Source organism: Protopterus annectens, chromosome 2.part0 (assembly GCF_019279795.1).
Source record: "Protopterus annectens isolate FY-2018-M chromosome 2.part0, PAN1.0, whole genome shotgun sequence".
NCBI lineage: Eukaryota > Metazoa > Chordata > Ceratodontiformes > Protopteridae > Protopterus > Protopterus annectens.
The window spans coordinates 1,653,358,038-1,653,502,216 of record NC_056728.1 but is presented as its reverse complement, the minus strand read 5'-3'; positions in this window follow the sequence as shown (position 1 = coordinate 1,653,502,216).

Genomic DNA, 144,179 nt, shown 5'->3' with positions numbered 1-144,179 from the left:
ATAATAATTGTGTCCATGCTCTCTTGCGTTTGATGAGTAGTTCCTGGTTGAAGATGATTCATGGCCAGAACATGTGTAGGATTCTTCTCATGTTATTTGTTTGTAAGATGTCAGTTTGTTAATGTGACTTTTTGTCATCCACCAACATTCTGAGCTATACACAAGTGTGGACAGAATGCAGCTCTGGTAAAGCCTCAGCTTGGTGTTCATGCATACTGAGAGGACCCCCACACATTGTTCAGCATCCTGAAGGCACCCCAGGCTTTGTTTAGTCTGCTCTTGATGTTACTGCCTGCTCCTCCATCATGTCTGACAGTACTACCTAGGTAAGTGAACTCCTCATTCATGGCTAGGTCCTCTCCAACCACTTTGATTAATGAATGTTTGGCATATTGAGTATATGATTTCTGATTTCTCATGTTGATCTTTAAGCCCTCTTGCTGCAGACAGGTGTTGAGATGAACTGTGTTTTCCTGTATGCTCTGGGGTATGTGTGTGTGTGTGTGTGTGTGTGTGTGTGTGTGTGTGTGTGTGTGTGTGTGTGTGTGTGTGTGTGTGTGCGTGTGTGTGTGTGTGTGTGTGTGTGTGTGTGTGTGTGAGAGAGAGACAGAGAGCAAGGGAAGGTCATTTGTAAATTCAAGATTGTAGCTCCTCATCTCAAGTGTCACTTGGACCTGCTTTCCTGTCATGCATAATCCACACATTCCTGAATTAGATTCTGGCCCTGCACTTGGCATATAGAACCTTCATCATCCTGCCAGTAGTATCCTTACAGCTCTGACTACTATTATTGTTGCCTATCTCATGCAGAGACTCTGGAAGTCCCTCATGCCCAGAAGGTTTAGTGGTTCTTGTTATTTCCACAACAAATGCTTTTCTTTTATGGGACAGGGTTGTTAGCCTTGTACCCATGTTGGAGGACCAGTGGATTGTGCTACATCTGGCTTATATCATTTGACCTGTTTGGCTTGGGTGGCCCTGCCATGAGACTAAGCTCCTGATAGCATAGGTCTTTAAGTCACTTTGATAAGCAAGACACAGCCACTTCAAGGTGTTGATTTTCTGAGTGGGGGATTACTCACGCACAAAACATTCTCTGCCCTGAAACAGCCTTGTAATATTGCATCAGGTAATAGTGTTACCATACAAAAGGTAACTCTCATGATACTACTACGTGTAACTATAGCTGAAAATTGGAAATGTGATGAGAATATTCAGCAAGTCATCACACACACACACACACACACACACACACACACACACACACACACACACACACACACACACACACACACACACACACACACACACACACACACACACACACACACACACACACACACACACACACCAAAAATGTGATTTCATTTGTTTTGAATAAGAAATGCCATGCAAGTGTTCTTTGCATTAATTTTCCCACAATCTAGCCATGATACAATGTAATTTTTTTCCATTAAGTAATGAAAGAACGTATTGCATGTGCCACTAAAGATGGTTGCAATTTTCACGAAGCGATGGCTTTATTAAGTTATACTGGTGTCATATGCTGTTTTTTTCAGTATATATATATATATATATATATATATATATATATATATATATATATATATTGACCAATGGCACTGTGTCTATTTTCTACCCTGCTATCAGATAGAGCCATCCTCCAGGTAATACACACAACCTAGGAGTGACTGATGTATGTAATGCATCTAACTTAACATCAAATGATGCATAACCTAGATTGACAGCCAACACAAAACCTCCACACCACCCTTAAAACCTTGACTAAATCCATTTACTTTTCCAAAATGTCTAAAGTTGTTTCATCCCTCTAATAAATTAATACAAATTTCACACCTTACAGTGGATTTCCACAGGCCTCTCCCCTTATCCTGAGTATTTAATGTGTACTCTGCACCTTGTCCATCATAGTAGTGTTCAAAGTTAACAAAACTCCAAAAAGAAAAGAAATTCTCAAAAACTCCAACACATAGCAAAAGCAAACTCCAACCACGAAGATGGAAAACCACAACGCTTTATTCACATGTCCTAGTACCTCGGCAATTCGCCTTCAGTGGAACAATAAATCAAATAGCACCCATCTTCTTAAATACAAACACATCAAACTCATTATTCTATCAACCAATTAATTTTTGGTAGAAACTTTTTTCCCTCCTTTTTGCTTAATTACTTTACAAAACAGTTTAATACCATTTTCCATAGAAATGCCCATAAATATTTAGATACTAGTTTATCAATAAATCACTTAATCCAACTTCATTATACAATACTTCTTAAATAAATGAATAAATGGTAAAACTACTCTGAACATTTGATGTCATACAACATTAAACAATATTAGATATTATAAATACTTTAAATATTTTCAAAATATCTTTAAGTATTTTTTAAAATACAAAATATCAAATACAATATATCAAATGCAAAATATAGAATGCAAAAACTTTCTCAGAATAACTCAGAAAACATCATATCATATTTCATAAAGACAAACCCGCATCTAAATTCAGGCCCCCTGGATATAAAGTGTGAAAATTGAGAATCAACTTATTCTTCTGCAACTGTGATTATAGCATATGCCCTGTCTGACTTCTATATCCCTATTCAAATTCTTCTGCACCTGTGATTTTAGCATATTCCCTGCCTGACTTCCATAGCCCTATCCAAATTCTTCTGCACCTGTGATTATATCATATGCCCTGTCTGACTCCCATAACTCTATCTAAATTTTTATGCATGTGTGATTATAGCATATGTCATGCCTAAACACTACCTCTATCCAAATTCTGCCACACTTGTGATTATTGCATATGCCCTGTCTGACTTCTGTACCACTATTCAAATTCTTCTGCACCTGTGATTATAGCATATGCCTTGCCTAACCCCTACCTCTAGCCACATTCTGCCACACTTGTGATTATAGTATATGCCCTTTCTGACTTCTATACCCCTATCCAAATTCTTCGACACCTGTGATTATACCCTGTCTGACTTCTATACCCCAATCCAAATTCTTTTGCACCTGTGATTGTATCTTTGTGGATTTAGAGAAAGCATATGATAGGGTGGCTAGAGAGGAGTTGTGGTATTGTATGAGGAAGACGGGAGTGTCAGAGAAGTATGTAAAAGTGATACAGGATATGTACGAGGGTAGTGTGACAGCAGTGAAGTCTGCAGAGGGAGTGACGGATGCGTTTAAGGTGGAGGTGGGATTACATCAAGGATCAGCTCTGAGCCCTTTCTTATTTGCAATGGTGATGGACAGGTTGACAGACTAGATCAGACAGGAGTCCCCGTGGACTATGATGTTTGCAGATGACATTGTGATCTGTAGTGAGAGTAGGGAACAGGTAGAGGAGACCCTGGAGAGGTGGAGATATGCTCTAGAGAGAAGAATGAATTTCAGCAGGACTAAGACAGAATATATGCGTGTGAATGAGAGGGAGGACAGAGGAATGGTGAGGATGCAGGGAGTAGAGGTGGCAAAGGTGGATGAGTTTAAATACTTGGGATCAACAGTTCAGAGTAATGGTGAGTGTGGAAGAGAGGTGAAGAAGAGAGTACAGGCAGGATGGAGTGGGTTGAGAAGAGTGTCAGGAGTGATTTGTGACAGACGAGTACCAGTAAGAGTGAAAGGAAAGGTCTACAAGAGGGTAGTGAGACCAGCTATGTTATATGGGTTGGAGACAGTGGCATTGACAAAAAGGTAGGAGTCAGAGCTTGACGTGGCAGAGTTGAAGATATTAAGATTTGCACTGGGTGTGATGAGGATGGGCAGGATTAGGAATAAATATATTAGAGAGTCAACCCAGGTTGGAAGGTTTGGAGACAAAGCAGAGAGGCAAGATTATGTTGGTTTGGACATGTGCTGAGGAGGGATGCAGAGTATATTGGGAAAAAGATGCTAAGGATGAAGCTGCCAGGTAACAGGAAAAGAGGGAGGACTAAGATAAGGTTTATGGATGTGGTGAGAGAGAACATGCATGTGGTTGGTGTGACAGAGAAAGATGCAGAGGACAGGAAGAAATGGAGACAGTTGATCTGCTGTGGCGACCCCTAACAGGAGCAGCCGAAAGAAGAAGATTATAGCATATGCCCTGCCTGACTCCCATACCTCTATCTAAATGTTGCTGCACCTGAGATTACAGCATGTGCCCTGTCTGACTGCCATACCTCTATCTAAATTCTTCTGCACCTGTGATTATAGCTTATGCTCTGCTTAGCTCCCTACCTCTAGCCAAATTCTGCCACACTTCTGATTTTAGAATATGCTCTGCCTGACTCCCATACAGCCTGGCAGATATCTGTGCCTACAACCTAAGTTATCATCTGTCATTGATCAGAGCAATTAACCCACTTTTCTTACTACCCAACCTGTAACCAGTCAGAACCTTTCTCACTTTTACTCTACAATGTCTGTCAGTAGCTGTAGTTGTTTGCTGCCTCGCTTAGCAAGCCTAGCAATGACTGAATGACCTTCTTACTTCCCATACTTGGCCTCCTAGAGACTGAGCAGCCCATGTAGGTGGTCACACATCAAAATTCCTCTCATTGGTATTTCAGCTGTCAGACACTACAGCTTTCACTTCAGTTCTGATGATGAGTCATTCAACAGATTTAATCAAGAGCAAAGCATCATCACCAGCAGCTTACTCTGCAAGTTAACAAATGGTGCAACCAGCACAGTTTGGTTTATGTATGCTATAGCTTCTGTAATGTATTCTCTGTATGGCTGTGGGCTTCTATACCATGATAGAAACTTAGTGAGAACTACGACCACTGTAGTAAGATGCATAATGAATCTATTTAAGCATTTGATCATATGCAATAATGTCTTAGCTAGTCAGTTTGACATAGAGCGTATGTAATGCAGCAAAATTCTGTTCTTGAAGAGCATTTTTCCATCTCTCATTAACTTGGCTAATTTTTCTCTCCTGAGCAGTTGTCACTAGCATTGTAATGTTGTCTGCCCTGCTATGTGATTTCAGCTCCCTAAAAAAGAAGCAATATTACTCTTGAAAATAACTCACAGATAAACTGAAAAATAAAAAAATAAATGAGAATGAAATACACAGATAGTTTCTGCACTTTAAGTAAACTGTTTGTTACATTGTAAAATAGGGATGAAACAATCTGACTTTGTAGAAAGCCATCTGCTAAAAACCTTCCTTTTAAACTGACATAGCAGTAATATTTACTCATCAACCAAGTAGGCCCACAGCATACATAGTACCTTTTCAGTGGCACACTTATGGCAATGTCAGGTTATATTGCATGCCTAGAGTTATACAGTAAGCAAATGGAGGCTGTGGGAGTCAAACCCAGGGTTCCAAGAGGGTTTTGGTTTAGCAGCACATTATATGAAATGTTTGTGCCAGACAAATCCTATGCTAAAATATAATGAATAAAATATAATAAATACAGGCAACCTGACAGGAATGGAAACAATATACTCTGACCCTATTTTAAGCATCACAAAAATGCAGTTGTTTTTGTCGCTTCCCCAATGAATGCAATTATCTTTCAGTATAATCTGACATAATACATTTGACTAGCTTTGTAATCTTCAGCACAGCACACATTGTGATATCATTTCATAAGCCAATTTCCATCAGTTGTTCACAAGGTGTCTACTGTTTAGCAATTGATTTTATACAATACCTCATTTGTCGCACTATAAAAGTTCTTCACAATCTGAGACATTTTGAAGCCAGGCTCTACTACAAGGTATATGTCTTCTGTTAATCTTGTGTTACCCCATGAATTCCTTATGTAGTTTAGGGTTAATCTTATTAAAATAATGGAGTTTTGATAAGAAATGAACTTCTTAAGTGAGATACAGAACTGAAGAGGAATTACCCTTAGTCACAACCTTCATTAATTATCAGTTTAGCCATAAGGTAGAATAGAATAACACATTTATAAACTAATTAACACCTCTTTTCATAAAAAAATGAAAATGCATTTCTTAGTGAAAAAAAATCACACCATGTAATTAAAAAGTAGTTCGGAGTGTGTCACTAATTTGCATTCATATCTCACATAAACCATAGATGTTCTTATAAAACCCTGCACTTAGTTTGCCACACTTTATTTCTTATGTTGATGCATGACTCACACGTTTGTGTCTTAATGTCTTTCAGATGACAGAATAATGCAAAATTTTAAACCTGATTAGTAGCTCATGCCATTTTATAAACTGAACATTCAGCTAAAGTTTAAGTGACATTTTACAGTTTAACTACTAAGCAAAAAGCTTATTGGAAACTTAACTATCTTTGCAGTATATAATTCTTACATATCACCTCTATAAGATGCTTAAGTAGGTATAATAAACTTGGCTCAAACTTTATTTTCCATACACTATGGTAAGGTTAATGGAAAGTGGTATGATCTATACCAGGTGGCTTTACTTTTCAAATACATGCAAGAAATATTTTACAGTATAGATATGATTAAAACAATTTCAGACTAATGTGCTAAATTACCATTTTTTAAATTACTAACTATACATAAACCTATGGCTGGACCACAAACAATATGGCTGTTACAGGCCATTTATTCTCATTTACTTTCCCTACCTATACCTCTGCAGCACACCTCTCCACTGTCCCGATTTACAAAGAATATTCAAATTTTTTATTCATATTTTTAGACTGAACCTCATAAAATTTATGGCTTTCTGGCAAATCATTGAGGATAGAATACAATAAATAATGGTAGCTGTTTTACTTTCAGGCTTCATATCCTTCAGAAAATGCATGGTAACACAAAACCTTTCATTCTAGCAATTTTCTGTATTTATAAGAGCAATATTTTGAATGTGTCCATATTTTTGATCCTTTGTTCCCCCTATTATTTTTAGGTTTGTTCAGATTTCTTGTACTATGTGGTTGAAAGGTATTTATGATATGTGTCACCTATTAACACCTGCAGTAACAACCAAGCTAACAGTAGCAGGTTGGAATCATTCAGTTTGTCTGTAACCCAATTTGTACATGTTTGGTTAGAAAGACCATCAAGATAAACAAGGGGCTTATAAAGACAATTTGTAGAGCAGTTAAATTATTGGCCTCTGCATGGAGTTTGCACTATCCGATATTCTGATAAATATTCAAAATGCCAGCAAGAAACCTCAGCTACTATTAATTAATGTTTGCATAGTAACATACCCAGCTTCAAACTGCATGCACATAGACAGTATACATACCTGTAAGACTCGCAAAGGTTTAGACTTCAAGGTGTTAAGGTCCCATAACATTGCATTCACCTGCAGTAATGTTTTAATAACAGGTGACTATCTAGTCAAGCATACTGACATCACCTTTACCAGGCAGGAAAAGAGCAGGGGAACACTTAGCTGTCTAGAAACAAGATCCAGGATTTAACCAGAGCTTGTATATTACTCTGTCCTGAAGAACAGATGGCCTACCCAGAGCAATATGCTGGAGGGTACGTTGATCTTGCTAGTCATGTATCCAAGGCAGTAAAGACGGTGCTCTTTGGAGGTATTTGCCATCTTTCAGAATGGCCAATACTCAAGGACAAGATAATTGGCTTTATTAACTAGCTATATAGCTAATGTTATTCTTGGGGGATCTGACATGTGTCAGCTTAGGATGAAATGGCTGACAAAGATTTCTGGTTTGCTGGGGATGGTCTGCACCTGAATGACAATGGCTTTCACATTCTGGCTAAAATCTTTGCTGTCCCTTTTTTTACAAAGAGCACTTTTGTTGGATATTTAGTAAAGTTTACTATAAAATACATTAAGGTGGAGCTACTCAGTATCAGGGATCGCGTCAAATGAATGCCCGAATGTAAAGCCCATTTGCAACTTATATCTGTAGTTACAGAGCCATAGTTTCAAAGGACTGAAAACACTGTGTCTGTTCTTGGGTTAAGTATTTATCATTTATTCAGGTATAATGGCAGTTGAAGAATATTAGTGTTTGTCAAGGATATCAGCAGCTCAGAACATATTCCTTGAGACACCAAATGTGATTTCTTATATGTTAAAGTCACTCTAAACAAGATTAAATACTATTTCAAAGTCAGCGATTAAAAACTCTATGTCCCCACTAACATGGTAGCTAATCTAAGCACCTAATCCAAAATCAACATTAATCCCAACATCTTTAGACTGGGGCACTTCAACTATCTATTTGTAAACTGACTGATTCACTGTGCCAGCCGTCATTATGTGCCATGTTTTCTTTTTTTTCCTTTTGACATTATAAATATTCACTGCCTTATTTAAACTGTTAATTATCCTACTTTTGGCCTAAATACTACTGTTCTTGACCTCACAAATTTTACCTTTTCTTACACACATCCATGTGTATCATCTTACCTCATTAAATCAAATCATAATTCAGTAACTAGTTCCATTAAAAAAAGTGGCACTTCCCCTGCAAATGCCTCCAAGTTAAGGGATTTATCAAAAACTATTTTTCTTCAATTTGCCTGATAATCTAAAATAAATAAATAATAAATAATTAAATAAATTCCACTGTAATCCTCCTCTGATGGGCCCAATGCTAATGCCACTAGCTGTTCTTCTGATTTCTACTACCATTTAAATAGATGCACTGGTAAGGCAATCAGTATGCACACCAAATTAAATTGGAAATTTCAAAACAGCTCACTATTGTGGAATTTGCACATAAATACTCTATATAACAAAACAAAGAAATTACTTAATGTTAATCAGAGGTCTCATTCTACTTACCTTGAGAACACACTTAAGCAAACTAGCAGAGAGATTAACAGCAGGATTGGGAAGGTCAAAGTTGAATATGATCTTAAAATCGCCAATGAAACTAAACATTGCTATATGTTTTTTCTTATCTATGTCAGGAATATAATAACTAATGCACAGTTTTTCTTAGTATCTATATCAGGAATATAAATAACTAATGCACAACAATGATCAGAGCTTGTGCACAATAATACTGCCCACTCTGGTCCAAAATTGCAGCTATTGTATTTGACTAATTTATTGCAAGTTTTACTTCACCTAAGTTATAACTATGTTACAGATTCAACTCTCCTAGCCATTCCCTATAATTCCTAGATTCATAGAATTATAGAGTGTTACTAGGCTAATGATTCACAGGGCCCTTCTAAGCCTAGCCAAGTTTTTCCAAAAAATAATGATATCTAAGAAGGACATTAGATGGAGCAGTGGTGCAGCGGTAGCTTTGTCATCTCCCAGTAAGAGGTTCTCTGGTTCGATTCTCAGCTGGGGTCAATTCTGTGTGGAGTCACATGTCCTCTCTGCATTTGTGTGGGTTTTCTCAAGGTGCTCCAGTTTCCTCCCACGTTATAAAGGCATGCATCTGGAGTGTTTCTCCCTGGGCCCCTGCTGAAAATTGGCTTAGGTCCAAGTCGGACTTTCCCTGTAAACAAATAGTAAATAAATAAAAATAAACTATTTATAAATTAATGTACAGGCATTTAGAAGGTACTTCTGTCCATACAGGTGCCTTGCTTTGTGTAAATTTCCAATTTCCCCATCCACTGGTCTAGGTTGCACTTAAATTGGGTAATAGACAAAATCATCTTCACATGGATGGGAAGCCTGTTCCATGGAAGGGGCAGTGTCTGTCTTTCCAACATGCTCTGTTTAAGTCACAGACAAAATTCAGGTCCCTAGACCTTTGTATTTCTGGTACAGGTTGACTAATAAATATGTAGGAGAGTCATAACTGTGGGGTTTGTGAATGCTTTGTAAGCCATCATAGATCACCCCTCAGCAATCTATAGGAGACCTAGTAGAAGGAAAGGGATTTAAGGCACTCTGCATAAGGTGAGTTTGTTACACTTTGTATTCTTTTTTAAGGAACCTCTGAGGTTGCTTTAGTGGCTGCATATGCCTGGTCAGGTACATACCAAAAGGAGCATTGTACCCTACGACTGATCTGATAAAGGCAGAGTGCAGTAGGATAATGAACGCTTTGGAACTAGATGCCATGTCCTTAGTTTATTTATGTATTTATTTATGTTTTGACTACAGAGTTAGTTCCACTAGGCCAATGGCATCTATTCAGGAGAGAACTGAAGTGGTATTCATATTGACTAGAGAAATATGGCACAGTTCATTAGTAATTATTAATAACTATTATGGAACAGGTCCTATCATCCCTATCAAAAGCAAAGGATACCTTATCCATAACACCTCAAGTTGTCTGATTACAAGTACCAAGTATGGTCCATCTGAGCCCATACATAATCTTTTTAATCTAAGCCTGTCCACTAGTTACATTCCTGAAGACTGAAGAACAGCAATAGTAATGCTATTACACAAGTGGTGGCCAACCACAGACTTTGACATTTATAGGCTAAATAGTCTCACCATTCTCATATGTAAAGACCTGGAATCTCAGACTTCATTTATCCAAATTTTTAAAATCTTTTAATCTTGGAACCTCATCAGTTCAGTATTGTCAAAGGCTGACTCTGACTCTTTATCACCTGTAGTTGCTTCAAAAAAAATCACCCACTTAGTAGATAGCAGTCATGGATCACATAAAACAATACAGGACATTTTCAAGGTCTTTGATGCATCCCAATTGTAGGCATTATTGACAGACTAGCTGGTTATCTGATAGAAACATGCTTTTGGAATCACAGGAGCCACCTTTGGTCTAAGGCTTTCTGAGTTTGTACATGATTGCAAATTGGGTGTTGTCATTTATTTCACCATCTCATAATTTGTCCAGCATGGGTTAGACTATGTTGACAAATGTGGTTTCAATCAGACTCTGCTGTAAGAGTTGTAGGCACTCCTGTTGGTAATCCTTTATCTTTTTCTCCATTCCGTCTATAGAGTATTGCAATCCTTCTCTCTTTTTCATTTAATTTATAAACGCATCTTCTTTACATAAAAAAAAATCTTAATTCCATTTTGGTCATCTTTTATCAGGCCTATTATTGAATTTAATTCCCTTTTGGTACAATTTTCTCTAAACATATCACATAATTGTTAGACCTCAGGGATTCCTAAATAAAAAGATCAATAAACTCAAGAACCTCAGTTATGTATACAGACTGACTGCTATCTCCCTGTCCAGACACAATTTTCCATGATGATCTTTATCTAGCTTTCTGAGTCATAACATTCAACAATTGCTTCTCATAATAGATGGTTCCTGAAGTACACAGTTAAAGAATGTAAACCTTCATCACAGATAAACAGGGCACATCGGCATTATAAACCCATTCCTCAGCATGTTCAACACCTCTGCAATAAAGTTCCAGTATATGTAAGCCACACTGCACCCTTTTTATCTTTAAGATAACATAGATATTTGGATGGTCAGGCTCAACTTCTCCCCTAAGGTGTCTTATGTTGCTCTTCTTGAGGCTGGAAAGAATATCTGAATATGGTTTATTGCCTACACCTGTTATGGTCTGTAGAGTGATTGTCTAGTACTTATCTAAGCACATATGAATTTATGTATGAACTGCTCTCCAAAAATAATTTCTGTCCATTATCTTAACTTGAATAGGACATATTTGTTCTCTCAGGCCTAATTGTGAAAAACAATTAATTTCAGCATCCCCCATGTACAGTATTCTCTTTATCAATTCCTATAAACTGCAAAGTTATTACAACATTTTAGGTAATAAATAGACTCTGTTTGCATGAAGAAATCATAAAATGAAATGTATCACTATATATATATATATATATATATATATATATATATATATATATATAGAAGGTGATACTCGACTAACAAGGAGACATTTGTCATTGGATGGAGAATGTGTCATTAAATAAGATGGATGAAACCATTTTTTACTTTCAGTAAAATTTGTTTGGGAAACTAAATACTTTTGTGTGACCCTTTTAGGAGGAAATTTTGAGTGGTGAGTAGTACAGTTTTTGGGTCTGCCATGTTCTAATGCTAGTCTCATGAACATAACATTGAGTAGTGAAAATGTCTAATTAGAATTGATTTGTAGAGATGACATTCATGTAGACATGCAGCACATCTGGTTGCTATATTGTTACAGCATTCAAGGCCAATGTATACAGTCTGTAAATGTACATAGCAGAAAACTATTCTCTCATGTCAACAAGCCTCATATTTTAAGAGAGCAGCAGAATAATTATACAAATCATACGCCTTTAAAGATGTTACTCATCTTCGTGAAGTGTGAATTACTACGCCGAAAGGATGAATAGGACAGAATGGCTACTCTTGTCTCATAGGCAGTTTAATAAAAGCATTGGTTGGGAATGGGTTTTGTGGGAGATAGTCTCCTGCTTTAGCTGCTTCTGTTGTTGCTATAAAAATATGATCCTTTTCTTTCTTAACAGACCTATCTGTTATTGCCACTACTGTGTCTGGTGATAAGCCAGCATCACTAATCGTCACAGAAAATATACTGTTGATATTGTTAGTGTGTGGTTCAGCTTCTAGCACTCTCTCTCTCTCTTTTTAAAGATTTTTTTTATTGATTTAACACACACACACACACACACATTTATATATATATATATATATATATATATATATATATATAAGATACCCAGAAAGGAAGACATTCAATATCACATATTGTTACATAGTATTAGAAATATGTTGAATCATCAGAGTAATCTAATATGATTAACCAATTAAGCATCTAGGCATTTGAATGGCAACATTTCAAGGTATTTTCCAGTTTTCCATAGCATTGCTGTTAAACTAAAAAAATTCTTTAAACATAGGAATTGAGTTTAATTTCCAATTTGTTTTGTAATAATTATTTCTGACTAATGCAAGGGGCCTCCAAAACATGTTTTTTTTTTGTTTAGCATTTACAGACATAGGAAGTGGAATATTCATTAGCATTGTTGATCCAGTTAAAGAACAATTATCAGACAATAAAAATACTTATCTCTTCCTAATAAACATTTATTTTTTCACAATCCATAAACGTTTGTGCCCAAACAGCATTTACATCTTTATTGCATCTCCAACAAACTGGAGTCACTTTACTAAATGTAGAAATTTAATGAGTAACAAGCACTTTATGTGTATATTTCCACATGAAAACTTTCCAATATAATCTTGAAGATGTTGACTAACTGATTTAATTAACACAGCTTAACCCTCTACTATCTAAAAATTCCAACATTTTGCATCAAAGTTATTATTTTTCATAATTAACTTACATAACCTGAGCAGATTTACTTTACAGATAAATTTACTTTTGAAGATAGCAGCTATATACTCATATAATGGGGGAATAGTGTTTTGTTTCTCTTCATCCACATTACCTATAAATTCATCTAATTTCTTTCTAATAGAGAGATTAACAGAGACATCCAATGTATAATCTTTCATTAAACATTCTGGTGACCTAGCTTTCCCTTTCTCAAAGCAATCAGACCATAATACTAACCCATTCCTTTTTAGTAAATTAATTTTAACATTGTTCTGAGTTTCTACAAATCTAGAGGTGCATGTGATGGGAAAGCACAAAAAAATCCTTTTAAAATGAATCGAATTTTAAAACATATTTCTTAATCTTTTAAAGATTAATTTCATATTGTATATGAAGAGTCTAAACACTGATATGAGTTTCCTTCTAAAGTATTTTATTAACCAAATGAATGGATTGTTGCATACATCTAATGTATCATTTTTAATAAACTAATAAGAATTTAGTAGAATTTGTTATTGAATGTTTTTCCTTTGACTAGTATAAGTTGAGTCTAGCCAAATTATAATAGATCTAAAATTTGTAGCAATGGAATAAGATTATACATCAGGAAAGCTAATACCACCATACTCCTATGGTCTAATATATTTTTATAATCCATTCTCTGCTTTTTATGGTACCAAAATAATAAAGTTAACATTTTTTTTCCATTTTCTTTAATAGTTTTTTGTCATGTATTAAAGTCATATATATATATATATATATATATATATATATATATATATATATATATATATATACATATATAAATATATGGGTCTACCTGAGTTTGTTGAAATCTCAGATTATGGAATCCCCATCTGTTGAAACTCAAAATATCGAACCTCACTTCATCAAAGCAGCAGAAAAACCAAGATCTTCCCAGAGGAAGTAATCTGTTGTGTGAATCAGTGAACTTTGCATTTTTCCCAACCTTAGTGTGATCTCAGAGTTGGTATATTCAGTTAGGGGGTGGGGGCATAGCCTGCCACCTGGGTGGGTTAGTGATGGTGTGTTTTTTGTTTGTTTGTATTTTTGGATGGGGGTAGCTGATTATTTACCCTGGGTGAATCTTCATTGTTCTACTGGTCTGATGATGTGGGTTTTGATATTTTCAGTGTCAATAAAATAGGATTTGATATTATAGTATTTTGACAAACTGAGGTAAACATATATATTCTTAGGTAATATAATAATTTTACTAAGAAATAACTCAAATGTGAAAAAAAAAACACTCATTCCATTTTTTATTACAGAATGCCACTTATTTTATTATTCTTTCAAAGTTATGATCTTACTCGCATCTTGATAAATTTTCCCTAAATATTTTAATTTTTGTCCTTACCAATTATATTTATATTTATCTTTTAACTTGCTATCTAGTAGTTGTTTTAACACTAATGCTTCAATTTTATTATTGTATTTTAGTAATATTTCTTGAACCTTTTCAATTTCCTCATCTATTTCTTTAATTGAATAGTTTAAACCTCCTACAGTCAGTAAAATATTATGCTCAAAATGCTGTATTTTAGATTGCCAATCCTTATTAATTCTTACACTATTAGCTAAGGGTTCAAAAACTAACATGTAGTAGAGGAAACGAGGGACATCCTTGTTTTGTACTTTGTTTACAGTGAATCTTTGAGAGATGTAAGACCCAGTTTTAACATATGTTTTATACTTTTTATACAATCTTTTTAAATATTCTAATAAATTGTTCTGGAAATGCACATGCTTCCAAAGTTTAAAACAAATAGTTCCAACCCACAGAATTAAAAGCTTTCTCAATATCTGAACTATTTAGAGACTTTTTTATTCAACCCATCATCTAAATCTAAGATTGTTACTACCCTTTTAGTATTATCATAAGTTACTCTGTTGACTATAAATCCTGTTTGATCTTTATTAATTACTACATCTCTTAATCTTATACCAAAATGAAGGAAATATATATATATATATATATATATATATATATATATATATATATATATATATATATATAATTTATATTTAATAATGAAACAGGTCTGTATGACAAAAGTAACTTTATATATTTTCCTTGTTAAATATATACATGAAATTTGAGAACATTTCAGTGAGATAGGAATTATTTTATCACTCTGGATAATCCTGAAAACTTCACTCATTAATTCTAAAACATGTAATGGAAACAGATTATATACTTCCATACTTAAATCTTACCCTGGAGCTTTGCTATTTTTACTTTTTTTAAACTTATTTAATTTCTATTAAGATAATAGGTTTATTCAACACAAAAATTTGTTGATCATTACATTTATTAGTAACATTCTTCTTTAAATACCTATCAATTTTGCACTCATCTGGATTTTTTTTTATCTTTATTACGATCATCATGGACATTTTAGAAATATTTAGCATTTCTTCTATGTCTGAGGTAAGCTTATTAGTGTGTGGATTTAAGATATAATCAATTTATCTTTTTGCTTAACATCTTACGTTTATTAGCTAATCTGTGAAGATTTTTTGAGTCATTGCATAAAGCTATCGCCACTTTGTGTGTTAAAATCAATTGATATTTTGTAATTAGTTTTTAATGACTGTAGTATTATCTAATTTCTTTGTTTGTGGTTGAAACCTTGCTTTATGCATATCATCTTGTATTGCTAATAACTCTTTATCCTTCTTTTTCATTTCATTGCTAGACCATCTTTCCATACTATCCTTCATCTGCATTTTTAAGGCATCCTACAGTATGATTTTACTAACCTGACAATCATCATTCAAAGATATAAAGTTCTCAATTTATTCAGTAATGTAACTCTTAAATTATTTTAGTTTCATCATATATACTGGAATTCTGTAAATTATCTTAATTTTCATTAACTCTATTAATATTTGATGCTTAGTGCATTATGATCTTATAAACACAAGGAATAGTTTTAAACTAATTAACTTTATAAAGCAAATCTGAGGAAGCATAAATCTTGTCAATTCCAGTTTGCATCCTGTGTGTGTAAGACCAATGGGTGACAAATAATAACTGATTTTACTATTAAATCAAATAAATTATTATTACTAATCCATTTGTTCAATGCCTTAGCTGTTGCTAGAATTTTATCCTTCTTCTGTCCACTTGTATATTCCTTAATAGATATACAGTTAAAATCTCCAGCTAAAATTAGACGACTCTTCCAATGCTTTTGTAGTAAGTTTAAGTGATCCTTAGCCACTCTTGCACCTTTTCCAACAATCCAGTAAAATTAGCTAGCAAATAGAGTTTGCTATGAATGTATGCATTCCTTTGGGATCATTAACAGAGTCCATGACCCTAGCCATTACAGTAGATTTTCCCTAAAGTATGGCAGTTCCTCTCCTCTTTTTGCATAAAGAAAATGATAACATTCTATAACCTAAATTATATACATATTGTATATTCTTATTGATCAAGTGAGTCTCTTGCAAGAATATGATGTCTCTTTTATTTAATTTCAAATACTTCATTCATGGTTTCCTTTCCTTGCCTTTGTTTAATCAATTTACATTAATGCAATAGACAGCAGATTAAAACTATACATACTGTGTATTTGAGAAGACTTTCTTACTATGAGATAATATGACACGTCTATCCACCATATTGGTTTTGTTATATATACAATTCTAATGTATACCTCTAACACTATCTTAATTTTCTGTATTTTTTAAATTCTTCCTTTCTGCAAACTAAACTAATAAAACTCTCAAGCAACAAGAAGAGAAGCACATCTACAACTACAGCTATATATATTACTAATAAAAAGCATGACTAAAAACACTCTCTGTGTTCCTTACAGTTCCCAACAGTTCACTCCATATACATGTTCAATTAAATCCACAAAATGCATGTATTCTCAAAGGTCCAGTCACAAGTGAAGATTTAAAATCCACTTTAATGAGCAAAACTGTCATTAAAAAAAAAAAAAAATATATATATATATATATATATATATATATATATATATATATATATATATATATGTATATAATAAGTGCTTTCAGCTCAATAGTTTGAAATGTTATCATATACTATTACATACTTCACAGAAAGTTTTATAGCAAATAACAATGATGTGACTACCTTCTGCAATGACATCACTTCCCCCAGACACTCCCCCAACACTTGGTGTCCCAGGTGAACTCCCATCCATGCACTAACCAAGACTAACCCTGTTTAGCTTCCAAAAAAACTCCATTTCATATACTGTGATATCTAATGTGAACTGGTGCTTGCTATATATTTTGACACCTGTAAAATACATATAACCCACACAAAAAATATATAACTGAATTAATTTAAAATAAATAAAGTCAAATGTCAAAAATGTAAATGCATGTTGAACAATTCCAACAATAATATATAATATCATATAATATAATACAATATAATATAACATATTATAATATAATTTTTTGTATTTCTGTATTGCCTTTCTATATTTTGAATACTGTAGTTTGTTTTCTTTACCTCGTGTTTTGCTTGCATTCTGTTTAACAGCATATTAAAACTTCAAAAGAGACCACAGCTCTCTCTGTTCTGAGTCAGGCAGAATTTTTCCCCTCCGTCCCACCCATTTAAGTTGTCTTGTTAAATACCACTGTCTTTCTAGTTGCCCGCCTCTTATGTTAATCTGACCATATATCTCATTTCTCTCTACTTTCACTGGCTTATGTGAGTAATCACAAAACCATCACTTTTGAAATCTCACCCCTTCAATTATTTAAATTTATTGGCCATCCTACAGTATTTCATAGTACCAAAATACAAAAGTAACCACCCCTTTCAGTCCATCTTGCTGTTTTAAAAATAGTAACTCTCCACTAAACCTTAACTTTTTAAACAGGTAAAACTCAAGTTACCTACTTTCATATCTAACTTCTCTAGTGCACACTGCAGAGTGCATTCTTTTCAATCTTACCTTTAAGCATCCCTGTTACTAGCACTTTCTCTAATACCTAAAAAGATCATCTCTACTTGACTCCAAGTACTCTATCTGTTAAACCTAGCACTTGCTCCTACAGTACTTATTACCTTGATACGGCACTCTTATAGATAGCACCCCAAAAAGGCAAACCCCCATTTCTCGGTCACTCACGTCCCCCGGAATCTCTTTTAAAGTTTTTTTGTCTAGTCCTTCTAGCATGTCGAGGGATCAGTTGCTAGTGTCCTCTCCTGCTCAGCTGGTGAACCTGGGAATATTGAGGCAATGTTACAATTGCCTCATGTACACAGACAACCCTCTCCTCCTCCCACAAAACACAAATACATGCGAGAGATGCAACTATACGGCCAAACTGGAGGCTGAGCTCTCTCAACATAGGACTGGCAAGACCAGTCAGGAGGAGAAGGTTACCACACACACTATTCACCCAGTCTCACATAGTACCATCACAACCTCAAATCATACACATAAACACACAAAGACATACTCGGCGGCTCTGATCAAAAATCTACCAAAACAGCAGAGGCCACCAAAGCAGACACCCAAACAACCACCACCTCAGAACACAACACCTGCAACACATAGACCTCACAGTCAGAGTGTCAAACAGTCACAGCCCTTAAGGCCAAACACAATGCCAGACACACTAGTCATTGGTGACTCCATAGTCAGACACACTGACGTCCCGCTCACCAGACTGAGTAAGGAGAAGGTCACAGTAAGCTGCCTGTCGGGCGCTAGAATCCGCCACATAACGCAAGCACTCAGGTCTCTCAACAGCAGGTACAAATATGACTCAGTCATTGTCCACGCTGGTGTAAACGACCTGAGACGTACCTCCTTGGACTACATGAAAAGAGACATTGAGGAGCTCTCTGATTATGTAGCCCAGGCAGGTATGACCCTGACCTTGAGCAGTATCCTACCTTCACCAAGAATGATGCCACAATACAGAGATAAGATGATCAGCTTTAACAATTGGCTTAAACTCTGGTGTCATTCAAATGGGATCCAATGTCTGTCTGCCTGGGATGACATGCTGGACAAGCCACGCTGCTTCGCAAGGGACGGCTTGCACCTGTCACCCCTGGGATTCCGGATATTGGCAAAGGCTCTTGCCACCCCATAGTGCCTTTTTAGGCAAGGCTCAAATTCTAAACCTACCACCCTAGAACACAAAAAAGGAAAAAAACTAAGGGTAATGCTGCTCAATGCCAGAAGTCTAAATCTCAAAATGCACGCACTCGAGGCCCTTCTCAGTATGGAGAACATCGATGTCTGTGCAGTGACAGAAACCTGGTTCAAGGCTCCTGAGAGCACCCCAGCACTATCAGGTTTTACCTCTTATCATGCGTTCCGCCCCAAAATCCGGACAATACCAAGAAAGGAGGGGGTATCCATATTCATCAAAGACACCCACACCTCAAGACTGGTGGCAACGCACGATGCATCGGAGACCATCCAGGTGCAATTAACCATAGGCAAGACTGCTCTGCAAATTGTAGCATGTTACAGGCCACCCTCACAAACTCAGGAACCTCACATGGCCTTCCTGAAAACACTAGAGGGATAAATGTATCACCAAACACCATCATACTAGGTGACTTCAATTACCCTAATATAGACTGGGAACACTACTCAAGCCCAAACACCCTAGCCCAAAAGTTCCTGGAATTCATAAACTCAAATACCATGGAACAACTAGTCACCATCCCCACAAGAGGAGAAAACATACTTGATTTCATCATCACGAACATGGGAGCACAATGTTCAACACCGGAAGTATACCCCTCACTGGTGAGATCAGATCACAAACTAATCTCGCTGGAGGTCCTCATCCCACCCCCACCTGAAATAAAAAAGATCACAGTAAAGAACTTCTCGTAAGCCGACTTCACACTTCTAAAACTAGTGTGGTCTCCTTTAAGGCCCCGAGCCGACGGAAAACAGTACTCAAGCCGCTGAATCACTTACAAATGCCTTCTACCAGCACCTGCAGGACTGCATGGATAAGGCAATCCCAAGCAAAACAAAGACTCTTTGTACCAAAGGCAAGCGTCCACTCTGGTGGACCCCAGCCATAAACAAACTCTACAACAAAAGGAGGAAGCTACTACAAGATAGAGCAAAATCCTTAAAAGGTAAGACACCCTTGATCACTATAAGTAAAAAACTAAGAGCTCTCATAAAATCATCCAAAGCAAATTTTGAGAGAAAAATAGCTAAAGACTCAAAAGACAATCATAAGGCCTTCTTTAGCTATGTTAGAAACCTGGGAGGAAACTCCCAGATATGCTCAGAACTAGTTCAAAATGATGTGAAGATTACTGATCCTACAGATATTGCCAACATACTGGCTGACAGGTTCAGTGCAAACTTCTCCCCCCCTCCCCAAAAGGAGAGATATCTATACCAAGCGATTGCAGCCCCCGAAACATCTCCAACGCCCAAGTGAGAACTGCTCTCTCCAAAGCAAAAACACAGCATCCATGGGACCTGATGGTGTCCCCGGCTGTGTGCTCCACGAACTCAATGAGGAATTAAACCCACAGCTAGGACAGCTGTTTAATCATAGTCTTACCTCTGGATACGCACCCAGGAGTGGCGCACTGCAACTGTGGTCCCACTTCACAAAGGCGGTGCATCCACCGACCCTGGAAATTACCGCCCATTAGCTTGACAAGCCTTATCTGCAAAGCCATGGAGAGGATCATAATGGACCTCATAAATAAAGACATAGGGAATTTGCAGACTTTGGATCCATCCCAGTTTGGCTTTGTCAAAGGCAGATCATGCCTTCTAAACTTGGTTGACTTTTTGAAACAGTCACCAAAGCCATTGATGAGGGAAAGGCAGTCCATACAGCCTACCTCGATCTGGCGAAGGCCTTTGATACAATACCCCACTCGGGTATCATTGAAAAACTCATCAGCTTAAATGTTAACCCATACATCACAAGATGGGTTGCAAACTGGCTGAGTGACAGAACCCACAGGGTCAGAGTTGCTGGCGCCATGTCAGACTCAAAGCCTGTCACAAGTGGTGTACCACAGGGCTCAGTCCTGGGCCCACTCTTGTTTGGCATCTACTTTTCCAAGTACAAGCAAACACAGGAGGGTTATGGCTGACAAAGTTTGCAGATGACTGCAAACTGGGCGCCATAGTAGAAAACACATCTGACACAGATATCCTTCAGAAGGGTCTCACAGAAACGGATAACTGGTGCCAGAGCCATGGCCTAAAGTTAAATGCCAAAAAATGCATAGTCATACCCTTCGGGAAAAACAAGGTTACCCCTAGCTACCAAATAGGTGGCAATTCACTGAGTACAGAAGAAGTTATCAGGGACCTGGGGACCCAGGTTGATAGTAGTCTGTCATTCGACACCCATGTAGCTAAAGTAGTTAGGAAGACCTTCTACATTGCCCACCTTATCATGAAGGGATTCTCATCTAGATCAAGGGAGGTCATAGTCTCCCTATACTCATCACTCATCAGACCAATGATTGAGTACAATGCCCCATTCGGAATGTATCTGACCGGACACTTGCAGCAGCTGGAGAGGCCACAAAAGTTCCTCACCAAAAGGATAAAGGGTCTCAAACATCTGTCCTATGCTGCCCGACTGAAAGAACTCCAGCTCTATTCAGTCGCCACCGCTTGCTCAGAGGTGACCTTTGCCTAACATACAAGGCCATGTCAAACCCAGATTTGATGAATATGCTTCACCTCAAAAATCTAGATCCGTCAGAGCCACAAGGGCGGAGACTTAAACCTCGACACGGCTATTAATAGGACGTGCTGGAGGGATAGATTCATCACCCAAAGACTCCCTATGCTGTGGAATAAAATCCCGGTATATGTGAGGCAGAGCACCTCGCTGGCCTTGTTCAAGAGAAATCTTGACCAATGGATGGGAGATCGCAGATATACCCCAGGGATTACCTCAGTGTCACTGCTCAACAGAGGCACAGCAAAATAATGGGTATAGTTCCCCATACTAAAGGGGTGGCGTAAGCCACAAAACTATGGGCTAGGCTTGTAAATGCCCTCGGGCAGATAGCCTAGTATGAACCTATGAACCTATGAACCTATAATAACAAACCACCAAACACTAACAAAGAGACAGTTTTATGAGGTTGAATCGAAGAAAAATCTTTTCAGATATAAATAAAATGCTTTAAAATAAACATTTTTTATAAAGGTGTATGCAATGGAAATAACTATTTTTCTAGAACTTTTAATTTTAATATGCAAGATATAGACAGTTGTTCATTTAATCTAGGCCACACTGTTGCATCTAGCAACAACTGCCAAATCAATTCATGTTTTTCTAGTAGGAATGTCCAAGCCCCTCCTTCTTTCAGAGATGCCTAAAGCCTCTATAACAAAAACTTAAAGGTATGGGTAAAAATTTCAACACAGTGTTTGGATAAACAATTAGTGTATTTTCCCATTGTTATATCCATTAAATGTTCATATTTATGATTTTTAAACTGTCTGCCTTCCCTATATAGAAGACTGGGCACCGACTCCAGGTTGTGCAATAAACTACTCTTTCTGTGTGTCACAGTAATATTTACCTACGATCCTTTTCCAAGTATTATTACCATGCATCTCGCTCCCTTCCAAAATAAATTTGCAATGAGAACAGGAACTACATTTTTTTCACCATTCCTTGAATTTCTTTTGTTTTGTTTCAGATATATTCTTAAGGTTTTGTCTTTTTCTATATATTATGGATGTTTTTCTCCTGTACATTCTCTTATTTCCTTATCATTCATTAATATTTCCCAATTTATGCACAATATATTTTTATGTCATAGCTTTTTGGGCAAAAATCAGTAATAAATGAACTCTTGTAATTTTTCCAATGGGGGAGGGGGTAGGTAAGTGTCCTGTACCTAATATTTCATGATCCCCTCTGCCAAACATTTCTCTATCATGCTCATTTCTGCCTACATCCCCATAATTACTTATATTACCGTCCCATAAAATAGCTTTAAAATGGCCCTTTATATCTTATTATTATTTATATCATTACATCATCGACTAGCTTCTGGGGATAACCCCTTCTCAAAACAACCCCTTGAAAGAGTCACGTTCATCTAAAAAGGACTCAAAAGTATTCACCATTCATGCAGCATGCACGAATTGGACTTTTATTATTGCCTTTTCCTGTCATAGGGTATTGGCACTAAAGAAGTATAAAAACCCATTAGAGTATGTCTTTTTTCTAAAAATTTCAAGGACAAGTATCTTCTACTGGCAACCTTTTTTCAGCCATACATTCAAGTATGCTATTTCCATGTTATTTGCTGTATGTGAAAAACCTTAAAAAAGATCTGGTTTCATTGAAATAGCTTAAAAATTTGGAAATCTCCTCATTGTTCCCTGTCCATAAAATAAAAACATTGTCCAGGAAGTCTGTATAAAATTTACAGTAAGTAAAATAGGGGGATTCAAATAAAAACTTATTTTCCCACTGTAACATGACAATATTAGCATATAAGCCCCCCAGAAGGGGCTCCCATTGCCACACCTTGTCTTTGCAAGAAATATTCCTTCTCAAACAATATAACATTATTAAAAAGCAGCATCTCTAATAGTTGCTCATATATATTAGCTCTTTCTTGTGTGACCCCTTTACTTATTAAAAAAAAATCACAAAACCATTCAACTCCAGTTTCATGGAGAATAACGAAATATAAAATTTTAACATTGATGGTTAGAAAGATAAAACTCTCACTGAAGGCAATACCAATAATCATATAAAGAAAAGCCCAAGAGTCTTTACAAATACTAGTTTCTTTCCTAAGTCTTTCAATTGTATGCCCAAATATTTAGCAATAGAATATGTTACTGAACCCCCTAGCCTCCACTATGGGTGCATTGGGGGTTGTTCTAAATCCTTATGTAACTTTGGGACCCCAAACATTGTTGGGGTCACTGGGTAGAGGACATCCAAAACATTGAACTCATCAATTGTGATACTACCATAAATAAATAAGTATTGTAAATCCTTCTTAATTTTTTTGTATACCCCATTCATCTCATTAAGTGATACTTTAGTATGTGTCAGTATTGAGAATTTCCATCATCTTCTTACTATAGTCATCCTTGTTCATAACTACCATACCCCCACCCTTATCAGGTTTTATAAATCTCACCCCTTTGTCATTTTTCAACACATTCAATTTACTACTTTCTTTTTCACTTAAATTATTACAGTGAAAATTTTTACATATATTGCGAATATGTACCTCACAAATACGCTCAAGTAAATCAATAGTAGTATGGATGGAGGGATTGTAGGTACTAAAAACAGACAGTGGTTTTATTGCCTTGTCTATACCATGAAACAATACAGTTAAATTCAATTTTCTGACAAAATGTTTCAAGTCAATTAAAATCTGAGATATATCAGGCTTCTTCTCAGGAACAAAAGTCATTTCTTCACAAAAATGTTTGAAGTAACTAAAATTAATAACTGTAGAAGAATAGTTATACACTATAAAGTCATTTACTGTGTTATAGCAAATGTTACAAGTAGGCAACAAAAATTTCCCCATATGGTCAAGTGGTAATACACTCATTTCTGTCTCCACTCTGCCCCCCCCCCAACACCCTTGCTGGGGGGCATATGTTTCTGGCTGTGTTCCCCTGTAAAAAGTTTGGTCATTGCTCACAGTCTTTCAATTCTGGTGGTGTTGGTGTGAACCCACCATGAATACCAAAGTATACCAAAACCTTTAGTTTACTTTAAGGTGTGCCATATGTCACACATATGCTTCTCACATAGTGTAGGGCATAAAGGTAAAGTCCGGGCATACCATTCTCAGAACTGTGTGCCCCAGTAGGAAAGCCAATCCAAGGAGTAGAGAGATAATCAGTATATCCAGAATAGAAATGGACCTGGAGTGGATAAAGGGAGTGAATACTGCAACAGTGAAGAGAAAGACATCTACTGCTATGGTAAGATTTTACACAACTGCACTATGTCCTTCCATTTCACTGTTCCAGTATTCATTATAATTGGTAGAGTGCTAAAGCTCAGTAAGAAAAGAGGAAGGAGGAAGGACCAGCAGAGCTCTCAATTAAGCCAGGAAGGATGGCCCTAGCAAAGCCAGCTCTAGCACTGGACATTCTGTTCAACTTGTAATGTTTGGTGACAGCATGCACAGAAGTCCAAGTGGCTGCCTCAGAAATAAAGTTAGTATCAAAAACCTTGAAAAAAGCACCAGAAAAAGCCACAGCTCTAGTAGAATGAGCCTTAACAGAAGAAAGAAGGCTCTTACCATGAAATAAATAACAAAAAGAAATGGCTTTAGACATCCAAGAAGAAATAGTTTACTTGGGCACAGCCAATCTTAAAGACCTAGGATGAAAATAAACAAAGAGCTGATCAGAATTATGAAAAATTTTAGTCTTATCCAAATAAAATCTGAGTTGTCTATGTACATCCAACATGTGCAGCATCTTCTCACTGGCAGATTGCAGAGAAGGGGAAAAAAGTGGGCAAATAAATATACTGTTTAAGGGGCAACTTATTTACTATCTTGGGCATAAAAGAAGGATTAGAATGAATAGACACCCTGCCCTTATGAAACAGCACAAAAGGAGGACAAACCATAAGGGCTTAAAGATCAGACACCATCCAGCAAAAGTAAGGGCTAACAAAAGTATAGTCTTCCAAGAGCAATGTTGCAAGGAAGCTGAGGGTGCAAGCTCAAAAGGAGCCTTGGGTAATTTTTCTAAAACAAAATTAAGATCTCACAGAGGAGGAACAGGCTTCCTGGGAGGTCTAATATGAAGGACACCTTTAAGGAATTGTTTAGCTTCAATTCTAGAAGCTAAAGGAGGTAATAAAGGCAGACAAGCAGAAATAGCTGATAACTGGGCCTTAACAGAAGAATAAGCTAACCCAGCATTGAGCAATTCACACAGGTAAGAGAGAAACAAAGGGACATCCACAGAAAATTGATCCAGGTTACAAGAAAGACATCAAACAGAAAACCTATTCCATTTGGATAAATAGGATTTCCTTGTAATGGGTAGAAATAGGACTAGAGGACAGAAATTAAAAGGAAAAGAAAACAAGGACTGATCAGAATGGAGGTGGGATAGTAGCACACCTCTCAACTTATTTTCTTAATAACAAGGGTGAAGTACAAGATTATTAATTTACTGACATACATCAACGATGATTTGTCAGAGAACTAAATGTTTTAAGATGAAATAGTGGAGTCAATCATTTATACATTAATTAAAGGTCAATGAAGTTGAGAGATATGAGGGGAAGTTTTTTTTTTTGGGGGGGGCAGGTGTCCTTTCTGTTTTTTTTTATTGAGAAGGGAAAATTGGAAAATTGAGGTAGGAAATCAGGTAAGAGTTGGATAAGAGGTGGAGGATAGATTGCAAGGGGAGGCAGACATGACTGACAGGGTGTGAAATAACATAGTGAGGGAAGAGGGATTCAATAGTCAAGGAGACAGACATACGTGGGTAGTTATACACAAAAAAGAGAAGAAAACTCCAGATGCAGGATATTGGATTAGGTGTCCAGAGATGCAGTCATTGCTAGCTCTGACACATTAGGAGATTACCCCCTTCCTTGGGACCTATCACCACTGTGTTTTGTCTCAGGACCTGGAGGCAACATTGGACAGAAATGGAGCTCAACAAGTGGCTAGAGCATGGTGTCTATGCGGTCGATATGAGCATTAAACTTCCTGTCCAATATGTCCACCACAAACTCTGACAGTTCTTGGCAATGAAAACATTATCAACTCCACTTGTACATTACTGGAAGTACCAGTGTATTGGATGCAAGGCAACCTGAAGTAGGTGGCACAGGTGGGGCAGAAGGTGTGGACATTACTATGGCAGGCTGTGCACCAGATGTCCTGGGTGTTTCTGTTGGTGGTGGTGCTGCTGCTGTCACCACTGTGGGGACAAGAGGCCATTCTGGTGTCACTGGCACTAGTCTCTGTGCTGCTGCACATAATAGTAGTAGAAATGGAAAAACAATCAAACAAAGAAAAAATATTTTGACAAAGAGGGTTGGGGAAAGAGACAGAAAAAAATAATGGAATTGTATTCTTATCTTTTTCCAACTTATAAAATACTGTAAAGAAAATAATCTTATAATAATTGGACTTACATAGTTATAACTGTTTTCATTTTTATTAGTTTAACTATTGTATAAGTTACAATAATGCTATGACAACAGCAAATATTCATTACTTTGGGTCAGAACTGAACCCCCAGCTATCAGAGCAATCTTAGTGCACATAGACTTAGCAAGATGAGCAACTTCTCCACATATCGAGGGGGTAGCATGCAGAAGAAAATGTATAACATCACAAAAGCATACTAATGCTAGTTAGGAATGCCAGTACCGATATATGTTGTCCTGCTGTATAAATATTATATGACATAGTTTTAATTGATACTTTCCAGTATGCAAACAGAAATACCTTTCACAACAGCAGCTATACTTACCCCATTTCTCTCTTAGGTGCTCTAGTTTGTCATTACATTCCTTTCAATCTCTGCATAGGATGGAGCTAATGAAAGAGTAGAATAAAAGTATGTATGGTGCCATGCATTGTCAAGGTACATGCACTGGTAAATTATGTTCTACATATAGTACAGAGGTAGTGATTGTGCCTTAGATTCATCCTCCCATTGGCTATGGAGGTCATGCTTGTGGAGCATTAGGTTACTATAGTTGGGATGGCACTGTTCTCCCATGTGTGGAATGCCAGTAGCTTGGCTGTTGGCCTTAGTTAATCTATGCCAGGCATCAACTTTATATTGTGACTCAGCATAGCCCAGCTGAAGGAGTATGTGGCTGCAATGTATATGTAGGATGTCCAAAAAATACAGCAAGCCATGGTACACTGCTGTACCAAGTGCCAAGGTTGTGTCCCTGCACACACACACACACACACACACACACACACACACACACACACACACACACACACACACACACACACACACACACTCTCTCTCTCTCTCTCTCTCTCTCTCCACCACAGTCTCCAGCACATCCCATTCACCTACTGATCCTGGCCATTACACCTGCTATCACCTCCTCCCAATTTAGTTCTTGCCATACACTTAAATGTACATTGTTTTATGCTACACCTCAGGATTCACACTCCACACTTCCCTGTAAAAGACATGCACTCCACTTTCCCACCTGTGCAAGTGAAGAAAACTGTGCCCTGCCCTTTGTACATTGTTACATGGGTTGCCTATGTCTAATGTATAGTGTGACCAGCCTATGCATGTGTAAGCACGATGTGGTGCATTTGTAGGCATCATTTTTACTGCATGCATCTGCTTATATGTTGTACAGTTATTCATGGATCCCTTTCTCCACCTGTCACCATTGGCCACAGTGGCTGTAATAAGAGCCTGTTGCAGATACAAATCTACAATTAATGCAACTCCTAACATTATTCAGGGCCTTACACTGTTTGAGCATGAGCATCTGTCTGTGTACAAATCTAAGGTAGATGCAGCACTGGTGTGCAACATTTAAATATTTCTGAATTGTTCTGCCATGCCTTTTGTCTTATTAGCATGCTCATTCCTTCACTAACAGTATAATTTTTCAATACATTATTTAATTTAATTTAGTTTAATTATTTGATATCATTCAAGTAGTGTCAGGTAGCACATTCCCCTTTAGTGCAGAAGGCTGTGGATTCTATTCCCACAACAGGTAAATCAATACCTGACACTGCAGTGCAGCTTAAGGAGGGACGTGCACTCCTGCGTGTGTCATCTTTTGTATGAGATGCTAAATTGAGGCCTCATATGCTTCAATTGGAAGTAACTCAGGTGGATGTAAAAGATCCCATGACACCCATCAAAAAAGAGTAGGGGTCCTTTATTTATATACAAAAAGAACTTTGATTTACAGCATATTTACTTATTTACAAAATTACAAATGTATAGCTATGCAAATCTATTTACACATATTCATACTTTCCTTTGCAATCATACTAAATTTTCATTCCTGTTAGAGCCACACTCCTTTTTTCATAACAATATCCAATTTTACTTAATATTGTTGCTAAAATCCATTTACCATTAAACATAATTTAATTTATTCTTTCCTTCCATTTAACACATATAACATAAAATTACTTTTTATCTTTTTTTAACATTTTCTTTACTTCTAATCTTATAATAATCATATTTAATCATCTCCATGTTTTAAAATAAAATAAATAAAATAAATAAACTACTTTTTTATATCTTCAAAATGTTTTTACTTTTATATTTGAAAAACACATGTTCCATAGCTTCTTTTTTTCTTGACAATGTAAACATATTCGATACCTTTTCATTTTACATGGCATATTTCCTTTTACTACCAATTTATCTATTATTAGTCTCCATGAAAAAAATCTTGACTTTCTACTTTTTGATTACACCATTTACTTCTTATTTTTATAGCTTTACTTTTTCATTTGTTGATTTTTCTCATGGTTTTACTTATTAATGTCTTATCATTACATTACTATACCATACTTTTCTTTCTGTTTCTATATCACCAATCTTTATTTTTCTTGGTAACACTTTATTTTTTCATTTATACACTCTTTTTCTCTTTTACTGTTTTTACCATACCCCAAAATTATCATACTTATATTTATATCATTTTACTAATAATCTCTTTTTTCATTTATCCACTTTAACACTTTGTACAATTTTAATGAAGTAACACATATCACTGGGTTAATTGACCTTAAACCTCTTTTCTCTTTATTTACATGAAAAACTCCTTTTTTTACTAGATTTATTCTAGAACCCCATATAAAAGAAAAAAAATTGCAATAATTCCTTTTCAAATACTGTTGGAAACATAAATACACTTGCTAAGTATGCTATTTTCTCATCAGTACTGAATTCATACAATAAGCATTTTTTCTGAATAATAATTTATGTTCTCAAAAAAATATATTTCTTTTATTTCTTCAGTTGTTTTTCTTTTCCCATTGAATTCTACTTACATCTTTATTTCCAAATGTTATACCTAACACAGACATTTCATCCATTGCAAAATATACATCTTGTCTTTACTACATCACCTAAATCTTTACCTTTTTCTTTATTAAAGCCATCCCTGTCACATCTAGATGCTCATTTGTGCAAATGATTACTTATTTTACCCAAATTTGTTTTTTTTGCAATTATTATAATGTCATTTGCATATGTTAACAGAACAGGAATTCTTAACCCTTCAAGAGTTATATACCCCCACCTCCTTCATTTTATAATTTATTTCATATACTGTCACATTTATAACTAATGCAAAGAGTATACAATTCATAGGATAGCCTTGTCTTGCACCACTCTTCATATGTACCTCTTGGCTTAACCAGCCATTTACAGGTATTTTTACTTTATTATTACTATACGCTAACATAATTTCCTAATTTTCTCACTTATATTTTTTCATTATTACCCATAAGATTTCATGTTCAGTTGTATCAAATGCCTAATTTTGGTTGACTATCATGCATTTTTCTTCTTTTTTTATTCCTAATATTATCCACAATTTCTCTGTCTTTAATAATTCTTGATAATCCTTCAGCTTTATACTATAAGAAGATACTATCCTCCATAATATTTTCCATTTTAGTTTCAAATCTCATTGGTATTGTTATCATAAGGCTTTTATAATCATTATTATTTAATACTATTATTCTCCGATTTTCATTGTCTTCTATCTTCCTTCAACCATATGAAATTTAAGAATTCCACAACATAATTCTTTATACACAAAACCTTAATTTAACCATTCATTCAAAATCTTTAATTTTTATTGAATTATCACTCGTGACATAGGCAAATTTACATTCATATAAAAGTAATTAAACTATACTAACCTAACAAGCATTGTACTTGACATATATTGCTACATATCATTTAACCTAAATTACATTTCTTACCCTATTCCATCTGGTCCTGCAGCAGAATCTATATTTACTTGTTCTAATATTTTAACTAGCTTACTTAAAGAAACTTTCCTTTCCTATTCTTTATTCTCCTTTCCTGTTAACTTTTTCACTTTCTGTGCTTTTTTTCACTACCTTCTTTTATCATTAAACATTTCTTGTACATATTGTACTACACTATTCATAATCTTTTCCTGAGTTCTTTCAATTTCTCCTTTTACATTTTGTATTTTTCTCATTACACTACCATCTTTGTTTACTACTCCACTTAAATAACTCAATACTTTTTTCTCTTTTCCCTTGTAAAATATCTTTGTTTATATAACAATCTTTTTATTTTTTTCGATTTCTTTCATATTATTATTTTTCTTTGTCAAAGTACTTTTCACCATTATGTTCTAAATCTTTCAATGCATTGTTATATGTTCTGTTATATTTTTCTTTCTCTACTTTTCTCATATCATATTGCCACAGTAAAAAAATGACATTTTCCTTAAATATCATCCACCATTCAAGCCTTCTTCTTCTTTTGGCTGCTCCCGTTAGGGGTCGCCACAGCAGATCAACTGTTTCCATTTCTTCCTGTCCTCTGCATCTTGCTCTGTCACACCAACCACCTGCATGTCCTCTCTCACCATATCCATAAACCTTATCTTAGGCCTTCCTCTTTTCCTGTTACCTGGCAGCTTCATCCTTAGCATCTTTTCCCCAATATACTCTGCATCCCTCCTCAGCAGATGTCCAAACCAATGTAATCTTGCCTCTCTGGCTTTGTCTCCAAACCTTCCAACCTGGGCTGACATCTAATATACTTATTCCTAATCCTGTCCATCCTCGTCACACTCAGTGCAAATCTTAGCATCTTCAACTCTGCCACATCAAGCTCTGACTCCTGCCTTTTTGTCAATGCCACTGCCTTCAACCCATATAACATAGCTGGTCTCACTACCCTCTTGTAGACCTTCCCTTTCACTCTTACTGGTACTTGTCTGTCACAAATCACTCCTGACACTCTTCTCCACCCAGTCCATCCTGCCTGTACTCTCTTCTTCACCTCTCTTCCACACTCACCATTACTCTGAACTGTTGATCTCAAGTACTTAAACTCATCCACCTTCGCCACCTCTACTCCCTGCATCCTCACCATTCCTCTATCCTCCCTCTCATTCACACACATATGTTCTGTCTTAGTCCTGCTGACCTTCATTCCTCTTCTCCCCAGAGCATATCTCCACCTCTCCAGGGTCTCCTCCACCTGTTCTCTACTCTCACTACAGATCACAATGTCATCTGCAAACATCATCCACCATTCAAGCCAATGTTTATAAAATTGTCAAAGTAAAAAATTAAAACTTAAAACCAACCAAAGTACGACCCAAGCACAGCGGATACAATACGAGTGCTTTTGTTTAATTTCTGTACAAGAAATTCCTCAGACAATACTACAATGACTTGACTGAATGATTTAAAAATTGTGTCAAATAAATCATATGTTACACATTGACCAATAATACAAGTGGGCATTATCACCCGAACATCCAACATCATACTCATAAATATTGTTGTTTCACTAACAAAACCTTCCTAAAATTAGAAAGAAAGCATCAGTAACATCCAGAACATTATAGATCACTACTTAAAGTTATTCAGTATTAAAATATTCCTTGAGTGCAGAGAATCTACCTTACAGATTTGGTTAAGAGTCGGTCAGGCTCCAGGACCAAATGAGACTATAAACATTAAGTGTTTTCTACAGATGAACGGGAATTGATTTATTTGACAGGATTTTTAAATCATTCATTCAAGTCCTTGTAACACTGTGTAATGAAATTTTTGAACAGAAATTAAAGAAATTAAAGAACCAAAGCTCTCACTTCATATCAACTGTGTTTTTCCATGCTTTGGCTGGCTTTAAGTTTTATGTTTTTGGTCTTTTTGTTCCACTTTTTCAAAGTTTGTATGTTTTCAAAGTAATATGATCTTTCAGTGTTTTATTATTAATCTCTTTCCTTCTTCATCCCATGCTTTCTCATTTATCATTTTTATTATTTTGCCTATTTTTATATATTCTTTGTTTTCTTTATCTCTAGCCATATTGCAAGATAAACAGAAACTCCTCTTTCAACTATCTCCCATTCTGCTATACTTAAACCTTCTGATACTATAAAATAAGTGCTTTGTGTTCTGTGCATACCCCTTTTCTAAATGCAATAATTTTTAATCAGTTTTAACTTACCACATCATATAACTGCTAACTTTTTTTATATAATTTCCTTTTCTTTTATGCTTTCTCTGAAGTCACAAAGTCTCCTGTATTATAATATTCATATTTATCACCATATAATCTAAAATCTGATGAAGTAACCTCTCCCTTTCTTTACAATTTGCATAAGCATATAATGTTATCTCTCTCTCTCTCTCTCTCTATATATATATATATATATATATAGATATATATGTCATTTCCATTTTAATTCTATAATGGTTAATCTTGCATCATTCCATCCATCCACAACCCCTTTTTCCCATTTTTGCACACAAGAGGTGTCACTTCAATCATGACAATCTGGAGCTAAGACTTACAGCACCAGGTGGCTAGGCCTCCTGCTGTAGCTCTTCCACACCACACACTCATACACAGACCTATGGCCAGTTTAGAGTGTTCAATCTACCTACTGCATGTCTTTCAAATGTGGGAGGAAACTGTAGTGCCCAGAGGAAACCTACACAAACACAGGGAAGACATGCAGACTCTGCACACAAGGCACCCCAGCCAAGAATTAAAGTGGAGAACCTCTTGATGTGAAAGAACAATGCTATTTGCTGCATCACTGTGCCATACAATGGTTAATATTCCCATTTTTGCTAAAATCACATCTAATATCTTTACAGTATCTCTACAGAATACAGTTATTCCAGAACATCTCTCATTTCCCAAATTCCAGTTTATCTTTCCTCACCATAGTTTCTCTGTTTGCAATTTTCCTTCATTTGTTAAAAATTGTGTGTCTTCTAGTATAATTACATCTACATCACATCCAAAATCCTTATTCTTCTTACTATATTCTTAATACTATTCACATTTACAGAAAACACTCTAAAGTTTTCATTTTCCCTGTCCCTTAGCTCTGTAAGTTCATACCTAATTACTAGGTTAGCTTTCTTAAGGGAAATTCAAAGTCTAGCCATTTTTTTTCTCCCAGAGGTCAGAATCTAGCACTGTAACCTGTGTTTATCAGTCAACAGTATACAAACCTCTAATATATTCTTTTTCATCCATTTCCTTTCTTTTGTCTTTTGTACTTTTCTGTTTAATTTTCTTTTTCTGTCTTTCACCCTTTTACCAATAATTTTTTTTCTTTTCTACTTCCCAATGTATGCCTTCTTCATCACTTTTTCAGAGCATTCTACTATGTATCTATTTTTTCTTGTATTTTTAATTGTAAATTTTCTTCTCCTTGATCATTTTCTTCTCTTTCTTTTTCCTTACTCTTATTTTCATTTTTTACACTGCATCCATAACTGTCCAATTTTGTTACATTTATAACACTTTAATTCACATTTTTTGCATCATGTCCCATTTCCCCACAAATATAACACTTTATTTTGTCTCAGTTTTTTATCAAATATTATTCTTTTCCACAAAATGTTTTGGGCTGTCCCCTATTCCCCTCCATGCTTATCATGCTTAGTATATGTATATATTTTTTATGTTTCTATTTTTAATGCAATATTACAATCCCAGCCACATGTCCATAAACCACATTTGTCATAAACTTTTGAAATGCCCAGTACTTCTTTACATCAAGTTTTCAAATGTCCTGTCAAAGTCTCTCTTCCTACCACTATTCAAAAGTGTACATGAATTTTCTTTTTCGTTTTCTTTCTTTTTTTTTTGTTTCACTGTTAAATGCTTTTATCACATAAAAATTCCATGGATTCAGTCCATAATTTTCCATATTCTCAAAGAAAATGTTCCATTAGAAAGCAATCTCAAATATAATTCCACAAAATGTCTCTTTGTTAATAAGAATAAATGTTCTTACCTCATGTTCTTTTACACTTAAAAGAGCTATTAGATTGGCTGATACTTCACACCTGTCCATTTCTTTGCCTTCTTTACTTTAAATTCTTACCAAGTACTTCTGTATTTCATTTTCTTCTGCCTTATTTCTGCTACTCATCTTTTGCCCTCTTTTACTTTCTCTGCATATGTTTTTCCCTATCTCACCACTATACTTCATGATTGTCTCTGCATCCTCCTTTTGTATATTCTCAAAAATTTCCACACAAGAAGCATCTCCTTTATTTTTCTAGTTCACTCTGCATCAGCAGTTCTTTAAATAAATGATCTCACAACCTTCCCAACTGGAAGGTTATAATTATACATCCATATGTGCTGATTCATCTGCATCAAACAGATTGCGTTGAAATATTTCTTCCAAATCCTTCACACATTCTCCAGTCTTGATATTTGTTTTCTGCACCTGGGAAAGAAAGACGTGCTACTGCAAAATGGGTCCCACTCACAGCAAAAACAAGTAGTTTTTTTTTTAATTTGTATACATATATACAATTCAAAAGTTTACATATTTACAATAGTTATATATTTTAACATCATTCAATATGTTGATATTTCCATTTTAAGTATTTCACCACTCTTTTACCCCCAACCAAAACCAGATTTTTTCCAGTATTTTTGTCAATGTTCATTTTTCATTGTATCTAATGTTATTATGTCTTTCATTCCATATCGTCCATGTTACATAGAATATGATTCTATAAATTTTCTTAGCTTCAAACTTTATCATGTCTGTGTTTAACATTTCAATATTTAAATAACTTTTAATCAAATCATGTTTATATATTTTTTCCAGAGTTTTTGAATTCTCTCACATTTTATAAAACATGTTCTATAGTTTGCAATTTTTTACATTCCTTACATATTCTATCCTGTTTTCTCTTGTAAGGCATATTTGCCCCCACTGGTAATTTTCCTATGGACAGCCTCCTCAAAAATCGTTACATTATTTAATTCCTTTATAATGTCTGCATCTTATCATTATTACCTTCTTCTTATCGATTTCTAACTCTTTCCATGGATCTTTAATTCTTTTATAATGTTTGCATCTTGTCATTATTACTTTCTTCTTATCTATTTCTAACTCTTTCCATGGAGCCACCAAATAAAAGGATATCTTAATATTATCATGCAAGTCTTTTCTGTTCTTTTCTATCACATTCTTTTTTTTAATTTCCACAATAAAATTTGTAAAATTATTTTACTTCTTCATTAATAACACTTTTACTTTTTTTTTCATTTTCATTTCTTCACACATTTTTCCATATTTATAATCCATTATCATTTCTGTCAAATCTTTATTATTTTTCATTATTCCTTTTAGTACTTTATATGGGTCTATATTAAAAGAATGTATATATATATATATATATATAAAATTATAATATATTATATTATATATGATATTATATATATTATATAAAATAATATATATAATAATAATACTAATAATACTAATAATATATACATATATATATATATATATATATATATATATATATATATATATATATATATATATATATATATTAAAATAAATATATTAAAAAAATTAAAAGACACCGCTTGGCCATCCCTGTGTGTTTGCCCCTTTCCTCACTGTAGTGTGATTTTGGAGTTGATATATTTAGTTGGGGGGGTGTGGGGGCACAGCCAACAGGTTGGGGGGTGTGGGGGGCAAAGCCCCCCCCATGTAGTTATCTTTGAAAGTGTGTGTGTGTGTGTTTGTGCTAGCGATTTCTTTTCCAGGGAAAGAAATCGCTGTTTTGAGCATCCGCACTTTAGTGCATTCACTCTTTATATGTCTACCAAGAGGTGTTCGATGAAACATCTCTTTGGTCTTTTAATATAGACCTCTTTATACATACTTAAAGAGGCTGCATGCACAATCAGATTTATCAGCCCCAGTCCCCCTTGTTCATCTTTCATATACAAAATTCCCCTCTTAATCAGATTCAATCTTGACCCCCAAGTAAATGAAAAAAAAATCTGCATAATTTCTTTTTCATATTTCATTGAGATCATATAAACCTATTATAGGATGCTTATTAAATGTGTTTTGTTTTTATATGAAAACCTATACATTTTCCAGAATATAATCATGCCTTAGATTCCTTTAATAACTTTATTCCATTGTTCATGTCTGTATTCTGTCCTTCCAAATACCATTCCTAAAACATCTATACGCTTTTCATTATATTCCATGCCTCCTATAAATTATGCATTCTTAACCAAATCCTCTGCTTTTCTCTTTATTTATGCTTAATCCAATTTTCTTCAATCGTGTAATCAATTTTGATTAATTTTCCATCCAGACTTTATTTTTTGCTATTACTACAAAATTATCAGCATAAGTATGCATTATTGCTAACTGTATCTCCTCTCTATATTCTCCCTTACTTGACATTTTATTACATTTCATTACTAATGTGTTCATGATTATAACAATGATCATACTGCTTGCAGGACATCCTTGTTTTTTGTCAAATTCTATTTTCAAATTTCCCCCAATCCAACCATTTACATTCAATTTCACATAATTCTTTTCAAATATTGATTTAATTACTTGTAATTTCTTTTATTTATGTTGTATGCTTGTAAAATTCCCCATAATGCTTTATAATAAAGATTATCATATGCCTTACTGACAAAATTTTCGTGATTTTTGTTTCTACTTTGTATTAATAATATCATCAATTACTTTCATTTTTTTTCACAATATGCCTTGACTCCCATTTCCTTTTCTCCCAAACAACTTCAGATCATATCATCTTTCTATTTTACATTGTAGTCTTTTAGTTACAATTCTCATGAAATTTTATAGTCTGTGTTATTCAGTGTAATCGGTCTCCATTTTTTTATTTCATCATTATCTCCTTTCTTTAATACAAATTTTATCACACCGGTATATATTTCTTTGTATGTACTTCATCTTTCTAGCCACTCATTTGTTACTTCTATAAACACCAATTTTGCCAGTCATACATTCCTGTATATATACTGTATTCGTTTTTGTCCAAACCTGTAGCTGAATTAACATTAGTATATTTCATGATTTCACTCAATTCATTTATATTTATTTTATCTCTAAATATTCATTATATTCCTTATTTAATTTCTCACTATTATAGATATGTTATATGTTAACTTTCTACCATATAAATCTAATACATATTCTGTAATTATCTCATATATTTCTCCCTGTTTTTTACTTGTTTCCCTTCTTTATTTTTAATTCCATTAATATAGTTCCTTCTTTTACTATTGTACATATGTATGGTGCCATTTCTTCTTTTTTTTTCCTTGTAAGCAATATTTTTGCTTAAATAGCAATTTATTAACCTTATCCTGATTTCTTCTATATAGTTCTTTTTCTTTTTCATAAACAATTTTTTCTTGTCTATCAGGTCTTTAAATATTTTTGAATTAATATTTTGTATTCCATTTTATTCTTTTTTCCTTTTCTTTTTATGCATTCTAAAAAAATACACCATACTGTCCAATTTTTGTAAAAATCTCTCATAGTGATATGTTGCTGCCATAATTCTGTAATTTCTTTTCTTTCTCTCTGAATCTAACACTTTCATTTACTCTTTTTATGCATTTTCCTATTTAAATATATGCCACATTTTCAAGAATTTTTATCCAACTCACCACATGATCAGCGAACCCATTATATTCAATTTCTTTTTGTGTAATTTTTAGGCCTTCTGATATAAAAAAATAATCAATTTTTGTCTTAATGTCATTTCTTTTATAAGTCCGGTGTTTATTTTCCCATAATTAAAATTTTCCATTTTTCATAATTTCAGCAACCATTTTGATGTCGCAACTATTCTTTTATTTCTGAAATTACAAATAAAGTCACCTGACATTATTATATCCATATTAACACAGACATAATTAGGTATATTTTCAAACATTATTTCTTTTTCTTTTTTGTCACATAAGCTATTAGTCTATATACATATCTCCATCTTATATCCACTACTGTTATTTGGCCCAGTTCTACTATTGTAATATGTAATACTTTTATATTTTTGGCATAGTATACATGTACCTGAACATGTTTCTTTGTCTATATTTCAAATAACAGTACCATTCCAAAGTTTTTCTGTTTGCACCCTTTCTTCTTCTGTTGGCATTCTAATGTCTTCTAACGCTATTACTTAACCATCTACTGCAGCACACCATTGTAAAACACTAATTCTTCTCTTAATATTCTTCATACTGCTCATCTTCAAAGCTATGTTCAGCTTTATAGAACAGTTATTAGAATAATCTTCTTATCCCTTATGTTTCTTACTCTCTCTTACAATTATATTTTTAAATTTTGTTTTTCTTTTCCTAACTCTCTTTCCTATTGAAATTTTATTGTCTTTTACTATATTCCACTCTGACTCTTTTTTACTTGTTTTGTATGCATTTTTCTTTTTCTTTCTATTCGTCTCCCCTTTAAATTTACATACCATTTCTATGTTTTTCTTTGTTGCATTGTGTGTTCTTATATATCATTCTTTTTCCTTTTTATTGTATAATTTAATTTTCATGTTCATTTACGTTTTCATTTTCTTGTAGTTCTACCTCACATTCTAACCACAAATGCACTGTATTACCCTGCTTTTTATATTTTACTTCACATTTCTTTGCATTGTGACCTATCTGACCACATAAATAACATCTTTTTGTCACATTCATTAATTAAATGATCACCTTTTTTCCACAAAATTAACAAGTCATTGGTTGTCCTCTGTACCTCACAAAACCTCTACTGCCATGCACGTTAATAATGCTAGGTATGTGTATCACATTATAATTTTCCATTTTTTAATTATTCCACATTCCTAACCCCCAGTCCATAATCCTCTTTCATCATAGATTTTAGTAGTGTTCACCACTTCTTTACATATTGTCACCAAATATTCTCTCAGTTCTTTTACTCCCACTTCAGTTATAAACTGAATCAAGATTATTTTTTGTTTGCCTGAGAAAGGCCTGCACAGCATATTTTGACCATGGAAAGTCTGCTTTCTTTTTTCATATGTCCCCAAAATGTTTCCATAGCCTGGCCAGTTTAAAAAAACATAAAATAAAAAGTTTATTTGTTATTTAAAATGAAAGCTTTTACCTTTTTAGCTTTTACTCCCAGAGGTGCAAAAACATTGCCCCATACCTCATATCTGTCCAGACCTCTTTCTTTTTTTACTGCTCACTCAAACAACATATTTTTTCTTTACTTCCTTCATCTCTATGTTCTCCTTAGCTCCTTCTTCCATCATTTGAGCATAGAACTTCTTTTTCTGGAACTTTCATTGGCTCTTTTTTCTTCTCTTTTTCTCTCTTTTCTATTTTGTCCATAATGTCACTCCAGGATACAGCAGTTCCACTTTCTGTCTCACTCTTGTTAACTAGCTCCTCCAGATACTCATCCTGCAAACCTTCCAACTGGAGGGTTGAAATAAAACATTTTTTCAGCTGTTTCTGCCATTTCAAACAGGTTTTTCTGAAAATGTTCACCTGAATCCATGTCCACCACTGCATTTATCTACATCTCCTTTATGATCTCCTCACCATCAGCAGACAATGTTTTCTGTGCTCTCACATTATCTGAAAACATTTCCGGTAGTGATTCTACCATTTCTTTCTTCATTTTTAAGACATTTAACTTCCAAATTACCTTGGCTCTTAGCAGCCGTGTTTTTTCCTGTTCCTTCTGGCTGCCTCTGTACCTGGACAGGAAACAGGAAGTCAAGATGTGTAACACTCAATATCTTCTACCTACTACAAAGAGTGTTTTTATTGATATATACATTAAATATTATTTGCATATTTACATTGTTTACATCTATTTATAAATTTCCATACATTAGTAAACTTCAATTTAAGCAGTTCTCCCACTCTTTTATCCACAACCAAAGCAATTATTTTCTCCATAACCTTTGTCAAAGTCCATTTTCCATTGTATTTAATTTCATTTAGCCTCTCATTCCATATAGTCTATGAAACATAAAATATTACTCTGTCCATTTTCTTCATTTCTTCCTGTTTTTGTGCATCATAATAACCAAATTCTATTATGTCCATATTTATTTGCTCAAATTTAAAAAAAAAACTTTCACCCTATTATGTTTACATATTTCTTTGCAAAATTAACTCTTTCACATTTCAAAAACACATGCTCAGTAATATCAAAGTCTCCACATTTATTGCATATTCTTTCTTGGTTTTCTTTTATGGCATATTTGCCTTAACCGGCAATTTTCTAACAGACAATCTTCATAAAAAATAATTACATTCTTTAATCTTTTTATAGTTATTATATCTCATCATTGTGTCTTTTTTTTTCTTATCTATTACTAAATCTTTTCATGGATCAATACGTAAAATATTTTCATAACGTGTATGTACCATTCTTTTCTAGTTTTCTTACATATATTCTTTTTTATTTTCCATAACAATTTTGTTTTGTTACTCTTTCATTTCTTTATTCACAATGTTTTTACTTCTTTTTTTACTTCTGTTGCTTCCCACAGTTATTTGTATTTATAATATAGTATCATTTCTATCAAGTTTTTATTTTCCTTAATAATTGCTTTTAATACCTTATATAAAATTAAAGATGCTGCATGTACTATTGGGTTTATTAAACCCAATCTTCCTTCCTCTGCTTTCATATATAGAATCCCTCTCTTGACTGGATTCAGTCTAGAGCCCCATATAAAAGAAAATATAATCCTCATTAGTTCATGTTCCTGCTTAATAGGAATCATACAGATGTTAGCAACAAGTTAAAGTTAACAGAACAAAACACGTGCAACACATAGCTCACAAAGCCAGTGTGCCGAAGAGTCACAGCCCTTAAGGCTAAACAACACACCTGATACACTTGTAATAGGTGACTCTATCATCAGGCACACTGACATCCCGCTCACCAGGCTGAACAAGGAGAAAGTCATGGTGAGCTGCCTGTTGGGTGCTATGATCTGCTACATAACACAAGCACTCAGGTCACTCCAAGCCAAGTACAAATATGACTCAGTCATTGTCCATGCTGGTGTGAATGACCTGAGATGCACCTCCCTGGACTACATGAAAAGAGACATAGAGGAGCTCTCTAAGCATGTAGCCCAGGCTGGTATGACCCTAACCTTGAGTAGCATCTTACCCTCACCAAGAATGATGCCACAATATGAAGACAAGATGATCAATTTCAACAATTGGCTTAAGTATTGGTGTCATTCAAAGGGGATCCAATGCCTGTCAGCCTGGGATGACATGCTCGACAAGCCACAATGCTTCACTAGGGATGGCTTGTACCTGTCACCCCTGGGCTTTCGGATATTGGTAAAGGCTCTTGCTACCCCATAGTGCCTTTTTTAGGCAAGGCTCAAAAGACAAACCCACCTCCGTAGTTATCACAAGGGATAAGAAACTAAGAGTAATGCTACTCAACGCCAGAAGTCTAAACCTCAAGATGCACACACTCAAAACTCTCCTTAGGATGGAGAACATCGATATTTGTGCAGTAACAGAAACCTGGTTCAAGGCTCCCGAGAGCACCCCAGCACTACCAGGTTATACCTCATACCATGCTTTCCAGCCCCAAAACTTGGACCAAACCACAAAAGGAGGGGGAGTATCAATATTCGTCAAAGATACCCACACCTCCAGGTTGGTGGCACAGCATGAAGCATCAGAGACTATCCATGTGCAACTAACAGTGGGTAAAACTGCCTTCCAGTTTATAGCCTGCTACAGACCACCCTCCCAAACCCAGGAACCCAACTCAGCCTTCCTGAGAACACTGGAAAATATGAAGGTCTCTCCAAACACCATTATATTGGGCGACTTCAACTACCCAAACATAGACTGGGAGCATTACTCTAGCTCCAACACCCTAGCCCAAAGGTTCCTAGAATTTATAAACTCAGATGCTATGGAACAACTTGTTACCACTCCCACAAGAGGGGAAAACATACTGGACCTGATCATCACCAACATGGGGACTCTATGCTCCAGACCAGAAGTGTATCCCTCACTGGTAAGATCAGACCATAAACTAATCTCACTGGATATTCACATCCCGACCCCACCCCCTGCCCAGACAACCACAGTGAAAAACTTCTCTAAAGCAAATTTCACACTCCCCAAAACCGAGGTGGAATCCTTCAAAGTCCCCGGGCCTGTGGAAAATACGGCCCAGACCGCAGAATCCTTTATAAACGCATTCTGTGAACACCTTGAGGAATGCATGGATCATGCAATCTCAAATAAAACCAAGACCCAATCCTCCAAAGGCAGACGTCCTGTCTGGTGGACCCCAGCCATAAACAAACTATACAATAGAAGGAGGAAGCTACTACATGATAGAGCAAAATCCCAAAAAGGGAAGGCATCTCTGATCAGTATTAGCAAAAAACTACGGGCACTCATAAAATTGTCTAAGGCCTGCTTCGAGAGAAAAATTGCACAGGACACTAAGGATAATCACAAGGCTTTCTTTAGTTATGTTAGGAACCTGGGTGGGAATTCCCAGATATGCTCAGAATTAGTCCAAAATGACAAAAAATACACCGAACCCACAGACATTGCCAACATCCTAGCTGACAGGTTCAGCGCAAACTTCTCCCCCCTCCCCACCAAAAGGGCAAATATCTATCCCAGCAGAGTGCTGCCCCCCTGACATCTCAGATGCTCAGGTAAGAGCTGCTCTCTCCAAAGCAAAAATCACAGCATCAATGGGACCAGACGGTGTCCCAGGCTGCGTCCTACATGAACTCCAAGAAGAGCTAAACCCAAACATAAAACTACTGTTCAATCTCAGCCTTACTGCAACATATGTACCCAAAGAGTGGCGTACAGCAACAGTGGTCCCTCTCCACAAAGGTGGTGCCTCAACAGATCTTGGAAACTATCACCCCATAAGCCTGACTAGCTTGGTCTGCAAAGCTATGGAAAGGATCATCATGGACCTCATAAATAAAGATATTGGGGACCTACAGACACTGGATCCTACCCAGTTCGGCTTTGTTAAGGGCAGATCCTGCCTTTTAAACCTGGTTGATTTCTTTGAAACAGTCACCAAGGCCATTGACGAGGGGAAGGTGGTCCACACAGCCTACCTGGACCTCACAAAAGCCTTCGATACAATACCCCACTCAGGCATTGTAGATAAGCTCACCGGCTTAAATATAAACCCCTATGTCACTAGATGGGTTGTAAACTGGCTCAAGGACAGAACCCACATGGTTAGAATTGCTGGAGCCATGTCAGACTCCAAACCAGTTACAAGTGGCATCCCACAAGGCTCAGTCCTGGGATCTCTCTTGTTCGGTATATATTTCTCGGAGGTACAGGCCAACACGGAAGGACTGTGGCTGACCAGGTTCGCAGCTGACTGCAAACTGGGCGCCATAATCGACTCTCCAGCTGACACAAGCATCCTCCAAAAGGGCCTCATAGAAACAGACAACTGGTGCCAGAGCCACCGCCTCAAGCTAAACACCAAAAAGTGTATAGTCATCCCCTTTGGCAAAAACAAAGTGCCCACAAATTACCACATAGGTGGTAATCCATTAAGTACAGAAGAAGTAATTAGGGACCTGGGGACCCAAATTGATAGCAATCTCTCATTTGACAACCACGTGGCAACAGTGGTTAGAAAAACATTTTATATAGCCCACCTAATCATGAAGGGATTCACATCTAGCTCAGGGGAGGTCATTGTGCCTCTTTACTCATCCCTCATCAGGCCCATAATTGAGTACAATGCCCCTTTTCGGATGTACCTTACCAGACACCTGCAGCAACTGGAAAGACCCCAAAGGTACCTTACCAAGAGGATCAAAGGGCTCAAACAGATGCCATATGCTGCCCAGTTAAAGAAACTCCAGCTCTACTCAGTGGCATACCGCCTGCTCAGAGGCGATCTGTGCCTGACGTATAAAGCCATGTCCAACCCGGAATTAATGGACATGCTGCACCTCAGAAAATCCAAATCCCATCGAGCTACGCACTCGAGAGACTTGAATCTCAGCACTGAAATAAATAGGACATGCTGGAGGTACAGATTCATAACCCAGAGGCTCCCTTCACTCTGGAATAAAATCCCAGTCCAGGTTAGGCAGAGTCCCTCATTGACTCTCTCCAAGAGGAATCTTGATGAGTGGATGGGAGATCGTAGGTTTACCCCGGGTATCACTTCTGTGTAACTGTTAGACAGAGGCACAATATACTAACATCGAAAAAGGGCATAGCAAAATTAATTTAAAATGGGTGGCGAAAGCCAAATACACTCTGGCTAGGCTTATAAATGCCCTAGGGCAGATAGCCTAGTATGAACCTATGAACCATTTTCCCTATTACTGTGGTGTTCAACAAGTGTGATTTTTTCTATATGAAAATCTATATGATTTCAAAAATAGTCATATTCTTTATTTCTTTGAGTACATTATCCCATTGTTGTTGCCTGTATTTGTTCCTTCCAAATAGTATTCCTAATATTTCTATATATTTTTCATTGAACTCAATACCACCTATTATACATTCAAAACCAAATCCTTTATTTTTCTCTTTATTTATACGTAAATACATTTTTTAAAATGTATACTTAATTTTTCATTCACTTCTTCCATCCATATTTTATTTTTAACAATTAATACAATATCAACCACATAATTATACATTGTTGGGAATTGTACTTCCTTCATCATTTTGTGTCTACCGCTACTTGACATTTTATTAATTTCCTTCACTATTACATTCATAACTAATGAGAAAATTACATTACTAGCTGGGCAGTCCTGCTTTATTTCACACACTATCTGTATTTCTTCCCCAATCCAGCTATTTACATTTAGTTTCAAACAGTTTCTTTCATAAACAGATTTTTTTATTTATGACTTGTAATATGTTTTGCTTATATTATATGCCTGCAAAATTCTCCATAATGATTTATATTGAATGTTATCATAGGCTTTTCTCATATCCCCTATCATAACTTTCACTTCTACATTTTTATTTAGGATATCATCAGTTATTTATTTTATTATCCATAATAACTATTGACTTCCTTTTCCTTTTCTTCAGAATACATTTTGGTTATATATTCTATCCATTTTTGTAACCTTTTTGTTATTATTGTCATAACAATTTTATAATATGCATTATTCAATGTTATAGGTCTCCAATTGTTTATCCTTCTTTAAATATAAATTCTATAACTCTTGTACATATCTCTTTCTCTTTAATTCCAGTTTCTAAACATTCATTCATAACTTCTATAAAACTTATTTTGACACGCCTTCATTTATTTATACATCCCATGTTCAATTCCATCAGTCCTGTTGCAGAATTCATGTTACTATATTTTAGAATTTCATTCAATTCTTTCAGTTATTTTTTGTTCCAAGAACTCATTTTCTTTGTTAGTTAATTTTTCACCTCTATAAAGTTATTTTAAGTTTCTTCTCTTTTAATAAATAATTCCAATACACATTCTTTAATTATTTAATATATTCCTTCTTGCTCTTTTATCTGCTTACCTTCCTTATTTTTAATAATCTTATTTTTCCTTCTTTTAATATTTTACTCAAATACGGTGCTACTTCTTTCTTTTCTTGTAAACACTATTTTTGTTTATATAACAAGTTGTTAATTTTAATTTGATTCATTTTATATTTTTCTCTTTTTTCCATAAAATAATTTTTATTCTTTAATAAGTGTCTGAGTATTTTTTGACTTACTATCCTGTATCTCTCTTTTATTTTCTTATTTCCTTCCTTACACATTCTAAAACATTTTTTTATATATTTTTCTTTAAAATTAAGCCACCAAACAGTCCAATTCTCACAAAACTCTCCCATATTTATATGATTTTTTCCATAATTCCATACATTATTTTTTCTCTTCTAAATCTAATTCCTTTTCATTAATTCTCTTTATTCCTGTTTTATTTTTATATATTCTTCCTTTTCCTGTACTTTAACCCATATAGCCACATGATCTGAAAATCCAGCATACTTAATTCCTTTTTATTTAACTTTTAAACTATCAGATATTAAAAATATTCAATTCCTGTCCTAATTTCATTCCTTTTTTAGATCCAGTGGTTATTCTCCCATACACTTAGCTTTCCACTTCTTGTAATTTCTTTAACTATTTTAACATCACTGTTGCTCTTATTTTTTTCTTAAATTACAATTAAAATCATCCACCACTGTAATGTCCATATTTACACATTCTCAAAATTATGTTTAAACATCATTTCTCTCTCTCTTTATGTTACATTTGCATATAAAGCTATAATTCTACATACATATTTTATTCATATCAAGTCTATTACCATAATTCCTCCAAGATCCGCTATAATATACTTATGCCCAAACATGTTTCTTTCCCCATGTTCCAAACTACCACACCATTCCAAAGTTTTCATTTTGTGTTCTTTCTTCCTATGTTAATAATCTGGTATCTTCTTTAACAATAATATGTGCATCTACTGCAGCACACCATTGTAATATACCTATTCTCCTTTTAAGATCTTTCATGCTGTTCACATTTAAAGCTACTATTTTCAGCTTTTAGGATTAGTTAGTATAATAAAATGTTTATCTGTTTCCTTTCTTATTTTCTCTAAGCATTATATTTTTTAATTTTATTTTCCTTTCTTTAAATCTTTTCCCTATTAAATTCTTATTATTTCTTACTGTATGCCAGTCAGCTTCTTCCTCACTTGTCTCTGCTGTTTCTTTTTCTTTGTTACTTTCTTTAACTTCATGTATAACCTCTTCATCAGTCACATCTTCTGTATATTTTCTTGTATAACACAGTGTTCTCTTTCTCCTGTATAACTTCATTTTCATTTTCTTGCATATTCATTTCATAATCTAGCCCAGAATGACTAGTATTACCAAATTTTTTGCACTTTAAAATCATAATTTTTGCATTATGCCCTGTTTTACCACATAAATAACATCTTTTTATCATGTTCATTGATTAAAGGATAATTTTTTCTGCAAAATTAACAAGTCTTTGGTTGTCCCCTTTATTTCACAAAACCCTTATTACCATAAACATTAATAATACTATGTACGTGCATAACATTATCACTTTCCATTTTCAGTATTACTCCACATTTCCATCCCCCAGTCCATAGTCCTCTTCCATCATATATTTTTATATTGTCCATTACTTCTTTACATACAGTTAACAAATGTCATTTCAGTTCTTTTACTTCAACTTCAGTTCTAAACTGGATCATTGTTCTTTTTTTTTGTTTGCCTGTAAAAAGCTTACACTGCATATTCTGATCATGGATAAATATTTTTCTTTCGTTCATATGCACCCAAAAAATATCCATGGCCTGCCCAGTCTCAAATATCATGTCACCAAATGTCTATTTATTAATTAAAATAAATGCTCTTACCTCAGAGGCGCTATGGCAGAATCTCAAACCTCATACCTGCCCAAAATGTCGTGTTTTCTACTGCTCACACATACTGTATACTTCTTTTTTGTTTCTTTTATTTTTTTTTCTTATTTGTTCCTTCCCCAAACAGTTTGTGCATAAGTTTTTGTCACTAACTTATTCTGGTACAGTCTCTTCTTCTTCCCCTTTTTCTTCTTCTACTTTTTCATGATCTTGCTCCATGAAATTGCTGATCCATTTTCTGGCTCACTTTGGTTTACCATTTGTTCCAAATAATCACTCCTCAACCCCCCCTCCCCAGTTGGAGGATTGTAATTATGCATTTTTCAGAGGTAACTGTCTCTCCTTCAAACAATCTCCTCAGACAGCTTTCCTCTGACTCCATCTCTTTTTCAGCTACAATCTTCTTTTTCTTCACAATCTCCTTTTTCTCCAATGTCATTTTTTTGCACCCACATCATCAGAAAAAACGTCTGCTAGTGATTCTACCATTTTGACTACATTTCAGTAACTTTCATTCCAGTTTCAGCACAAGCTAAATCAGCCATATTTTCTCCCTGTTTCTCCAGACCCCCTCTAAACCTGGAACAGGAAGTCCATTGTGTCACACACAAATGCTTCCCCCTACTACCAAGAGTAGGGGAAATTCCCAAATGATCTGGCCAAATTTCCTCTAATAGTAATATATATCATCTCAGGTCTCCCCTGAAAAGAGGCTACTATCCTATTGAGACTAACCAGTAAAACAAAGGATAAATAAAACTAAAATAAAATTATACATTCATCAGCATATAAGATGGCCTACCTTGCTATTTTGGTTTGTCATAACATGTTGCTTGGTTTTCTGAATCGCACACACTATACAATGCCATTCATCACACAAACTCATGTAGCATGAAGTTTTATGAATCTAGGTGAATGAGCAAAGAGCTAGGGGATGCCTTCTTATAGAATATCATTTTTACATGGCTGTAAACTATCAAATATTTTGCAGCATCCTGAGCACCACTACAAGGAGTTCATTCAATGATGCATGGAAAGTAGGCACTTTACTGTAAGAATATAGTTTTATATTTGTAAGGATGGTAACAGATTTTTACCAAAAAATAAAATAATTAAATCTGATATTTGATAATCTTAATTTAATACTGAAGTTTATAAAGAAAATTAGGTTTGTCTGTAGAAACAGTTTTAGCTGACTGAAGTAAATATATTAACATCTATTTCCAGCTATAAACTTATACAACATATGGGAGAAGAATACAATTCAATAATAAAAGTTTGGTAAAACAGGCTTTTTGCTTATTTTGAATTACAAAATTATAGACTAGGTCTGTTTTTCTGTTAGGAAGTAATGTGACATACTTCTAATAAAATAGCATATCATTTGCATTACGAACATTATAAATCATTAACATCATGATTATTATAAACATGTTAGTATGTTGTCTCAGTGATCTAAAGAATTACAGCAGGGTTAAAAGTGTAAGCACCATCACAAAGAATAGATGGTATGCTGCAAGAAGATGTGCTACATTCCTAAAGTATTGTACTACTGTGCTTACCTAGCCATCTTGTGAATAGAGAGTGTGCACCCTATTTTCATGGGTGTTCATTGTCAGCATTTATAGTAAAATTTGGTTGTATCTTTTTATACTGGTGTTAAATGACTTAACATCTCTTTTACTTCATTGCAGAATCAATTACTTTTATATGGGGCATTCAGAGACATAAGCACATTAGCACTAGTTCAAAGATATGCTCTAGTTGTGCTATTGTGCTAAAAGGTAACTCAGAGACACATAGGAATCTCACTGAGCAAAAGCAAATTTGAGACTCATTTGCATCTCTCTGAATTAAGCACTAAACACAGATGGATCAACTGACTTTAAGAGTTATCACTACCCATCCATGCAACTTTATTGCACGGTCATCCTACAGACACACACACAAAAACAACCACATTCACAAATACATATTACACACATAAATGAGAGTTTTGCATGCTGTAAATAAAAATAGCGATGACTCAGTGATATATAGAGTCATGTCATTAGTGAAATGATATTGAAAACATCAACACCATTTACAAAGATTTTTCTTAAAGAAGGCCTTTGGAAAGCAAGTGGCAGTTTATATCAAGATAATAAAAATGTTTTTGAAAGTATAACACAGTTGCCCTCAAGGATTACTGAATTAGAAGGTAATATGAAGAAACAGTTGATGTAAAGAATGACAGTGGTTGAGACATATTCAGTTTCACTTGATATTCAGTTGTACATATGAACAGGACATGCAGTGTTCATCAGAGGAGAACACATTCAAGTTAAATATCACTGAAGAACTGCTTGCATTGATGTGTGTGCGTGTGTGTGTGTGTGTGTGTGTGTGTGTGTGTGTGTGTGTGTGTGTGTGTGTGTGTGTGTGTGTGTGTGTGTGTGTGAATCTAGGCCAACTGTTCAAACAATCAACAATGTCAACAAGCAACATATCAAAGTTATTACATCACCAAACATTGACACATGCTCTACATGCTCCGGGTATTACCCCAGAGAAGAGTAAACAAAATGCAAATGTTTTTGCAGGGAGGCAAGACCCGCTCCATTTCCCTACTCCCCCTGTTAATTATATATTCTTACTCTGAGATTTCACAATCCCGTAGCAGTAGAGCCACTGAGCAGGTAGAACTTGGACTAGGAGGAAGACTCTCTGTGGAATCACTACTGATATACTGCCTCTTGCTGTCTAATAGATGTATACCAAATACATACATACACACACACATATATATATATATATATATATATATATATATATATATATATATGCATATATATATATATATATATATATATACACACACACACACACACACACACACACACACACACACACACACACACACACACACACACACACACACATACACCTCCATCTTTCTCGATATATATATATATATATATATATATATATATATATATATATATATCTGGGTCTACCTGATAATGCTGAGACTGCAAAATGCTGACGACGAGAACACCAACACCAGAAGATCGACAATGGAGATGATTGACAGTTGAAAATCCTAACGCTGAGTACACCGACATGTTAAGGTAAGTGTGGGGTTAGGGTTAGGGGCGGATTAAGTGAGTTAGGGTTAGGGTGCAGGTCAGGTGAGTGTGCGATAGTGACAGACTGTAGGGTTAGGGGTGGGTTAAGTGAGTTAGGGTTAGGGTGCGGGTTAGGTGAGTGTGCAATAGTGGCAGACCTTAGGGTTAGGGTTTGGGTTAACATTAATGCATAGATAGTTGTGTATGTAAGGATTAGTGTAGCTTTGTAAGGATTTTGGTGTGCTTGTATTGTGTGTGTGCTTTCTGGACAGGGGATTTGTTTTGTTTGTTGATTGTCGGGATTGTGGTTTGTCGGGCATGTGAAGTTTCGTGTTTTGAACTTTCGGTTTTGTGGTGCCAGTGATTTTGTTGTCAGTGTTTTCGCGTGTCGGTGTTATCAGGTAGACCCATATATATATATATATATATATATATATATATATATATATATATATATATATATATATATGTGTATAATATATATATATATATATATATAGGTATAATATATATATATATATATATATATATATAATATATATATATATGTATATATATATATAGGTATAATATATATATATATATATATATATATATATATATATATATATATATATATATATATATATATATATATATTTATTGCTTCAAAGGTTCATTAGGAATTTTGGGCTGAAGATCTTCGCTCTTAATCTTTTTACCTCTGACTTCAGATACCAGAAGTACTTGGGCATAATACTGCATCACAATACCTTAACCATGAATGTGATATGTGTGTGTGGCCTAGAATGCTCTTATTGTTTCATAGATGGCACAGAATAAAGCATTTGCTAATGTGCTAATAGCAATGTGTAAATATGCTAGTTGCAGCAGTACTGTTTTGCATCCATAACTATTTAAGTGGGTACTGGGAAATGTATTCACTTAGCATATCTTCATCCGCATCTAGACAACAAAAGGGAATATATCAGCATATCTTGCTGTACAAATCTTGTTAATGAGATGAGGTTAGATATTCTTGACTGAAAGTTGTACATCCATACCTTCAACGTATACCAACTGTTTTTTTAGGACAAATAGATGTAACCCATTTGGGCCTCAAAGGAACTGCAAATTTAGGGATTGAATCTCCCTGGGCCATAGTGTGGTACAATTACTTATCTACAAATCAAATATAGCTGACTTACCTCCTACACATTTGAAAGTCCTTTAAAGCTCTTTAGAGACAATTTATACCCTCTTAGGTATGGGGCTTAACTTCTCCCCTTTGATTGCATCCATACATAACAAATTCATTGTATAGTAATAAAAAGGGGGTTGGCCAGCCACATTTTTCTATATTTAAAAGATTTGTTACTGCTAATACAGATGACAGTTTATGTCTTTTTGTAAACAAGGAATCATCATCATCAGCCCCCCTTTTCCCATTTTCTACCTAAGGTTGGGGAATTGTGTAACTGTTGCCATCTGTCTCAATTCAATGCCACACTCCTGCCTTCTTCAACACTCATGCCTGATTGCCACAGATCTTCTTTCACACAATCCATCCACCTCTTTGCTGGATGTCCTCATGTCCTCTTACCTATTAAACAAGTAATTTCTTTATAATGTCATTATTAAATTATCACGCATGACATAGGCAATCATACTTTTATATAAATGAAAACAAACCATATTGACATAATTTTAGTTGCAAACATTATATATCACTTATAATCTATCCAGTCATTGTCAGTCAAACATTACATAGCTCATTCAGATCCTGCATTCTTTTAAACCTTATTCCTTCTCTGCACGTACTGTTCCCTTTTTCTAAGGATCCCAACTCCAGTTGTTTTATTTGTTACTATATTCACTACTTCTAGTAAAGTTGGTTTAGACTTTGATTTCCACTTTCTAGCAATTGCTTTTTTGGCAGCCACCATAATTAGACACAGCAAAGCTTTACTATGTCTAGACAATTCCAATACTGTATCATAGCTCAAAAAATTATTTCCTTAGTTACACTTATTTGCTCACCCAGTATCTCTGACAGAGTAGACTGCTTGGAATCTTTAAAGTCTGTCAACTCATTACACTCCCAGAAAATATTTTCCCAGTTACCTCTTTCTTCTCCACCACACCTCCAACATTTGCTATCTACCTGAGGAAAAATTATTTGGACACTACTTGGGGTATAAAATATCTATGTAAACACTTCCAAACAAAGATCCTAAATCTTCTAAACTCTGTTGCATATTTGGGAGCATACATATACTCCCCCATTGTTTCTTTGAGAATTGCTTATCCAGTCCCTCTTCCCAGTCCTTTCTAATCTCCTCTGACTGATTATCATGCAATATATTCCATGCTATACTAATTATTCCTTTTTTACCACATCATCGGTTCTAGAGTCTACTAAATTCTACACCAGTGCTGGTCTTTTTCATAGGATCGACCCACTTCTTTCTCTTTGCCAATACTCCAATATCAAACCTTGATAGGTAAGGCAATCTCTATCCTACAGTCCAAATAAATTCTTGGCCTCTTCCCTTTCTGTTATATTTCCCTCTCTAATTATTTGCCACCAATGCCTTGGCTCTATTACCAGTTTTCTCCAATAAATTCCATCTACCCTTGCCTATTGTCTGCATCCCTAACCACAGTCACCCCTATAGGCAGAATCTCCTTTCTCCATTGCCTTGTTGGCCTAGTTCTTAGAATACTTTCTACTACTTTATGAATATGATATTCTGCATGGTTATTGTTATTCTCCTTAAGGATCTGCATCCAAAATTCCAATCTCTCCTTGTTTCTTGAGCTTCCCCCCATTTTATCATCATCCCTTTCTACTTTGAATTATAGGTTTTTGCTTGTGCTATCTATCAGAGCCTTAACTGTGTAGCTCTGAAATACCATTTCAAATCAGGTAATCCCAAACTGCCTTGGTCAATTGGAAGAATCAGCTTATCTCACACGACTCTTGCTGTCTTCCTATCCCAGATAAAATCCTTCATCTTTTTATTAATTGCTATCCACAACTTCTCCTGTGGTTGATAAAAATATGCCTGACCTGTGTATAAAACTAAATGGACTGAAAACATTTTAACTGCTTGTTTCTTGCTATCTACAGCCATATAAGAGAGCTTCCAATTTCTCAGTCTTTGTGTTACCTTTTGTTTAGTCTCTTCCAACGTATCCTTAGCTACCACACCAGAATTATTTTGATTCCATACTCCTAAGTACTTAATTTTATCATGTCCTCATAAATATGGATATTGCTGAACCAATTTGTGTGTAGGTAGATGTTTTACAGATATTACCTTTGTTTTATCTTCATCTTGGTATCATCCTAACACCTTCAGCATACATGGTGCCTGAGTACTAGCAAACACTTGAAATATTTTGAGTGCAAGATGTACTTTCTTTCATTCACTTTAAATCCAAGGATATCTCTACAACTTTCCCATTACTGGTTCAGTTTTCAGATTTAATGTCTTGCCTTGGATACAGAATACTTGATTCCCAACTAGATAAATTCTTAACTACACAAGATTAAATGAAAATTAGCTATTTTGGTATATGTTGAAGGTATGTAATGATTTATAAATGGATATGCAGAGTAGTAGAAAGTAAGATGGGAGATGAGCAGTTCTGGTTCCGATCAGTTTGTAACACAACTGACCTGATGTTTGCAGTGAGACAAATAGATGTGAAGAAGCTAGAGATGAGGAAAGAGTCCAACTGGGTATTTTTAGATTTGAAGAAAGCATGACAAGGTCCCAAATAAAGCTAATTTGGGCAGTACTGTGGTGGATTAAGTTGCAGAAACATTGGTATAATTAGTGCAGGCTATACACAAGGGCCCAACGACTCCAGTAGGAACAGTGTTTGGTCTCACAATGGGGTTCCCAGTGGGAGAGGGTGTGCATCAGGGTTCAGCTCTGAGCCCACTGCTGTTCACACTAGTAATGGACTACATCAGCCTGCAGATGTTGTGGCATTGCAGCCAGACTTTGAGCAAGAACTCCAGCAAAGGATAGGGGAATGGAATGCAAAACTGAAGTCACATTGGATGAAATCAAGTACAGATAAGACAATGGTAATAGCAGCAAATTGGAGAAATTGAAGAATCTGAAAATTGAGATAGAAGGGAAGATAGTGGAGCAGGTTAACAGCTTCAAGTATCTGGGAGGGGTGATTGAGGAGAAGTGAAGTCTGAATGAAGAGGTCAAAGCTCGAATCAGTGGGGCTACAGACAACTGGCATAGAGTATCAGATGTAGTGTATGACAGAAGAATGCCAAAGAAGCTGAAAAGTAAGGTGAGCAGATGAGGAAGCTAGAGGTGATGGAAATGAAATGCCTGCGAAGGGTGGTAGGATGCACACTGTGGGACAGAAAAAGAAATGAGGACACAAGAACAGAAGCCAAAGTAGCTCCAATTGCAAAAAAAAAAAAAAAAAGATCAAAGAGAACAGATGACATTGGTTCGATACATGTGCAGAAAAGCAGAAGACAATCATTTGGGAAAGACAGGAAGATGGTAGCAGGAAATAAGGGCATCCAGCAAAAAAGTGGATAGATTGTGTGAGAGAAGATTTGCAACATTCAGGCATGAGTGTTGAAGAAGGTATTTAATCAAGAGAGAGATGGCGAAAGTTAACATAACACATTGACACCATGTGATATATATCTGGACTTACTTGAATCCATCAAGATTCAATCCTCTACACTAATTCTATGTAACTTTAACTACCCAAACATAGAGTGGAAGACCTATTGTAGACCAAACATGAATGCCTAGAGATATCTTGACTTCATCAGTGCTAATGCATTGGATAAGCTGATAGACACTCCTACGAGAGGTGAAAATATGCTGGACCCGGTCTTAACCAGCATGAGTAGCAACTGTAGCACTCCTACAGTGTAATCCTCCTTGGTAAGATCCGACCATAAAACAATCACTTTTGAAGTCACCATCTCCCCTGACAACCCCCCCCCCCTTGTCAGGGTCAAACAAAAACATTTCCAAAGCTGACTACAATCTCCTCAGAGCAGGTATAAGTAGCTTGACAGCCACTGTCCCTTCTGTTGGAACTAGTACAATGTCCAAGCCTACACCAAAAAACTATATGAGAACCTGGACTCAGCAATACCTGACAGGACCAAATCATCTTCTTAAGGAAGAGTAAACCTGTCTGGTGGACAGCAGTAATAAACAAAGTCTATAATAGTAGGAAAATATTGCTGTCCATGGCCAAGAAGGAGCAGGCGCCAAGTTGGAAGCAATCTCTCCTTTGTTTGAACAAGCAGATAAGGTCACTGGTGAAATCCTCTAAAGCTATCTTCGAGTCCAAACTGGCAACATACACCAAGGACAGTCACAAGGCCTTCTTCACATATGTCTGCAATCTCAAAGACAACACCCAAATCTGCTCTGAACTGGTGGTCAATAACACCACATACACAAACACCATAGATATAGTTAACCTGCTGGCAGACAGATTCAGTCAAAACTTCACCTACTTGTCCTCCCCATCAGTAAACCAGGACATCCCCAGCACCTGTCCCCCTCCAATCATCACCAGGGAGCAGGTCCTCGATGCCCTCTCAAAGGCAAAAAATACAATCTCCATGGGACCTGATAACATCCCTGGCTGTATCCTACATGAACTCAGGCATGAGCTCTCAGTTCCATTAGACTGTCTATTCAACCAAGGCCTAAGCACCGGCTTCATCCCAGCTGAATGGAGGACAGCCAATGCCATCCCTCTACACAAAAGTGGAGTGTCCACTGACCCAGGCAATTATAGGCCCATCAGCCTATAATTGCCTGGGTCAGTGGACACAGGCAATTATAGGCCCATCAGCCTAACTAGCCCAATCTGCAAGGCCATGAAATGCATTATCATGGACTTTATAAATAAGGACAATAAGGACATTGACAACCTCCAAACACTTGACCCCACACAGTTTGTTTTTTGTCAAAGGGAGATCATGCCTATTAAACTTGATTGTCTTCTTTGAAACAGTCACCAAAGCCATGGATGAGGGGAAGATGTTGCACACCACCTACCTTGACCTAGCTAAAGCCTTTGACACTATTCCTCATTCGGGCATAATAGATAAACTCTCCCAGAAAACCCATATGTTAACAGATGGGTAGCTAACTGGCTCACTGATAGAACCTACTCAGTCAAAGTAGGGGAAGCCACCTCTAGTAGTAGACCTGTAATGAGCCGTGTACCCCAAGGATCAATCTTGGGGCCTCTACTGTTTGAGATATACTTTTCTGAGTTGCAAGCCAAAACTAGTGATCTCTGGCTGACCAAGTTTGCAGATAACTGCAAGCTGGGTGCTGACTTAAATTCCCCTAGTGATGTGAACATCCTCCAGGAGGGCCTTACCCAAACTAATGACTGGTACCAGAAGCATGGCCTCAAACTGAATTCCAAGAAATGCATCATTATCCCCTTTGGGGAAAATGTCATCCCCACTAATTATCACATTAATTACAAACTACTAAGCATGCAGTCAGTCATAAGGGAGTCGGGCACCCAGGTTGATAGCAATCTGACTTTTGACCACCAAGTTGTCTCCATTGTATGGAAGGCTTTCTATATGGCCCACCTCAAAAATAAGGGTATTTCATCCAGGAACAAGGAGGTTATAACATCCCTGTACTCCTCCCTTATCAGACCCATTATCGTGTTCAATGCCCCCTTTGGCATGTACCTTACCAAGCACATGCAGCAGCTGGAGAGACCACAGAGTTTCCTGACCAGGAAAAACCAGGGTCTCAAACACCTATCCTATAGAAATAGGCTAAAAGCCCTGTCCCCCAACTCAGTCTCATACAGACTGCTCAGAAGTGACCTGTGTCTGGCATACAAGGCCATTTCAGACCCAGCCTTGATGGAGTTGCTGCATATTCATAAGACAAATTCCACTCATGCAACCCACACGCAAGGCCTAAACCTGGTCTGTAACATTAATAGAACTTGTTGGTAGGATAGATTTGTGTCCCAAAGACTCCCCTGTCTGTGGAATAGACTCCCTCTCCATGTCAAGCAGAGTACCTCTCTATCCCTCTTTAACAGGAACCTGGACAACTGGATGGGAAACAGAAAATATACCCCTGGGATCCCACCTGTGTCCCTGCTAGACAGGAGAAACAGGTGCTGACTTTAAGGGAACATGGGCAAAATTCTTGGATAGGCTTATAAGGGCCTCCTGGCCAATAGCTTAGTATCATCCTATGAACCTATGAGCCTTTGTAGAAAATGGGAAAATGAGGCTTGATGATGATGATATAATGAAAATTAGGCACTGTTTTCAGTAGTTTCTATAGTTGATTAACTGTCAAGCCCCAGACCACAGTACAAAATCTTCAGTTAAGAAAACTAGCGAGATAAAGAGAGTGGTTATTTGTATGGAGAAAACAATACTGTACCAGTAGAATGCTGCGCTCCAAGCAACAGTATATCAATGGATTTTGAGAGACAGAATATAAAGATTTACTTCTTGAAGATGACCATCTGCTACATATAATTCTGTTATTGCCCATTTGTCCAAACTTATGGAAGCAACTCATCTTGGGCCTATCACATGATGTAAGATTTTCAATGCCCTATACTCCTAAAGTATATTTCTTGTTTTATACTCTATCTTTGATCTAAAGGGCCAGTTATGACTGAGGGGACTGGCCAAATATTAGTCATTATCAACACATATGTGGCCTTTCTGTGGAAAGCTCCATAAAAAGCTTTCAGAAAATAGCTTAGTCAAATGGCTTCTAAGTCATCACAACTTGTTCAGTGAGGATTGTCAATCATAAACACATTTTGACCATCTGTCTTGTCGACCAAAGTGTGTTGACAAACTGGAGATCAACATTAGGGGCATCCAACATTTTGAATGACACCTTATATATATAGCTATCTATACTTTTATATACTGATACATGCACACAAATATATCTATCTATATCTATCATGTATATATATATATATATATATATATATATATATATATATATATATATATATGTATATATATAAAACTATAGTATAATATCTATTTAGCTACAGTATCTCTCTCTCTCTCTCTCATATATATATATATATATAGGTGGATGTGTATATGCATCCTAACTTATAAACATGATGACTTAGAAACACAAACTGGAACCAGGGATATATAACGAACCAAAAAACATGAAATCCTGTGGGGAGCAGCAATCAAAATTCTGATAGTAATATCACAGCTTCAAAAAATGAGGAAAACTTTAAAGCTCAAATCCTTTATTCACAGTTAAGCGCTTTCATGCCTTAAATTGCAGAGACTTCATCAAACTAAATTCAAGTATATTAAACATGCCATGATAACCTGATAATTTAAAGTTCTGTGAATACACTTCCAAGATGAAATTGAGGAGCTTTTATTTAAGTCAAAAAATAATAGTACTATGGAAGAGATTAATGGAAATGATCTGAGCATCAAAGAGTTTAAATGCATTTAAGAAAAATCTGGATTCTTGGGTCAGAGGTCTGCCTTATGATCCTAATCCTTGGGAATATGTTTTTCTATGATTTGATGGCTTGAACACTGTAACTGAACTTCCAAACCTATATCTGTATGTGTGTATGCATGATCATGCTCATGTGTGCGTGTATGTGATGGGAAATTTACACAAACACAGTCTCAGCTGTACAATTGTACCAACTTGATATGGAGTTCTTCCTCGTTTTTATTACGTTTCCTTCCCTGAATGGTTGAACAGAATTCATATATCCACCCTTTATACAAATTAATGGTTAAACAGAATTCATATATCCACCCTTTATATAAATTAAATGCTATGAAGTTCTGCAGAATGTTATACTGCCATGCCTATACAAACCTGCATTTACAGAGTTCATATATAAGACATTTTTAACAACTTTTTGAAACCTTATAGTGTCATAGGATCTTAAGATCATAGCTGTGCACTATTCTAATGACCATAAGGGCCTTATAAGATCGTAGCCATGTCTCTGAAATTTCTGAAACGTTCTGCTACCCTTGATAAGTATAAGGCTTGGGAGGTGAAATATTTACAGTCTACCTGTGATTATTAGAGACATAGGTGCAAAACTAGGGATACATTTTCTGTTCTTCATCCAATTGTCCAAATTACACTTAAATTGGGTTAGGGTAGAACTCTGCTTCACATGGATGGGGAGCCTGCTCCAGAGATGGGGTAGTCTCTGGGATACATACCTGTCTCTCCAGCAGGCTATATTTATATCACAGGCAAGGTTTAAGTCTTTAGAATGGGTAAATCTGGTACTGTTTTCTTTGTTGATATGAAGGAGGTCCATCAGGGTGGGTCTGATAATGTCTTGTATGCCAGGCAGAGATCATCCCTCAACAGTCTGTAGGAGAAAGAATACAGGGTTAGGGCTTTGAGGTGGTCTACATAGAACATATTACTTATGTGCCTGGTTAGGTACATACCAAAGATTGTACTCAATGGCAGGTCTGATGAATACTGAATACAGTGAAACACTGACCTCATTGGACCTAGATGCCATACCATTGTTTATAACTTGTACAGCATGAAATATTTCCTCACTACTCTAGTCATGTGATGGTCAAAGGCTAGATTACTGTCTATGTGAGTCTCCAAGTCCCAGACTACTGAGTTGACTCATATGAGTGTGTTGTCATTATGATAGTTACCAAGGGTGGATGAATTCCTGACAGATAAAATTATCTATTTCTTGGCATTTAGTTTTAATCTATGACTCTGATACCAGTTAGTTGTCTTTGTCAGCCCTTCCTGGAGAACATTTGAGTTGGTGGAGGATACTATGACTGCACCTAATTTGCAATCATCTGCAAATTTAGTCAGCTAGAGGCCCTTGGCATTGGCTTTGACTTCAGAGAAGTCAATGCCAAAAAGGAGATGCCGCAGAACCAATCCCTGAGGGAATCTGCCTGTCACTGGCCTTTTTGTAGAGGTGGACTCTCAAATCCTAACTTTCTAGGTCCTGTCTGTGAGCCAGCTAGCAATTCACTGGGTGGCATAAGGATTTCTACCTAACTTCTTCAGTTTGTCAACAATGCCCGAATGGGGTATTGTGTCAAATGCCTTGGCCAGGTCAAGGTAGGCAGTGTGAACTTCTTTGCCCTCATCCATTGTTTTGGTGATCTTCTCAAAGAAGTCCACCAAGTTGAGTAGGCATGACCTGCCCTTGATGAAACCGAATTGTGTTGGGTCCAGTGTTTGTAGGTTTCCTATGTCATTACTGATCATTTCCATTACAACTCTTTCCATGGCTTTGCATATGAGACTAGTTAGACTTATGGGTCTGTAGTTTCCAGGGTCTGTAGGTGGCCTAACTTGTGCAGAGGGATGACTGTTGCTGTTCTTCATTCATCAGGCACAAAGATTATTTAGAGGCTACAGCTAAATAGCAATTCCAGAGGACTTGGTAGGTCGTATTTCATGTTAGTTAGAAGGCATCCTGTGATACTGTCTCGGCCCACTGCTGCAGTGTTCTTGGCCTTAGAGAGAACATTGAGGGCCTTTTCCCCTAATGAAAGTAGGGAGAAGTTATATTTGATGGTATTTTCTGACGGGAAGTTGAGGGGGAGAGAAGGGTAAAGTTAGAGTTGAATTTGTCTGTGTCTTCTGGCTCAGTATACCTGGCTCCATTAACAATGAGCTCTTCACATAACTGTGTATTGCCTTTGAGGTTATGAACATAGCTAAAGAATGCTTTGTGGTTGTCCATGGCCTAGAAGGCAAAATCTACCTCACATTTAGCTTTGGTAGATGTTATTTGTCCTCTGAGTTTGTTTGTTTGTTTTGTTTGTTTTGTTTGATTATAGTGCTTTTATTCTGTTGGGTACATCTCCTAAATTTTGCTATGATTTTCTTCCAGCTGTTGTACTGGCTAATAATGTCATAATTCCACCAGGGTGGTTTCTTTTTGTGTTAGTTCTGAACTTCTTTCTTGTGCGTACAGCTGCCTATATCCAACTTTTAACATGATTGTATAGGGTTTAAGTGAACAGTTTCACATAGGCAGCAGTGTTCTCAGAGTTTATGGGGGCTTGAAATTTTGCTAGATTATCACTTAATAGTAGGAAGTTAGACTTAGACTAGGTTCTGAACATTCAAGGGTTAGCTGGGGTGCTGGGTTTTATGTTTACTTCAAGGAGTCCATTTTTTGGTCTGATCTTACCAGAGAAGACATTACACTAGGGGGTGTGAAGCACTCCCATATTAGTGCAGACCAGATGCAGAATGTGTTTACCTCTGGTCAGCCAATTGATAATCTAGTTCAGGGAATTTGTGCTTACAAAACACAGGAATCTCTATGCCTTCATGTTTCAGGTCATATATGATTCCCAGTTTATAGTAGGGTAATTAAGGTCACCCATGAATATGGTATTCAGTTGCATGTTGAGTGTAAGTTTCAAAACATGTTATGGGTTTCCTGGGTCATAGAGCGGGACCTATAGCTTGTGAGGAGGTGATATGGGGTTTTGCCTATTGTGATTTGAATGTGGAGAAGCTGAAGTGCATCATCCTGTTTGACCAGCCTTGAGGTATATTTATTTTTGATGTAAATTAAGGTACCTCTACCTTCAGTCACTGTCTGTGTAGTAGATGGTTTAAATGTTTGGAAGGCATTATAACCTTGCACTGATACAATATTAAACCATGTCTCAGTAAACACACATATTTCAGCATTCTCTAGGGTGAGAAGAGCTTGTAGGGAGTGTATTTTCTTGTTTAGGCACCCTGCATTGAGCAGTAACATATTTATATTTTCTTGGTTTTGATTTGCTATGTCAGAAGTACTTTTATTCTGGCATTGCCTAAAAAGGCGCTATGGGGAAGGACAGTGTTTTAGCTGATATTTGAAAATCTAGAGGGGAGACCTGATGACCATCCATGATAAAGCAGCATGGTCTGTTGACCATTTCCTTCCGTACTGATAAATATTGCACCCCCTTAAAAATGACATGAGAAACTAAGCCAATTATTAAAGTCAGTCATCTTCAGTTTGTATTGTGGCATCATCCTTGGAGCAGGTAAAATGCTGCTCGATGCTAGGCTCATAACAACCTGGAACACATATTCTGAGGACATGATATCTCTCTTGATATAGTCTAGGGAGGAATGTTTTAGGTCATTTATACCCAAATGAACTATGCCAGAGTCATTCTGGTAGTTGTGGTTCAATGATTTGAGTGTGTGCATAATGCTGTGGATCCTGGCCCCTGAAAACCAACTAACTATGACTTTCTACTTACTCAGCCTCATGAAAAGGACATCATTGTGTCTCACAATGGAGTTACCAATGACCAGAATATTGGATTGTGTGGTGGCTTGCTTTATGGTATAAGTACAGGCTCCATGAGATGTGGCTGTATGAGTTGATATGGGTGGTGGTTTAAAAGAGTGCATTCTGGGCTGCTGAGGGTATTTGTTATATGTACTTCATCTAGGAGGTCTTTGGAGTTTGGGAATGTTTCATTAAAGTGTTACAGAATATGTGGATGTATGTGTCTGTTTTGAACTCTGTGTGATGGGTGCAGCATGTGTACTATTGACAACCTGATTCACATTAGGAGTGCTTTAATGCAAGGCCTTTGCCTCCAGTGACATTTTGTAACTACCTCTTACATACCATGTCATTTTGTTTGAGAACTACCTGGTTGTCAGAGAACATGAGGCAATTTCTACATTGCCTCAGGATACCCATATTCACAAAGTTGATAATGAAGATAGTGGGAAAGTTCATATCCATGGCAACATGGCCTTTATAATTGATTAGACAGTTGGAGTGAGAATATAAAGTAATGTCAGGCGTACTTGGTTTGCAACTCTGGTGGTGGTGCTTGTTACTGCAAACTAGTTTGCCTGTGTTTAACTAAGTACTGGTGAAATTTCAAGAGTGCTTTAACAGGAAAAATGTCAACTCAAGGTGTCTGCATCTCTAGAGGGTACTGCAGAACACTTGAGTGGAAAACAATAAGTAGATTTATGGGTGAAGCATTTAAGGAGATATTCTGAAATTAGGTTTGACAGCAGCTAATCAAGCAGTATGTACTGAAAAGAAAAAAATAGCTTTTTCCCAAATAATGAAAAGAGAGGATTCACCTGACTGGCTACAGCCTGGCTATTGCTAGTGCTGGTCTCACCAGAGCTTCTTGCCACTAGGATGCAATTCTCCTTTGCTTCTTCTTTTACCAAAAGCAAAAAAGATGCACCAGTCCCAATATATAAAGCAGGCCACAGGCTCATTGGCAATCAACAGTCTTGTCCAAAATAATGCCTGGATCTGTAGGCTTGTTGCAGCCTATTCCTGGTAGATGCCTTGAACAGCAACCAGACCAATCAGGAAGGTCCAATACAGGCACTCACTGTCCAAACAGGAATAGTCAGGAATAAATGTGCTCTACTCCTTCTCTCACTAGGAACAAAATATAAGCAAAAAATCCAAGCCAGCACCTATGAAGCATTTATCAGGCTTTCTGGTGATTAGCTGTCTCCGTGAAATTGCAGATTTTAAAGGTAAGATGGAAAAACTGAGCTACAGTGTGCGCCAAGCATTAGATATGAAAGATAGCGTAACTTAAGTTTTTGATATATTGGAAGGGGTGGGCACTTTGTATTCTGTTTCTATGGAATACAATGGGATGGATGATAAATTTAAATAGCTGAAGTGGAGTGATTTCACAAAATGACAATTATTATTTTGTGTTTACTCACAGAAGCCAGTGAAAGAGGAGAGGGAAGGAAATATGTGGTCAAATTAACACAACGGGCAGGTAACCCGAAAGACAGCTGAGTTTAAAAAAAATGCAACAGTACCAGGGTGGGAGAAAATATAATTTCTGTGTGACTCAAAAGACACACAGCTGTGGTCTCTTTCCTAGTTTAAACATACAATTAAAAGCAGAATACAAAAAAAAAAAAAAAAACTATCCATTTTGTCACAGCAATCTATTGCAGAGCCTGAGTGAGGTTTTCCAGTAAAACGTTGACATGCTTTATCTTACTCCTTAAATATAAAGTTTATTTTTTACCTCCACCCTCATTTCACAGGTATTCTAATTTCTGTGTGACTCTCAAGAAACACAGCTGTGTTATCTTTCCTAGTTTAAGTATGCAATCAAATGCAAACTCAAGTAAAACATAGTGCAATGAAAATACACCATAATTGAAGAAGGCAATGAAGCAATACAAAATACAAGAAAGCAAAAACAAACTAACCTTTCTACTCACAGCGATCTATGGCAGAGAATGCATAAGCTTTTCCAGTAAAGGTGCCTTTGCTAAAAAGGAAGTAAAGCTAACTGGGATGCCATATTGGGGGAAATAAGTGAGAAAAAGAGAGAGTGGGAGATAACATGTTTCAAATGTAGATATGGATACAGATTGAATACTGTATTCCTCTTGTTTGCGTCTAAGTAAGTGGCTAGGTAACATTATAAATGGATTTACTGTATTGGCTGCCTGGCACTGATTAGACTTCTAAGTGGAGAAAGTGAAAGGAATAGAAAGAGGGGGAGAAGTGAATGAAGGTGAGAAAGAAATTAACAAATGGGAATTATTTGTTTAACTTATTATGTTAGAGGCCTTGTTAATCTTCCCTCTGACCTGACTTTATAGAGTATGACTCGCTATTCACAGCTGACCTGTCTCATTGTTGCAGTCTAGTTGCCAGCATAATTTAGATATACTCTGGGACATGACCTTTAGGTTTGGGTTTACATACAAATTTTACAATCTATCACCTGATTTTCATTCAATACTGAAAGAACTTTTTAACGATTCAATACAAAGTTGCCTGTGACCAGTGGAAATAAACCATTTATAGGCCAGCATTGTCCAAATAATTAATGTGATGCTATACTTGAGACTTTTGTATGTTGCAGCTAGCCTCAGTTTAACAGAGTTAAATTTAGGTTCCTCATTTAATTAGGCTAGTGTAACATTGGCATATCAGTTTACATATTTATAAATGTTAATATTAATTCCTAGTGATTATACTTAGACTGAGCAATGCAATATGTATCAGTGGATGGTGAGTGGCAGCTCTATTCTCTAGGAGTCTGAATAGAGACACACCCGCTTGACTGGAAGGTGTGTGCATGTGCACAGATTATTGTTATTATGATAGTTATTTTTTATTTAATTAACAGTTTTGAATTACTTATTTAGCACTGAATAAAGATATTTGAAAATTTTACAATTCATAAAGCCATTATTTTGTTCATTTAGACTGCTCTTAGAGTAAAGTAAGCTAGCAGTATTAATAGCAACATAGTACTAATAGTAGTTTGAAGATTCATATTAAAGTAACATGTCATAGAAGGGAGCTGGACACTGTACCTCCCTGTAGCTATATAATATAAAGGATGAAGACAATGTATCAAAATGTAGTACCAATGAGCTCAGTAAAGAATGAGTCACAAAGTTCCTTTGAAAGTGAGGATACATGTGGACGTAATACAGTTTTTTCAGACTAAGGTACAGATGGTTAAGATAACTAAGCCATGTGTAGCTGCAGGAAAAGAAGAATGTTAGCTCAAAAGAAAAGGAAGGGCATTGAGAAGCATAAGGGAAGGAGGTAAGGGATTTGAGGGGGTTAATTTTAAGTAATGCAACAATAATCAGGAAAAGAAGGAAAAGATAAAATAAAGTAGACATAGGTCAACTGATGAAATGAATAGTGTTAAAACTTGCCATATAACCAGAAGGTATAGACTTAGTAATGTAAGATTCTTTACATTTAATGAAGGATGCTTTAGAAAATGGAAAGGATAGTCAGAGCTTCCAAACTGAAGATTCAAGTCTGAGATTATGGTGAGGTGAGTATACATGGCTCACTGAGCTTGGGTGCATGAGCAGATTCCGGAAACATCAGTACATGTCATGGCCGGCTGCAAAATAAGCAGGGATAGTGATTTTCATTTTTGTCTGGGAAAAATACTGCTAAATACCAGTTTTTGACTGTCTGAGAATTGAAAAAAAATGGTCTTTTCACAGAATCTGGCAATGCAGGCCACAAAACCAACTCATTACAGGATGCATTTTTGCTTATATTTATTATTTATAATACTGTCAGCTTGCATTATTGAGTGTCCTGTGCCTAGAATCTATTTTAAGCCTTATGTATATTGATGCAGATTAAAGTTATGATGATATGACAGTAATGACTGGAAATTACTTTTAAAAATCAGTGGTATGATTCTCAGTTGTCATGTCATGTAAACAGAATTTCATTTTTTTGAAAACCAAAAACTGTGTCCATAAAAATAAAGGTTAGTAGTTGATTATGCTAATGAGCATATAATCAGCTGTGTTATATACTGATAAGCCAAAAAGATCATGGTGAAGCCATTCAGAAATGCATAAAATGAAAACAAACACATCATGCTAAATTAAGTTCTGAATTTCAACAGATGCTGGAATACAGCCTCAGGAGAAAGTACAGTTTTGTACCTACCATAAATGTAGATGTTTGAGGATCCACATTGCTGCAGTCCTAACTATTGGGTAGTCCGCTGTCCCAGTCGGCCCGAATACCAAAGTATATGGCTGACGTCGGTCAGGGCGCATTAGACTGACGTCAGTACGTCAGGGTACTAATGCGCATGACCGACGTCATATCCTCAGTCTTTTCTTGCCCCAGATGTCAGAAGACCCTAAAAAGACAAGGCCCAATATACCTGCACCAAAAATATGTACAATATATACAAAATTATCAGCACATAACCTCACCTACACAACCACCCCTAAACACAGAGGGGAAGGAGGGAGGGTAAATTGGACTGCAGCAATGTGGATCCTCGAACATCTACATTTATGGTAGGTACAAAACTGTACTATGTTCTTCATTCCACATTGCTGCAGTCCTAACTATTGGGTAGAATCCCAAAGCAGAGGTAAGGGAGGCTGGCAAATCATAAAGAAGCAGGAGCTGACAACATGCCTTGCAAAATAGCTGTGGCAAAACCAGCCCTAGACTTAGAGTAGAGAGGAAGGTGATAATGCTTAGAGAAAGTATGCACTGAACTCCAAGTAGCTGCCTCCAAAATATCCTTAGTTGCCACCCCTTAGAAATGCTGTTGAAGTGGCAGTAGCCCTAGTGGAATGAGGCCTAATCCCAGCTGGAATCTCCTTGCCATGATGGGAATAACAAAATGCAATGCAAAACCCAATCCACCTAGAAATAGTTTGTTTTGACACAGGCTTGCCCTGAACTCAAAGCAAAAGAAACAAACAACTGCTGAGACTGCCTAAAATCCTTAGTCCTGCTTAAATAATAACGCAATTGCCTGTGTACATCTAAAGTGTGCAAAATCTTTTCCCCTTTATTTTGGGGGTCTGCATAAAAGTAGGCAAATGAATAGTTTGGTTTAAAGCCACACTAGAAACCACCTTAGGCATAAAGGAAGGATTAGTGCGTAAAGATACCCTATCCTTATGGAAAATCAAAAGGGCTCTACTGCCATAAGGGCCTGCAACTCAGACACCCTTCTTGCAGAAGTAATAGCCAACAAAAAGCAGTCTTCCATGACAAGTATTTCAATTCAGCAGTAGCCGCAGGCTCAAAAGGTTGTAGAGTAAGTTTTTCCAACACAAAATTGAGATCCCAAGCAGGAGTAGGAGCTCTACGTGGGGTCTTATATTCTTTGCCCCTCTAAGAAACTGCTTGAACAAAGGATGCGAAAACAATGGTGGGTCACAATCATAGTGAGCTGAAATTGCTGCAGCATGAATCTTAATGGAAGAGAAGGACAAACCTTTGTCCAATAACTCAGTAAGATATTGAAGAGCCACACTCAAATTAGGCTCAGAAATCTCCAAATTCTTTGCTGTACTCCAAAATAAAAATCTCTTCCATTTTTCTGCGTACACTTTCCTTGTACTAGGTCTTCTAGCTTCCATAATCACATTTAAAACTTGTTGAGGAAGTTGAGACCTGCTGTGTTTCAACACAGAATATGCCAGACTGTTAGATGAAGAGAGTGAAGCTTGACATTGAGCAGATGACCGTCCTTCTGAGATAACAGATGTGGAATCAAAGGTAAAGGCCATGGAGGCGTCCTTACCAGACTCCTTAGTAGTGGGTACCAGTGTTGCCGAGGCCAATCTGGAGCTATTAAAATCATCCTTGGCTTGTCTTGTCTGACCTTTAAGAGCACCTTTGGAAGAAGAGGCAGAGGTGGAAAGGCATACACATGAAGATTTTTCCAACTGAATGAAAGAGCATCCACTTTCCAAGCTGTGTGATGAAACCCCTTTGTGCAAAACTTTGGCAGCTGGTGGTTTAGTGGAGAAGCGAACAGATCTATGTCTGGAGTTCCCCATGACACTGTCAATTTCTGAAATACATGAAGATCCAGTTTCCACTCGTGGGGATCCATGATTTGTCTGCTTAACACATCTGCTAAGGAGTTCTGTGCTCCCGGCAGAAACCTTGCCTGAAGAGTTAGTTGCAAGCTGAGCGCAGTCTCCCATAAAATCATTGCTTGCCTGCATAGAGGATAAGAATGTGTTCCCCTTGTTTGTTGATGTACCACATGACAGTTGTGTTGTCTGTTAGAATCAACACCTGCCCTGGAAGAAGTAACTCCTTGAAAGCCATTAATGCAAACTGGACTGCTAACATCTCCTTCATGTTGATATGTAGATGCTGTAGTCTGGCAGGCCACTTGTCTTGTATCCACTTTCCATTTAGATGAGCTCCCCAAGCAATGTCCGAGGCATCTGTCGTTAAAATCTGACTCGCCTCTGGCCGGGTCACAGAGAGTCCCTTGTTTAGGTGACATTCCTGAGCCCACCACAAAAATTCTTTTGAAGGCAAGGTATTATTTGAATGACAGTGTCCAAATCCTGGCAGTGCTGTGTCCATACATTTTGAGATACCATTGCAGCTTCCTCATATGCAGTTTGGCATTGGGAAGCACCAGAATACAAGATGCCATGAACCCTAATGCTTGAAGGACTGTCCTTGCAGTCAGCACGGACTGATGAGATAGTTGATGGAAGTAAAGGGATAGACTCTTTTGTTTGTCCGGGGTTAAAAAGGCCATCTGGGCTGCTGTATTCAGTCTCACACCCAGAAAGCACATGTCTTGAGAGGGTACTAGACTGGACTTTATTTCGTTCACAGAATACCCTAGGCATCTTAGCACTGCTATAACATATTCCAGATGCTGTAGAAGGTCTTCCTTTTCTTGAGCCAGAATCAGGCAATCGTCCAAGTAAGGATAGATTTGAATTCCTTTTAGCCTGAAGTAAGCTATCACTGGAGCCAGAACCTTTGTAAATACTCTGGGTACAGTAGATAAGCCAAAGGGCAATGCAGAGAACTGATAATGAGAATTTCCAGCTCGAAAGCAGATACTTCCTGCAACTTAGTCTTATAGGCACATGAAGGTAAGCTTCCCTGAGATCTAAAGTTACCATCCAGTGATCTTTGCCCAGCAGAGGTAAAAGCTGTTGTAACGTCAACATCTTGAACTTGGGAATGTCCAGATAAGTGTTGAGGATAGATAAATCCAAAATTGGTCTCCACGTGTTCCCCTTCTTTGGTACTAGGAACAGGCGAGAATAAAATCCTAGGCCCCTTTCTGATACAGGGACTGGCTGAATGGCCCCTATTTGGAGTAACAGAGAAATTTGCTTGTGAGCCTCTTTCCTTTGTGGAGGAGGAACGTCTGGCATGCCTTTGAAAGGGGGCAATGTATGGAAATAAAACCTGTAACCGCGGTGAATGATATCCAACACCCATCTTCTTCTTCTTCTTTCGGCTTTTTCCCGGTCAGGGGTCGCCACAGCGGATCACCTTGTCCGCACATTGAATGGCAGTGGAGTTTTACAGTGTCGAGTTGCCAGCCCGGCGCCCAACCTTCCACAGAAGGCACACTCACACGCACACCTAGGGCCAATTTAGAGTGTCCAATCCACCTGCAGCATGTCTTTGGGATGTGGGAGGAAACCGGAGCACCCGGAGGAAACCCACGCGACCACAGGGAGGACATGCAGACTCCGCACAGAAGGCAACCCAGCCGGGGATCGAACCGGAGAACCTCTTGCTGTGAGGCGGCAATGCTAACCACTGCACCACCGTGGCCGCCCATATCCAACACCCATCTGTCTTGAGTAATTAAATCCCAATTTTCTTTGAAAAGAGACAGTCTTCCTCCCAAAGGAGCTGCCAGACGAGAATCTACTGGCAGCTGAAAAGGCAGGTCATTGGGTCTGTTTACGAAAGGACTGACCCCTGCCCTCACCAGAAGTCTGAGCAGGTGAACTCCCTGTTCTAGGCCTAAAAGAACCCTGAGCTCTGCCCCTACCATGTCTAGACCTACCCCTAGACTGGGAATCATAAGCAGGATATGACCATGCCTTAGTAGGCCAATTTCTACTAAACTTCGGTGGCTGCACCTGCAAAAAAACTTTAACAGTTTGCATAGACTTAGCTTTGTCCTCCATTTTCTTTAAAACTGCTTCCACAGGCGAACCAAACAACACATCAGACTGTAAAGGAGCATCCAAAATCCTTGTCTTAACATGCTCAGCTAAATTCTGATCCCTCAACCAGGCATGCCTGCGAAGAACAGAACTAGTGGCAGCCACCCTCGAGGAGGCCTGTACAGCATCAAAACCACATTGCAAAGAATGCTTACCCACTTGTTCAGACACATGAACTAAATCCAGCAACTCTTTACACTCAATACCTTCCGCCAAAGCATCCACCTTAGATTTCAATTGTGAAAGGAGATAATTTTGATATTTTAGCATGTGAAACTGACAATTCAACGCCCTCATGGCTAAAGTGGAAGAAGTATACACTTTCTTTCCCCATCTATCCAAAGCCCTTGCCTCTTTATCAGTGGGAACAGGGTTTTTAACAACAGAGGCCTTAACACCTTTAGGTCCCTGAGAAACAGTTTCGGGTCTGCCCTAGGACTCTTAAAAGATACTTATGAGCTTCAGGCACCCTATAGTGCCTATCAGGTTTAACAGGAGCAGGAGGCAAAGAATCAGGGTTCAGGAAGCCTCTGCAAAACATCTTCCACCACATTCAACACAGGAGGTATAGCTAAGGGCCTATGCTGGGGTAAAACAAGAATTCCCTAAGCCTTTTCCTGGAATCAGAGTAATCTTGGCCTTCCCATTTAAAGTGCTCCCTCATGGAATGCAGAGTCTCTGAAAATGAAAAATCCTCAGGAGGAGAAGCTGTAGGAGTGGAATCATCCACATCAGAATCAGAATAAGGAGGATACTCCTGCAAGTCTTCCGCAGAAGACTCAGAAGCCTCTGAACACTGTTCAAAACTCTCAAACTCAGGTTCCACCCTAGGCCTCTTATCAGGAGGGGGCATAGAACCTCTAATCATAGTAATCAAATCTTCTGCCATTTTAAGCATATGTTTCTTAGGCACAGAACCTGAAGTGCTAGGAGAAGCTCCCACTGAAGCTAAACTTGGCCTACCTCTCAAAGAAGTTTTGGGAACAGAAGGAGAGGCTCTAACTACCTTGGGAAGAGAGGGAAGAACAGTTACCTGAGAAGCCCCCTCAGCCTGGCCTACCTCCTGAGAAGGCACATCCTGTAACAGTAAAGTCTCTGCCTGAGACTCCAAAGAAACTCCTGGCAAAACCTCTGGCTCCACTGGGCCTTCTAAAGAACCGACGTCCGGGACTGCCGGTTCATCAACCCTAGGCTTCGCTGTTTTGTCCTTGCGCTTTTTGGATGAAGCGGGCGGAGCATCCGACGGCATTTTATAATTACAACGCTTCCCAAACACTAACCTGGCACAGTCTAACCGTCTCTTAATAGTGCGTTTGTTAAATCTAGCACAAGAGCGGCATCCAACAACATCGTGCTCAGGCCCTAAACAAGGTATACACAAGGTATGGTAATCCCTATGAGGTATCTGTTTCCCACAAGAAATACAGTTATTCACTTTTTCTGACATCCGGTTAAATACTGAGGCAAGAAAAACCAAAATGTTCCCAACGGGTACTTAGCCAACTTTGATTCGGTCTGAAACTCCGACTTCAGAAAATTTCAGAACGCCAACCTGCACTCGCAAAACTGCTTCTGCATCGGACCATGCGGCAAAAAAGACTGAGGATATGACGTCGGTCATGCGCATTAGTACCCTGACGTACTGACGTCAGTCTAATGCGCCCTGACCGACGTCAGCCATATACTTTGGTATTCGGGCCGACTGGGACAGCGGACTACCCAATAGTTAGGACTGCAGCAATGTGGAATGAAGAACATCTTAAAAAAAATAGGAGTCATTGCAACCATTATTAAATCTCTGTCTGCAACAGGTTTTCATACAAGGGGCTGGAGCTGCTACTGCCAAACCATAGCCTAGAAGGCATAGGGTATTCAGATCATGTTTAACCTTTCATGGACTACATGATTTGAAATACTAGATTACTACAGGGTGGACAGGAATAATTTACAAAAATAGTGGACATCTACCCTCCTCACAAGAAGCCCGGTGGGAATCATGGAGAACCCATATCTGTGGAAACTAAGGTATGAGTAGCATTCTGTATAATAGCTACAGGGACTTTTCTGTGGCCTATGGCGGCTATAGTGGGGATTTTACAGGCTTCTGCTTCAGGAATACTCCACCAGTTCTTCAGTGTAATGCTGCATCATGTGGGGAAGCTTATCTAGATTCTACATACCCCAGAAGAGAGAGCTACACCCATACAAAATATATATGCCATAGCACATTTCCTTGAGGTACTTTGGGGGGGGGGGGGCACAGGTTTCACTCACATTGAAATAAAAGCCCTACCTGATAAACTGGGAAAGTGGTATGTGAACAGAATAAGTTATCATTCCATTAGCTGTCAGGTGGTCTGTAATTCACAGGGTATTATCTATAATGTGTGTGCAGGTTACCCTGGCAGTTTCCATAACTCACACATATGACACTCCTGAGTCATTTACTTAAAGTATTCAAGAGGCAACTTCAGGCAAGGGCATCTAGTGGGGGTTGCAGAATATGCACTAAAACATTGGCTCTTGAGTCATAAGAGAAAGGATAATATCATAGATCATGTATTTGCGCTGCTCAAATTATGTTTTATCTGTCTATAGACATCTGGAGGTGCCTTGGAATGAGACTCCACCACCTGTGCTTAAATACTGACTTTGAGCCATTTTACATAACATTATACTTAGAAAGCAGTTGCAAGAGGGTGCTGCAGGACAGAGACTGCAGTTCCCAGTTGCACAGGTGGAGCCAGCCAAGACAGATTAGGGGTTTGATGAGGAATTTGCAGCTGGGGATGATTATGGCAGATGGAAGCATACAAAACATTTCATAGCACTGGCTACCATCAGCCTCAGACATAGGCAACCCCAGGCTAGGACATTCTGAGCAGCAGAAACAAAGGTGAGTGATAAACCTGTAATGAACAAACAGCACAGTGCATCAACAGATAACTGATGTATGCAGCACATGTAAACAGAAACAACTATGGTTCATTCATATGCAACTCAAATATTTACTTTCATATGTATTATGCTGCCAACTTGTGCATCAGGCCAAAGCATTCCCCCCTTGCCAAACAACCCTATAGTGGATAAGGCAATGTCAGCATCATCTGCACAGCTAGATGATTAAGATGTGTATAAAACCTTATGAGTATGAAAGAAAATAAGACACAAATGACAAAGTGCAATCTTACAGTACAAAGAAAACCTGTTTCCCTAAAACGTGCATTGCCTGCTCACTGTGTACAACAGACATAAACAGCCCAAGTTTAACTCCCTAATAGGGGGTCAGGGCAATCTCATCATCATTTGTCCAAGTGCTTAGCAAGCTGTCCTACATTATTAATACTACCTCACTACTGGTACTACCACTGCTAATAAAAACATTACTAAGGTTAAGCCGACTAAGCAAAACTGAAAGTTCTTATGCATCCTAATGGAACACCTGCACCTTTGACTAAAGAAGTATTAGTTGGCCATTATGTATTACACATAAGCAACACCAAATCACAGATTGTACAAAGGGCAGGGCACGGTCATCATCATGAATACAGTGTGTGTGTGTGGGGGGGGGGCGTTGAGGGTTACAGGAAGGCAATCCTGACACAGAAAAAAGTGTATGTGAGTGTGACAGGAGGTTATATCAAGAATGCAGTGACAGGGCAGTATCTCCAGAGATATTGATGCTAATTTTGAAGAATGTGTGTGTGAGGTGTTATGGTCAGTATGCAGTATACTGTGTATGGGTCTGCAGAAACACAGCCACAGCATTTGTTTTAGCACTCTGCTCTGGCATCCTGGACAGGTGTGAGACATGCATGGAAGAGGATCAAGTTCAGTGTGGATACACCCATCCATGTGAACTACCTTGTGCCAGGATTTGCACTGGTAAGTAGTCAGAGTGCCACTTGAAAGTGAATGATGTCTGTAGGATTAGCTATCATAAGTACTACATCCACAAATGCAACCCTGTGGCCGATCACATTTGGGTGTGGATGCATTCACCATTGATGAAGCAGTGGAAATAGCACCACAGGAGAAGTAGCATCTGGCACATCCATGGCCATGTTGGCTCACATCTGATGATGTACCAGCAGTTCAGTCTCATGGGCATAACACTCAACTGTCCAGATTTTTGCAGTATATCCAGATTTCTGACTCATATTCTTGGTCTGTTCCTCAAAACTGTGCAGTTTCTGGCAATCAGTGAGGATGGAAGTCACTAAATAATTACAGATATTAGAGTTTCTGACTTCTTATTATTCAGAAAATGCATGCTAACTCAAATCTTGTTATTCTAGCAACTTTTTAAGTTTATAACAGAAATACTTAAAATATGTCCCTATTTTTGGGCCTTTGTCTTCTGATTATTTTGGTCTAGATTTCTTCTACTAAGAGGTTGAGAGCTATTCATGGATGCTGCCTCTACTCCAGCAGCTGATCCAGAACAGATACTGCATGGTCCAGTGTGTCATTCATGTTGTCCAATGAGTCACACTCCTAGCTCACATAGTCTTGTTCAAGACCACAAGAGTCACATAGCTTTGCACATCAGAATGCATGACATATAGTAGTCTATCTCTTCTAACACACTGGTGGAACTTGGCTGTGCCTCCACAAAATTACAGCACATACATTCGGTGGCAGCTATGGACAAACCAACACTGGGGAGGGTGGTAAGCAGGGTTCCTATTAAATGATCGAAGATGCATTCTTTTGAATGCGCCTTGATTGAACTTGAAAGCATGAAAAGGCAAAATAGCGAAACGGCATATAAGCAAATTCTTTGTCTGGGAAAGAAATAGCTTAGCCACTTCCATTACTTTGCCATTTTCATGACTGTAGTGTGATCTTGGAATTGGTATAGTTAAGTGGGGGGGGGGGGGGGCAATTATGTAATGTTTTAATATTTTTTTTTTTTGTGGAACAGTGATTTTTTTCCAAGCTGTTCTAATCATTCGAGATTGTAAGCTTTCTCTTACATAGATTCGATAAATCATCTTTGGATTTTTTAAGTGTTCAGTGATTTAACATAGACCCAATAAGCATATCTCCTATGGTCAGTTCTACCTTCAGCGATGTGTAGTTCATCACCCTCACAAAGCAAAGTGGGAGATTCCACCAGCACTGCAACTAAGATAATCACACTAGCCTTTACAACCATGTCCACATCAACCTTCCCACTCCCAGGCAGGTTTGCGTCATGGGTATGTATAGGTTTAATGACTGTGTCCATAATGTGGGGAAGGGATGTGAGAACCATGCTCAGTGTGTCACATGTATTCTCTGCAATTGCAGATCGTGCCTTTTCATCACTGCCATCCTCTTTAAAGGCTACCAATCCTCTAACATCAGAAGGAAGGAGGTAAACATTACTGGTGCCAAACAATGCCTTCCATGTGAATACATCAGGAAAACAGGAAAATAAAGGAAACAGAAGCAAGAATAACGTATAATACTGACACTTAAATAAATCAACTGCACACTCAAATGCAAATAATCTTAAAGAGTAATACACATAATTAATAACAAAAAAGTATGCCAGTACTATGTGCAAGTGATCATTGCACCTCAAAGACAGATCTCCCTACACACACATATTTCAGTTGACAGATGTATTGCAAGCACATAACTTAATAGAAATTGTAAGCATAGCATATACCTAATTTATAGATTTGAATGGTATACCTAGAGCACCACTAGTGGAAATATTCTGGTTGTCCTTCACCTCTGCCCAACATCTGCACCACACTGTGAAACTCTTCTGATAGTTGACAGGAAATCCTCCATCTCAATGAGCAGCATTTTGGTAGAAGGCCAAACATCAGTACTCCATCACTCTTGTGCCACAGATTTTACTTTGTCAATAGCCTTTTTATCCATGTCAGTGTCCCTATGTTGGACCATTAGGTAGTCATGGTCCAGCCATCCACAACCCTGCTATCACCAATCACCTGCCACCTGCCACCAGACATGGTCACAGACGGTCTTGTCTGTGAATTAGAGATCTAGGAGCTGTACATCATGGTGACGGAGGATCTGTTCTATGACCTCATTCTCAGCATCTGAAAATGGAGGTTTCTATGAGGATGACCCTCAGTACTCCATCATTATTGTGCCGCAGCCTTTACTCTGTCAATAGTCTTTTTTGTTCATGTCAGTGGCCCTATGTTACACCATTAGCTAGTCATGGCCCAGCAACCCACAACCCTACCGCTGTTGACTACCTGCCACCAGACATGGTCAGAGAAGGTCTCGTCTGTGAATTGGAGATCTAGGAGCTGTACCGCATGGAGACAGAACATCTGTACTATGACCTCATTCTCAGCATCGAGAAAGGAGCTTTATATGACAATGACCCTTTTGGTTCTGATTTTGGAGCCACATCCATTTATATTAGACATAACAGCACACTGGTGGGGTACAGTCTGTTATATTTATGGGAGCAAATAAGTATCAATATGCAAGTATCTTGTATCATTGTACAAAACATCTATGAAAATATCAATGCAAACTTGTAATATCCCCACATACATTCCCCAAAGGAAACAGAAGCAAACAAACTCATTTCATAAACACAGAAAAATGTATACAGATATTTTTCAGATAGAACAACATAAGCAAGGAATAATTGCTTAATGTAACAATAAAGCATATAGCTCCTACAATTCAGATGCACCTCTGAATATCTAGGGATCTTGCCCAACCCCCATGAAATACATGGAAGGGATAACTGCAATAAAAACATGTGTATTTCAAAAACACAGCTTTGCCAGGTTAGACAACTCTCATTGCAAATGAGTTGAATATGCCTTAGGTAATACAAAGATCATATACCTTGAAGAGTTTCAGACAGTTGTCCTAAGTATCACAAATCAATAGTGTTATCAGCAAGTTTGTTGGCAGGACTTGGGAATCCATAGCCCCAGGTCCTGCTTAAATGAGGTTGATTAATTCCCTGGCCATGTTGATTATGTTAATTAGGCCTCACCTCATTATCATTCCTGAATCACTAAAATTGCTCGCTGTGTTGAGCAGGTAAACATGATGTTCATTCCTGTATGATGATGTGCACATGCCTGAGCAGTACAAGAGCAAGCACTGAGTGTTTTGTCTAGGTAATGCCTTGCAAGTGTGATTCATTACTAGTTCTGGTTATTATATTACCTGTTTAGCATCCCTGCTAATGAGAAGCACACTTTCAGAGGGTGTTTCAGAGAAAATAACACATACTAACTGGTATAAGTTATATTTACTGAATTAGGAGTTAACCTTGATACACATTTTTTTTAACATTTTGCAAGATGGGATGCCTGTGATGACACAGTGGCTGTAATTTATAGCATATACACAGCTTAGAATGAAAGGCTCATACTTGTAGCATACTATACTATTTTCAGTGGACAAAGGTAATGCAATGAAGTAATGCACAAAAACTGAAATCAGAAACTCTTGCATTGTAGACAGTCATTTGTTATCTACCATACTTTACCACCCACACTTCTCCAGTGATCCAAGTCACACAATTGTACTGTGACAGCACAAATGATAACAATGTGATAACATGGGTATAGCACAGACTAACTATAATTTCAGAAGAAAAAAAAAATATATATATATATAAATCAGTAACAGTAATAATAATATAGAGCAAAAGAGCAAACTGAACCTGATAAATTTCTTTCAAAATGTGACTGAGGCAGTAAAAATGGTCTACCACTGAGTATCTTGATCTATACCAGAATTTTGCCACAATCCCTTAGACTGGGGATTAGGTTAGACAGTTTACTTAATCTAGATATAAACTTCACACTATGCCCTGGATTGCTAATTTGCTGTTCAATAGAACTTAACTTGTGAAGGATTTGGGAACAATGTCATGGTAAATAATATTGCAAAGACAAACAGACAAAATATTTGGCTATACAAATAATATATATTCCAAATCACAGCTCTGAGGGGCACCAATCATTTTCTAATAAGATCCCAGACAAATATTGCAATGACAACTCTTTTTAAATCATAAAAACATTGGGTATAGTACGTGGTACATATGGTACGATACAACTTTAACAAATCAGATTCTTACAACTACTCATGCTTTTCACATGAAAAGTACATATGTGTGAGCATATCACTGTTCTTTAACTAAAAAGGAAAGCTGAATCCGGTCATGTTTTAAACACTGCAGCCCTTTTGACATTTTAATGTTACTGCCTGGTGGTATCTCCAAGCAGTAACACAGCTATAGAATTTGTCTTTCAAGGAATTTCATCTCAACAATGCAATTAGGAGCACACTGAAATGCATCCTAAGCCCATAATTAAAGAATTTTAAAAAGAATGGACATTTACTTTAATATATTTAAATTTTTTTTTATTATTCCCTTATATTTCCCCCCTTAACACCCCCGAGGTGTCTCTTTGATTATACTGCATTGTTTCTTAGGTTATCAACACCAGTCTTATTACAATTATCAAACGCATATGCTCTAAGGTGTCTCTATTTTAAAATTACCATTGTTTTTACTTTTGCAATAAAACAATTCAGTAAATGAGGCTTGGCAACAAGCCAAGTTGTCTTGGGACATCGTCAAGGGGTGTTAGGTTGATATTAATGGTAGTTAAATGGGTTAGGGGAGTGAAAGGGTTAAGTGGTGGGAGGGATGATTGGAAGGAAATGAGATAAGGGTGGGAGGTGCTTAAGGGAGTTAGATGAGTGTAGCTGAGTAAGTAATCACATTTTTGGCATGAACTTGCTAGCGTGAGTCACGTCCAGGACGACCTGTAGGTAAGGCTGGTAAGGTAGGCCTTGCATTAACAAAGGTAAGTATGGGGGTTTAAGCTACAGTATATAGGTAGTACTATATATGTAGTAAAGTGAGGTATGGGTGCTTACTTACTAATTTCATAAAATTAGTTTTTTTTTTCACTTGCTCACTGTGTGGGGTTTTAATTAACTGGTAAGGCTGGTAACAGCCATGAGGCTTGCAGCACAGGTATGTGAAAATTAGAGGTAGGGGAGAGATAAAGTTTATGGTACGGGTGGAGCATGGGGTACTGCATGCTTCTTCAACGTTTGGTTTTCTGCAAATGTTAGTCAATTCCCATTAAGCATTATGCATACTAATGCTTAATGAGCCATTGCCTCTGCATGGTTGTCATGGTCTTTGTGGCTGTTTCAGACAGCCTGTCATTTTGCTGATGGTTGCGGTGAGGTGCTTGCTGCATGTGCTTCCCACGAGTAGAAGGAATGGGGAGGTTTGCTTTCGATGATGGTTCCGCAGCATGCGCAGTTATGGTTGAGGGATTGTCTCTGCTATTCCAGGTTTTGGATTGCTTTTCGTATGCTTTGGGAGTGTGTGCGAGTGATGGCCTGGGGTAGTGTAGGCCTGTGGTGTGCCTAGCTGTTGAGGGCTACAGGGGTATTAAAGGAAAGGGAAAAAAAAAACAAAAAAAAAGGGTTAGCCTAGCCACCATGGTTTAGTATTTCTGTCACAGCAGTCAACAGTTCAGAATGTTGCATTGCTTTCCAGTGCTGTTCATCAGCTCCTGTGGCAAGTGATGCCTTTCTTCGTGATGCATGCCACCAGATGTGCTGGTGTAATCGAATAGTTGCTGCAACCTTTGTGGTCTGTTTGGCATCAAATAAGCAGAGGTGATTATCCTACTGAAGTGGTTAGGTTCCAGCCTTGCTGTTTTTGGTGCAGGCTGCTGACATCATCATTCTCTTTCGGCTTTTCCCGTTAGGGGGTCGCCACAGTGGATCATCTCTTTCCATTTCTTCCTATCCTCTGCATCTTGCTCTGTCACACCAACTGCCTGCATGTCCTCTCTCACCACGTCCATAAACCTTACCTTAGGCCTTCCTCTATTCCTCTTACCTGGCAGCTCCATCCTTAGCATCTTTTTCCCAATATACCCATCATCCCTCCTCAGCACATGCCCAAACCAACACAATCTCGTCTCTCTTGCTTTGTCTCCAAACTGTCCAACATGAGCTGACCCTCTAATATACTGATTCCTAATCCTATCCATCCTAGTCACACTGATTGCAAATCTTAACATCTTTAACTCTGCCACATCCAGCTCTGACTCCTGCCTTTTTGTCAATGACACTGTCTCCAACCCATATAACATAGCTGGTCTCACTACCCTCTTGTAGACCTTTCCTTTAACTCTTACTGGTACCCGTCTGTCACAAATCACTCCTGACACTCTTCTCCACCCATTCCACCCTGCCTGTACTCTCTTCTTCACCTCTCTTCCACATTCACCATTACTCTGAACTGTTGATCCCAAGTACTTAAACTCGTCCACCTTTACCAACTCTACTCCCTGCATCCTCACCATTCCTCTACCCTCCCTCTCATTTACACACATATATTGTGTATTAGCCCTGCTGACCCTCATTCCTCTGCTCTCTAGAGCATATCTCCACCTCTCCAGAGTCTCCTCAACCTGATTCCTACTCTCACTACAGATCACAATGTCATCTGCAAACATCATAGTCCACGGGGCCTCCTGTCTGATCTCATCTGTCAACCTGTCCATCACCACTGCAAATAAGAAAGGACTCAGAGCTGATCCTTGATGTAATCCCACCTCCACCTTAAACGGATCTGTCACTCCCACTGCAGTCCTCACCACTGTCACACTACCCTCGTACATATCCTGTACCACTCTTACGTACTTCTCTGCCACTCCCGACTTCCTCATACAATACCACAACTCTTCTCTAGGCACCCTGTCATATGCTTTCTCCAAGTCTACAAAGACACAATGCAACTCCTTCTGACCTTCTCTGTATCTCTCCAACAACACTCTCAGAGCAAACATTGCATCTGTAGTGCTCTTTCCTGGCATGAAACCATACTGCTGATCACTAATCATCACCTCCTTTCTTAACCTTGCTTCCACTACTCTTTCCCATAACTTCAAGCTGTGACTAATCAGTTTTATCCCTCTGTAGTTACTGCAGCTCTGCACATCACCCTTATTCTTAAAGATAGGTACCAAAACACTTTTTCTCCACTCCTCAGGCATCCTCTGACTTTCCAAAATTTCATTAAACAATCTAGTTAGAAATTCCACTGCCATTTCTCTTAAGCACCTCCATGCTTCCATTGGTATGTCATCTGGGCCAACAGCCTTTCCATTCTTCATCCTCTTCATAGCTGCCCTTACTTCCTCCTTGCTAATCTGTTTCACTTCCTGATTCACTATCCCCACATCATCCAACCTTCTCTCTCTCTAATTCTCTTCATTCATCAGCCTCTCAAAATACTCTTTCAATCTACTCAACACACTCTCCTCTCTTGTGAGTACCTTTCCCTCACTATCCTTTATCACCCTTACATGCTGCACATCTTTCCCAGCTCTGTCCCTCTGTCTAGTGGTACAGGTCCTTTTCTCCCTCTTTAGTGTCCAATCTCTCGTACAACTCTCCATATGCCCTATCCTTAGCTTTCGCCACCTCTCTCTTTGCCATGCACCTCATCTCCTTATACTCATGTCTACTTTCTTCATCTCTTTGACAATCCCACTTCTTCTTCACCAGCCTCTTCCTCTGTATACTCTCCTGTACTTCCTCATTCCACCACCAGGTCTCCTTGTCCTCCTTCCTCTGTCCAGATGTCACACCAAGCACCTTTCTAGCAGTCACCCTTACTAGTTCTGCTGTAGTTACCCAGCTATTCGGTAACTCTCCACTGCCTCCCAGTGCCTGTCTTAACTCTTCCCTAAACTCCACTTCACAATCACTCTTTTTTAACTTCCACCATTTATTCCTTGGCAGAGCTTTCACACTCCTCCTCCTCTTCTTGATCACCAACGTCATTCTACATACCACCATTCTATGCTGCTTAACTACACTTTCTCCTGCCACCACTTTACAGTCTCCAATCTCCTTCAGACTGGCCCTCCTACATAGTATATAATCAACCTGTGAGCATCTTCCTCCACTCTTGTACGTCACCCTATGCTCCACCCTCTTCTTAAAATACGTATTCACCACAGCCATGTCCATCCTTTTCGCAAAATACACAATCATCTGACCTTCTGCATTCCTCTCCTTAACACCATACCTACCCATCACTTCCTCATCCCCTCTGTTCACTTCACCAACATGCCCATTAAAGTCCGCTCCAATCACTAGTCTCTCACCCTTGGGTACACTCACCACAACTTCATCCAACTCACTCCAAAATTTCTCTTTCTCATCCATCGCACACCCAACTTGTGGAGCATATGCACTAACAACATTCATCATTACACCATCAATTTCGAGCTTCATAAACATCACTCGGTCAGACACTCTCTTCACGTCTAAAACACTCTTGGCATATTGTTCCTTTAGTATAACCCCTACCCCATTTCTCCTGCTGTCCGCACCATGATAAAACAATTTGAACCCATTTCCTAAACACCTGGCCTTACTTCCCTTCCATCTGGTCTCTTGCACACACGATATATCAACCTTCCTTCTCTCCATCATATCAGCTAGCTCTCTTCCTATACCAGTCATACTGCCAACATTCAAAGTTCCTACCCTCACTGCTACACTCCTAACCTTCCTCCTATCTTCCTGCCTTCTGGCATGCCTTCACCCTCCTCTTCTCCTTCGGCCAACAGTAGCCCAATTTCCGCCAGCACCCTGTTGGCTAACAGTACTGGTGGCGGTCGTTGTTAACCCGGGCCTCGACCGATCCAGTATGCAATTATGAAAAGCTCTCCGCATCAGTAATTTTTGGCAGAAGTTTTACGCCGGATGCCCTTCCTGACGCAACCCTCCCCATTTATCCGGGCTTGGGACCGGCACAAAGAAATGCACTGGCTTGTGCATCCCCAGTGGCTGGGTTGGTGCAGGCTGCTGACAAAAAAACAAAAAACAAAACAAAAGGGAGGTAGTAGAGGTCGGAAGAATTTTCGAAGTTGTTGAGATGACTTGGGTGAAGAGAGATCGGTATCTATAGAGGCTTTAGTGTTGATAGGGAATGTGGAATGCCATTTGTTCTGGGTTTTGTGCAGGGGAGCTTCTTCTCTCAGCGTTTGTGACTTTTCTCAATAGCATTTGTGAGAGAGCTGTCATCTGTATAGTTTTGAGATTTTCTTTTCAGGTCGATTGTAAAGGGGGGTTGTTTCAGCTGTGAATGGCTGTTCGCAGGCTTCAAATTTTCTTGTTATCAAGCTCTCCATACACATGCATGTTGCAGCAATAACTTTGAAGTCTGTTGCACTTTTTATTATTTGGCACGGTACATATCCAGGTATTGTTTGTGTGTTTAGTTCTTGACTGCCAGTGCATCATTTATTTTGCAGGCAGAACTCTGTCAGTTTGTTCAGCTTTTGTTATGGTTGGCAGCAGGACTTTTGAGGCTCTTTGTGGTAGGTAAGCTACCTTGGTTAATGGGTGCCTTGTTGCAGTTGTCACATTGGCACTTGAGCGGTGGTTGTGGTTTGCACATTCTGTGGCTGGTAATTTAAAAAAAAAAAAAAAACTTTTTCTAACTACCGGAGGTTTTGTTCGGGAAACAAGTCCATGTTGGGCTATTTGCCATTTGGCTATTTACATGCTAGAGGATGGCTAGGTTGTGAGGGGGTAAGTGTGGATGGCACTAGTGGTGTTGCTGCATTTTAACTTGGCATTTCACATCTCCCGAAGACTTGTTTGGTTATCGTTAAATGGTACAGGTTTACGGTAGCATTCTACATTATATTTGGGGTCCGTTCTTTATAAACCTATGTTTCCAGGCTAAGTATATTCCCTGTGAGAACGAGGGCTAACTCCATTACTCAACCTTCTCCAAATGGCAAACAATAGTAAATGGACCACTTTGAATTATTTCTTTTGGTAATTGCTGGGCTGTTCCCAAAGGGGAATCAGCCATTGAACAGCTTCTTGTAGCACAGGGTACTGGGTGATTTATCTCAACGATTATCTCACCAGCCAAGTAACCACTATTACAAGTGCTGAAGTACTTTTAAAGTAAATTATTATTTTTTTTGTGGCTGAAAGGGGATTGCTGCTGTTACAGAGAGGGTTTTCATGAGGCAGCACCAAGTGGGGAATGTGGAGGTGAGAGCAGGCTGTCACTTCAGCTGTGTCGGTTTGTGATGGTTTGATGTATTTCCTCAACAAAGGTACAATGATTTCACGGGCTTTGAGCAAATCAGTGTGACAGCTATTGCCACGCATGCGTAGTGGCATTGAGTTGTTAATCCTAACACTGAGTTTATGTTAGGCCTTTCAGCATGGAACTTCGAGGAATATGAACTTTTAGGACCTCAATTGAGATACACTCCTCATAATAAGGTACACTTGAGAGATATGGTGGTGTATCCTGGGCTCAGAGCTGTAGGATGGAGGAGGTGGTGGGGACTGGTTAGACCAACTTTTGCTTAAAATGCAGCATGATTTATTTCGGCTAGGTGGTCGTGGGTTGGTGGGGTGGAAATTTGGAAATGTGGAATAGGATCTTTGTAGTGAAGGAGCATGTGATCTTTGTATTGATGGGCTTCACAACATTTACTTTAAGGGCTTGGGAGGTCTAGTGATTGGCTGGTGTTGCAGCCTGATCAAAGGTTGAAGTCTCACACCAGTTAAAATTTTGTTAGTGAGGCATTAAAAAAAAAAAAATATGTGTGTGTGTATGTGTGTATATATATATATATATATATATATATATATATATATCTATATATATATATATATATATATATATATATATATATATATATATATATATATATATATATATTTATATAAATATGTGTGTGTGTATGTGTGTGTATATATATATGTATATATATATATATATATATATATATATATATATATATATATATATATACACACAAGTATAAATAATATAGGGATTAGGTACTGATCTGTGTCCTGACAGATCACTGGCAAATTATTGAAGTTGGAAGGTACAGGGTAATGACAAGCAATTTCTCTAGGTTTGCAGGACAGAGATGTAAGTGTGGCCTCATGTTTGTGTACAGTTTCATAAAACTGTGGCTGGGGAAGTCTTGATAGGAGTGGTGATGGACACTTTAGTGCAGACCACATGCATGGCTATGACTTATGTTGCTTTGGGATCTGTCGTGTTTGCAGTTTTGAGTTTGTAGGGCAATGGTTGAAGGTTGTCTCCCTGAGTGGGTCAGTTTTGGCCATGTTTATTGTTCTAGGATTGAAGGGGTAGAGCTAACAGGTTGTGTTTGCATGCATGTTATGGCATGTGGGAAGCAAGTGGGCGTGAAGCCAGGTTTTGGCAGGACAGGGTAGGACGGGTACCTGCCCTGTGGTCAGGCAGAGGTGGATTTTCCTGGTGGGAGCAGATGTTCAGGTTGACAGTGGGGTCAGTTGGGTACACAGCATGTAGTTCAGCTGCTGACTTCTTTTTAAGGGAGTCCAGGGTAGTGATTTATATCTTTTCATCTCCATAAATTTTACAGAATGCCCGGATCTGGGTCATGCTTTTGGTCCATCTTTCATAAAGGGTGGCTCTTTAGCAAATCATGGCTGATTTCTGTCTCAGATGACATTTGAAGTTCTTGTAGCTGACAAGGGCATAAGGTGGCCGGTGTAAAGGGGGGGGGGTCATGCTGAGAAGGTGTTTGCTAACTAGACATAAGTGGTCAGGTCAGAGGTTCATCATTGTTTCTGTTTTTGTAAAGGTAAGGTGATTAATCTGTTTTCTTTTGCAGATGGCTGAGGTTAGGAATGGAGTGGGCTGTAGTTGGTGATCTGAAGGAAGAGGATTTGGTGGATGGAGCCTGCTTTTTTTAATGTATGTCACAGTTGTTTGGGCAGTGCACAAGGAGGTCAGAGATGGGTGAGCAGTGGTCAGTGCCCTGATGAAATGGCTTTGAAAGTTAATACATTTTATTGCATGTTTTTGACTGTTGGAGTGGTGCACCATGGGGTGTAAGGGGAAGTATGTTTGGGGCAAGATGATATGGGGGGTTGGTTAAGGATTTGGGGGTTTACAGGTAAGGTAGAATTATAACAATCATAAGAGCATGGGAAGCTATGAGGTTAATGGTTTAGGGTTTTTGTAGGCTAGCCAAGATCAATAATTATTTCCACATACTACTCTTATTGTCCATGGAGGAAGGTGGGTAGAAATCTAGGGTGAGTTTAGTGGATGCATAGTAATTAAAGACATAGGATGTCACTAGATTACTGGTGCTAGGGCCCTTATAAGTCAGTTTATCTATATTCGTTTTGCTTATGGTTATTATGCACTTGTATTTGGAAGTAAGTATTCTGCTGGGGGGGCTGGGTTGATGTTTGGTAGATGGTATGTTAACAAGTGTTTTTTTGCACTCATTAACACATTTCAAGGTTGGTGCAACTGGGAAGTGTAAGGCCAAGGGAGAATAGGGTATGTTGAGGGCAAGCTATAGTAGGGTTTGATAATTGCTTAGGGGTAGTTTTGGGGATTTATTGGTTGGAGGAGCTGCACCAATTTCAGAAGTGGGGGTTCTTACTAGGTTAATGGCTGTAAGGTTTTCATGAACTAGCCAGCTTCATGTAAGTAAGATTCCTTAATCCAGAGTACATTGCAGTGAATTTACATTATATTATGGGTAGCTGGGGTTGGGTAGGGTTGCAGCCTTCAGGGATATGGGATTACTGGCTTGTGTTGAGTAATTGGGTCCAGTTGTGAGCTACGTGGGTGTCATTGCATGGAAGCGTGGTCTGATTTACTGTACTTGAAGAAGAGAAAAGGTATGGTTTAATTTCTACATGCTGGACAGGGTTGGCATGTCACTAATCTTGTTTTGACCAGGTGGCATAGGGCATTTTATTTTGGTATAATCTTGTTTTGACCTGTGGCATAGGGCATTTTCAGTTTGATATATTGTTAGTGGCATTCAAGGGTATTGATAGAGCAAAGAGGGGTCAGACTGCTAAAGTCATCATGGGGTTTAGGTGCCTTACTGTTGATATAGGTAGTTGGTGTTGGCAAGGTGGTGGTTAGATGGCATTTGAAGTTTTCAGTTTCTGCATGTCATTGGGCAAGTAAAAGGGATTGTTTGGGAAGGGTGGTATGCAATTGTTTTTATTTAGTTTCAGTGGTTGGGGGTTGTGTATTCTTGGTCCAGTGGCAGGTGATGCTTTGGTAAGCATTAGGTAATTTCCAGGGGCTGGTAATGTCCTGGTAATTATTGTACACTGAATGATGTTTGGCCTTATCCCCTTAGGGTGGCTAGATGATGGAAGTTGGTGGTGAGAGGGGGAACAGCCTGGTTAAGCTGGTAGCAGAGAAGAGGGACAGGCTTGCCCTCTTCTGTTTCCCCACTGGTGTCTGGTGGTGCATTTCAAGGAGTTCTTGCTGAATAGATAAGCAAGCGGATGTAAGGATGCTGCTTATTTGGTTTGAAGGTAATTCAGTGAATGGTTTATTAAGTGAGGCTGGGACGCTGCTTCATAAGTAAAGTAAGTGAACAAAGGTATAAATGCTGCTTACTGGGCAGGATGAGCAGGTACGCTGTCCTGATTAACATTGCAAAGATGTTTATGTGGTGTGTAGAATCGACTATACCAAGTCCAGTTGTATTTAATCAATTTTGGTAATTAAAATTATGTTATGGAAGTTTTAATAAAAGTCATCAAATGTCATTTGGTGTGATGTATTTATTGAAAGGGACGGAGACAACAAATTTTAATTAAAGAATATACTAACAAATGACAATTATTGTAAGAATTAAACTCTGGAAAATACTAATCCCTATATTCCCAAATACAGTGTCACCTTCGATTGCACTGCATTGCTTTGCAGGTTATCAACAGCAGCCCTATTACAATTATCAAACACATATCCTCTAAGGTGTCTTTGTTTTGAGAACACATTACCATTGGTTTTGATTTTGCAATTCAGTAACACATTTTAATTAAATAATATACTAACAAATTACAATTATCGTAAGAATTAAATTCTGGAAAATGCTAGTGCCTATATTCCCAAATACATTTCCTAACCTATCAACTAATGTTGACTTTGTTTCAGTTTTTGATAGATTTTTAAAAAGCTCTTCCATGTAATCAGCTATTTTTTATCATGGAAATAAGAAATATGAGTGCAACAGTGCTTATCCAAGAAGCTTCTGGTTAGATGACAGGATTGTGTTTATTTTACAATGACATGGCTCTCATTTCAGTAATTTCTCTGTTAGACATACAAATATGTTAAGCAGTTTTCTGTTGGCCAATTTATTAAATACTTTTGATAAAGCATTCAGTTCAGCTATAGTTTAGTAGACACCATATTGAAAGAGGAAGAAGGCCAGTACCTGATTAACTGGGTGTCAGTTGATAGAGACCAAAAATGCCAGATAGATGGGATAATATTTACTCTATTTTTATTTTACATAACAGCATCCAGATTAGTTAGCAGGGAGCCAGAGGTAGGCATGATCTCCAGAAATTTAATAATGATTAGTCAGCATACTCATACCTTGTTTCCAGCTATAGGATTTTAGTTTGAGTTTTTTAAAACACATTTATGTCTTGTCACATTACATTTGTTGTAGTTTAGACAAACTGTTCCCTGTCGTATTTCCCAGGATGAATACTACTAGTTTAAAACTATACTTTTGTTTTTTGAAAAAGATGAAACAGTATGCCAAGTCAGTTTCTCTCAAATAGTCTTTGCTCAAAATCCATTTGAAGTGCTAATTAATCCACAGACCCAGGAATTGCTGATGCTAAGATTTTTGGCTTATTGATGTAGTGCTTTCTAGGAAGAGGTTTTCTTTTCTCTCAGCTGGAGGAGGAGTCAGGACCATCATGAGTGATGTCATCACTAGCAGCTAGGGTAGCATCATTCATCTCCATGGATACCGGGCAGGTGTTCTTAGAGTGGTAAGCATGAATCCAAGTTGGAGTTCCAGCACAACAGACAGCAATATAAGATGTAAGAAGAACAAGTTACAGCTCCTGCCCCCTCAGTTTTAGGGAAGACCTCCTTTGAAAAATTTGGAAAAAAAACAATTCCCTGGCCAGAAAGTATGATCAGGCTAAGCTGAAGGTTATGGAAGGGCTTCACAAGTTCTTTGGTGCAAAGTCTAAGACAAAAACAAGTTTTGATAAATAGCTCAACAGTGCATCATCAGTTAATATAGGCTGTACATTTTGGGCAGGTGGAGCAACCGGTATTCTCTTGGGACGGCCCATAAGAATTTTGTGTGGGCTAAGTTTTCTTTGCATTTATTGTCCTTCTCTTACTCATGTGAACTAAATATCAGGCCACTTTAGGCTGGTCTTTTTACATATTTTTCCTAATGTAGTTATTCTCTCAACTAAACCAGAAGACTGAAGGTGGTGAGAAAAGTGGAGTTTCAAATATATTTTAAAAGTTTGACATAGTTTCTTTATGATCTCAGCAGTGAAGTGTATGCCTCCGTCAGAATTAATAGTATGAAATATTCCAAACCTTCTTTTGGTAACCTTTTTCATTTTTTTTATAGACCCTTTATTATTTTTACTATATGGATAACCTTCTAGCCAGGCTAAAAACATGTAAACAATAACTATAACAAATTTAAATTGACATATTACTTCAGGTGGATGAAATACAGCTGAAAATTTACATAGGTCCCCCAGGGGGTGGCAAAGCTGAATCTTTAATTTTAATACTAGAAGATACATTATAAGACAGAAAAAATTTCACGTCTGTACACAATGTTGAATCAGAAAATGAGAAGATGGAGCAAACCAGTTATGATTTAATAAGTTTGCTAAATTATTTTCCCTAAATAGGTAAATGATATGCTCTTCGTAACCAGGGCAAGATAGACTGAGGAGACAAAATATGTCCATAAAGATGTCACCATACCAAATCATTGTTCTTACGCTACCTGATTTGATCCATTTTTCTCATTTTCTGATCTTGCAGCGTGATTACTGTTTTAAATTAAATACAGGGGTTACAAAGTGGATCAGATACTATTACTACAAAAATCAGAAAACTATTTAATCTAGCAGCTTATTTTGCTGCTTTGTCAGACAAACTACTATCCCTGGCAGCAAAAGAAAGTCTAACATTTATTTTTAATTTTTTTACCTGCTGATGTCAAAACTTCCATTCCATATAATCATGCACCACACCAAATATATATGTACTGTCTGTATAAGTCTTCATATTTTTAACACAATAGCATACCTTAGTAAGTGAAACTAAGTTAGCCACTTGAGCTGAAGTGACCCCATCAAGTCTTTCTCATGTCATCACAACACTTTTAGTGCATATCGCATTTCCAGTAACCAGATATCCTTTTTCATTCTTGCCTCAAGATCTATCCATTAAGAGCTTTAATTCAGCATTTTGAATTGGAACATCAAGTCAGGTCCTTCTTAGGAGAAAGCAAATGGTTAGTAATAATAATGCAATGATGAGATTCTCTTTCCTCTGTAGTTGGTAGCAGAGGTGCAGAGTTCAAAACTGGGCACTGAACAATTTGCAATAGTTGGATCTGAAATCAGCAGCAACTCATATTTTGTCAATCTTAAAAGAGAGAGAGAGATGCTGCCTTTTTTTTATTATGGCAACTACTGCATGGGGAACTGCAATTCTAAGTTCATGCCCTAGGATAACTGGGGTAGCATATTCTACCTTCAGGGCGGTTGTAGCTGCTTTTTCTACTGGATCCAATGGCATGCTGTAATAAGCCAAAGGTTTGTGCCTTTAAGAACTGTTGTTGCAAATCCACTTAGACCTAAAGCAGGAGCACTTACTAAAGCTTGTTTTGGCAGATTAAATTATTTTTCCTCACTATTTTCCCACAGCAAAGGTTCTGGTGATGTATTTTGTTTTTGCTGGTTTGCAGTGTTTGCTAGCTCTGCATAATTTCAGATCTATTGTCTACAAATATTCTGTCATGCCTAAGAAAGACCTGAGCTGTTTATGGATAACTCGCCTTGGCGCTTCAGTTACTGCCTTAAGACATGAAAGTAATATTCCACTATTTCTCGGATATTTCACCTTTGGTGACCAGAGCTGTAATTTTTCTCTTGACACATTGTGCCTTTTTTCCACTAATTTAGTTAACAAGTAATAATATTTTGTTGGCAATACTGGAGTGTGTCTGATGCTATAAGTAAATCATCTACGTATTGCATTAATATTGACTGATGGGGAAACTGTATATCTTCCAAGTCCTTTTTAAGATTTGTGAAAATATGGGCAGATTCAGTATATGCCTGAGGTAGCCATGTCCAAGTGTACTGTTGTCATTTATATGTACATGCAAACAAATGCTGTCTGTCAGGGTTTACAATATGCAAATATAGAAAAGAAGGCTGAGCACAAATCGATAGAGAAATGAGTAGCCCATGGTAGTATGCAGCTGAGACTAGTTGCTGGGTTTGGGACAAATGGATAAAAGGAAGGAACTAGCTGATTTACAGCTCTCAAATCCTGCAGAATCCTGTAGGCATTTTGGCTTTTTAATTGTAGGTATGGGAGTGTTACAACAGCTTGTAGTAGGGACAGTTACTCCCTGCTGTAACCGAGACTGAATAACAGGTTGGATTCCCTCTTCTGCTTCTGGTTTCAAGTGATATTTTGGTACCCTGGGAAGTGGATAACTTGAATCTACTCAAATTTTCACAGATTCTGCTAATTTTAACTGTCTGATCTCATTAGAATGCTATGTCTGCTATGCCCAAAAGGGTACATGTTGCAATAGTTTCTCATCTATCTAAGACTGTGATATTTGTATTTTATATTCACTGTTTAATGCTGCTAAAACCTCCCCTTCTGTCTCATCAAGGACATCCAAATATACTCCCTCAGGGGTACAATATATGGTGCATCCCAGTTTATATAATAGATCCCTTCCCATTAAATTCACCAGAGCTGTAGTACTCAACAATAATGCATGTTTCTCTTGTATTAGTCTTAAGGACACAGGCATAAGTTGTGACACAGGATAAACAATAGGAACATCAGTCACCCCAACTGCTTTTATCTTCTGTATAAATAAAAGTATTTGTCTAGTTGAACTTAAGAACAGACCTGGTGGCACCTGTATCAGTTAAAAATAGGACTTCCTTTTTCCCTACATTTAGTTTGGGTACTTGAGACAATTGCTCATTCTGTATGTTGGCATGGGTCATACACTTTTGCAGTCGTTAGGTAGCATGTAGCATGAGGGATGCTTTTTTGTTCAAATGGTGAATAAATGTTACTGAAGAAAACATACTGAGAGACATTCAGTGTTATTGCTGATTACACAAAACATTTTTATACTGCAGAAGCTATGCTACAAGGCCCAATTCTGGCACATTCACTGAAAATATTGTCATTGTGCAGAGTAAACAAGTTTAACGTAAAGAAGTTTACCACATATTAGCTGTAACTAGTCAAATACCAAATGTCAAAACCTTCCATTGCTATCTACTCTTACCTTTTGCAGCTTCTGGTAATGAGCGGCTAAATCTAACTACTAATCCATAATAATTATGCTGTAGTAACAAACGGTATGGTCCTACTCTTTTTCCATCAAAATAACAAGCAAACACTACACCACTGGATCTATCTGGAAGAACACCAGCTGCTTGTCTGCTTCCATTTCCATCAGCCTTCAAATTAAATACTGATACAGTCCTTCTCTTTTTCCATCAAAATAACAAGCAAACATTGCACTACTGGATCTGTCTGGAAGAATACCAACTGCTTGTCTGCTTTAATTTCCATCAGCCTTCAATTTAAATGCCTGTATGTTTTGGACTATTTTAAAACACTTGAAAGAAAACAAAAGCTGGATAAATGCCTGGTATACACCTCAAGCGAAAAAAATGAAAAGACCAATGGTTAGCCCACAGCTGAAGATAAAAATGGAATAATCCACGTCAGGAAATAAATCACTTGCAGCTTCACAGTAGTGCCCTTTATAAAACCAAAAGTTGTAACTGAGATGTAATAGTCAAGGTAGGAAACGATTCACTTGCAGTTTCACACCACTTTATTATTAAACAAGAGTAAGCGCTTTCGCGATCTAAGTCAGCTGATCGCTTCTTCAGACTCCCTGAGTCTGAAGAAGCTGCAAGTGATTTATTTCCTGACGTGGATTATTCCATTTTTATCTTCAGGTGTGGTCTAACCATTGGTCTTTTCATTTTTTTATTTTAAAACACTGCCTGCTAACTGGATCACAGATTACTTCGTTGTGCTCCCTCAGCTCTGATTCAGGTCTTGCCCTGATCCGTTTGCCCTCACTTCATTCAGGTTAACTCTGCTCCCCTACCCTGCCCCCAATCCCCATCTACATCCACTATCTCTACATTTATTCTAACCATAACACTCCTACTCATTCACAAACATCCAATCACCTAACACCCTACACAACTATCCAATCACATTCCACTAACTTCACCCAATCAAACAACCACTCTACACAACCACTCATCTAGAATCACTTAGCCACACCCTCCTTTCACATCAACTATTCCACAATGATACTCTTACACTGCTCCATCTATATTCTTCTGATATGTTTACTTCATCTTACATCCTCCCACCACCACTCCATATCTAAGATTTCTTCACTCACCCACTTAATATTACATCTTTACTACAGCATTTACACAAACTTAATCATTACACCATGCCTATTTAACATTACTAACACAATTTATTACACTTATAGATACTTGCAACAGCCACACACTGATTTCCTCATTCTCAAATATACCAAACTTTCACTCAAACTACCATTCATAGGTTCATAGGTTGATACTAGGCTATCTGCCCTAGGGCATTTATAAGCCTAGCCAGAGTATGTTTGGCTTTCGCCACCCTTTTAGATTAGTTGACTGTTCCTCTGTATAGTAGGTCACAGAAGGTAGCCCTTTTGAGGTTTGTTTACTGTACCTCTGTCAAGCAGTGACACAGAAGAGATCCCAGGGGTATACTTACGATCTCCCATCCATTCGTCAAGATTTCTCCTGAAGAGGGTCAGTGAGGGGCTCTGCCTGACATGGATTGGGATTTTGTTCCAGACTGAGGGGAGCCTCTGGGATATGAATCTGTCCCTCCAGCATGTCCTATTTATTTTTGTGCTGAGGTTCAGGTCCCTGGAGCATGTAGCTCTAAGGGATTTAGATTTCCTGAGGTGAAGCATGTCCATTAATTCTGGGTTGGACATGGCTTTATACGTCAGACACAGATCGCCACTGAGTAGGCGGTACACAACTGAGTAGAGCTGGAGTTTCTTTAGCTGAACTGCATAGGGCATCAGTTTGAGCCCCTTGATCCTCTTGGTGAGATACTTTTGGGGCATTGTACTCAATTAGGGGCCTGATAAGTGATGAGTAGAGGGGCACAATGACCTCTCTTGATCTAGATGTGAACCCTTTCATGATAAGGTGGGCTGTATAGAAGGTCTTTCTAACCACTTTGACAACGTGATTGTCAAAGGAGAAATTGCTATCTACTTGGGTCCCCAAGTCCCTACTTACTTCTTCTGTACTTAATGGATTACCACCTATGTGGTAATTTTTGGGCACTTTGTTTTTTCCAAAGGGGATGACTATGCACTTTTTGGCATTTAGCTTTAGGCCATGGCTCTGGCACCAGTTATCCATCTCTGTGAGACCCTTTTGGAGGATGCTTGTGTCAAGTCGGAGAGTCAATTATAGCACCCAGTTTGCAGTCATCTGCGAACGTGGTCAGCCATAGTCCACCCATGTTAGCCTGTACCTTGGAGAAATATATACTGAACAAGAGAGGTCCCAGGACTGAGCCTTGTGGGACACCACTTGTAACTGGTTTAGAGTCTGACATGGCACCTGCTATTCTGACCATGTGGGTTCTATTCCTGAGCCAGTTTGCAACCCATCTTGTGACATAGGGGTTGATATTTAAGCTGGTGAGCTTATTTATGATGCCCGAATGGGGTATTGTGTCAAAGGCCTTTGCGAGGTCCAGGTAGGCTGTGTGGACTACATTCCCTTCATCTATGGCTTTGGTAACTATTTCAAAGAAGTCGACCAGGTTCAAGAGGCAAGATCTGCCCTTAACAAAGCCGAATTGGGTAGGATCCAGTGTCTGGAGGTTCCCAATGTCTTTGTTTATGATTTCCATGATGATACATTCCATAGCTTTGCAGACCAGGCTAGTCAGGCTTATAGGGCGATAGTTTCCAGGGTCTGTTGTGACACCACCTTTGTGGAGTGGGACCAGTGTTGCTGTACGCCATTCCTTGGGAACATATCCTGTAGTAAGGCTGAGATCGAACATTGACTTTATATGAGGATTTAGTTCTTCTTGGAGCTTGTGTAAGACACAGCCCGAGACACCGTCTAGTCCCACTGATTCTGTGTTTTTAGCTTTGGAGAGGGCAGCACTCACCTGTGCATCTGTGATCTCAGGAAGGCTACACTTTGTTGGGATAGACATTTGCTCTTTTGGGGGGGGGGGGTTTGCACTGAAACCTTCTGCCAGGATGTTGGCAATGTCTGTGGGTTCAGTGAATTTTTTGTCATTTTGCACTAACTCAGAGCATATCTGGGAGTTGCCTCCCAGGTTTCTGACATAACTAAAGAAGGCCTTGTGATTATCTTTAGTGTCTTGTGCAATTTTTCTTTCAAAGCTGGCCTTAGAAGATTTTATGAGGGATCGTAGTTTCTTGCTAGTACTGATCAGTGACGCCTTCCCTTTTTGGAATTTTGCTCTGTCATGTAGTAGCTTTCTCCTTCTGTTGTATAGCTTATTTATGGCCGGGGTCCACCAGACAGGTCTCCTGCCTTTGGAGGAGTGAGTCTTGATTTTATTTGGGATAGCATGCTCCATGCATTCCTGTAGGTGTCCATAGAATGCTTTTGTAAAGGATTCTGCATTTTGGGCCATATTGTCCACTGGCCCGGGGGCTTTGATGGATTCCACCTCAGTTTTGAGAAGTGCGAAGTTTGCTTTTGAGAAGTTCTTCACAGTGGTTTCCTTGGCTAGGGGTGGGGACGGAATATGGATGTCCAGTGAGATTTGTTTTTGGTCTGATCTTACCAATGAGGGGTATAGCTCTGGTGTGGAACATAGAGACCCCATGTTGGTGATGACCAGATCCAGTATGTTTTCCCCTCTTGTGGGAGTGGTGACCAGTTGTTCCATAGCATTTGAGTTTATAAATTCTAGGAACTGTTGGGCGAGGGTGTTTGGGCTTGAGTAGTTTTCCCAATCGATGTTTGGGCAGTTGAAGTCACCCAATATAATAGTGTTTGGAGAGACCTTCATATTCTCCAGTGTTCTCAGGAAAGCTGAGTGAGGTTCCTGTGTTTGGGAGGGTGGTCTGTAGCAGGCTACAAACTGAAAGGCAGTTTTGCCTACTGTTAGTTGCACATGGATGGTCTCCAAAGCTTCGTTTAGTGCCACTAGCCTGGAGGTGTGGGTATCTTTGATAAATATGGATACTCCCCCTCCTTTTGTGGTTTGGTCTGAGTTTTGGGGCTGGAAAGCATGGTATGAAGTATAGCCTGGTAGTGCTGGGGTGCTCTTGGAAGCCTTGAACCAGGTTTCTGCTACTGCACAGATATCGATATTCTCCATACTGAGGAGAGTCTCGAGTGCGTGCATCTTGAGGTTTAGACTTCTGGCATTGAGCAGCATTACCCTTAGTTTTTTTTTTTCTTTGTGTTGTCTATGGGGGTGGGTTTGTCTTTTGAGCCTTGCCTAAAAAAGGCACTATGGAGGAGGCAAGAGCCTTAGACCAGGTGACAGGTGCAAGCCGTTCCTAGCGAAGCAATATGGCTTGTCAAGCATGTCATCCCAGGCTGACAGTCACTGGATCCCCTTTGAATGACACCAATACTTTAGCCAATTGTTAAAATTTATCATTTTGTCTTTATACTGTGGCATCATTCTTGGTGAGGGTAAGATGCTACTCAAGATCAGGGTCATACCGGCCTGGGCTGCCTGATCAAAGAGCTCCTGCACGTCTTTTTTCATGTAGTCCAGGGATGTAGGTCTCAGGTCATTCACACCAGCATGGACAATGACGGAGTCATACTTGTACTTGCTTTGGAGTGACCTGAGTGCTTGTGTTATGTGGCGGATCCTGGCAACCGACAGGCAGCTTATAGTGACCTTCTCCTTGTTCAGCCTGGTGATTGGGACGTCAGTGTGTCTGGCAATAGAGTCACCTATTACAAGTGTATTAGGTGTGTTGTTTAGCCTTAAGGGCTGTGACTGTGTGGCACTCTGACTTTGTAAGCTATGTGCTACGTGGATATTGTTTTGTGGTAGGTGTTGCTTGGTTGTCTGCTTTGGAGGTCTCTGCTGCTTAGGCAGATTTTTATTTAGAGCCACCGAGTATGTTTTTGTGTGTTTATGTGTTTGGTTTGCTGATGCGATAGGTCTATGTGAGACTGGATTTGTGGTGTGTGTGGTTACCTTCTCCTCCTGACAGGCTGTGCCAGTACTGGGTTGAGAGAACTTAGCCTCCCGTTTGGCTATATAGTTGCATCTCTTACATATATTTGAGCTTGTTGGGAGGAGGAGAGGGTGGTCTGTATACATAAGGCGGTTGTAACATTGCCTCAAGATTCCCAGATTCGCCAGCTGGACTGGAGAGTAAACTCTAAACAGAACTTTGGACATGCCTGAATAATATAGGGAACTACTTATTGACTGATCATAAAGAACCAATAGGGAGCAAGTGCTTTGAAGGAGTATAAGAGGATGTAGTGCTTTAGTTTGTGTTTACCTATGAGATTACTTATATGAGCAAGTGCAGGGCTTTAGAATGAGAATAGAGTGCTTAATTTGAGATTTAGAGCAGTTCTAAGAGAAAAAGTGAAGAGTAGACTTTGTGGAGCCGGGAATAGTTTAAGCTTGTTTAAGCTGCACTGCCTGACACTGCTCTGTGCGGAAGACCGCGCTAAAAGAGGGTTGCAGGGTTTTAAGAGATAGAGATCAAGGAGTTTAGAATTGACCCAAAATGGCCAATAAAACTATAGCTTCTAGGCAGTAACCACTCCTACAGGGACAGGCAGGCTGTTCAGTGTTAACCACTGCCACTGGTGAACACAGAGACTTCCCTTTAGTCCAAGCAAGCACTGGCCTCCAAGAAACTTACAAACAGTTCAGAACAGCAAATCTGTAACTGAACTTTTTTAAATTTCAGAAAGTGGGAAAAAAGCACTCTCACTCCACCTTGTATTATCTCATCTTAATCTTTGTGGTGACATTCACCCCAACCCTCTTCCAATACACTCCAATCAACAAACACAACCAACACTCAACCAAAAGCCATCTCACCAATCATCCATCATAGTTGCTCAATTCTCAACCTTCCCCACAAAACTTCTGATCTCCTACTTTTAAACATAAATATCAGGCGCCTAATAAACAAGCTAAGTGAATTCCACACCACCCTCTCACTCCATTCACCTGACATAGTAGTCCTAACAGAAACCTGGTTAAAACCTTACATAACTGATGATGAAATCTTAACCCCCAGCTATAATATCCATAGACAGGATAGAACACACAAAAGAGGAGGAGATATTGCCATAATGTATAAAAATACTCTCAAGCTTGAACAACTAGATAATAATGATCAAAGTACTGTTAATGCTGAGATACTGTCAACCCGACTTAAACTTAACCCCCCCCCCAAAAAAAAATATAGCCATCATAGCTATCTACATCCCAGCAGGCAACAGCATTCACACAACTGACAAATTCCTTTATAGTAGATCATCTACCTCTAGTCAGGAAACCATAATAATGGGTGATCTCAATACTGATTTGCTCACCTGTACTAACAATAACCCCTAAACTTCAACAACCTTTATGGCTTCTCCCAAAGTCTAATAATAGACAATCTAAACTTGACTGGACTTTAACTAATAGGCTCGCACTATCCCAACAGTCTGGCTGCCTCCCTGACATCCTCAGTGACCAGCTACCCACCTACTTACTCAGACAATATGTACACCCTCAGAAATATACCATATATAAAGAAATTCATAACAAAAAAAAAACTTCTCTCCCTGCACATTCATTTCCATACTCAAACAATGCAACTGGGCCCCACTAAAATTCCTACTGTTAGACTGTGCAGTAGAATATTTTAACAATATGTTCCTAAGCAGCTTGACAACCTTGTTCCACCTAGAACTATTAGAGTGAAATATAACTATGTACCTTGGTTAACAAATGACACAAAACAATTGCTCAAAGACAACGACAAAGCATGGACTAACCTGCAAACCAGTAAGAATCAAACCACACTTGACCACTACAGACTACTAAGAAACAGAGCAAAAAAAATCATTAAACATGACAAAAATCAGTACTACACTAATCTACAACAAAACAGTACAGTAACCCAAACAAATTCTGGGCCACTATAAAGCAACTATTACAGTCTGGTCTTTCCTCCACTCCTACTCCCAATACTTCTTTCTCTACAGTTAATATAGCAACACAGTTTAACACTCATTTCATCAACTCCATTCATTCAATAATCAACGCAAATATTAATCCTACACCAACCCTAACAATTGACCTCACTGTAACCACCACCTCCCTCTCTCTCTCTCTCTCTAACCTGTTTAGAAGAATGCTCTCTAAACCTAGACCCGCTATCATTGCTGCAGATAAACTGCCCACCAAATTTCTAAAACTAGCAACTGATGCCATTGCATTTCTCATCTCTATCTTAATCAACTGTTGCATTACAACACATTATGTCCCCAAACTCTGGAAAATATCCTACATTATCCCACTTCACAAAGGAGGTTTATCAAAAGACCTTGATAATTATAGACCAATAGCAATTATGTCTCCTCTGTCTGAAATACTGGACAAATGTGTCCACCTCCAAGTCATGAATCATCTCCTTTCCAACCATCTACTTTCCAGTACCCAACATGGATTTCACCCTGGTCATAGTACTACAACTGCCCTATTAAGCTTCACACACACAGTCAACCAACTTAAGAATAATAATCAACGTGTTGCTTCCATCTTTCTTGATATGTCCAAAGCTTTCGACAGAGTGTTTCATCAAATACTCCTTTATGAACTCTCCTTACTAAACCTCAGCCAAACTGAACTCACATGATTTCAAAGTTACTTATCTGAATGACAACTGCCTGTTAAAGGGCACTCTGATATCTCCTCTCTACTACCCATCTCAGTTGAAGTGCCACAAGGATCAATCTTAGGCCCTCCTCTTTTTCAGCCTTTAACAGCAATCTACATAAAGCTACACAATCTGCCACTATTATCCAGTATGCAGTGCAGATGACTATACTCTAATCTGCTTGCACAGTCCCTCTCACAACTTCAAGAGGTAACTCAGAAGTTATTCACTTCCATAGAAACCTGGATCTCTGAACATCAACTTATCCTTAATCTAAGTAAAATTAAAGTAAAGATCTTTTCCAACAGAAATCCTCACCAACATCGAACTCTCTAACAACACCATAATTGAACCTGTTTCTCACACACAGTTGCTTGGGGTAGCTATAGACACAGGTTTAAAATCTGATAAACACCTAGCAGCAGTAATAAAAAAACACATATCAAACTAGGCTCGTTATACAGAGTCAAGCCTTACCTCAAAGACTTCACCAGGCAATCTATAGCCAGAACCCACTTACTATCTTCTATACGCTTCACCTATCTTTACTAACTTAAAGAAAATGGACTTAGCCAAATTTGAATCTTGCTATAACAAAATTGCTAGATTTGCAACTAACTCTCCATTAAGATCTCACCACTGTAGTGCTCTTCATCAACTGAACTGACTTGAGCTGCCAAATCTCTTAAACTTTACCCAACTATCTGCTGTCCATTCAATGTTATACCAACCTGACAAATACCCATCTCTCCACCAACCACTGCAACCACAGACCAGTTTTAAAAACTTAAGATCCTCTAACAAGTTTCTACTAAATCTTACAAAATCAAACAATAGCTTTGGTGACTCACTCTACTCTAATATTGCTAAGATATGGAACAATATACTTCAGGAAATCATAAATTCTACTAACATCTTTAAATTCAAACAACTCCTTAAAGCCTATTTACATACCTCTCAACCTGGAAATATCAGAAATCTGGACAAGACCAATGAAAAATAGGTTCAAATCTGTATGCTGATTAACATATAATTTGGATGCATACATAACCCTACCCACTCCAATGGAATTGTGGGATACCAACTTTCAAATGCAAACTGAAGAAAAGACCGAGACAACCAAAATATGGCACCAGAGTCCACCTGCGGCCATTCCAATGTCCCATTATCTGGCTATTTCACCCCATTTACCATAAACACTAATGTGTGTATACTGCTTTATTTCTACAATGATTATTTACATTTTATTTTTTACATTTTACAGCACAACAATGCACAAACACTAATAGACATCTGCTAAACAAAGCGATACTGTCTCACAATGAAAATAGACTTGGCATTAAAGCCTCTCTGCCCTTGAAACTCACATTCATTGAAACAGCATTGAAATCCATACCACATCCAAAGAAAATGCATTTGGCTAGTGGTGGATAAAGATTACCTTTGGCTGTTTTCAAATCATTGTCCCCTGGCACACAAAACAAGAAAAATACATGTGTTCTTTTCTTTGACATACCTTCCTGACTTTATTAAATTATATTCCTTGTATAATACAACACACTTGTTAGAGCACATTTTAAATTTGTTTGAACATTTTTCAAGTAGGCTGTATTGTAGGCAATGAAACAAATGTATGAACCAATAATGACAAAACTGCCCAATTTAGAACATTTCCTTCATAAAAGTCTACTTCCACACCCACACTATAAATAGAATGACAGTAGTGTAAGCCATAGGCATCTTGCGCAGCTTTTCACACTTATTTTCATTTTCATTTTTTTGGGGAGGGGGAACAAAAGGTCAAAAACCTGGGACACATTTTAAGCATTGCTTGCATAATTTTGTAAAGTTGCTAGAATAAAAAGTTGTGTTACCACCATGCATTTCACTGACAAGTCTTGAACCCAGGATCCTATGCACTACAATCAGAGCAACATACCACTATGCAAAATCAGCAGCTTCCTGAAAAATAGGAAGACTGAAACTTAATGGCTATCATTTAGTGAATTCATTTCTCACTTCTCACCATAGCTCTTAACCTCTTAGCACAAAAACCTGGACAACGCCAACACTGGGAGAATACAAATTCAGTTCTCACTTCTAACCATAGCTGTCAACTCTTAGCACAAAAAAGCTGGACAAAGCTCACAAGTGGTGGTGGCTAGGGACTTACCTGGGACATATTTTAAACATTGCTTGTATAATTGTCTAAAGTTGCTAGAATAAAATGTTGTGTTACCACCATGCATTTCACTGGCAAGTCTTGAACCCAGCACCCTATGCACTACCATCAGAGCAACATACTACTATGCCAAATCATCAGGTTCCTGAAAAATAGGAAGACTGCAACTTAATGGCTATCATTTAGTGAATTCATTTCTCACTTCTCACCACAGCTCTCAGCCTCTTAGCACAAAAAAACTGGGCAAAGCTCACAAGTGGTGTTGACTAGGGACTTTAGACTCTTTTTACCCTGTACCCAAGGTACAGAGTTTGAGCCTGAGTACTGTTAGCCACCAGATGTATTAAATGGGGGGCATTTTTACACACACACACACACACACACACACACACACACACACACACACACACACACACACACACACATTTCCTTATTTGGAGTCTTCAGTTAGTCACTGCAGAGACATTGCCATTGCCGCATCCTTCTGAAAGTTAGTTTTCATAGTGCTGTAACAGCAATTGCCATTCTTGCTCGCATTTGGACTTCATTCTGCCACAGAGTATAATGATCCATAATGCTGTTACTGTAACAGTCAGAAACTGTCAGTTGCCGTTCCCACTTGCATTTGAGCAGACAGGCCAGCCAGAAATGTGTGAGCTCCTTGACCTCAGTTCTGACAGGCTGGTAGCTCTGACTGAGCTGACGTCATCACGCACATGATGACGTCAGCTCTAATAGCTTGGAAATTAAAAAAAAAAAAACAAAAGAAAAAATAGAAAATGAAGGGGTGCCACTCAGGAATCGTGGCACCCCTTCATTTGAACCCCAAAACTCAGTAAAAACTGAGTAATTTGGCACAGTTGGGAGGTATGCCTATTTATACAACTCATGGCCTTACTCTTGTGCTAATCCTGGCTGATTTCACCCCTCATTTTTTCTCCTCTCTTTTCTTCACTCCCTACTAACACAGTCACAATACATAACCTTTTACAGCTCTACCACCTGCTCTTGTCTAGTTTCACTTTGTTATCCCTTTTAATCTCTCTCACTATCATCACTCTTCACTTTATCCTTTATCTTCTTCAATATTATGCACATCCTTATAAATACTGTCAGTCTTGCGTCTTCCAGTATCCTGTCACTTATCACACTTGCTGATTGGTTTAACTTGTCTCAGTGTTTCATGTGATTGGCTGTGTCATACATTCGCTGTATATAATTAGTACAGTTGTGCACTGTCATGTTATTGCTGCTGTTATTGTTACTGCACTAATCTACTATTATGTAAAATGTTAAGTTAATGTTCTTTTGTTTGTAATGTGGAGCTTTTCTCCCCGGGCCTCCACTGAAAATAGACTACATGTCCAGTTGGATCTTCTCGGTAAACAAATGTCAAATAAATAATATAAGATCCTTTTTGATTAATTGGTGCTGAAGTATTTTGGCCTACTTCTTTTCCTTTGCCGAGTGTTGTCAGTATGGAGCTTCCTGATTTCTCTGAGTCTGTGTTGGTGGTTGAGGGAGGGAATCATTATTATGATCTGGTTGACAGGTGCTCCAGTTTTCCTGTTGCCTCTGTCTATAAGGGCATTCCACTGCTGAGCTTTAGAGCATGTTAAATAAGTATTATCAAGAGTTCTTGTGTCATATCTTTCCCTCTCTCCTGTCTGCCTTATTTTCCTCTCTCTTTCCTTCAACTACCTCATTTTTAGGACTGCTTCTATCAGCAGGAGTGGCAGTGGGATGTGGATGACTGTCACCTACAAAAAAGTGGATGGTGGAGTCAAATGTGGATAATCATCTTCAGATATATCCTCCTTCTAGATAGATATATTGTTTCTAGATATTACTAGGTACAGGGATCCCAGATTTTGTTTTCCTGCCATGACCTTTATATATTTTAATTGTTGCTATAGTTTCTGACTTGCATCTTTTAAACCACATACTGCAGATTCCTTTTCTCTTTTAAAAATGTTACCATACCATACCCCCAAGCTGACCCACTACACCCACTTCTCCTTCAGGTCTTTCTCATTCTACAGCTGCATGGAAACTTACTGCATGTACTAGTGTTCTCAATACACAAGCCTCACCTGCCATGAACCCTACTATACTCCTGAAAGCTCTCTACTACTCACTGTACACCCCACCTCTTTCTTACATCATCATACTCAAACACAATATTGCTAATTTGCACATATCTATGGGCAAATTAGACATGCTCTCATTAATTCAAGCAGAAATTACTGGACATACAACTAACCCATCCTGCTACTACAATTTGCAGCTAATATATTTTTTCTTTCTCCATGTACCTTTAAAATGTTAAGTTCTGTACTTGGTCTCCATATCTGTGAAATGACTTTGCATATGTATACTTGTCTTTTGCACATTTACAAACTCTGGAGCTTTTCTCCACTGAAAATGGACATTTATCCATTCGGATTCTCCCAGTAAACAAATGTAAAATAAAATAAATAAATAAATAAATAAATAAATACCAGTTATTAAAAGCATCTCACTGGTGTGTCTTCATTTTGGTTCTTTTTAAAAAGTTTCTCTTAAATTAATTACTTTAGTGGGCTCAAAAATCCAAGTAAGTGGAACTCGTAAAGTAGAGTCTCCTTTCGTAAAGTCATACCTCTTATCCAAATACCTGCAGCATGCACACTGAAGTACCCTTATTAGGGGTAGGACTCTTACTCCCCTTCCCTCCCATTATTCCCAGTATCACTCTCACAAACACTCAGGTAAGGCAAAGTCCTTTTTGCCTCATAGCCAGGACCATCCTGCTATAAATTACACATAACACTAATTCAGTACTCATATTCTTAAAACTTTGACTGCATGCAGACTTATATATTTTTTCTTTTTTCCCTTATTTTGTTGCAGGTAAGGTATGACAAAAATCCTTAAACCTTAAAACATTTGTAGAGCCAGATAAGAACAGCAGTCTGAGTGTCAAAGTACAAAAGAAACCTGAGGTGTAAGATTAAACATTTCCTTTTATTATTGGCACCCTTTTTTCCTCAGGAAACTTTGCACATAAGACAACTAGCCCCAGCAACTGATACCTCTGGTTCAAATGCAAGCCATGGCACCATCTGTTAAGGTAAATAATATTGCAAAGACAATCAGAAAAAATATCTGGCTGTACAAATAATATTTATTCCAAACCACAACTCATAAGAGGGACAGGGAATTTTCTAACATGATCCCAGAGAAATATTTCAAAGACAATCCTCTTCATGCATTAAAAAACATTGGTTATAGTACAAGGTGCACATTGTATGGTATAACTTTAACAAATCAGAATCTTACAACTATTCATGCTTTTCCCATGAAAGTTACATGTATGCGCATATTCTTGTTTTTTCACTAAATAAGAAAAGCTGAATCTGATCATCTTTTAGATGCTGCTGAGAAAGCTTCACTAGGATAAGTTAAGTCATAGACCTCTTGACATCTTCATGTTAATGCCTGGTGCTATCTTCAAGCAGCAATACAGCTATGAACTTTGTCTTTAAAAACAGGATAACACATACCTGCTGCTTTGCTGTCTGTTACAATAACAGGAAAGGAATTTCATCTCAAGGCTGCAATTAGGAGCTTGCCAAAATACATCTTAGAGACAGAATTATAGATTATAAAAAGAATATACATTTACTTTATTATACTTTAATATGTTTTTTTATTCCATTACAACATTCATGGACCATAAACACATACCTACCATTGTTCTTCAAAGTTCAGTGCTGAAACATCTCTTCTTCTGCAAAATGTTATGATAACTAGGCAAATACCCAAGGAGTGTTGCCATCTATGTTTGATGATGACTGCAAGGGGGATGTTACTATTCGATTCCCATACCTATACATGTCTAGTACAACAAGCACTGGATTCTGCCTCCCACACCTGTTGGTCATAAAAAGATCTAAAATGCAATGCTAAAAAGTGAAATGTAACACTAGTCAACAAGCAAGCTATACCCACTTATTATCATATTAGCAATATATCCTACTACAGACTTACCTGTCATAAGAGATGGTTAACTCATTGCCATTTGACAACTATCTCCATCAACATTATAAAACCCTTCTATGAAACAATTGATATCCAAAGAAATTTATTCCAGATCTAAGGATATCATTACCCCACTATACTCATCCGTTATTCTTCTTTTGGCTTTTCCTGGTTAGGGATCACCACAGTGGATCATCTTGTCTGCACATGATTGGCAGCGGAGTTTTACGGTGTTGAGTTGCCAGCCCGGCGCCCAACCTTCCACAGAAGGCACACACACACTCACACCTAGGGCCAATTTAGAGTGTCAAATCCAACTACTGCATGTCTTTGGGATGTGGGAGGAAACCGGAGCACCCGGAGGAAACCCACGCAACCACAGGGAGAACATGCAGACTCCACACAGAAGGCACCCCAGCCGAGAATCGAACCGGAGAACCTCTTGCTGTGAGGCTGCAATGCTAACCACTGCACCACCGCGGCCACCCATACTCATCCCTTATTAGACCTATTATTTTACATATCGCACAATTCAGTGAGTACAAAATAAAGCCAGACCATGCAGATTTTTAACTAAGAAAAACAAAGGCCATGAACCCCCCAGTTACTCTGAAAGAATAGACTGACTATCTTTATACTCAGCAGCCTGCACTGCTTTATGCCAATCTCACTCTAATACGTCATGAAGCTGCTGCAGTATTGAAAACCCCCAATATCTTAGCAGGGTCAGCAGCATATCCAGCATTGATACAAAATATTATAATCTACATGATCAATTTAGACACACTCACCATAGAGATATGTTCATAACTCAATGCATTTCCCATCTACTGTCTTTCAATTCAAACAAAGTAGAACTATGTCTATATTCAAAGAAAATGTAAGACAAATATGTAGTTAACCATAGATTTACCTCAGACATTACTATTTCGGGCACTCTTTGAAAAAAGAGGTGAGCATTCCCATTACTATTAGTATGTTTTCTTAATGGTTTGATTTTTAAGGATGCTTTAGGTGTAAGTATCTTTTAACAGGTGATTAAGGGTTAAGATTCCTATGATCCTAGCCTCTACTTGCCTAGTAACTTATCATGTGCCTAAGTTTCAGTGCCAGGATAGAGTAACAGCAGTGATGAAAGAAATGGTCATTAAAGTACTTTAAGGTAGACTACTAGTCTTTTTACTAGAATACCAGTAGGACGTTTGAGCTCTTAAGTTGTTGGGCAGAGAATTCATGATGTTGGAACATTCTTTATTGAAAGGTGGGTAAGCTAGTAAAATGACAATATCATCGGTACTTCTAAGGATCTTTAATTGATCTTATGATATATTAGCTTTCTTGAAGGATGGGCAAACTAGTAAATCAGCACTATCAGCAGAGGTTCTGGGGGTCTGTGCTAACGTTATTTAATAAAGGCAAAAGAAAAGCCAACTAAACCTAATTTAAAGAATATCAGAACACAAGCTAAAGATAAGGTGTTAGGTTTAGAAGATTGAATGTGTCAGGAGGTCACTGACATTTTTATTGATGCAAAAGAATAGGTGCACTAAATTTTACATGTCAAAAAATCCACATTCCAACTATGGATTTCAGGGCTAAAACTATATTATATATATATATATATATATATATATATATATATATATATATATATATATATATATATATATATGTGTCTGTGTGTGTGTGTGTGTGTGTGTGTGTGTGTGTGTGTGTGTGTGTGTGTGTGCGCGTGTGTGTGTGCCTGTGCATGCATATGTGTGTGTATGGATCTACTTTCAAATCTCAAAATACTGAAATGTCTAATTTCAGTATCTCCAGACCAAAATGGCGAAAGTTAATTTTCTAGAAAGTGCAAAATATCTTATGGCAGAATCCCAAAATGTAGTTAATTATGGTACGGTATCACTTTAAATTGTTGTAGTGTTTGGAGAAATGTATGGAGTTTTCTGGGCTTTGAAAAGGAAGCTGTGCTTTTTAATGTTGAAGGGTAAGTGTATTGTATGAATCGGATTATTTAAAGAAAGTGTATTTGTTTTACGTGAAAGCTTGGAAGAAGTGTTATAGGGAGAGGTAATTTACATTTGCAGTGAATGGCTTGTACCAGTATTTTTACTGTTTTTTTTCTGTTAGTGCAATCTTGAAGTTGATATATTTAAGTAGCAGGGGGTGTGGGGGGAGCAGGGGGGCTTGGCCCCTGCTTAAATGTAGAGTAGAAAATTATCTTTGTTGTATGTTGTTGTAGCTAGTACATGTATGGTTTCGTGAAGTGGATTTATGTATGCGAGTTATGCATTTCATTTGCTGTACACTGTGCACAAAAGAGTGAATATACGATAGCACCATTGCACAAGTTGGTTTCTGCGCAAGGTGAAGGGAAGAAAAAAAAATGTTGCATACTGAAAATTTGATATTATGAACCTTCAGTATAGTGACTTTAGGATTTTTAAATGTTCTTTATTTTCAACGTTCGTGATTATGGTCTCAAGATACTGAAATTCGGTATTTCACTATTTCGAGATCTGAAAGTAGATCTATACACACACACACACACACACACACACACACACACACACACACACATATATATATATATATATATATATATATATATATATATATATATATATATATATATATATATATATAGGGATCTACTTTCATCCATTTTCATCGAAACGTAAATTTGCTATCTCACTTACACGAAAGTGCATTTTTTTGAAAATGCACTTTCGTGTAAAAACAAAAATAAAACCTAAATAAAAAAAAACACACTATACACACTTATGCAGGGAGGCAAGCCCTCCTGCACCCCCACTTTTTTAATATTCTCACTCCAAGATCGCACTACAGTGGGGAAAAGGGAATATTCCCTTATCCCCACTGTACCATGATCAGAGCAATAGTTATCTTAGTTGTACATCAACACTAAATGTTGATGTACAACTAACGTTACATGCAGACTCCATGTTTTTTTTTTTTTTTATTTCTGTTTTAACAAGAAAGTGCATTTTCGAAAAAATGCACTTTCACGTAAGTGAGGTCACAAATTTAAGTTTCGATGAAACATAAATATGCTGGATCTAATGGGATCCGTATATATGTCTATATATATATATATATATATATATATATATATATATATATATATATATATATATATATATATATAGATCCCTATAGGTTGATCAAGTTTTCAGAAACTTGAAATTCATATCCGAGATACGATATGGTCAAATTTCCAGAAACTCAAAGTTTTTGAATACAGATCGCAGCTCAGTTAGGACTGGGAAATTTGCCATTTTACTCATTATTGTGTGATCTCAGAGCTGGTATATATAATTTGCAGGGGATCTGGGGGAGTGCAGGTTGGCTTGCCCCCCTGCAAAAATGTAACAAAATGATTGTTTAATGTTCGAGTTTTCGGAAATTCAGTCATATTATCATGATAATATGAATTTTGAGTTTTTGAAAACACTATCAACTGACATAGATCTCTTATACGTATGTATGTATAAACACATATATATATAATATAATATATATATACATACAAATAAACACACATGAGTCTATATATCATATCATCAAAAGACCTATTCAGCAATTGCCTCTTCACCTTCATCGAACTTTATTTGTCAAAAGCTTTATCCGTTGAATGATCACTTTAGCAAATTTTTTTCCTAAGGAAAAATACATTGGACCATCACTTGGAATTTGTCCTTTTCCCCACTGTGGTGAGATCTCGGAGTTAGTATATTTAATAAGGCAGTGTGAGGGGCACAGCCCCTCACATTGGGGTGTGTGGAGGGTGTAGCCCCCCTCTTGAGTGGATTTTAAATGTTGAGATTTTTGTGAAGATCAGTAGTTGGCCTACTGGTTTTTTTCTCTGGAAAAAGTTTAGCTTATGACATTGTTCAGTGGGGTGAGTTTTCAACAAAGTTCGATGAAGAGGCATTCACTGACTAGGTCACTTGTAAATCTGCTATAACGATATATATATATATATATATATATATATATATATATATATATATATATATATATACATATATATATATATATATATATATATAGGTCCATGTCAGATGGACGAAAGCACAGGTAAACGCTGACCACATCACCAAGATGACCTCGCTGCCAGGACGAATCCCCATGTGGTCTTCGTTTACCTTCACTTTCGTCCATCTGACATGGACCCATATAAATATATATATATATATATATATATATATATATATATATATATCTATGTCTTTTTTTTTTTTGCCTGGTAATTCATAATTAAAATGGTCAACAGGATTATTTTTGCTTCAAGTTGATATGCTTAATTAAATATTTTATTTACTGAAGACAAAAATAGTCTCATATTTTCATTTAAAAACTATTAATCATTATGGTAGAGTGCATCCATGTGGTACTTAACTCTTCGTTTGTGCAAAAGAAACACTGTTTTTCGAAGTTTTTTAGCATCATTGTTTTTGTTATTTATCGCATATCCCAAAAATGCAATATGAATGAAACTTTAACAACAACTTTCATAAAACGTCATACTACTCCACCCAGAGCAGCTATAGCCAAGTGTAGGGTACATGAGGCAATTTATACAAGTGGTATTGGTAATCATAAACACTGTGTGACTCACTGTAAGCTGTTTATGCGTGACCCACCCTGGGAATGCGGGTGCAATCCACATAATTATTTTAAAAACACAGAATATGTAGTCCAGTGACTCAGTCTTCTGAACCAGGATACATGCAGCACTGAAACATTTTTTGATCTAAGTGCATAGAACAGCAGTCCCATCTGTTATTATACCAGCCATGTTCAGCTGTAGCTAATGTTGCAACTTTTTTTCTATACATATAATATATTCTACTGCTATAACAAACTTGTTACAGCTTTGTTTTCTGTGCAATGATTTAATCATTTGAAGCATAGGTAACCATTCACTGAACTCCTATCATTGCTGCATTGCCTTCTTGCTAGGGGCAAATACTCCCTGAGTGAAGGGCAACTACTCTAAGCTATCATATGGCTTAGTGTATCTCAACAAACTACCTAAACAATTATTCAGAAATGCTGCAGTTAATTAATGGATATGCTGAAGGATGATGACCTCTTCTGGCAAGAGGCAGTGTGCAGTGTCTGCGTCCTGGCTTTAGTCAAATCAGATGGCACTAGTGGTGGAAAAGCAAGAGACATAATGATAGTATACTGCTGATTTTATCAGCATGTTTATTGAGATGTCCTCGAATATTTGTTTTTATTACTCAGCAGTTGTTTAGTAAAAACTGTAGTTAATAACTATAATTTTCTAAAGCAAAAGTACCGAACATATTATAAAGTAGTGGCAGTAATAATTATAGCTATATTTGAACAATCAACCAGAAGCGGAGGGAAAAGACAGACCTAAATGCAAACGATTTTCCTGTCTCACAGTGAGATTTTGTTTGCTGTCATAACTGCACAAAAACTCTTATGTTTGCTGCAGTTACATGTCAAATGGTCTCAGTTACTAGGACATTTCAATTAACTGTATTTTATGAGTTCCTATAGCCTAAAACAAACATATAATTCAGTGGTAACTTTCAAAGAGTATGTGTGTAATTACCACTTGTTTCACTCTGTAGTTGTCAAGTCCATGTAATTTCAATTAATTTCACACATTATTTCTAATTATCAAAAAGGATAATTTTATTTTCTACTTCTTTCAGTTAACAATGAAAGCATTAATGTGTAACAGTTTTAACTATCACTAATATTTATTCATACCCTTAAACAACTGCTTTCTCAGTATAAAAGTACTTCTGACGGCACATGGTGGCTGATAAAAGTCTAGTTATATATCTTACAGTTGGAAATGCTTACAGTAATAGTGATTATTGGCAGAATGGTGAATTAATTACTTATTATTGGCTACTGTAACTGAAGTTATGTCATTTACATACACCTTAAGGATTGTTGTTTTTTGTTTCACATTTATGGACTGTCTGTTGTTTTGGTTTTTGTTTTTTCTGTTACATATAGCTTATTGCCTGATTCGCTGAATCCACTTTGTAACAACACAACACTCAATTTGCTGTTGCTGATCTCATTCTAGTTTCTTCACAAGTTCTATGATATCTGACCTCCTTTCGTTTATTCTGGATTCACGGTTCTGTGTTTTAGTACACTGCCATTCTGGGAGCACGCCTGTACCTATTCACTCTGAACACTTTTTTCATTAACTTGGAGTCTTTACAGGGAAGCCTTAGCCAGTGTGATCTTCAAATATATAGCCTTGGAGGGTTGCAAGGACTATAAGTGAAATGGAGAGTTATGTTGCATTAGTGAGAGAAAGTTTTTGTCCTGTTGTTGACTGTGATGTGATGACCCCCTTCTTATATCTGGGGCAGTAACTAAGGAGCATCAGTCCACACCACTGTCTCTAGTAAGGGAGTGTCATTGAAAGCAGGGATAAAACACACAATTTCCCCTAAGAGTACACTAGGAACAGGCTCCGAACCTAGACTGGACTGTATACTTCATTCCAAGTCCCCAAATGAATTTTCACACTAACCACTGCAGAGCACTTTGTCTTGGTTCTAGGTGTTTGACACACTCACTCTTAAGTATTTGATATTCACACAATCAAATACTCTTGGGAATGACTGACACAGATTCACCTGCTATGTCCTCTTTCCAAACTACACAGTAATGGCTGCCACCAGTCAAAATACCATAGTACCCTTCAAAAGGCATGTTCAATTATATTGGGTAAAATAAATATTTATACATATAAATACACACACACACATATATATATATATATATATATATATATATATATATATATATATATATATATATATATATATATATATATATATATATATATCTACTTCATATGACCTAAATTCCATTTGACTGAGACCAAAACACTGAATGTTCAAAATACTGAAAACTCATTTGGCTGAAACTCATAACACTGACACATTAAAGTAAAAGGTATATGTCCTTTTCCCCACTGTAGTGTGATCCTGGAGTTAGTATATATAGTTGGGGGAGTACAGCCCCCCACATACATTATACATTTTAAACCATACACATGGATATTTATAACTGTAATGAATAACTCTTTGCAGAAAACAATATTTACTTAAGCTATGTGGGGGCTGTGCCCCCACACCCCCTAACTATATATACTAACTCCAGGATCACACTACAGTGGAGAAAAGGGCATATACACAATTAAAGGTAGCAAAATATTTAATAAGCAATAATTATTTAAAACATATATACATTAACATTTTTCAATAAACTGCAGAGTTTCACACACAGAAATTATTAAAAGAACACTGAAGGATAGGTTTCGCACTGACTGAAGAAAAACTCTGACTGCAGCTTCCTAACTGTCTAAAGGTTAGCTGTCCCTGTCTAATCTCATTAAGTCAGCAAGGCAAGATGATAATTTTCCTTCTACAGGGAGAGATAAGAATATATGTCCAGTTTTCAGGCTGTTGTCTGGTCCTCAGCGACAGGAATTGCAAATCCTATTATTTCTGCTAAACAGCTCTGAAAAACTCTGTGATAAATGCTGATCTGGAAAACAAACACTGACTACTGAACAACTGTTGCAGATGAACTACACTGAATAACTGATAACTGAACTTTTTTTTAAAGTCGCAGAAAGCTGTTATGAGAATTCTACTCTCTCATTTCCGACTTTTGAAAAATAAACAAAAACAGCTGCTGTGGAGATTCCATTCCTTTCAGCTCATACCTCTCAACTGTACAGATTTTCTCAGAATGTCCAGAGTTTTGCCTTATATTTTTAGTCTATTCCTCATAAAATTTGTGGTTTTCTGGCAAATCACTGGGATGATCTGAGGACCGAAATCACTAAATAATGACATGCATTTGAGTTTCATACTTCAACTACTTCAGAAAATGTATGTTAAAACAAACCCTGTTACTCATAGGTTCATAGTTGTTTACTAGGCTAATGACCACAAGGGCCTTTTTGAGCCTAGCCATGCATCCCGAATCTCTAACAAGTTCTGACTCCCTTGATAAGTGTAACCATGGGCCTGGGAGATGAACAATTTACAGGTTACCTGTCTGCATCAGAGACATAGGTGCCAAACCAGGGATGAATTTCCAGCTTCCCATCCAATTGTCCAAGTTGCACTTGAATTGGATTAGGGAGGAACTCTGCTTCACATGGATGGGGAGCCTGTTCCATAGACAGGGTAGTCTCTGGGATACATACCTATCTCTCCAGCAGGTCCTATGTTTATCACAGGCAAGGTTTAAGTCTTTAGAACAGGTAATTCTGGTACTGCTTGTTTTGTGGATATGCAGGAGGTCCATCAGAGTAGGGTCTGGCAATGCCCTGTATGCCAGACATAGATCTCCCCTCAAAAGCCTGTAGGAGACAGAATAGAGGGATAGGGCCTTGAGGCAGTCAGCATAGGACATGCTACTTATGCCCTGTTTTCTTTTACTGAGGAATCTCTGTGTACGTTCCATTTCTTGGATATACCTGGTTAGGTACATACCAAAGGGGGCATCGTACTCAATGATAGGTCTGATGAATGCCAAATACGGTGGAATAATGACTTCCTTAGACTTAGAAGCCATACTTTTGTTTATAAGTAATGATTTCCACACCACTGTAGACATTTGATGATCAAAGACTAGATTACTATCTATGTGTGTCCCTAAGTCCCTGTCAACTGTAAGGGGTGTGTTGTCAATATGATAGTTACCAGGGATGGATGACTTTCCAAAGGATAATATTATGCATTTCTTGGCATTTAGTTTTAGTCCATGGCTCTGACACCAGTTGTTTGTCTGTGTTAGCCCCTCCTGGAGAACATTTATGTCAGTATGAGATTCAATGACAGCTCCTAATTTGCAATCATCTGCAAATTTAGCCAGCGACCACTGATATTGGCCTTGACTTCTGAGAAGTAAATGCCAAAAAGGAGCGGTCCAAGGACTGATCCCTGATGGACTCCACTTGTGACTGGCCTCTTTGTAGAGGTGGACTCCGCAGTTCTAACTTCCTGAGTCCTGTCTGTGAGCCAGTTGGCTCTCCACTGGGTGACATATGGGTTTGTACATAAACTCTTCAATTTGTCAATAATGTCCAAGTGGGGTATTGTGTAAAATGCCTTGGCCAGATCAAGCTAGGCAGTGTGAAAGATTTTGCTCTCATCCATTGCTTTGGTGTCCTTTCAAAGAAGTCCACCAGGCTGAGTAGGCATTATCTGCCCTTGATTAAACCAAACTGTGTTGGGTCCAGTGTCTGGAGGTTTACTATATCTGTTGATCATCTCCATGATAATTCTTTCCATGGCTTTACATATAAGACTAGTGAGACTTATGGGTCTGTAGTTTACAGGGTCTGTAGATGGCCCACCTTTGTGCAGAGGGATGACTGTTGCCTTTGTCCATTCATGAGGCATGAAGCCTGTTTGGAGGCTAAAGTTAAATAATAATTCCAGATGTCCTGATAGGTCATGTTTCATGCTATTTAGAAGGCATTCTGTGATATTGACTGGGCCCACGGATGCAGTCATTAAAGAGAGCATTAATGACCTGTTTCCTAGTGATAGTAGGGGGAGTTATAGTTGATGACATTTCCTGTGGGAAGGTTGAGGAGAAGAGAGAGGAGTAAAGTTGGAGCTGAATTTATCAGCTAGGAGGTTTGCTATATATTCTGGCTCAGTATAGATGGCTCCATTTACAATGAGCTCTGCACACAATTGTGTATTGCCTTTGAGGTTGCGGACATAGCTAAAAAATGCTTTGTGGTTGTCCTTGGCCCGGGAGGCCAAACATACCTCAAATTTGGCTTTGGAGACTATCTGCCCTCTGAGATGTTTGTTTAGTTGATGAGAGTGCTTTTATCCTGCTGAGTGCTGCACCTACTAATTTTGCCATGATTTTCTTCCTTCTCTTATACAGCCTATTGATTTTGTGATTACACCAGGGTGGCTTGTTTTTTGAGTTAGTTCTGTACTTCTTCCTAGTGGGTACAGCTGCCTCAATGCAGCTATTAACATGCTTGTACTCTAGCAACTTTCTAAGTTTATAAGAGGAATATTTAAAATCTGTCCCTATTTTTGGGTGGTTATCTCCCCATTTTGTCAGGCTTTGTCCAGATTTATTGCACTAGGAGGTTGAGAATTATGGCTCTGCCACATGACAGCATCACCCTATGTCAGCTGACTGCCACAACCTGCATTCAGAATGCTTTTAAAAAGGCATGTATATTTGGTCAGCCAGAAGAACACTGTTTGATTCAAACATCTTACACAAATTAAAAAAACAACCAAAAAAACAAACTTATTTACAAAAATGATAGCTAGTCATGCTGGCACTTATAACACAGGTAATTTACAATTATTTACAAAATTGCAGCCAAACATGCTAGCACAGATAACAATATCTGATATCCTCACACTGACAACAGATTTTGATGATCCTTTGTTACTTTCCTGGAGAAGCTTCCAAGAAGTCCTTGTGGAGTCCTGGTATAGCAGGAAGAACATATAGTACAGCCCATGTTCTCATGTTTGGATCTGACTGAATCTCTGTGACTGCTGGAAACTTTCTTCAGTTTGAAGTATCTCGGGTCAACTATTTTTAGTTGCCAATATATTTTATTACCTATTAGAGCTGGACTTGAGCCTCAGTAGCTTTGTTTCTGCCAGATATTTTTTAGCTATAATGTGGGATCATTTTGGAGTTAGTGGTTGATTACATTTAGATTTGTCTTCCCTTTGAGGAAGCTGAGACATTCTGAGCCATTTTGACTTTAATTAGACTTAAGAAAGCATTCATTTTTTTTACTTTAGCTTTCTCTTGGTCCTTTCATCTAAGTCATGTTTGGTACTTTTCCATTATCATTCTTTTCTCTTTGAGTGCCAGAATTTAGATAGTTACCTTGTTTGGAATGTTGCTTCCTGCCATTTCAGTTGTTTAATATTCTTTTTTTTTTGATTTGTTCATTTTCAGATGCTTTGCAAGATTGATTCATGAACTTTGTTTTAGGTGTAATTCAAACCACTGCTTAAACTTTGCCTTGACTACACTTATTATACGATATGTGAATTTTTGGAAACATGAGGAGTCAACTAATAGTGATTTGTTCAATGGAATAAACTGAAAACTGTATTGCTGTAAGATGCTTGTTAGTGATCATTAGGCTATCCACTTTTCTTCAAGAATGGAGTTGGAATATATGTTATGGGAGTGTAGATGTCTTTCACCACATGAGAGTACTGAAAGCTTGTTCATTTGTTGGCTAAAAGTGGTTTTCAGTGATCTTCTTTTGTGGTTTTAGCCATTGCTCTAGGACATGGAGATTTATCCTTGATAATAATATTATTTCAAGAGGTTACTTACATTTTTTCAGGGCATGGTACTTCAGACCTGGAAATCAGTCATAGTAGATCATAGCAACACAAATTCCTCTTATAAATGCACAAATAAAATATTTAAACACCTGCTTAATGAAGCCACAAGAAAATGTAATTTTTCCCAGGACATCACCTGATGACAGAGACATGCTCTCCACACTTATATACATCCACATACTCTGACCTCCATAGCTAGCTTACATTAACTATTTCACAACTATCCCATCATATTACCACCCTACTTTCCCCTTGTTTCTCCCCTGCTCTATCTCTCCGTCTTACATATAGTTGTTAAAATAATTTAATGGCAAACAAGAAAACAGAAGAACAGCTACAGCAGAAATATGAATAATGTAAGTACTTTATATACTATACTAACCATCTGCTGAGGATTCAACTGCTTTAAATCATTGTATTGTCACTTTTTTCCTCAGATTTCCACCTTACATTACTTTTCTCTGTGTCTTACACTTGTTTTTCTCTCCTACATTTATATTCTTTTGAGGTATTGTTAGGGTTCATTCTTTAACATTCCTGCCATCTCTCAGGCTAAGTCTGAAAATGGTACATATGGATCAGTGCTCTAACATGGTTAACAAACGCTAAATAAAATAAAACTAGAAATAAATATCTTCCTACTCTACTGACATTTCTATAGTTCTTTTTTGTGTGTGTCTGACTAACATTATTAGTTTATTATGCAGTACCTGCTTTGACTAATTAACATGATTTTTGCAGAGGTATTTTTATAGTGTTTGGGACAATGTTTCATTTTAGCCATTCCCAATATCCACTTAACAATTTTACTATTATTTTACATTTTATCTAGTCTACTATAGCTTTATATGTTGTTATTGTCAGAAGTCATTATTTCTTTGAGAGAAAAATCGCTAATGACACAAAAGACAATCATAAAGCCTTCTTTAGCTATGTTAGAAACCTGGGTGGAAACACCCAGATATGCTCAGAATTAGTCCAAAATGATAAAAAAATCACTGAACCCACAGACATTGCCAACATACTGGCAGACAGGTTCAGTGCAAATTTCTCCCTCCCTCCCCAAAAGGAGAAATATCTATCCCACCAGAGTCTAGCCTCCCAAACATCTCAGATGCCCAGGTGAGAGCTGCTCTCTAAAGCAAAAAACACAGCATCAATGGGACCGGACGATGTCCCCGGCTGTGTGCTACACGAACTCAATGAGGAACTAAACCCACACATAAGGCTGCTGTTTAATCTTAGCCTTACTACAGGATACGCCCAAAGAATGGCGTACGGCAACTGTGGTCCCACTCCACAAAGGCGGTGCTTCTATGGACCCTGGAAATTACCGCCCCATAAGCTTGACGAGCCTTGTCTGCAAAGCTATGGAGAGGATCATAATGGAACTCATAAATAAAGACATTGGGGACCTACAGACACTGGATCCTACCCAATTTGGCTTTGTCAAGGGCAGATCCTGCCTCTTGAACTTGGTCGACTTTTTCGAAACAGTCACTAAGGCCATTGATGAGGGTAAGGCAGTTCATACAGCCTACCTTGACCTAGCAAAAGCATTCGACACAATACCCCACTCGGGCATCATAGAAAAGCTCACCAGCTTAGATGTAAACCCATATGTCACAAGATGGGTTGCAAACTGGCTCAAGGACAGAACACACAGGGTTAGAGTTGCTGGTGCCATGTCAGACTCTAAGCCGGTCACGGCGGTGTCCCACAGGGCTCAGTCCTGGGCCCCTCTTGTTCGGCATTTATTTTTCTGAAGTGCAGGCAAACATAGGGGATTGTGGCTGACAAAATTTGCAGATGACTGCAAACTGGGCACCATAATTGACACTCCATCAGACACAGACATCCTCCAGAAAGGTCTCATAGAAATGGATAACTGGTGCCAGAGCCATGGCCTTAAGCTAAATGCCAAAAATGTATAGTCATACCCTTTGGGAAAAACAAGGTAACCCTAATTACCACATAGGTGGTAATCCATTAAACACGGAAGAAGTTATCAGGGACCTGGGGACCCAAGTTGACAGTAACCTCTCTTTTGACACTCACATTGCCAAAGTGGTTAGAAAGACCTTCTACATTGCCCACCTGATCATGAAGGGATTCACATCCAGATCAGGAGAGGTCATTGTACCCCTGTACTCTTCACTTATCAGACCAATGATTGAGTACAACACCCCATTCGGAATGTACCTTACCCGACACCTGCAGCAGTTGGAAAGACCCCAAAAGTTCCTCACCAAAAGGATAAAGGGGCCCGACTGAAGAAACTCCAGCTCTATTCAGTCGCATGCTGTCTGCTCAGAGATGATCTCTGCCTGACATACAAGGCCATGTCCAACCCGGAATTAATGGACATGCTCCACCTCAAAAAATCCAAATCCACCAGAGCCGCAAGAGACTTAAACCTCAACACGGATATAAATAGGACGTGCTGGAGGGACAGATTCATCACCCAGAGACTCCCTACACTATGGAACAGAATCCCAGTCCATGTGAGGCAGAGCCCCTCACTGACTCTGTTCAAGAGAAATCTTGACGAGTGGATGGGAGATCGTAGGTTTACCCCGGGAATCATCTCTGTATCACTGCTGGACAGAGGCACAGCAAACTAATGGGTATAGTATTCTCATCCTAAGGGGTGGTGAAAGCCACACACACTCTGGCTAGGCTTATAAATGCCCTAGGGCAGATAGCCTAGTATGAACCTATGAACCTATGAACCTATGAACCTAATAAAGGAATTATTTCATTGGTCAAGTCATTTTCTCAGGATTCACTATTAGTTTCAGCAAACAGGAGGTTTCATAACCAACACTGTAAATTAACATAAGCAACGTTAAAACTTCAGTATCTCAAATCAAGCTGACTACAGTCCCCCAGCCCCCAAAAACAAAAATCTTTATTTTTGAGGCTTTTGTCTTAGAAATTTCTTTACAAATCATTAATTACTCCACATAGAATTTAAATTATATACAAAAGGAAAGACATCAGTCATTGGAGCTATAAACCCCAATCAAAGCAGCATGTTTATGATTGTAAAGTGCTGCAATCTTTTTCAGACAAAAATAAAACAATATTTTCTGCAAGGATTGTAGTGTGATAAATTTATGTTAACTAAAATGTCCTTTTTTTAATTCTGTAATTCCCAGAACTGTACCAAAGCCTCAACTCATACCTGTCAGGATCTTCTTAACAAAATTCAGGAAATAACTACAAAGAGTTGGGAAAATAAGGTTATGTTTTCTTTTACATACTTTAGAATTACTCCTGTGGTTTCAGAAATGCCACTTCCAAGATCACTGCAAAGACAACACTATTTACATCACCTGTCCAATGTGACCAGAGACTTTTTACCTATCATATGACCAGGCCAGTGTGTGCAACGAAGCACTTCTAGGGACTGCAGTATAAACACAGCCAAATTGTGGTAAACCACCGCACAGCAACAATGAAGTATGAGCAGCTGTGATAAACACTGGCACTGAGCCAGCACAAATTGTAGCTGATGCAAGTATGCATTCAAAGGTTTAGAATGCTGATGTAATATATGGCACATAATATATATATATATATATATATATATATATATATATATATATATATATATATATATACAGGGAACTGTGCAATGGAAGGGAAGTCATCACTTATGGCCAATAGTGACATAGAGGTTTTCTATAGCAAAAGAATCCACAGATTTGTGCAAAAAAAAAGTGGAAAGGGAGGTGCAGAACAAAACAGTTAAAAGAAATGCAAAGCAGAAAAGGTGGTATGACAGTAAGGGAATGTAGAAAAATGTGAAGCCTGGACAGGAAAGCAAGGATACAAGAATGTAATGTAATAGAGCAGCCTATACCGGTGATGACAACATCAGTGAATGAGCAAGTGGCCTGCACTATACCATGAAAGTCATTAAAAATGTAATGTATGGTATCCTCAGGAGATTTGATCCTTGAGCCCTTTTCTGGCATATGTATGTTATCTGTCTATGTCTTCACACTATTACAGGTTGGAAATGGGAGTATAGGACAGAGGTGAAAAGGAAAAGAAAGCAGAGGATAGAACAAAGGGTGAGCAAATACATGATCAGAATGGAGATGGGATTAGAGCCCATATTTCACAATTTCTTAGCTCAACAATGGCACATGGATCCATAAAATTAGTTAGAGTGCCAGACTCCATGGCATAACTTACAACCCAATAATAGGAATGTTTCATTTCAGGGACAATGGAGACCATGATAGCAAAAATAAATAAATAAATAAAGAGAGAGGGAAATACACCTAATTCGGTTTGATCCCCTGCCTTTGTCACTGATATGCTTTAGACACATGCATTAGCATGGCATATCACAGGCACACTTGTAGGAAAGGTTTATCTCAACTTCACTTCTCAATAATCCTGGATGAACTGCAATAATAATTGTACTGATTCAGTAACTGAACTTCTTAATGATGTGTCAGAATTCTACAAGTTTTTTGATGAACAATTATAACCACTCATATGTACATTATTTGAAGGCCTGTGAAGTTGAGAGGTATAGCTGGTAGTATTTTTTATGGGACAGATGCCTTTTTTATTTTATTATTGAGATGTGAAAGTTAGGGAAGGAAGTCAGGGAAGTAATAGGTGAATAATATGGGAAACACAGCACTCAGGGGAAGACAGGCATGACTGATAGGGTGAAGGTTAACACAACAAGGGAGATAGAACACAAAGGTGAAGGAAACTGTAAAATGGAAGGCAGACAATGGTAAGCTGAAGATTGTTTAACATACAGTTGTGGTTATAGACACAAAATGGAGGAGAACACTGGGTTTGGAAATTGTACTGGGTGTTCAGAGATGCAGTTTTTGCCAGCTTTGACATAGTGGGTGATACTTCTCACCTTGGGAGACATCATCACTGGGTCCTGCTTCAGGACTTAGAAACAAAGCTTGGCAGGGCATAACTCAATGAATTGCTGGTGTATGGTCTCTATACAGCCAGTGCAGGCATTAATCCTCCTGTCTAGTATCTCCCCCACAAACTCTGCCAGCTCCTGATAGGTGTCAAAAGCTTCACATCTATTTGCACAACTACTGATGGGTTCCACTGTATCATACAGTAGTGCAGAGCTACTTGACAGAAGTGGTGCATGCCGGCTAGGAGGTGTGGAGGCAACTGTGGATAGTGGTGGTGGTGGAGCTACTGCTACTTCCTGTGGAGAGATGACAAGCTATGGAGGTGTGGATGGTCCAGGTTGCTGTGCTGTTCCATATAACAGTAACAGAAATGGAAAGGCATAAAAAAATGAAATGTGTAAAAAAGAAACCATGGCAACAAAAACAGTGTCACTGCATTCTGAACTATGTATTTACGTATAATATAGTGAGGAAAATAAGCGTTTAATACTAGGACCTACATAGTTATGTCTTCAAATTGCTTGTGTAATTATATTTGGAGATATAAAGGGGGACTACCCCAAAAGCCATCATCACATGCAGTCTGACATAAGAACATGTTAACTGCAGGAGAGATTTTTCAAGACCATATCTCTGCTTCTGTCCAGTGATCTTACTGCAGCTTTGGTAATAATACAACTGTACATAAAAAGTCAAACATGCTGAGCACACAAAAAAAGGCCAAGCACAGGCGATGCAAACTGGAGAGATATGTGTACTCTGTATCGTGAAGTTCTTAGCTAAGCAGTATTTATGACTAAGACATATATAGACCTTATAGTCCTGTTATGGTATTACACATATAAAATTATGTCCTGACAACAGCATACTTTTTTGATGGGGATGGCAGGAATTGAACATGCAGACATCCTAACAATGTCAGTATACCTCCACTTAACATGGTGAACCACTTCTCCACCTATAGAGGAGGAAGCATAAGTCTAACATACCTCTCAACCTCTAAACACAACAAATCTGTATAAAGCCTAAAATAATGGGGGGACAAAGGCCCAAAAATAGGGACAGATTTTAAATATTGCTCTTATAAACTTAGAAAGCTGCTAGAATAACAGAATTTCTGTTAGCATGTATATTCTGAAGGATATGAAGTCTGATACTCAAATATATGTCATTATTTGGTCATTGCATAGTGACTTAAATCCTTCATGATTTGTCAGATTACCACATATTTTAAGAGGAACAGACCAGATATTTCAAGCAAATATCTTGACATTCTGTGAAATCTGTACAGTTGAGCGGTATGGTCTAACATTAGATGGTCATACTTATTCCAAGTAGGTATGCCAGTACTGACAGATGTGATCCAGTTATATAAATATTATTTGCCATTAATTTTAATTGTTACAGCTATCACTATGCAGACGCATCACTCACAACAGCAGCTATACTTACCCCTGGCGTTCTCATAGGCACTGTAGTCTGTTCCTGTGCATCTCCCTGTTCCTTTCAATTGGGAATTGGCAGGGTGTTTGGATAAATAAACTATCTTATACTTACATTACAAAAGTGGCGATCATGCCTTAATTTCATCCTGCCATTGGCTATGGAGGTCAGGCTTGTGATGACTCATGAACTTTTCTGGTGATAGCACTGTTGAACTGTGCACAGGGTGCAAGTAGCACGTGTGGCAGCCTTGTCTGGACTATTATACTGTGACCTAGTATGGACTTTCTGCAGTTGTCTACAGCTGTAATGCTCATGCAGAATGTCCAGAAAAATCTCAGAATCCTCCTCACCCCCACCTCTGTGCTCCAAAAGAAGCACAACCCTCACCATCTCCAGCCACACTTGTCTCACTATCTTTGGAAAAATGCCAGACACTTGGCACCCAATCCAGTTTTTTGATGTCACATCCTTCATGAAACAAGGGGCTCCAACAGGAATCTTATTTGTGCTATGAATGCTGATAATAATAACATATCTAATAAGATTCATGTGTAGGTAATCAGAATTCATAAAATAAAGCAAGATGTTTTCAGAGTGAAAAGAAACACTACAGACATTCAGTGGGCTTTCCTTTTTAGCCCTAGAACAAAAGTCGAATTTCTTGTGCTCCAGTCAACATTTGTTAAACACTTTTGCTACTGAACATGCTCCAAATCAAAACTGAAAAAGAATGGGGGGATTCAGTAATCATCCGTGTAAGACGAACAAAGTCCTACTCGGAGACCGCTGTCGAAGAGTATGATGTCAGCCCGTCATGCATATGCATGAGGGAGCGCTGATTCAACTCCAAGGCTAACACGGAGTATGTAGGAGTGCAGGTGGCGTGTCAGACTGCCGAGTAGTCCAAATATCCACCCCCCTGCAAGTGCCTAAATCTGCAAATGTCAGCAGATATGAGCGAGTCTGCTCAAATGTGTATAGCCCCAACACTACACTCCCCCACATTCAAACCCCCCTGTACAAATGAAATAAAATGTAAAACAATTTTTTTTTATTATTCATGATATAGCTGCCCGTATTTGCGCATGTGGGCTTGGGTGTGCCCATTGCTTAGCTACAGTTAGCAGTTTAGACATCGAAGAGGATAATAAACCACTTATATGCAAATTAAGCCAAATAGCAATAGTGTAGTGGTAGAGCCTTCGCACAAAGAGGAGGCATTCCCGGTTCGAGTCCCACCACTCCCCTTTACATTTTCTGTAGGAAATCCGTGCATAAAAATAATTCCTGACATTTACCTTTTAAATTTTATTAAAATGCATCAAAATGACCTATGTAGTAGTGAACGATATTTTAAATATATATAAGAAGGTAAAATGGTCATGCATACTAATGAATGCATAAGTAACCTACCTTAAGCAATGTGAAGCACTGTTGAGCAACATTTACCAGTATTAAGCACATTTAAGAATAACTGCCCATAGCTAAGCACTGGTTTAACTAGTGCAATGGCTTTGCGTGGAGCTGCGCATCGCGCCAACTAGCGCAAACAAAACATGTTTGTGCAAAGCTGCACACCGCGCTAACTAGCGCAACGTCGGGCAATGTCGAGCAACGTCAGTAAACGTAGAGCAACATTGGGCAAAGTTGAGCAAAGTCAGCTAAACACAGCCACACCCCATACCGGTCAGGCCATTAGTAAAATAAAAAGGCAATGACAGGTCTCGAACCCAGGATAGTGTGCACCATAATCACAGTACTGATCCACTAAGCCATGACAGCATTTGATGTTCATGAACTGTCAACGCACATATACATATTAATCAAAGTTTACCCAGTGCTAAGCAGGTGTGCACTGAGCTGAGAATTTTCAAATCTGGCCTATCACAAATAAGTGCGGGAAATGAGGCATATTTAAGCTCCATAGCCAGGAATACTCGCCATAACTGGTTGTAGCTCCCATCTGCAGGCAGCAATGGCTGGAGTCGGAGAGGGCTCTCACTTCCAAGCGCAACGGTGGAGCATTGAGGAGTCAAAAGTGATGGTTTGGCTCCTCGTCCATCATCATGATGCTAGACTCCTGGAGGGCCAGTTCCAGGGCGCAGAATACAAAGCGGAAGCCTGGAACCGTCTCGCACATGAACTCACCAGTGCCACAGGCATCCCTTGGACTGGTGAGTAGGTTAGACATCACCATGCAGACCTGAAGAGACACAAGCAGGACCAACTGAACCAATGGATACAGGAGGCCTGTGGGATGCAAAACGCCCCACTACTGTGTAGGTAGCCATGGACTGAAGTATGTAAAAATTGCTAGTGTAGTCGATAGTATGGATAGGTATATATCTCAATATCACTTCATTTACTTCACAGCTGCAGGTGTCTACGCTGTGAATCAGCAAGCCTATGCAGATAGGCTGCTAAGGCTGCACCACCAGGCAGGTTAGTAATTATTCTGCATGTACTGTTATATAAAATAAGTGAGAGAGCCTGACAAAAAGTGTCGTAGCCCAATAATAAAGGTATAATAAGGCTTGAATAACCTCTCTGCATGTACTGTTATGTAAAATAAGTAAGAGAGCCTGACAAAAAGTGTTGTAACCCATTAATAAAGGTAAAATAAGTCCTGAATCATTTCTCTGCATGTATTGTTATATAGAATGAGTGAGAGAGCCTGAAAAAAAGTGTTGTAAACCATAAATGAAGGTATAATGCATCTTGAATAAGCTGTCTGCATGCACTGTAATAACAAATAAATGAGAGAGCCACTAGAAAAGTGTGTAATGTAATTAATAAAGGTATAACTCCTGTAGTGTGCCCATGTCACTTTCTTTAAAATGTTGATGTACTCTTGCAGTATAGAATTAGTAGTGTTGTATTAAGCGCTGTCAACCCACACTTGGGTAGGCCCATAGAAAGAGGACGAAGGGAGTGCCAGTATCTCTTAAGCATATATACAGTCCTCAACTATAGTTTCAAGGCTGGCATGTATAGGTAAATCTGGCACATGAGTAGCTTGATATTGTGTTCACCGGAAATGTCAGTGTGCTGCTAGAAATGTAGGGGGCTGTTAAAATATAACTGATAATGTCACCTGAATACATCCAGATATGTAGACATATGAATATAAATAAAATATATAAATACGTAGCAGTAACATCTGCATCCTGGACAGTTTGTATATTAGATACAGGTCAGGTACATAAGGAACTAGCAAAACACATCCCACAACGTAATGGACATTGCCTAGTGTAATAATACATGTAGGGGATATATACCTGCAGTCAATAGGAATGTAGTGTAAACTATAAGTTCATATAAGTTGTTAATGGAGGTATCTTTTTACACTCTACTGTATGTGCATAATCAATGCAATTCCACACCTCAATGGGTATGTGTAATCTCAAAACATTTGTTGGGACATATGTCCTATTGGTTTATAAATATCTGCATTTACTTTGATGCATGTGCCCTATTCAAACACCACATTCTTGGTGGCCTGTTGCCACCAATCATTCCTGCATGCTGTTGGAATGTCCACTGTCATTCTTTATATGCATGTGTTATGCTTGCTGTTCAACTGTTGGAATTCTGGTGTGTTGGGTTAATGGGAATATTACTGCATGCTGTTACAACTAATTTGGAATGCTGTTGGCTGTTACCAACCCATATTGTCATTAAATTCACCTCAACACAGAACGTATGGGAAGGCCGGTCCCAGCGGACCCACCTGTCCCACCTCAGCTGGCGATGGCACCTTGCACCAGCAGGTCCGGTGCCCAGTCTGGGACCTCTTCCTCCGTTGGCCCTGTGCCACCTTCAGGTGGAAGTGCTGCAGGAGATGGGGTTCGACCCCCCCCCTGCAAGTGTGGCTGGAGGAGGGCCACCTATCACCCTCCGAATGGTCCGGGCTGTGGTGCGTATGGAGATCGAGCATTCAGTCGCCGATCCCCTATGCCAGCTCAAGGCAAGAGTGGCGCAACTCACAGGTGAGACTGCCCCTCCTACACAGCCCCCAGCACAGCCACCTTCCGGGCTTTGAAGGTGCAGTGGTGAATGCCCATGGGTGGGGATCTCAGTTCCACTGTTGCCATCTGTGGGCTCATGGGCATGCGATTTCCAAACATCCTTCCCCGTCAATGGTGTTCACCCACCCCATGTGTCATATTCTGCCCCTGTATGCATCTTGTTTGTCTTGTCTGTTTACCTCCCCAAACTACCTCCCAAGACATACCTACTTCCCTTACCCCACATTCCACTCTCACCTGAAAAAAAAAATGGGCAATCTGCTCCCACAAAAAAATTACGCCCCATACATAGCTGCCCATTTTGCACAAATGTCCACTGGACACAGAAACTGAAGTTTAATTGGCAGTACAACATACTTAGTTGTCCTCACCCCTCTCTCAGGGGTGGAAGGTTTCAAATTTCCCTCCAAATTACTAGTATATGCACAGCTGTTGCTGTTAAATAAATGGGCAGCTATGGACCTTCCCTACACCCGTCCTGCACATCCCGAGCTGTTTTCCCTACTGTCTTTCCCTCTTTGTGCCCCTTTTTTTACCACTTTCCTATCTCCCCATTTTCTTTTCTTTCAAAGAAATGAGCATGGGTTTAGCGGGAGTAAGCACTTTTAAGCAGTAGTAAGTGGGTTTGCACGAGTGTGCGCATGTGTGCGCTTTACTAAGTATTGATAAGCATCGCACAAACACGCGCAAACCTGCTTACAACTGCTTAAAAGTGCCTTAGTCAACCTGCATATGAGGGGCCTTGTTCTGCTCAGCAGCAAAATAAAACACCACTGTCAGTCTTGAACCATGGACCTTGGACACACTAGACTGCATGAAGTACCACTAGGTCACAGTATATATACAGCAGGTTGTTGCTGAAATATATATATATATATATATATATATATATATATATATATATATATATATATATATATATATATATATATATATATATATATATATCATGCATCAGAATGTGTGAATGTAAAGGAAAGATAGGAATGCCATAACACAAAACCTGTTGTGTGGAACTTTACCAGCAGTTGTTGTGGAATTGCATTACATGACTGTGATAACAGAACCAGACATTCTAGCAGTAAATACAACAGCACTTTAAACCCCCACACAGTATCATAGCAGGACAATCCCCACCCAAATGTACTAAATACCAGTGTGTTCAAGGTACAGCAAGGATGTAGGTAGGCATATTCGGTACTGGAATTGTCCAGTTTTGGTGGACTGTATATGTGCCTATATGTATATCTATATGTACACCAATGGATGTTTATATGTATGTGTGTGTGTGTGTGTATGTATATATATATATATATATATATATATATATATATATATATATATATATATAGAGAGAGAGAGAGAGAGAGAGAGAGACAGGGCCATAATTACTGCAACAGATGCCTGGTGACAAAGCCATGGACTCAAGCTCAATGTTGACACTGCATTGACATCCCTCCTTGCAAAGACTCAGTACCCATGAACTACCACATAGGTGGTAGTCTACTTAACACCGAAGGTGTGATAAGAGACCATGGGGCACAGGTGGACAGTAGTCTCCCCTTCGATAGTCACAGTGCCACACTAGTCATGTAATCCATCTACGTGGCACACGTCATCACAAAAGGTGTGTCATCCTGGGAAATATAGGTCAGTGTTCCCCTCTACTCCACACACATAAAACCCAGTATAGAGTACAATACTCCATGTGGTATGTACCTCACAAGACATCTACAACAACTGGAAAGGACACAGACATACCTCACAAAGAGTAATACCGGCCTCAAACAGATGCCCTATGCAGACCGTCCCACAAACCACAACTAGACTGTGTCGCATACCGCCTACCTAGAGGTGACTTCTGCCTAACATACTAAGCTATGTCAAACCCAGATCTGTTGGACATGCTCCACGTAAACAGATCACAATCTCTATGAGCTACATGCTCTAGGGACCCAAACCCTTTGACCACAATAAACAGCATATGCTGGAGGGATAGATTCCTATCTCAGAGACATTCCATACTCTGGAACAAACCAACTATCCATAGCAAACAAAGCTCCTAATTGGCAGTCATCATAAATAATCCTGAAGATTGTATGGGAGATAGTGAATACACCCAGGCAATCACCTCTGTGTCTCTGCTTGACAGAGCCACGTGCAATGTAATTACCTGTGTGTCAAAGGCCAGGGTAACGTATGGCTAGAGTACTATAGGTCCTAGGGCCAATAGCCTCTTACCTACCTATGAAGTGATACACACCCACATGTACTTGTTGCAATAATTGCTATGTGAGGTTGACTGAGTGTGATGGTGAATGTGTTGGTGAATGTGTCAGAGTTCAGTATATGTGTGATAGCTTAGTGGGAAACTGTTTCTGTCATGGTATTGTGTGTCCTAGCTGTGATCTCAGCAAAAGATGTGTATGCAATTGCTAGGCAGAAAAAGCAGTATGCCATACAGTCTGACTTAGTCCCTTGTTGTCAACTGTGGTGTCCCATTTAGGCTAAAGCAGTACATGTATGCTTATTGAGTGTTACTGCTGGTGAATCCAACTCCTGTATGAGCTGTAGTACTACCTGGAGCTGTATGCCTAAACAGCACAGTTTGGTGTACGTCCACATTTATTGGAACCACTGTTATGTGTGTTCCCTGTAGTCCTCACAGATTACATACCTCAGGCATAAGGTCTTGTAACTACTGACACACAGTACTGTAAGGTACACAGGTAAAGGTCACCTGGGTTGCCATACCTTTGTGTCTGGTATGTATGTCTGATGTGTGTATGGGTATGCCTGTACCATGGCCTCGGTCATATGTGTGTTACAGGATATAACTGTGTATCTAGCAACATGTATAGTCTAGTACAGCAGTATGCCACCTATATTAATGAATGTGCACATATGTTATGCAGGGGTCTGCCATCAACAACTAGTGTGGTATACTGGTAATACTGTCAATGGACTTTACAATCATTGCAATGGATTACATATTTCATGATGCATTAGCATGATATATATCTCCTGTGGCTTGGTGGTGCATTTTGTCACATACAGTGTGCCATGTGCTGTTGTATAGTCTTACATACTGTTTTAACTTTGTTGCTGTGCAAAACATGGTTTGATATATAGAGTGTGCCAGGCACTGTCAGGCATCTGTGGGTTGAGAACTGATATGTGGTATTGAAAGTGTGTATCTTCTGACAGCCAATAGCTTGCTATATATGGCAGTTAATTGATATCTGTACTTTAGAATGTTACGTGTGCCACATGACTTGCTCACACATATTGTTTCATTGTCTTCCAGGGTAATGTCCCACCATCATAATCCCGCATATAGCACGGCTGAGGAAGAACAGATCACAGCGACCCTGGTGCAGCACTATGCCCTGCTGTTCTCCAGAACCAGCCAGGACCAGCATGAGCGGACTGCGCTGTGGCAAGATCTTGTCCATAGGGTAAATGACATAGGCATGCATAACTGGACATATAAGCAGGTACGCCATCACTGCAGTGATTTAATTAGACATGTCCTGCAGCGTGCGTCTGATATCCACAGACAACAGCTTGCCACAGGTGGGGGGTAGCCATCCATCCCCCCATCACCAGAGTGGAGGAGCTGCTCCTGAGCCAGGTGGCTCCTGGCCAACAACAACCACAACAAGTAACATGTATCATCATGGAGGCCGGAGCCACCCAGCAAGTTGACATGGAGCGTGCAGGTAACATGGCATAGCTGTAGAATACTGTTACCTCTATTGGTAGAGCATGCTTATGTGAGATGTGTACTGTGTAGTTAGACAATGTGGTGCCTAGTGTTGTGCAATACTAATAACTAGGAATATAATCTGTAGGCCTGTGACCATTGTACTACTGTAAGATTGCAAACACACAGTAGCAATGCCACAGTTTTTGCCACTGACAAAGTGTCTCATATCCTTGTAGGTCCCTCTGGTGTGACAGCAAGGCAGCAGACCCATGCTGGTGAGTGTATTCTACCTTTAATATTGCTAATTAAATGTGCATGTCATAGGTGAGGTGTAGGCCATGTACACGTAACACACCTACGCATAATGCATGCTGTGCATGTTTGCTGTGAGACTATGCACATCCTAGTAATGGGGGTAGCTGCCTAAAACACATACAATACACAGAGCATCCCACACAATTGTGGCAACACTGTAGTGGACATTGGATATGCAGAGTCGATACACATGCACACAACATACACAACTTTGTCATACACAGTACATGTTAACATGCTACACATGGCGTATTCAGACACCCGCTGTTAGGTCACACTACAGTATCCCAAACCTCATCCACACAGCACACATCATCCACACAGCACACATAATATACCTGAGGGGTAGATGCCTCACATGTGGCTGTGCGACACTCTTCAACACATAACACATTCATGTTAGGCAATGCCCCCTATTGGGCACCTTACAAACCCATGTAACAACTGGCCATGAATGGTGAATGTAGCCATGGTACTGCAGTTCAGGTACAGCATGCTATGTGCCAGTCTGGCACACATTAGTAGCCTTGAGTGACCACATGATGCTGCATGATGATGGCTCATGGTACTACACCTCATCCAGTTACAGTGGCCACAGTACTACACATATCATGAATTGCTATGCACCTCAATGTTGTGTGTGTGCAGACATATGCACCTATACACAATATGCATAGCAATCACCATTTGTAGAAAGTGACACACATATGTCTTGTAATGCTATAGAGTGTATAGGTCACATGACACACATTGTGTATGTGTGATGTTTCATGTTGCAGTTGTGTGGTAGCATGCCATGTCATGGCTGGCACTGGCATGTCCACAATATGTCCTACACTCACCATAACCACTGTACAATGGCTATGTTGAGCAATGGTATTCCATCAGGTATACATGCACCACTCATCCTGTGTGTATACATAGCATGCATGTGCTAAACCTGTGTCCACAATTATCTGCTAAAGACACAGATGCTCTAATCGGAAATGGATATCTATGTTACACACTGATACACATCCAGACATGGTATGTATACCTGTGACTGATGGTGCACGGGCCATTGCAGGGCTTTTAATACCTGCACAGCAATGTTGTGCCCATGTAAACATTGCGTTCCAGGGTGAGGCCATTCACTGAACAAAACACACATGCATCAAAGCCATGTATACTGTTATTAGCAAGGGCTGTCTACACTCACACTGCATGCTGTTGAGCAACACACGTCCTGCATGCTGTCACGTTTGATATAAATGTTTGGCTTGTGATACTGTACCCCAACATCACACACTTTTGAGTATGTTCGGGATTGCTGGTGGTCTGTGTGTGTGTGTGTGTGTGTGTGTGTGTGTGTGTGTGTGTGTGTGTGTGTGTGTGTGTGTGTGTGTGTGCGTGTGTGTGTTCCTGTTTTAGTGAGGAGTGTATTTGTGTGCATGTGTGCATGTGTGCATGTGTTCATGTGTGCATGTGTTCATGTGTTCTTGTGTGCATGTGTTCATGTGTGCATGTATTCATGTGTTCATGTGTTTATGTGTGCATGTGTGCCAACATCATGTACAGGTCGTAAAGTGTGTTTCCTGTCTTCCTCTCACAGGTGCTGATTTTGGGCTGGTTCAATGCAGCAGGGAAACTGATGTCACTGAGCATAATAGTGATAATGGTGATAGGTGTGTTGAGGCACAGGCATGTTTGCCAGGGTCTTTCGTTGGGCCACCAGTCGACAGTACACAAGTGTCCACCCCATCCATGCACACAGTCATGCTGCCAATACATCCATCACCAATGCCCTTAGCAGAGGGACAGCGTACAGTTGGCATTGGCCAGGACAGTGTGGCATCCATGGCACATGCATCCTGACACAGCAGCCATACCCAGATGTCTGGAAGGGTACCACATAGGCAGATGTCCAGGGGTTCTCGTCGGAGCACTGCTGCTCATCATGCCACTGGCAGATGTGCCACAGGTTTTACAACCTCACGCATGTTCCAGGCTGTCATGGAGGCACAGGCACATATGGAATGGTACACCAGGCAGGGACTAAGGGCACAGAGGGCACATAACACTGCCGTAATAGACAGTATTCATGATCTAGCTGGTGCCATCCGTAATTACACTGAAGTCATCGATAGACGTTGGAGAGAGACATTAGATGTCCTCCGCAATATCATGTCCATGTGTCAGGACAGTGCGGGATGGTTGAGTCGTTGACATGGATGTATGCCAGCAACATCAGCAGCTAGCAGTCACCATGGACGTCCCTCAAGCCTCAGCCACTCCCGTAGTGCCAGTACTAGCCCCAGCAATGTTGGGGGTGGGCTGTCCATAGAACGTCCTAGAAGACCACGTGCACGTGGCTCTGGACAGTCCCAGCAGGGACCTGGGTCCAGTGTACATCCATCTACCTCTGGGGATAGTACCCAGTCTGGCTTAGTACCTGATAGTGTCAGTAGCACCCCTGCCAGGCACAGGTACCATATCCGTGGCCAGAGAAGGTGATCTGTAAAGCCTCGCAGGTACAGTCTGTGGCTGTCCCACAAATACCCATATGTGGCAGCCACATAGTGGAACTGTGTGCATGCAGACACACACACATAATCCACACACCTAGGGCAAACACAAACCCACACACATTACATCAACATTGGCCCATACCAGTATTCTTGCCCCCCCCCACACACACACACACACACACACAAAATACATGTCGATTGGATGGCTCACTGTAGGCCTCTGGCAAACCAACAACACACCCTGTGCATATGATGAAACCTGTGCCACCTCCTGTCATCTGTAACATCGATGCAGGAACAGGCTACCATGGTGCTGATGCACAGGGTGTCTTTATAGCAGTATAGCAATGTTAGTATGTTGTCAGCAGTAGAGTGTAATGATATGCTTGAAGGTGTAGCTGAGCAGGCATGATGCATTAAAGCTATGATTGTCATTGTAGTGTTGTTTACACCAGTGTTAGTTCCAATTGTATATTGCCCACCCACATGCCACTTGGCTGATGTGTGCAGTATTGGCAGCATGTGTTAGAGAGAGGACAGTATGTGTGGGATGTGTGTAGCACATATTTGCAGGTGTACAGTTGTGAAAATGGTGGAGGTGCATTGTCTGCATGTACGTGCATAGTGGACACATGGGCAGGATGACATGCTCTGTATTACACAGCAACACTCCATAGTTTCTATTGGTGGCCAGTATGCATTGTACGACACACATTTTGGAACCTGACTACACATGTGTGTATGACATGGTTTGACACTGTTCTGATACTGTTATTATCTGTCATTGTTTTGCATTCTGGTAGTATACATGACTTCAACGGCCTGACCATATCCAATCGTTAGATGATGTCTTGACAACTGACACACAGATGTAGGACACGCAGCAAGATTTGGATCCTTCAGGTACTATACTATGCCAGTAACCAGTGGTATTCAGCTGCACCCATTATTGAGACCACTCCTGTTTGGCATATGCCTCTCTTAGGTACAAGCAATCACAGTAGGGATATGTCTGCCCACGTGTGCTAATGCATACTGTGGCCTATACTGCATTCTCCAGGTGACACACACATCCTCCACAAAGGTATCATACAGACAGATACCTGTTGTCAAACCCATGCTGTAAAGCTATAGACCAAGCTAAGCATAGTCATCCACCTTTACGGAACATAGTATCCCCACAGTACCACATAGGTAGTAGCCACCAACATGATGAACAGGTACCAATGTGTACATGCAATCTAGTGTCACGTCATCTCTCCTTTGATAATCACATTCCCTAAGGTATTTTGAAATCCCTTGGTGGATCACATAAGCAATAAGGGGTCTGCATGCATGTTCACAAAGTTTGTTGTACACCTATAATGCATAGTCATCATTGACAGACTCTGCTGCATTTGAACAGGTCTGACATATACCTCGGTCATGAACCCTCACTCACACAATTCAATAGAAACTGTAATGAGTGTGTGTGACACAGATGACCTAGGCCAGGCATCACTGCAGTGGCTGGCCTTGTCACAAGCATACAGATGTGACCTTTGGTCTGGGAAGCAGCAGCACAGTTTGGCAAAGATGACAGTTGTGTACTTGGATAAAGCAGGGTTCCCACACATGCAATAATTGAGGTAACATGTACGTATATGTATTTGCCTCACAGCTACCTCACATGTGCAATGCCTACTGATATGTCATACGGTAGTAAAAGCAAAACCCCTAACACATTGGCCAACACTGTCACACACACTCACCAAGTGCAGGATTCAAACCCCTACCTAACTACATCATGAGACTAGAGGAGTACGCATCAACACGTCATGCTATACACCTTACTGGGAAATCTCTTTTCCACGGGTATATTTGTAGGATGGTGACATCATTAGACTTGACAATGATTAGTATACCACTTTTAAGGTGTTTTACTACTCTCCAAAGAGGTTGTGTCTTCTCAAGGAGACCACATACAAACACACAGTTGTCAAATGCAGGATTTAAACCCCTATCTAACTACTTCATGACACTAGAAAAGTACGCATTAACATGACGCGCTATACACGTTTCTGGGAGTTCTCTTTTCCACAGGTATATTTGTAGGATGGTGACATCATCAGACTTGGCAAAGATTAGTTTACCACTTTTAAGGTGTTTTACTACTCTCCTAAAAGGTTGCTCCTTCCCAAGGAGATCCCACACAAACACACACTGTTGTCAAGTGCAGGATTCAAACCCCTACCTAACTACTGTATGATACCTGAGGTAGGTACGCATTAACACGACATGCTCTACACATTAATGGGAGTTCTCTTTTCCACAGATATATTTGTAGGATGGTGACATCATCAGACTTGACAAAAATTAGTTTACTACTTTTAAGGTGTTTTACTACTCTCCAAAACGTTTGCTCCTTCCCAAAAAGACCACACACAGACACACACACTTGTCAAGTGCAGGATTCAAACCACTACCTAATTACTATATGATACTACAGAAGTACACATTTATACGCCTCGCTGTACACATTACTGTGAGTTATTCTTTCTACAGGTATATTTGTAGGATGGTGACATCATCAGACTATACAAAGTGGGTTACATTAGGTGACATTAGGTGGGCTACATTGAAGGAATGTCTAAGCACTTTGGCCATGTGATCATCAAAGGGGAGTTTACTATCTACCTGTGTCCCCAGGGCCATAATGACTTTTTCTGTACATACTGGATTACCACCTATGTAGTAATTTGTGTGCACTTTGTTGTACCCAAAGAGGATGACTATGCATTCTTTGGCATTCAGCTTGAGGGCATTGTTTTGACACCAGGTATCTGTCTCTGTAAGACACTTCTGGAGGATGTCTGTGTTAGCCGTACAGTCGATTATGGACCACAGTTACCATTCTTCTGCAAACCTGTTCAGCCATACACCTCCCGTGCTTGCCTGTACCTCTGAGCAGTATCTACTGAACAGGTTGGGTCCCAGGACCAAGACCTATGGGATGCCATCTGTGACTGACTTAGAGTTGGACATGGCACCTGCAACTCTGAACATGTGCATTTGATCTGTGAGCCACTTGGCCACCCATCCTATGACATAGCTGTTAATGTTCAAGCTGGTATTCTTGTCCATGATGACAGAGTGGGGAATGGTGTAGAAAGTCCTTCGTGAGATCTAGGTGGGCTGTGTGGACTACTTTCACCTCCATCTATGTCCTTGGTAACTGTTTGAAATAAGTCAACTAGGTTTAGGAGCCAGGATCTGACTTTAGCAAGGCAAAGTTGTGGAGAGTCCAGTGTCTGAAGGTCTCCAATGTCTCAGTTTATGGGTTCCATGACAATTTGCTCAATAGCTCTGTAGACCAGGCTGAGTAGACATATTATATTGGGCAATGGTGTCCATGTTCTGTTGTGGCACCCCCTTTGTGGAGCTGGATGACTGTTTGCGTATGCCATTCTTTGGGTACATAGCCTGTGGTACGCTTGTGTCTGGACAGTGAATGTAGGTGAGGGTCTAGTTTCTCATGGGCCTAGTGTAAGACACAGCCTGGGACACCATCCAGTCACATTTTTACCTGCATGTCCATGATGTCTGTGGCTCTGCATCCTTCTGTGATGGACACAGGCCCTTTTGGGGGTGATGGGGGGAGTTTAAACTGAACTTGCCCCCCTGGACGTGGGCAATGAAAGTTGGTTTGGTGTATTTCTTTCTATTTGTCAGTAGCTGACAGCATTTTTGGAAGTTGACACCTAAATGTCTGGTATAGCTACCAAAGGCTTTGTGGTTGTTATTCTTACATTCCTTGGCTATTTGTCTTTAGAAACTGTCCTTGGATTATTTTATGAGCGATCATTGTTTCTTCTGATAATGATCAGTGATGCCTTTCCTTTAGTGAAGTTGGCTCTATCATGTGTTCATTTTCTCCTTCTGTTGTTTAGCTTATTTTTGGGCAACAACCACCTGATTGTTGTCCTATTTTTGGAGGAGTGTATCTTGATTTTATTTGTGATGTCTCATTCCATGCATCCCTGTAGATGCTCATAGGATGCACTTGTAAATGATTCTGCAGATTGTATACCATTATCCTATAGCAAGAGGTCTTTAGAACGTTCCACTTTGGTCTTGGGAAGTGTGCAGTTTGCTTTTGCAAATGTCTTCACAGTGGTTTCATTGACTGGGTGGGGGGGCAGGATGTGGATGTCCAGTGTGATTACTTCATGATCTGATATTACCAGCGAGGGGTTTATCTCTGTAGTGGAACACTGGTACCCCATGTTGGTGATGATCATGTCCAGTATGTTGTCACCTCTAGTGGGCATGGTGACCAGCTGTTCCAGGGTGTTAGGGTTTTTAAACTCTAGGAAACATTGGGCGAAGGACATTGTACAAAAGTAATTCCACCTCTCACTGTTTGGGTAGTTGTAATCTCCTCATATAATGGTGTTTGATAGGACCTTTATATTTTCCACTGTTCTCCGGAATACTGACTGAGGTTCCTGAGACAAGGTACGTGATCTGTAGCAGGCTACAATCTGATGGTCAGCTTTGGCCAATGCTAGTTGCACTTGCATGGTCTCCAAAGCCTCATGCTGTGCCACTAACCTGAAGGTGTGTGTATCCATAAGGTAAATGGGTACACCCCTTCCTTTTGTATTTCACTCATGGTTTTGGGTCCGAAGGTTGGAGGGATTGTGAGTGTTTTACGTGGAGCATATCCAACAGCTCTGTGTTTGACATAGCTTTGTATGTTAGGCAGTGAAGACCTCTGAGTAGGCGATATGCAATGGAGTACGGATGGAGCATTTTGAGATGGTCTGTGTATGGCATGTATTTCAGGCCACTAAGGCTCTTTGTGAGGTATTGCTGCTGGCTTTCCAGTTGTTATCATTGTCTTGTGAGGTACATAGCAACAGTGGCGTTGTACTCTATTACAGTTCTAGTGAGTGATGAGTACAGGGGAACATTGTCCTCTTCTATTCTGCATGAGACACATTTTGTGATGAGGTGTGCCATATAGGAGGGTTTCCTGACTACTGTGGGAATGTGATTATCACAGTTGTATCCACTGTCCACCTGTGACCCAAGGTCTCTTGTCACACTTTCAGTGTGAAGTATGCTACCACCTATGTTGTAGTTCTTGGCTACAGAGTTTTTAACAAAGGGGATGACACTGCACCTTTTGGCATTGAGCTAGAGCCCATGGCTTTGACAACAGACATCTGTCTCAGTGAGGCCCTTTTGTAGGATGTCCATATCTTTAGTGTTTACAATTATGGCTCCTAGTTTGCACTCCTCTGGAAACTTCAGCAGCCACAGACCTGCCATGTTAATGTTTACTTCAGGGAAGTAGATACTACACAGGCTGGGAAGTTATCTGGTCCCATGGCTGCTGAGATACTGGCTTTGGAGAGTGTTTTTTACCTGTGCAACTGTGATGACAGCAACTTTGCAGTCTTCCATTATAGAGATGTGCTCTATCATGGGTGAGGGGGAGTAAAATTAACAGTGATCCTATCTTCCAGGATGTTGGCAATATCAGTTGGCTCTGTACATTTAGTGCCATTGAGCTGTAACTCAGAACAGTTCTGAGTGTAACCATGACATGAACCTGTCTGTTGGGCAGAGATCTCCTGAGTAGACAGTATGCAATAGAGTACAGATTGGGTTACATTCAGTCTTGTTGCATGGGGCAACTATTTGAGGCCAGTAATCCTCTTGTTAAGGTACTTCATTGGTCTTTCTAGCTACTGAACATGCCTAGTCGGATTCATCGCAAGTGTGTTGTGGTACTCTCTGACAGGTCTGATGACTGCTGAGTAGTGGGAACCTCCTTTGACCTTCATGCACAGACCTTGGCAGTTTGTGTGAACACATAGCATGATTTTCCAACCACTTTGTGAATATGTTTCTGGAAGTAGAGATGACTATCCACATTTGTCCATAGATCCCTTATTATCACATCCGTATTTAACCTAAGTGTGTGAGCATGCCCAGTATGACCTTTCAGTATGTTGCTGCCTGACATTTGCTTCATTTCTTTAAGTGTGTGAGTATGCCCAGTATGACCTTTTAGTGTGATGCTGAATGAAATCCACTACATTTGTTGGAGTGTGTGAGCACACCCGGTATAGACATTTATACTATATGTGTATGGAAAATCAAGTTGTATGTTTACAGCAGGGCTCACCTTTGTGTCATAGATCAACAGGGATCATGCTGTGCCTGCAGGACTTCCATGCGACACTTTGCATAGACTTGTCAACATTTCTACATACAGGGGGGACAGCTATTCTTTGTACATTTCTACCCGGGGGCACACCTGATTGTTACTGTGGGTGTACATAGGATGTGGGTTTCACCTGACACTTATACACATTTGCTATGCCTGCACTGCTATGTACAGGACACCATTTCAGTCTGTACTGTTGCCTATCGTAGTGGCTTGAGGCATACTACTGTACTACAGATCTTAGTGTCCAATGTCACGTATATTAGATTGCGACTTCATAGCCTACACAACCCACATCACACCGCCTAGCCTGATTTTCTCTGTCTGCATAGGCGTGTGGGGCAGGTTGCCCATTTGCCTCTTTAGGGGCATGATACAGCATTTCTTTGTGTTTGCATTAGTGTACAATTGTCCTGCTGTGTCTGTGCCACTGCAATGCTATCATGGCTTAGTGGTTCAGTACTGTGACTATAGTGCACAGTATCCTGGGTTCGAGCCCTGTCATTGCATTTCATTTTCATGCTGGGAAGACCAGACTGCTTAAGGAACAGTAAAGCAGATATGAGCATGTTTAACTGACTTTGGTCAACTTTGCCCAACATTACTCAACACTGCCCGACGTTGCGCTAGTTGGCACGAGCAATTTTGTGTACATATACTAGATATTGGTAAAAACTGCTTAGAACTGCTTTATATTGCTTAAAACATGGCAATCATGCCTCAGGTGGTGCTGCAGGGCTGCCTATGTCGGATGCACATACTACACTCCCTATACATGTTTGGAAACAGGTAGTGTCAAGTTGGGCATCCCTATTATTTTATGTGCGAGTCAGAGGGTGGTATCATTTCCAGGGTTCCTACTGAGCCAGTGTATGTGCTATGCGTTGCCTCTTTGCCAAGGCCAAGGCATACTGGGCATGCTTCCTTCTGCCTACTGGGGCAGGCTCAGGTTGTTCCGCCTCTGAGTCATGCTGTGCCTGTGCAGGCCTTGGCAATGGTGGGTGGCTG